The sequence below is a fragment of the Theobroma cacao genome, chromosome 1, assembly GCF_053813885.1.
Source record: "Theobroma cacao isolate CCN51 chromosome 1, ASM5381388v1, whole genome shotgun sequence".
Taxonomy (NCBI): domain Eukaryota; kingdom Viridiplantae; phylum Streptophyta; class Magnoliopsida; order Malvales; family Malvaceae; genus Theobroma; species Theobroma cacao.
This window is the reverse complement of record NC_142639.1, coordinates 13,090,039-13,231,339: the sequence shown is the minus strand read 5'-3', so window position 1 is coordinate 13,231,339 and position 141,301 is coordinate 13,090,039. Positions and strand designations below refer to the sequence as shown.

The 141,301-nt window shown below is 34.3% G+C and overlaps 15 protein-coding genes across 33 annotated transcripts; 11 read left to right on the top strand and 4 right to left on the bottom strand.

The window, feature by feature from the left end:
* Window positions 1-15,345: 15,345 nt before the first annotated feature.
* On the bottom strand, window positions 15,346-21,548 carry LOC18612449 (CCCH-type zinc fingerfamily protein with RNA-binding domain-containing protein). Its single transcript, XM_088808852.1, is given in 9 exon segments — window positions 15,346-15,867; window positions 16,199-16,244; window positions 16,247-16,315; window positions 16,453-16,626; window positions 16,748-16,824; window positions 18,490-18,669; window positions 18,791-18,958; window positions 19,048-20,009; window positions 21,209-21,548. Coding segments are annotated over 8 exon segments (1,728 nt in total). The 5' UTR covers window positions 19,995-20,009; window positions 21,209-21,548; the 3' UTR covers window positions 15,346-15,800.
* A 10,914-nt stretch (window positions 21,549-32,462) lies between these two features.
* Window positions 32,463-37,226, top strand: VPS11 (vacuolar protein sorting 11). Its single transcript, XM_088809759.1, has 6 exons — window positions 32,463-32,541; window positions 32,670-32,929; window positions 33,035-33,208; window positions 33,373-33,696; window positions 33,798-35,570; window positions 36,163-37,226. Exons 2-6 carry the CDS (start codon window positions 32,705-32,707, stop codon window positions 36,550-36,552), a joined length of 2,886 nt encoding a protein of 961 aa, XP_088665885.1. The 5' UTR covers window positions 32,463-32,541; window positions 32,670-32,704; the 3' UTR covers window positions 36,553-37,226.
* An 8,257-nt stretch (window positions 37,227-45,483) lies between these two features.
* Window positions 45,484-49,008, top strand: LOC18612446 (Sterile alpha motif (SAM) domain-containing protein). Its single transcript, XM_007049251.3, has 3 exons — window positions 45,484-46,014; window positions 47,919-48,111; window positions 48,689-49,008. Exons 1-3 carry the CDS (start codon window positions 45,961-45,963, stop codon window positions 48,817-48,819), a joined length of 378 nt encoding a protein of 125 aa, XP_007049313.1. The 5' UTR covers window positions 45,484-45,960; the 3' UTR covers window positions 48,820-49,008.
* Window positions 49,009-49,841: 833 nt separating this feature from the next.
* LOC18612445 (Nucleoporin, Nup133/Nup155-like protein) lies at window positions 49,842-58,733 on the top strand. Of its 2 annotated transcripts, none has more exons than XM_088808804.1 (8): window positions 49,842-50,205; window positions 51,287-51,411; window positions 51,506-53,347; window positions 53,928-54,649; window positions 54,732-54,884; window positions 55,484-55,820; window positions 56,329-56,396; window positions 56,469-56,673. In XM_088808804.1, the coding sequence occupies exons 1-8, from the start codon at window positions 50,009-50,011 to the stop codon at window positions 56,493-56,495; spliced, it is 3,471 nt and encodes a 1,156-aa protein (XP_088664930.1). In that variant the 5' UTR covers window positions 49,842-50,008; the 3' UTR covers window positions 56,496-56,673. The 2 variants fall into 2 exon arrangements, with proteins under 2 accessions (XP_088664930.1, XP_007049309.3); XM_007049247.3 differs by lacking the exon at window positions 56,469-56,673 and adding an exon at window positions 58,025-58,733 and having other exon boundaries at window positions 49,843-50,205.
* Window positions 58,734-62,979: 4,246 nt separating this feature from the next.
* LOC18612444 (chlorophyll a-b binding protein 151, chloroplastic) lies at window positions 62,980-64,524 on the top strand. Its single transcript, XM_007049246.3, has 2 exons — window positions 62,980-63,344; window positions 63,723-64,524. The coding sequence occupies exons 1-2, from the start codon at window positions 63,199-63,201 to the stop codon at window positions 64,372-64,374; spliced, it is 798 nt and encodes a 265-aa protein (XP_007049308.1). The 5' UTR covers window positions 62,980-63,198; the 3' UTR covers window positions 64,375-64,524.
* A 1,052-nt stretch (window positions 64,525-65,576) lies between these two features.
* LOC18612443 (pentatricopeptide repeat-containing protein At3g62890-like) lies at window positions 65,577-68,133 on the bottom strand. The gene is made up of 2 exons (XM_088804463.1): window positions 66,534-68,133; window positions 65,577-66,455 (listed from the first exon to the last, which is right to left on the bottom strand). Exons 1-2 carry the CDS (start codon window positions 67,696-67,698, stop codon window positions 65,650-65,652), a joined length of 1,971 nt encoding a protein of 656 aa, XP_088660589.1. The 5' UTR covers window positions 67,699-68,133; the 3' UTR covers window positions 65,577-65,649.
* Window positions 68,134-70,327: 2,194 nt separating this feature from the next.
* Window positions 70,328-76,956, top strand: LOC18612442 (uncharacterized). Of its 9 annotated transcripts, XM_088809045.1 has the most exons (7): window positions 70,907-71,001; window positions 71,291-73,483; window positions 73,652-73,740; window positions 74,311-74,487; window positions 75,282-75,356; window positions 76,257-76,369; window positions 76,454-76,956. In XM_088809045.1, exon 2 carries the CDS (start codon window positions 71,341-71,343, stop codon window positions 73,324-73,326), a length of 1,986 nt encoding a protein of 661 aa, XP_088665171.1. In that variant the 5' UTR covers window positions 70,907-71,001; window positions 71,291-71,340; the 3' UTR covers window positions 73,327-73,483; window positions 73,652-73,740; window positions 74,311-74,487; window positions 75,282-75,356; window positions 76,257-76,369; window positions 76,454-76,956. The 9 variants fall into 9 exon arrangements, with proteins under 9 accessions (XP_017969542.2, XP_017969541.2, XP_017969539.2 ...); XM_018114053.2 differs by having other exon boundaries at window positions 70,328-73,483; window positions 76,510-76,956; XM_018114052.2 differs by having other exon boundaries at window positions 70,328-73,483; window positions 76,447-76,956.
* An 835-nt stretch (window positions 76,957-77,791) lies between these two features.
* On the top strand, window positions 77,792-78,769 carry LOC148764544 (uncharacterized). Its single transcript, XM_088809049.1, has one exon. It carries the CDS (start codon window positions 78,122-78,124, stop codon window positions 78,497-78,499), a length of 378 nt encoding a protein of 125 aa, XP_088665175.1. The 5' UTR covers window positions 77,792-78,121; the 3' UTR covers window positions 78,500-78,769.
* A 2,330-nt stretch (window positions 78,770-81,099) lies between these two features.
* On the top strand, window positions 81,100-86,723 carry HSP89.1 (HEAT SHOCK PROTEIN 89.1). The gene is made up of 20 exons (XM_007049238.3): window positions 81,100-81,388; window positions 81,730-81,924; window positions 82,012-82,085; window positions 82,467-82,592; window positions 82,672-82,765; window positions 82,848-82,931; window positions 83,023-83,166; window positions 83,255-83,368; window positions 83,454-83,513; window positions 83,607-83,681; window positions 83,766-83,870; window positions 84,099-84,239; window positions 84,337-84,429; window positions 84,544-84,621; window positions 84,812-85,066; window positions 85,159-85,261; window positions 85,439-85,613; window positions 85,696-85,801; window positions 85,879-85,968; window positions 86,232-86,723. The coding sequence occupies exons 1-20, from the start codon at window positions 81,278-81,280 to the stop codon at window positions 86,397-86,399; spliced, it is 2,391 nt and encodes a 796-aa protein (XP_007049300.3). The 5' UTR covers window positions 81,100-81,277; the 3' UTR covers window positions 86,400-86,723.
* A 1,907-nt stretch (window positions 86,724-88,630) lies between these two features.
* Window positions 88,631-92,977, top strand: LOC18612438 (OBERON-like protein). Of its 3 annotated transcripts, none has more exons than XM_007049236.3 (3): window positions 88,631-88,790; window positions 89,583-90,745; window positions 92,082-92,977. In XM_007049236.3, the coding sequence occupies exons 2-3, from the start codon at window positions 89,608-89,610 to the stop codon at window positions 92,702-92,704; spliced, it is 1,761 nt and encodes a 586-aa protein (XP_007049298.3). In that variant the 5' UTR covers window positions 88,631-88,790; window positions 89,583-89,607; the 3' UTR covers window positions 92,705-92,977. The 3 variants fall into 3 exon arrangements, with proteins under 3 accessions (XP_007049298.3, XP_007049297.3, XP_017969320.2); XM_007049235.3 differs by having other exon boundaries at window positions 88,632-88,790; window positions 89,589-90,745; XM_018113831.2 differs by having other exon boundaries at window positions 88,649-88,790; window positions 89,570-90,745.
* A 10,808-nt stretch (window positions 92,978-103,785) lies between these two features.
* On the top strand, window positions 103,786-116,635 carry HK2 (histidine kinase 2). The gene is made up of 14 exons (XM_088802931.1): window positions 103,786-104,923; window positions 105,992-106,267; window positions 107,017-107,508; window positions 107,776-108,051; window positions 110,722-110,891; window positions 111,015-111,227; window positions 111,311-111,497; window positions 111,676-111,727; window positions 111,810-112,039; window positions 112,162-112,260; window positions 112,818-113,485; window positions 114,110-114,616; window positions 115,058-115,447; window positions 115,884-116,635. Exons 1-13 carry the CDS (start codon window positions 104,528-104,530, stop codon window positions 115,305-115,307), a joined length of 3,816 nt encoding a protein of 1,271 aa, XP_088659057.1. The 5' UTR covers window positions 103,786-104,527; the 3' UTR covers window positions 115,308-115,447; window positions 115,884-116,635.
* Window positions 116,636-116,763: 128 nt separating this feature from the next.
* Window positions 116,764-118,591, top strand: LOC18612436 (glucan endo-1,3-beta-glucosidase 4). The gene is made up of 3 exons (XM_007049231.3): window positions 116,764-117,394; window positions 117,686-117,937; window positions 118,339-118,591. The coding sequence occupies exons 1-3, from the start codon at window positions 117,328-117,330 to the stop codon at window positions 118,371-118,373; spliced, it is 354 nt and encodes a 117-aa protein (XP_007049293.1). The 5' UTR covers window positions 116,764-117,327; the 3' UTR covers window positions 118,374-118,591.
* Window positions 118,592-118,823: 232 nt separating this feature from the next.
* Window positions 118,824-121,631, bottom strand: LOC18612435 (uncharacterized). Of its 4 annotated transcripts, none has more exons than XM_088802932.1 (5): window positions 121,474-121,631; window positions 121,301-121,371; window positions 121,092-121,175; window positions 120,836-120,879; window positions 118,824-119,213 (listed from the first exon to the last, which is right to left on the bottom strand). In XM_088802932.1, the coding sequence occupies exons 1-5, from the start codon at window positions 121,574-121,576 to the stop codon at window positions 119,114-119,116; spliced, it is 402 nt and encodes a 133-aa protein (XP_088659058.1). In that variant the 5' UTR covers window positions 121,577-121,631; the 3' UTR covers window positions 118,824-119,113. The 4 variants fall into 4 exon arrangements, with proteins under 4 accessions (XP_088659058.1, XP_007049292.1, XP_088659059.1 ...); XM_007049230.3 differs by having other exon boundaries at window positions 121,092-121,172; XM_088802933.1 differs by lacking the exon at window positions 118,824-119,213 and adding an exon at window positions 120,471-120,587.
* An 11,860-nt stretch (window positions 121,632-133,491) lies between these two features.
* PAT1 (GRAS family transcription factor) lies at window positions 133,492-137,252 on the top strand. Of its 3 annotated transcripts, XM_007049224.3 has the most exons (3): window positions 133,499-133,624; window positions 134,516-134,577; window positions 135,077-137,252. In XM_007049224.3, exon 3 carries the CDS (start codon window positions 135,396-135,398, stop codon window positions 136,974-136,976), a length of 1,581 nt encoding a protein of 526 aa, XP_007049286.2. In that variant the 5' UTR covers window positions 133,499-133,624; window positions 134,516-134,577; window positions 135,077-135,395; the 3' UTR covers window positions 136,977-137,252. The 3 variants fall into 3 exon arrangements, with proteins under 3 accessions (XP_007049287.2, XP_007049286.2, XP_017982760.2); XM_007049225.3 differs by lacking the exon at window positions 134,516-134,577 and having other exon boundaries at window positions 133,492-133,624; XM_018127271.2 differs by lacking the exon at window positions 134,516-134,577 and having other exon boundaries at window positions 133,533-133,689.
* A 227-nt stretch (window positions 137,253-137,479) lies between these two features.
* ZAP1 (zinc-dependent activator protein-1) lies at window positions 137,480-140,627 on the bottom strand. 3 transcript variants are annotated; one of them, XM_007049221.3, is made up of 5 exons: window positions 140,427-140,627; window positions 139,060-139,721; window positions 138,805-138,973; window positions 138,579-138,737; window positions 137,480-138,291 (listed from the first exon to the last, which is right to left on the bottom strand). In XM_007049221.3, exons 2-5 carry the CDS (start codon window positions 139,634-139,636, stop codon window positions 137,685-137,687), a joined length of 1,512 nt encoding a protein of 503 aa, XP_007049283.3. In that variant the 5' UTR covers window positions 139,637-139,721; window positions 140,427-140,627; the 3' UTR covers window positions 137,480-137,684. The 3 variants fall into 3 exon arrangements, with proteins under 3 accessions (XP_007049283.3, XP_007049282.3, XP_007049284.3); XM_007049220.3 differs by having other exon boundaries at window positions 139,060-139,650; XM_007049222.3 differs by having other exon boundaries at window positions 139,060-139,636.
* Between the last annotated feature and the right edge of the window lie 674 nt (window positions 140,628-141,301).

Here is a 141,301-nt window from a genome sequence, read left to right as displayed (position 1 = left end):
TGCCGTTTTTCCCTCTTGAGGTTGTCATCTTTCCTTTTGTCATGGTATTAAAGCAGGTTTGTTACAGGTACAAAACGAATCAAAATCAATTCATAGGGCAATACCTTCTTGTCCTGCATCAATCCTTTTGTACTGTTTTCAATCCTTCGAATTAGTAAGTATACTAGCCTCTCTCTTTATCTTCATACAGTCTCCTTTGTTGCCATTTAAGAAATAGAAAAATGATTGAGTCAACTAAGTCTACAACTCAAAGAACCAATCAAACCACCACCACACCTGCCATGCAACTCTTAACAGCAAATGATCCCCAATCTCTATATGACCTTCATCATATTGACCATCCAAGTCCAGAGATAGTTAATCCTAAACTTACCACAAACAACTATGTGGCTTGGAGCCGTTCTTTTTTACTAGCTCTATCAATTAGAAACAAAACAGGGTTCATCACTAAAACCATCCCTAAAACCTCTATTATTAACCCACTTTATCTAGCTTGGAATAAATGTAATAACCCGATCGTTGCTTGGCTTTTAGACTCCATCTCACAACCAATAACATCTACTATTTTCTTCATGGATTCTGCCATTGAAATTTGGAACACCTAAAACAAAACTTTCCCCAACCAAATGACATAAGGGTTTGCAATCTACAATATAACCTTGGTAGTGTGACTCAAGGAACCAAGAATGTAGATGAGTACTTTTTAAAGTTGAAAGGCATTGAGAACAGTTAATAAGTTATAGGCCTCTGCCACACTGTCAGTATGATAAGTGTGACTCAAATTGCTTCAAGATTTACTCAAACCAATACCAAAAAGACTTAGTGTTTAAGTTCCTCAATAGCCTAAATGAGTCATTCTCTACCATCAGATCCTAAATCATTTTGATGGATCAAATACATGCATTGGATAAAGTTTATAGTATGGTTCTTAGGGAAAAAACTCAGAGGAGTTTATTTGCACAATTTTAACCTTTCATGGAATCTTCATTTGTGGTTGCTACACTCACTGTGGCAAGAAAAGTCATGTAAAAGAAAAATGCTCCAAACTTCTTGGTTTTCTAGAAGATTTTAAGTTTACTAAAGGAAAACCATATGCAAAGAAAAGATCAGTTATGGTGAACAATCCATCAGCATTAGTAAAGACATCAGCAGATGATGCTCAAACTAGTCATGTGGAAGAAATGGGAAACATCAACTCCAAGTCTCAAATATCTTTAATATAGAAACAAGTTAATAGTTTAACGGATCTCTTGAATGAAAATGGACTGATCAGCAATGATGGTAAGAATGTCCTAGCAAACACATAACTAGCCAATCTTTCACTTATAAATTCTGCCTTTATAGGTATAGTCTCTAACCAAGCTTGTTTCAACACACACAATAACTTACCCTCTGAATATAAACATGTTGATACTGCCATGATAGAACATGATTGCTAATTCAATTTTCATTATCTGTTAAGGTGACAGATGCTAATTGAACAAAGATCTTGGCCATCAAAAAAGCCCTTCAAATTGTGGCGGCATCTAGGTGGGGTAGTGTTGATTGTGTTATTGTGGAGAGTGACTTAGAGAATGAGGTGAAGTGGGTTAGGGAGTTATCAACAGTCCCTCGAAAATATAGAATTACCATGATGCATATGGAATTTTTCAAATCATAATTGAAGAATTAGAGATTTCTGAAAATTCCAAGATCCGTGAATAGGGTTGCTGATTCATTGGTTAAGGTAGGGGTCTATAAAGAGGATAAGTTCCTATGGGTTATTACTGAAGATGGTGAAGATGGCCCAATCCTTCTAGAAGTTTGTTAAGTATGATTTGTTTTTCCCTTTTCCTCTTTGGTTATGCTTGCCACTACTACTACACTACTCCTTGTGTGGTTTTTTGTAGACTGGTTGTTTTCTATGTTCTGGTTTTGATTCTCTGGTTTGATCTAGCTATGTGGATGACGTTTTGGTTTTTGTTGTGGGTTGGTCTGGCTTGTAGATATTATGTTGGATGAAGGGTCTTTATGTTTTTGTTTTCATTCCTTAAGCTAAGGTGTGATTTTTTATTGTCCAAGGGTTTTTTTCTTAAGTTTCATTTGAGTTTTTGTACCTCTGCACGGGGAAAGTGGAGGTCTTACTTACCTCTTGCTGGTTTGAGTGATGTAAATTTTTTTTTTTGGGTCTGAAAAGGTCTTGTATTACAGGTCTCTCTTTGTTTACCTTGCAGTTTTTTGGTGTTTCCAAAACCAAAATGATTTTTGCTTCTTCTCATGATATGTGAATGAAATTCCCAACTTTTCAAAAAAAAAATGATAGAACAAGGTCATTAGATCATGGACTCTAGGGCCACGGATCATATAGCTTATTCATTAGATAGTTTCACCTTAGCTAAACTTGTACAAATCGCTATGTCCAATTACTAAATGATAAAAGAGCTATGGTTTCTCACATTGGCTTAGTCAAAATAAATTCATCACTGACCCTACAAAATGTTCTTTATGTCCCAAACTTTAAATTCAGTCTTATGTCAATAAGACAACTTATACCAAGAAAAATTTTGATCTATTCACTAACTCATACTGCGTTGTTCAAGGCATTCTCACTTGGACAACGATTGAGGTTGCTAAGGCATCTTCAAGGTTATATATGATGCAAGAAAACCATGATGAACAAGACATTTCTAAGTTCTGTTTTGACAAAGTTGTAAAGTTTCCTTCAAAGTTTTCTGTCAATGCTTGTAATGTAGGATATAAAACCTTTGATCTTTGGCACTTTAGGCTAGGCCTTGAACCATTAGAGAGAATTAACGTAATTCATCAAAACTATCTAGTTGTTTCTAGCTCAAATGAATTAATTTGTGAAATTTGTCCTTTGGCAAAACACAAAAGGCTTTCTTTTCCTACTCATGTTCAAAGTACTACATTTCCATTTCAATTAATACATACTGACATTTAGGGACCCTATGAAACCCCAACATTGTCACAAGAAAGAAATTTCTTAACTATTGTAGATAACTATTCTTGATTTACTTGGATATTCTTTATGAAAAATAAATCAGAAGTTTCAAGCATCATTCCATTTTTTAAAGCTTATGTACAAAAACAATTTGAATTTTCAATAAAATGCATAAGATCATATAATGGAAATGAGTTTAGACTTTCTTTTTTTTTTACCAAAATGGGATCATTCATAAACTATCTTGTGTGGATAACCCCCAGCAGAATGGTGTGGTGGAAAGGAAACACCAACACATTCTAATGGTAACAAAAAACTTAATGCATCAATCAAATGTCCCACTTTATTTATGGGGAGATGCAGCACACACTGCTGTTAAAATTATCAATAAAGTCCCTACAAAAATACTGAATAATAAGTCACCATATGACCTGTTATTCAATAAACCACCAGTATATGATTACTTAAGAGTTTTTGGATGCCTATGTTTTGTATCAACCCTATCACAACATAAGAAAAAGTTAGATAAAAGAATAAGTAAGTGCATATTTTTAGGTTATCCAAATAATGTGAAAAGGTATAGGGTAAATGATCTATGTTCAAGAAAAGTCCTAGTATCCAGAGACATTTTTTCATGAACAAGTTTTCCCATTTTAGTTACCAGAAAACAATACATACTCTGATGCATTTCATCAAACACTTGATATACTTGATGCATATATTGATGATTTTGACTCTACACCCCTATATCACCCTTACCAAGACCACACACTTACTGATTCATACTCATATGAACCTCTTATGTCACTTGAAAATCCATCTACTTCCAGCTCAAGTCAATATCCCATAATTCACATTCACAAGACAATGTACTTACTACCACTGCTAGTGACAGCATAAATACAACTAGTTCACAAGATAAAAATATACCAACTAGAAGAAGCACAAAACAAAAACAATACCAAAGCAGCTCGATGCTTACCTTATCAACCTACCTTCTCATACCAATGCTGTCACTTCACATCCAATAACCAACCATTTATCTGTTAATTAACTTGCACTTGCACATAAAGCTTTCAATATAGCCTTATCACACATTAATGAACCAAGCTTTTACCATCAAGCTATAAAGCATTTGTGTTGGAGAAAAGCTATGAATCTTGAACTTTAGGCCTTGCAAGATACTGGTACATGGAGTGTAATGCCTCTGCCATCAAATTCACATACCATAGGATGTAAATGGATTTATAAAGTCAAATTAAAGGCAATTGGAGAAATTGAAAGGCACAAAGCCATGTTGGTTGCCAAGGGGTACAATCAAGTGGCAAGCTTTGACTACTAAGAAACTTTCAACCCAATAGCAAAGCAATCAACTGTTAGAGTCTTTTTTGCAGTAGCTGCAACAAATAATTGGCATTTGTCACAATTAGATGTCAACAATGCATTCCATAATGGAGACTTGGATGAAGAGGTCTATATGGATATACCACAGGATTATTCTATTAAGGGGGAATGTCCTACAGGGTCTAAACTAGTATATAGATTACATAAATCATTATATGGTTTAAAATAAGCATCCAAGAAATGGAATGCCAAGTTTACTGCCTCATTCATACAGTTTGGATTCAAACAAACAAGTGCAAATTACTCTTTGTTTACCATGAAGATCTCAAATGGAGATTTCATAGCCTTACTAGTATATGTAAATGACATTCTAATTGGCAGTACATATACTTGAGCAGTAACAAAGGTCAAAGAATTTTTAAATGCATAATTCAAGTTAAAAGACCTTGGAAAAGTTAGATAATTCCTAAGGCTTGAGATATTGAAAATACCAGAAAAAATCACCATTAGTAAAAGAAAATATACACTGGACTTAGTTGAAAAACATGGGATGTTAGAAGCTAAGCCAATAAGCACTCTAATTGACTACAATCAGAAGTTACAAAGGGCTCACGATGATGAAACATTGTCAAATCCAACCATTTACAGACAATTAATAAGTAAACTATTGTAATTCGCATTCAGCAGACCATATATTAGTTATGTTGTACAAGCTTTATCACAGCGTATGGATAAGCTTGGTGAACCACATTGACGTCGGGGTATTGTGAAGACACCAATCGTGATGAGGTTGAAAACCCCACTAAGGTGAAAAATAGCCAAAATCTCACTTTGATTGGCTAAGCCAAAGATACTAAAAACCTCTCACTCTTTTTAAAAAAGTCTAGAGAAATAAGCACTCCTGCTTAAGAAAATATTCTTTATTTATTCTCAACTTAAATGTCTCATAAATAAACCTAAGGGTCTTATTTATAGTATTATAGACCCACATCCTAATAAAACTCTACTTCATGTTGTCTAATACAACTAGAGTAGTTAACAAAATATTTAAATAAAATAGATATTCTATTCCTAAATGGAACATAACTAGCTTAAAGTCCTAATACAAGTAAATTAAATAAAAAGAAGAATTTTATTATACCTATAATTTCTAAATAATAATAATCTAACAATATACTCTTGTATCATTCTCTTTAGGTTGAGAAAATTTATCTTCAAGATCTATGTCTTTTTCATGTTCTTCATAATAAGGAAAGAGGTCAACTACATTGAAAGTTACATAAATTTCATAATCTCTAAGAAGTTCAACCTTGTAAGCATTCTCATTAATACATTCCAAGACTCGAAATGGTCCATTAGCTAAAGGAGATAATTTTGCACGAGACTTAGAAAAACGTTATTTCCTTAAATAATCCACACTAAGTCTTTTTTTTTTAAAACTAGCTAACTTTTTGTGCTTTTTGGCTTGCTTTTGGTATCTGTTAGTCTGACGAATAATCTTCTCTCAAACTTTTTTATGAAGCTTCTTGATTTTCTTAACACGTTCTTCAGCGTCAGTACTAAATTCATGAGTAGTTGGTAACGTATGAAGGTTCAAAGGGCTAAGAAGGCGTTTTCCATACACTACTTCAAATAGACATCTTCTAGTGGTTTAGCTCACAAAATTATTGTAAGAAAATTATGCTTGTGCTAACACAAGATCCCATTACCAAATATGTTTACCCACAAAGCTTCTCAATAAGTTTCCCAAACTTTTGTTGACCAATGTTGTTTGACCATCCTTGGATAAGGGTGAAGATACTTCATTCTTTTTAAAAACTAATAAGAGACATAAATTGTTTGACTCACAATAAGCTTTGTTTAGATCAGACAAAGTGATGAGTGTTTTATCTTCCTCTTATCTCTTTAAACGATCTTCTAGCTTTAAATGAGTCAACATAACTGTCACTCTATCCTTGATGAAGGAATAAGTATTTTTGTATTCATCATGGTGAGCTTGATGATCTTATTGCCATGGGCGTCCCAACAATAGGTGGCATGCGTCTATTGGGATAACGTCACACCAGACTTCATCTTGATTATTTTCAATAGAGAATTGAACACAACAACGCTTCGTTTCCTTTTCTCAGTCATTATAGCTTGTAAGGATGAAAATGTACTTCAGTTGAAAGTTTCAACTTTTCCACCATGTAGATGGCAACTACATTCTCACAGCTTCCATTATTAATAACGACATTGCAAACCTTTCTTTGGAATGCGCACCTTGTATAAAATATGTTGTGACAAAGCTAACTTTCATCTTCAATCATCATAGCAATGTTGAGATAACAACGAACGATAAAAGCTTCTCCATGGTCAACAGAAACTTCTTTTATCTCTTCCTTGTTGAATATTTCTAACTCATCATCTACTTCTTCCATGCTAGGTTCTTCTATAACTTCTTCTTCTACTAAAGAAATAATTCTTCAATTTAGACAATCAAAAGCAATATGCCCAAATCCTTCTTGTTGGCATTAGAAGCACGAATAAAAGTAGTTTTTTTTATCATTATTACTTACAATTTTGGAAAAGTTTACCTTTGGAGGCGCAATAGTTGCTAAACTTTGACTTTCATGGTTTGAGGTAGATTAGTTTTATCTAGAAGAACTCATTGAGCTTTTCTGTTATCGTTATTTCTCAACCTTTAATGCTAATTGGATGACATCATTTAAGTTCTAATATTGTTGTAGTTGGACAACATCTGTAATTTCAACATTGAGACCTCTAAGATAATGAGTTATAGTTTGTTCTTCAGGTTCATGGTCATCGCACTTCATGTGAAGTTGTTCGAACTCTATTGTATATTTTTCCACTGACATTGCTTTTTGCCTCGAGTTAAGAAATTTGATAAAAATTTCTTATCGATAATGCTCAAAAAGGAACTTACATTTGAGTTCTTGACGCATCTTATCCCATGTTCTGATCTTGTTACAACATTCTCTTTCTCGTTGTTTTTTGAGATTTTCTCACCAAATAGAGGCGTTCTTCAATTTAATTGCAACAAGCTTCACACGTTTTTCATCAAGAATATCCTTGAATTCAAAAACTATTTCTACTATGTAGAGCTAGTCAAGGAAGTCATCAGGGTGAAGTCTTCCTTCAAATTTAAGAATGTTAACTTTGATTCTCAAATCTCTGGTAGCAGCAATTTTCAAGTGACGAATTGGTACTTCTTCATCAAAAGACGAATTTTGATGAAAAAGGTTGGTATCATTCTTTTCATCACTAAAGTTGCTATTGTTGATTTGAGCATCACATTTTGCGAGTTACTTTTATAATTCTTGAATTTGATGGCGTAGTTCTACAATCTCAATCTCATGATTATCTCTTTGACGATTTTGGAGTCTTGACCACATTTTATTTTATGGTGATGACAATTTGGTGATGTAGAAAAAAAGATAATGATATAACTATAAAATAATAAAAGAAATAGAATTACTTGAACAAAGAGTGTCGAAACCTGACAGTGAACTTGAACTAGATAGCGAATAATGATTCTCCCGCTCTAATACCAAACTGATGTCGAAGCGTTATGAAGACATTTGGGCATTATGAAAGACACCAATTGTGGCGAGGTTGAAAACCCCACTAAGGTGAATCACCAATCTTAGCAAGGTTAAAAACCCCACTAAGGTGAAAAATAGCCAAAATCTCACTTTAGTTCGGTAGGCCAAAGATACTAAAAACCTCTCACTCTTCTTAAAAGAGTCTAGAGAAATAAGCACTCTTACTTGAGAAATATTCTTTATTTATTCTCAACTTGAATGTCTCATAACTAAGCCTAAGGGTCCTATTTATAGTATTATAGGCCCACATCTTAATAAATTCTGCTTCATGTTGTCTAATACAACTAGAGTAGTTAACAAAAGATTTAAATAAAATAGGTGTTCTATTCCTAAATAGAACATAACTAGCTTAAGTCATAATACAAGTAAATTAAATAAAAAGAATAATTTTATTATACCTATAAATCGTAAATAATAATAATCTAATAATATACTCCGGTCTCACACATCTTCTGGCAACTTACAAGGTATTGACATACCTTAAAAATGCATCTGGACAAGGAATTCTAAAGAAGTCAAATTCAACTCTTCAAATTTCAGCCTACTTAAATAGTGACTGGGTAGGGTGCCCTCATAACATAAAGTTAATTACTGGATACGGTATATTTTTGGAAAATTTTATTATTAGCTGGAAATCGAAGAAACAATCTGTTATGGCTAAAAGTTCAACTAAAACAGAATACCGTTTCATGGCTTCTACTTGTTGTGAATTGATTTGGCTAAAACATCTGCTAACTAATCTTTGAATAAGTCATCAGGAGCCCATAACATATATTCAAATAGTCAATCTGCCATTCACATCAACAAGAATCTAGTGTTCTATGAGAGAACCAAACATAAAGAAATGGACTTCCACTTCATCAGAGAAAAGGTTTTAAAAGGTACAGTTAAGCTTATCTATATATCAATAAACTTGCATATAGTAGATATCTTCACAAAGGCTCTGCAGCCTAAATAATTCCACAAGCTACTAGGCAAGATAAGTGTTCATAACATTCATGCCTCTTCTTAAGAGGGAGTGATAAATGAGATTGAAGAATAAGTCCAAATTGAATCAAATGTAGAAAATAAAAAGCCTAATAAAGAACAAAGGAAAAACAAATCAAGCTAAGGAAAAGTGGGCAACCAGAATAGGACAAAGGCAAAACGTAGAGTTTCAGACGGTGAGATGCTTGTCTTATACGCATCATTTTGGAAGCAATACAAGAAGGTCATGTAACCTTGATGATATGGCAACATTTCAAGCTAATATTTTTAAAAATTAGTTAGATTGTACAAATTAATAAAGTAGCTTTTTTATTGTTTAATCATTTTTGACTTATGTATATAAAACACTGTACAAATCATTCTTTTGATGAGAAAATATTCTAACATTGCTTAGGAATGTTTGTGCCGTTTTTCCCTCTTGAGGTTGTCATCTTCCCTTTTGTCATTCTCATAAATGATAATCTTGCAGATCCATTCACTAAGGCTTTGTCCTAGTAGAAGCATGACCGCCAAATGGAAAGGTCCGGTATTAGATACATAGGCAATTGGCATTAGTGCAAGTAGGGAAATCATAGTGTAGTGTATGTCTAGCAAGACAATTAATTTGTTGTACAGAGATACATTTTGTATTTTAAGAATTTACATTTAATAAAAGGAATTATTTATTTTCATAAGACTTGTATATAGTTAACTAAGTGAAATAAGGTCCATGGAATCAAATATGTTTTGCAAAAGGAATTAAAGAGTGTTATAATTATGAGATTTTTAATTCATGAAAGTTTAAATTCTTAAAAAGCTTTTATTAATTGTTTTATAAAGAATTGGTTTTTTAAAAAAATATATTTTATAAAGAATTGGATATTGATAAGATCGAGAGACTAATACAATGTTATGTTTCTTACTTACAAAGAGAGCAATTGATCTCAAAGATTGAAGTATGGGTCTACTTGAATTAACATGTGGTTGCTTATTACATGAATAAATTCACTAAACATGACCTACCATGAGAATTTCATTTCATATTATCACTTAATTGTCTATGGAATAAATTCTCATGGAACAATTATGTAAGTGATCCTTTGACTTGAAATCATCATATTGCCTTATATGTGAATGATTATACTTTGATATTATCTAAAGTGGTCCTAATCAAGAATGCTCATAAAGTAATGGACACTGGGTTTAATATGAAGTATATGAAGGCAAATAAATTGTCAATATAGGATTCATTACTCGAAAGTAATACTAAGGGGCATATCCCACTACTTCATGACATGTAGTAACTCAAAGGAATCCTTGGCCAAGGTAGAATGAGGATTAGGTAAAGAGTTTCTCGATATCAAGAAAGGGTTATTTACTAACTTCAAGAGATAATATGGCTAAGATAATATAGAGTAAATACTGAACCATACTCTATATCTTGTCAAAATATTGATTGATAAAGGAATATGAATTACACTACAAGACTATGCATTAAAAGGTTGAGTTAACGACTACAACTCTTCTTAACATTTAGGAAGTCATAATGTACTACTAAATGTCAATCTTGACTTATAAATATGAACTAATCAATTTAGAGTTGATGATGAATGTAAAAAAGTTTAATTAATCTAAACGTAATTTACCTTAGATTATAGTTTATAATTATTACCAATATGTTAAGAACCTAATGAATCACACATATTAAAGAATGTTAATTGAGAATGTAAAAGGGAGTTAATTAAGTTGGACTTAATTGAAACAAGTTAAGAGATTTTTTTTGTTAAGTAAAGAAGTTAAGAACTTCAAAGACTTAATTGAATGGTTCAAAGTAATTTAAAAGCAATTTTGTGAATTAGCATAAAAGTTGTGCAAATCCTACTAAGATTAGGATTAACATAATTTACCTATAAATATGAGACTTAAGTTACACTTGAATGACACTACAACTACTAAAAACATTCCACAAAGAACCAAAACCTTGGGAGATTGGGGCGGAGAAATTGGCAAGGAAGTGAAAGCCCTGTAAGTCAACTTCTTCACAAACTTTATGAGTTGACTTTGAGTTGACTTCTTCCAAGCTTGTGAGGTCGTCGATTAATCTTCATTGAGTGGTGACAATTGGTTTTCCTCTTCTTGAACAAGGTTTTGACAATAGTTGTCTCAAACCTTGAAGATTGACAAAGAAGGAAAAACCCTACAAGTCGACCTAACTTGGAGAACATAGGCCTTTGCTGCCTATTGAACCTTGTGAGCCTTTCCCCTAGCTAGCACTAGGCTCTTCAAGCCCCAATCTCCTTTGTAGTTATTTGCAATTGTGTTTGTGTGAATTCCCGTTAGAGGCTATACACTTAAAATAGCTTGTGGTTTGCTACAACCCAAGCTTGACGTAAAGGATTGATTGGCACTCAAAGACTTTGTAATTACGACTTTAAGGGCCTAAAGTATAATGATCTTACTCTTCTAGTTAGGGTTTATCTATATTAAATAACCAAAGCATGATTCTACCTAACTTGTGATTTGATTACAGGCCTTTTCACCAACAATTCCAACTAGGTGGAACTCCACATATCTCATGTTTCAAAGTACCCTTTACTTTCGTCTGGTTTTTTCTCACTCAGAAATTAGTGATTCAAACTATAAGCATTATCCAGCTAAAGATGAGTGGAAAAGAGTCGAGAAACGTGAAAAATTCGTGGTTGTTTTTTATAATATTACGTTTGTGTTCTCTGGAACAAAATACCCAACAAACAACTTATACTTCTTTTCAATATTCATGGTACATTTAACTTTTGAGGAGCACATGAGTGAGCCAAATGTGATATATTGGATCCTCGCCACAAGATTCAGTTTATGGATATGAATTACAAGAAGCTTATGGGTGTGATTTAAAAATGTTAGAGATAAAATATATTCTCGTCTGAATGAATATGTTGCCAAGACGTCTCCTACTCCATCCTGCTTTAGAGATACTTCTAATGAGCAAACTTCGGATAAAAATCATTCAGCATGGGGACAAGAGATGCCTAAAAGGTTAATCCTATATCTTGGAAGTCTTAATTTGTTATTCAATGTTAACATCATTTATGTTGTTTTCTAATAAAAAAATTCAATACGTTTTTTTCAATTTCTATTTTTTAAAATTATTTTAATATATTCTTAGTTAGGAGTTTGATACTAATGAAAGTATTGAGTTTGGGCTGCCACACAAAAATCTCAACTAAAATTGTATTGGGATGAACAACGGGTAAAAAGAAACGGATATTTTACAATTTGAAAGCCACTCATATCTTGAGCTTGCTCTTATGGATCAGATGTCTTGCACATTCCTGTATCCGAAGTGACATCTAAATCTGCTTTGAGTGTTGCCGGTGAAGTTCTTAGTCAATATCATAGCTCCCTAGCTCGAACCAAATATCATGGAGGGAATTGGTTGTTGTAAGGAGTGGAATTTGGGACAACTATCGAATTTGCGACAAGTCTTTCGCTTCGTGCTTGTGCTAGCTTTGAACATTGTAACTTCTTTTTGTCCTTAGTAAACTTTTTTTATTTTTTTCAGAAAAGCTATAGAATTTGTAGACACGGATTGAAACGAGATTACAAAGGTTATTATGAACTAGGATATTGGCTAGCAAGAAAGAAGTTATATTAGCTCAACGCTCTAACACTTTCCAAGTTGATTAATCATAAATAAGAGGTTAATTAGTAATGCCATAACTAGTTTTATTAAAATATTATTTCTATTTTATAAATAGGTTGAGACACAAAGAGCGATTAGTGGCAATGACAAAGGAGCTTTAAATCTTTGCTTCTGGGATTTCATTATGCTGATACTTTATTTGGATTTTATTATAATTCTCTTATATTAATGTTGATTCTGATTTTTATCAATTATTATGCTTATGTTGATGGACTTGTTTGGAGATTTCTAACATGCTTCATGGATATTATCATTTTGTTATAATTATTTTATGATTATAAGTTTTAAATTTTAATAATTATTATAAGATTTATTAACAAAAAAATATTTTAACCTAATAGGTTATTTTATTAAAAACAATTTTAAACAAGTTAATCTTGTTAGTCGTGTTTATGTAAATTATCAATTGTGTCATATCATATAAAATTTAATCCAACATATTTAATAAACTTGTTATTCTTGTCGTGTCATGTACGACATTTTTAATAATATATTTGTATACGTGTTTAGATTTTTAACATATTAACTAAACGTATCATATTCATGTTTACTCATATAATAATTAATGTTTATTTCACATGATACAATTAAGATATAGAAACACAAATTGTCAAATTTAAAACCAAATTAACTATGTAAAAGCTTATAGTAACTATTCATAATTGTAGTTTTGGCCGAGAAAAAAAAGGTAGTAGTAGCAATTAAATTGTTGTGCTTGAAAACCTTAAAGAGAATGTAGGAATGTCCTGCCCTTTATATCAAATCTGTTAAGAAAAGAAAAAAAAAATAGATGCAAGTAAAATACTACCGTATAACAACAAAATTACAAGTATTTGTTGACATGTTAATACATAACAAAAATACATATACATTAAGCAATTTATCTTACAGTTTCTATTTAAAACCTTGATCAATATTATTTTGTAGAGATCAAATCACTGTACAATTTTTTCACACTATTAGCATATTATGTTATTATATTCAATGATTTAAGTTTGAAGTTAAAAATATTTAGATAAGTAAAATTAAAAAATATATATTTATTAAAAAATGAAAAACTATTATTTAAAATAAAAAACAAAATGGAGGCTTTAAAACCATCAATCTTAAAGCTTTCTAATCTTTTACATGGTGAACTTTAAATTATCAAAAATAAAAGTTTAAAAGTTTAATTATCTTAATAAAGTTTGTGATAATATAGGGATAAAAAACCTATTAACTGTAAAAGTTTAACTTAAAAATCATCTATCATGAGTGTATCAAATTAAAAAGTTGTAATTGTTTTGATATGTTAGACACAATTCGTTTTTGCTAACATATTATCAATAGATGAGTGTCATAAAAATAATGAATGTGAAGAAAAATAAATTTAGGTTTAGCGGTTACCTAATTTATTAATAAAAAATTTCAAAATTTTTTAGCAATTCATATATATATATATATAATTTTCAAAATATTTGGGGGACTAATTTTCATAGGGATCCGCCATCGAGTAAGGTATAATTAAAGGTGTCCAATGGTTGGACTTGTCTATTTTAAAGTCAAGTCCGAGCTTGTCTTGATCCATCCATTTTACGTATTATTTTTATTATTTTAATATTATATATATATTAAAATTAAATAAAAATAAAAAAAAATTATTGATAATAAAATAATCTATTCACATTGAGCTCGAGACTAAAAATTTACATTCAAACTTAATCCAAACCTGAATAGATAACTTGATTTAATGTCAGGTAATTATGATTTTATATCTTTTCTTTTTTAAAGAAAAATAAAAACTTTCCAAATCACACATTTGTCACGTATTTGCAAGAATAATCGGAAGACGATAAAGAGGTTTGCAGAATGCAAGGTCAACATTTATTTTGTACAGGCAACAAAACTTTGCCATCCTTTTAGCAAAGTAAACCGAGAAATTGACTAGTTGTTTTGAAGGACAAATTCTACATGTGGTTTCAACTTCTTCAAATAACACTTTGTATTTTAATTTTTTTTCTCAATTATCATCATGTGCTTGAGTTCAATTCTCATAGAAAATTTGAGAGAGAGGAGAAATTGACCAGTTATGGGTCCTATGAAAGTGATAAAACATGTGAAAGGTAACATGAGTATAAATTTATGCAATGTCATAGAGTTAATGAAAATTTAAATAATAAAAATAAGGACAAGACTTGTACTCCTCTTTTCAAAATTAATGGGCAAAATAGTGAATTATAATAAAAACTTAAAAAGATAAGTGTAATTGACCCAATAAACAATTCTTCTTTCCAGAAGAAGAATGGAAATTTAAAGACAAAAACACAATCTCTGATTTTAAGTAGAGGGCAAATGGGAGCAAGGGGAGGGGTGTTCCATCATGAAAATGAAGGGTCATGGGGGCAGATGGGGTCCACAAATCTTGAATAAAATCAAAATCAGGTCCACTTACCTTATCTCATCCCCTCAAACCCACTTTCAGAACATGCAATTCTAACCTCACTTGCCATAAAGTCAATAGTCTGATTGGTTCCCCCCAGGATGAACTTGATTTCCATCTCATCAACAAAATTGACTCACATGAAAACGGCCTTCTCATTCAAGTGGCCAAACATTTTCAATCATCATTACCAACCTTTCGATTCCCTAATTTGAGGGGTTTTTCTTTTTTCTTTATACAAATAAGTAGTAGCACAGGGTGGAGCCCTATTCCCCCCCCAAAGTTTTTCTTTTTATCTTTCTAATACATTAAACATGACACCATTCAGATAATACACAGTGCAATTGTTATCAAAAACTAAGGGTGCATCTTTGTATAAATTAGATTTATTTATAATTTGTCACTCAGTGTAGCAGAGATTTCTACAACTTGTCTTTCTTGTCAACCCTGCATATGTTTCCTACTAACCTTCTTTTCTTCTTTCAACTAAGAGAAGAATATAATTACACTCCCTTCTAAACACCCAAAGCTCTCTGGCTGACTTTCTGTGATTACATTAATTAAGTTAAAAAAAAAAAACAAAAAACAAAGGGACTTTGAACCTGTTACATATTAGCTTTCTATACTCATTTTTCTTTGGAATCTTCTCCACTGAAGTAAAATGGAGACTTTCTAGTGTTTCTCTCCTTCAGTTGGTATGAACCATGCTGATGCTGTCGAACCGATGATGTTGAGGTGAAACTTTAACAAAAAAAAAAAAAAAAAAAAGAAATTGCTTTTGTTGAAATTCAGTCCTCTACCTCTACGATTCCTGTGTCTGAGTCTCTATATAACTGTTGAAATGCCACTCCCTATCGGAGATGCAGCAAAGGGGCTCTCTGGAACATGAGTCCTTGGCTGCTGCAAAGGGTACAAGAAAACCAAAATAAATCAACATTAATGACGCATTTAATGCAGTCATGAACAAAGTCTAGAGCTGCTAGACCCTTTTGAACGCGACAAACATGGCACAATACATAAATAGCAGTATTTTCTGCCCTTCAACAGCAACACAAAGCAAAGCACATGATGATCCATTAACTTCTCCCAAAAAAAAACCTGAAATATAACCTAAAAGGTCGCAAAGCTTTATCATGCTTCATTAATTTATTGATAGCAATTTATAATAATGACTGGAAAAGCAAAACTATCTACATGTGCTGCTTTTGAAAAGAAAATCATACCCATCCTGGTCACTATAATTGGTACTTATGTGACTGACTTTTTCCCACTGGCGGAACCAGTATTCAGAACATCCAACAAATAATTGTAACGCTCCGCAGAAGGGAAATCTACTTGCTCTGCACAGGGTACACCCATAATTGTCATAGTTAGAAAGAAGGGGTATAAGGAAACTGGAAGGAAGAATGAAAGAAATATACAAAGCTAAAATGAATAAACTGACAATTGGTTAATTCACTAAAAAAAATTACTATACCATCTGTGTGCTTCAGCTCATCCATTGAGTAGCCAAAATAGGAGTGATTAGTCAAATGTTGCTTGGGTGCCAATTGCAACTCAGAGAAACGCCTTTTCTCAAACTCCAGCACTTGCTCATTATCCTCTATGATCTGCTTCCTAAGTAATCTTGAATTGTCACAAACTCTTGGCACTATTAAAAGACAGTCAATTCAATGCAGCATCAGAAATAAGCAACCAAAACTGGAAATAACAGATAAAACAACCATCAAATTAAAAAAAAAATCTTTTAACAAATTAAACAAGATACTAACTTGATTGAAGCTCAGTATCTCCATCTATTAAATGTGGACTGTAATACATAGGCTGCTGTACTTTCTCAGTAAACTTCCTGCAAAAAGTAGGGATTGAAAATCTGTAGGCATCAATGTGGCTTTAAAAACTAAACACAGGAAACAGAAATTAGTGCAGCATAGCATGGTGAACTTAAGAAATAAAATTGTTGCATTATAAGGCAAAAATATCAATAAGATACTTATCCTATAAGATAATAGCATAGCAACAAATAACATAAAATTTATAACTCTAAAAACTTTCAACTCAGAAGCATTTTAAAAGAAGGCTTATCAGACATTAGATTCCATAAAGAGAAGAAATAAAGCAAACAATTTCGCCATACCAGTTTAGCTATGTAGAATACAAAACAAAACAAAAGTGCATGCTTTAGTGATTACAAAAGCCAGGTGGAAGAATAAAGTTAGTGTGAACCAAAGAACACAAACCAGATGGAAGCAGCCTATTAATGCTTTTGGCAATAAAATGATACAAGAGGTTCATTCTGCACTTATGAAAGAGAGTCAAAGTCAGATTCTTAGCACCGCAAAGCACTCCTGCTTTACCAAAACAAACTCCTCTGATTACTTTTGCCTTAAGTTCCAAGGTTTCAGTAATCTCTTTGATCTTGGCAAACATGATTGGTGCTGAATTTTGAAAACAACCGAGTCCTTATTCACATTCTGGCTGTGTATGATATAGATGTCGCAAGAAACAAAAAGGAAAAATATGTATAAATTCTAAAACAGTGATTAGCAAAATCAATTGGAATCCATACAATGTGAACAGAAGGCAATCACACCAGTTGCAGCACTCATCAGAAAAAAAAAAATGTTTTGGTTTGCATAAAAAAGATGGCAGCCAGGTCAAAAAGAACAGGAAGAGTCAAGCACACATTATAAGTCTGGACTTTGTGACAATTGCCAATTTTTAATTTGCACGCCAAGTTTTTAATTTAAATAAGATCCACCATAAACATATGTCCTTGCTAATTTGCACCCTCAACTAGCATATTTTACTGGGCCATCCCAATAATTGGCCAAATATGCAGATGCAGGATGCAAATGCTAGCAAAAGGTTAAAGTTTAGGGCAGACTTTCATCGAATTTGAAATTTCAAGTGCAGATTGACAATCAACTCATTGTGGCAGTGATGTATATTCACCCTGAATATGAAACATTATAAAGACAGATGAGGCTTGAGTACACCGCATCTTTAGTCAAATCTAATAACTAATGTCACTGACCCACCAAATGCTCTATGTCTAAAATCATCACATCCACAAAATTCTAGAACAGATGTTCCATTTGTTATTTTGGTGGACCCAAATCAAGAACAAGCATATTACGGGAAACTAGAATTCCTCACACCCACTACTTGGGAGAAAAGAGGGAGGGAAAAAAAGATAAGAAAGCATTTTTTTTTTTTTAAATTAAGTGAGAACTAGATTTTTAAGTAAAAAGGCAGTAGTTTTTTATCTTGAATACATGTGAGATGAGCCCCAATTTTAGCATGTAGGAAGGCAAATTACTACTACAACATTATTATATTATTATTATTTTATTATTTTTGTGGCTTTTAAATAAATTCAATAAATGAGTTGGAGTCACTTGACTCCTGATACCAACAATTTACATTACATGTTAGTATAGAAGTATAGATTAAACAAGATGAAGCACTAGACAAAATGACAATTTAACTGCAATGGAACTGGAAATTTTACCTGTCAACAACCCTCGATTTTTCCCTATAAGGTTTCACCAGAACACGTGCCCCACATACAAAATGAGGATTTCCTTTAGCCAAAATTTGCTTGACTGTCTCTGCATAAACAAAAGTGACAAACCCAAACATCCTCTTCTGTTGGCATGGAATCCTGACATCTTGAACAGGTCCGAATTTGCTACAAAATAATTTTTTGAAATATATATATATATATATGAAATTTAGAATGAAAATACCAAATCGAGAACAAGAACAACAAAATTGAGGAACTTGCAATTATCTCATCATGATTTCCTTACTTGAAGTAGTTGGAAACGTCTTCTTCCGTAAAGGTACTCTCAGCTGGAAAGGTAAGATATATCTGCCTAGAACCAGCGACTATTCCACCAGGATCACTCCTCTCACCAGCATACTCCAGGTACTTTGGAGCATCTTCAGCCAATATCACGGAGTGCTGCCCATGAGGCCTGTAAATGAAAATGACAGTTTAATACAGATTTTTTGTTAATTGTGTGAATGCAAGATCCAAAATAAACATAACATTCACATATCGCACCTGTCAATGAGTCGAATACTGTTCTTCAATCGAGCAAGAAGTTTTGTTAGACTATAACCAGCCTTACCGTGCCTTTGGCTCTCTGTAAGGTAACCCTCAGCCTGAAGTGTCCTCCCATACATCTCATAGTACAACATTGGCAAAGAGGCAATGGAGACAGGCAATCCTCTCCTCGCTTTTAGAAGCTCAGTGAGCTCCAATTCTAGCTTTTCAAGAGTCCCAGGAGATATTACATGATCATCATTGCCAACATCATTCGAATTCCGGCTGAAAAGCTGAGATAAGCTCTCTGGCATAGGATGGCCATGGAAATACCTACAATTGTTTCCATGCTTACAGAACCCCTTGTTGAAGTAATGGCAAATCTTAACAGGAAATTCAGGCAAGCTTGGAGACCTCCGGCTGGTTCTTACACCCAATGCAGGTTCTGAGTAATAGTAATTACTCAAAAACTCAGAACTAACAGAATTGGCAGATTCTAACTGATCTCCCATATTCAAGAAATGCATTTGGTTTTGGAGGCCATAATCTTCAGCAACAGCATCCGAGTACCCTGGTGGGACAAATTCCAAATTGTTGACATGTTGCTCAGCAGTCACTTGGGGATCCCAAAAAGGACTCGAAGCTCTTATAGTTGCAGGAGTTGAAACTGTGCATGATGAAGCAGGGGAATACGGTGTGAACTGCACAGGGAGATCAGTGACAGGGGATGGAATCACCTGGGAGGGTGAGATTGGCACAGAAACGGCTGATTTGTTTAAACTGAGTTCAGATTTAGCTTTGTTGATCAAAGAGAGGAGCAAAGTATCAGAGCAAAATGCCAAACGGATCATGTCCCGGTCCCCTTGGTCTTGTAAGAGAAAATAGCCAATAATTTTAGAGACGTTTTCAGGCTCTAGCTGTTGGATTCTATTGTACACAACTTTGGTCGATTCTGTAAAATCCATCTCAGCTTCTCAACCCTGCAACAGCAAGTAAATGCATGAATAAAGCATATACGGAACACAGTCAACACTTCAAAAATATACTTGTCACTAACACAGAGAGTCGGAGAGAGAGGTATAAAAGGACCTATGATGAAATAATTGCAAATCTAAGAAGGCTATTAGCCTGGAAAATGATAGCAATACATCTTATTCTAGGCAGGGAAAAGCCACCAACGTTATCTGTACGGAACTATCATTTCCCTTATCTTCCAGGACCATAAATAGCATTGACATTAATACTTGTAGATGACCACAAAGTTCAAACAATATGGCTAAGAAAGGGATCATCCACGTAAACACATACCAGAAAAGTAAAAGATGACAGCAAAATGAAAGCCTAATATAAGCTAGAGAAAAGCTGGAAATTTTGCCAGTTACAGAATAGCTAATTAGCTACATCAACCTCTGTATTTAGCATAAGAAGTGACATAAATTGACTCTGAGCCAACTATGCCTTAAACATTAACCATAAAACCAAAAGAAAAAATGTGTCTAATTTTCGTCTATAAAAATCAACCACAACATATTTGAAAGTTTCCATAATAGAAACAAAAAAAAATCAAAAATTAAACTTGGAAATAGTTCTAATGATTGGATTTGAAGAAAATATGAAACCTCAGAAAAAGAAAAGTACAAAGAGAAATAACCTTTCTATTTATCTTCTCCTTTTCCATTAAAAAGAAACTCATTTTACTCCTCGATGGAAACAAATGGCGAACAAAACATAACTACAAAATTCAGCAAATTGAACACTTTTGGTTATTAATTTACAAAGTTTTTCAAGCAAGACCATATTCAAAGTTCACAAGCATTAACCACTAAAAAGAAACAGGCCAAAAAAGTTGAGAGTTTCCGCTAGTTTTTCTCTGTAAACCTAACAATGAACCACTGACAATGTATTTAAGAGCACAGAAATGGACGTTAAACACAGTTGAAAGAGCAAAACATAAACCAGAACTTCATAAAAACTGAGTATCTAGTAATTCAAGAACACCAAAAGAAAAGAAGAAAGGAAGCCTATGCCACATTTCTTTGAAAACCCATGTCCAAAAACACAAACTTTACCAGAATTAACCATTACAGAGAAACCCAAAAGAAAAAGAATACATTCAGAAAAGCTGACTTTGAAAGCTTCTTTTTTTTTTTCCTTTGGAGCAAAGATCTAACATACCCACCAAATATAACAGGCTTCTGAAGATGAAGAAAACAGAAAATTATCAAACAAATTCTTCCAAGGCCTCAAATTCTTCCAAGGCCATATTATTTTCTCCCTCCCTCTCTCTTCTCCTCTTTCTCTCTCTTGCTTCCTCTGGAGTTTACTTTCTTTCTTTCTTTTTTGCTACTATAATTTTATCTTGTTTTTGATCTTCTATTATAATTGTTAATTCTCCCCTAGAAAAGACACCATTCTTAAAAAAATGCAAAATGACAGAAAGGATAGCCTTTAAAGGGCGCCTTGTCTTTGGTTCAAATCAACACACACTTAAATATATACTCATTTTCCCACATCTCTCCCCCCCTCTCTCTCTCAAAGAAAATCACATGTAAATAAAAATGGATGCATGTATACTATATACTATATACTTATACGAGTAGTAGCAAAGAGGAAGTACTTCTAATTGACTTTATTTTTTTTAATTATAAAAAATTCACTTCTTTTCTAATTGTTGTTGTTATTGTTGCTGTCGCTTTTATCTTTTTCCTTTTTTTCAGAAAAAAAAAAAGATTTTCAAATGTTTTCTTGTTGCCACATTTTTTTATTTATAAAACGAAATTTATTTTATTTGTATATTATAAAATTCCAGGTTGTACTTGTCGTTACAGAAAATTGCGGGAATTTTATTGAAAATGCTCCTGGATTTCCGAAACAGTTGTCTTCGAAATGACTTTATTACCCTCTACTATTTTCGGAAATGTCCATGCGGGTCTTCGTTTGATTATTTTATTTTGTTTTCGGACAAAAATAGTTAAAATCAACTTGTTCGGAAATACCTATGCGGCAAGTGGCCAGCTTTTAGTATAAAAACTCAATTCTGTTTTGTCTTTGTAGTGCTTAAGGAGAAAATGATAAGATGTGTTGCGTCACACAATATGAAGACTTCCATCCCACCGACGATCAATGATCTCCCTCCATAGCGTTCGGTGAATCAGATGAACGGCGGTGATTGCTGTTTTTAAAATTATCAGGGCAATGCATGTTTGCCACGTGTTAGATCCAGGGCAATGATTCAGTCCGTTTGCAGGTGCTGCACAAAATACGGATAATCACAGGGAACCACAACCCCCAAGATTAGGTGGGACCCCCATCATCCGATAGCTCATATCCTATCTGGCACGCGTGGGCCCCACTTTCTTCCCCAGTTCACTTCCCCTTGATTGGTGCTCCCAGCAACAATTTTTTTTATTTTTTTTGACTGAAAATAAAACGACAAAAGAATTTTGAATTTTATTTTAATTACGGCCATGCAAAATATAAGAAAGGCAAAGCAAAAAAAAAAAAAAACAGGGTGGGGATGGTCAAAGTGACAAACAGGAAAATCACAAGGGTAGTTACGGTAAAAAGGAAAACAGGAAGACGTGGTGACCGGTTCAACCGGCAGGAAAAGTGGGATTAGCCAGTTACCGTCAACCGCTGACGGAACGTTAACATAGATTTTGAAGAATCCAATCTGATTTTTGCGTTTGCAGATCGCTAGAAAAAATGCCGGGTCGTTAAGGCTCTCCGTTAGAACCGGGACTTTCCGTTAAACTTCCCGGTAATGTTTCCGCTTCTTTGAATTTAACCTTTTTTGGTACTGCTTTCAATCTTTGGCAAAAGTGCCAAATCAATCCCACCTTAGACACAATGGTAAGAGCAAATACTTTGTTTTTTCTCTTCCGCTTATGTAATAACTGCGTCATATCCTAATTTAATTTAATTTAATTTAATGATCACGTAATTAGTTTTCAAGAGAATAAATTAAATAGTTAAAACTTAAGACATCAACGTAAAGATTCAAACTCCAGGATATCGAGAACGATGAAAATGGAATTTATGAAATAACAATGACTTACCTTGCACTCCTTATATAGCTCAAACCCCGATAGATTTGTACATGTACAAATACACAAGTTTATTATTTACACTGTGAGAGGCGTTTAGAAACATCAAGTTCAAGGCACTTAATAAATTAAATATGTAACTGTTGTATTTGACATTTGATAGAGGTATTAGTAATACTTATACTCGGAGCAATACATTGAATGCCGTGAAGTAATTAATTAAATTATTTTTTAACATTTTTGTCTAACAATTAAGTCACCATACGAGTAATCATTTCTTTATCCTCTAAACTTTTTTATTTTAAAATTTTTTTTACAAGTAAGCCCTAGCATATGCAATTATAAAAAAAAAAAACTTTGAGTGATTATGAAAGTGCTTACAATTAATCACCAAATAAATTAGGTATATTATTTTTTAAAAAATTCAAATAAAATTTTATTCTTTTATTAAGTTTAATCAAATTTTTTATATTTTTATTTTAAATCAAACAAGTCATTATAATTAATTATCATTAATCAAAATATCACAAATCATCTTTATATCATACGACGTTAATATGACATGTTAACATATCATAATAGATGATACATGATGATATAACCATATGACATTTTTTACTTTTTATGTCAATATCACATCAATATAAGGTAAAAATAGAATGACAAGTAGCATTTTAACTAACGATAATTAATTAACCGTTAACTATCTCAAAATAAAAATATAAACTTAATAGAATGCAATAGAAAAATAAATATTTTATTTAAATTTTATTCATTAACTTTTTTACCCAATCTTCAAAGAACATAGTGGCTCCAACAGTCTATTAATGAATATTCTTTTGTAATTGTTGATGATTAGATGTGTATGAAATTATTAATTAAAGCAAAAGGCATAAGCCTCATTAATAGGGTTGGTTGACAAATCCGAGACTAAGGTTTCAATATTCCATCTTTAAAACGTTGCCTAATCAATCGGCTGCCTCAGTTCCATCACTTTCTTCTTAATCCCAATCTCTTGCTGTAATCACATAGACAAATTAAAATGATTACTTAACCAAGTTGATTAAGGGGCCCCCACGTTTTAAAGAGTAACTTTCTTTATGATATTATTATACTTATAACTTTAAGTTATAATAATAGAAAAAAAAATCAAATTTTAGTTTAATTGGATAAAGTCAATATGAAATTAACCAAACTCATATGTAAAGAAATCGAAAAGAAAAAGAAGTGCCCCTTCCTCTTTGTCCTGTCAATCTGGAGTTATAAAGTTAATGCCAGTAAAGTCTAAAGTGTGACTAAAGGCAAAGTGTTTATAAGATTGATATATGTTTAATCATGAATAAGGCTTGTCATGTGGACACCCTAGTCATTATCAGCCAACATAATATAATAGTATCAAATTAAAAAGGTGACGTCGCATGCCTTTTTCATTTAATTGAAGTGTTGAAAAAGGATTACTACATGGTTATAGTAATGACGGGGAACCTAACTAATTTTAGATTGGTTTTTTTTTATGATATTACAGTATATTTAGAAATTTCATTAATAATCACCATCATAAAAACATTCATTAAAAAGTTACAGCAAACTAGTGGATCCAATTTACTCATACTGTAATTGTAACTAAACTTGAGGCCTAAAAATTTCAAAACCTTAGTATCAAAAAACAAATTCAAAACCTTCTACCTGCCCTTGAAGTAAAATGTTATGGGTAGGGATAGACCTACATTGAGACAAGTGGTGTTAAATGACATCACTTATTCACTGAAATATCAAAAATTTTTACTTGTTATACTACTTATGTTAGAGTTTTACGTAATTAATTACGTTAATAAAACCATTAATTTTTTACAATTTTATAAGGAATATGGTCAAAGACTTAAACCAAAAGAAATTTATCAAGAAGTAATTTATATACTAATATTTTTTTTATACAAAAGAAAAATCTTAGTAAATAAACTTAAAATAACATCCTAAGTCATTGCACACCTAAGATGTTAGCTAACAATAGTAGAGAAATGTTTTTAGGAGGAGAATCATAAATATGTAGACTTAGACTAAAATCTTCATGGTAAGTGACCATTCAATAGGCACACTAATTGTTTTGGTTCTTTATTTTCTATAAAACCAGTAAAGGGTCTGTTTCTACTTGCACTTTCTTGTAACCCTTTGACCAACACACTTGTAATCCGTAATACATTGCCCATAGTTCCACTGTTAAAGAAACAGAGACACCTATTTTTTACACGAAACCTGTTAACCACACATCAGATGCATCTCGAATCAAGCCACCCCCTGCTGTTAATCCTGGTTGCCCTTTAGCACTACCATCTATATTCAACTTTACAAATAGTGCCACATGTTTTTCCCAGCTAACCATAACCTCCTGTTTAATTTTTTGTTGGTCCCGATGTAAAATGTCCCAAGCTTCTTTGGCTTTGGACCATATGATCTGCTTACCATTATATGGCCAGGTAAGCTTGTCATAAAAAATGGCTAAATTGCACCAAAACCAAAAACACCATAATGAGTGAGTGAGTCAATATAGACCCTCATGGAATATCATCAAATAACGTTAAGTTCTGCACATCGGTCAATATCCCATCTTGTAAACCCTGTTAAAAAAACTCACTATTTGCCAGCCTTGGATTAAAAGCTAACTACATATATTTAACTCTACTACAGTCACATAAAGCATGGACTCAATTCTCTTCATAGGACCCACAAAATGAGTAGACAGATGACATTAATAGTCCTCTATTTGTCAACCAAGAAGCAGTTGGTAATGACTCATGAAGTAATTTCCAAATAAATATTCTCACCTTATTTGGGGCATGTAGTTTCCAAACTTTATCCCAATGTATCATGAGAGAAAAACGATTTTCAAGTTGCATATCATAGGCGGATTTAACTGTGAACATACTTGAACTAGAATGTAGCTAGAAAAAATCATCTTCGTCCTCGCTTGATGGGTCAATCATCAATGCTGAGATCATAAAGCTTATGTTTTGAGGAAGAATTTGCATGATCAGTTCCATGTTCCATCTCCCATACTCATCACAGTAGCTCACCACCGGTAAATCGAATTCAACTGCTAATAGTTCTACACTTGTATGTTTAATTAATGGACCATAGGGAAGCTAAGTCTCTGTCCAAAATTTGGTGTCTTGTTCGTTACCTATTCTCCTCCCTAACCCGCTGAAAAGTATTAATTTGGCTTTTAAGATGCTTCTCCACACTTGGGAATCTGTAGACTTTGTTATTGCAGACATCAAGTTTTGATGCCTCAAATACTTTTGTTTTAAAACATCCACTCATAAACTGTTTTTGTTCCTCTATATTTGCCAACCTAACTTGGCTAAGAGAGCAAGATTAATTTTTCTTAAATCTTTAAGATGCAGACCTCATTCTTCTTTATTCTCGCAGAGTTGAGACTAGCTAAGGCTATGGATCTTCCTTGCACCACCAAAATGACCCCATATGAAATCTCTATTTAGTTTATCAATCTTCTTCAGCACATTCTCTGGCAATAAAATCGTTTGCATTAGGGAGTTAGGCATGGTACTAGTCATAGATCTAACAAAAAATACACGCCCTGCCATTGATAAATGCTTATTGCTCCAACATTCTAGCCTTCTTTTCACCTTTTTTATTAACTCAGAATAAAAGCTCTTGGTGATCCGACGGTGGTTCATGAGGACTCCTAAATACTACCCAAAATCTTTGGTCAAAGGAATACCAACTATTTGACTTAGAGCTTTAGCTTTTGTAATCGAGATATTGGAAGAGACTGGCATTTTTTATTTTGCTAAGCTTACTTTCTGTCCTGATGCCTTACAAAACTTATCGAGTATTTCCATGATGATCCTTACTTGAGTGGAAGAAGCTTCCCCAAATAACATTAAATTGTTTGCAAAACACATATGTGATAGGCTTGGCCCTCTTCTTGTTATCAATAGAGGCTTCCAACACCCTTTGTGCATTGCCTCATTTATGAGACGAGAGAGTTTCTCCAAACAAAGAACAAATAAATAGGGGGATAATGGATCACCTTGCCTAATTCCTCTTGTTGGTTGAAAAGAATCTGTCTGAGTGGAGTTCCAGATAGCAGAGAATGTTGGTGTGGTGACAATGGTCATGATTAGACTAACCTAAGAATGAGGTAGACCAATTTCATCAAAGACTTCTGGGATAAAATTCCATTTCAGTCTGTCCTAAGCCTTCTCAAAATCTATTTTTATAGCAATAACTCCTTCTTGCCTTTTCATTTGTCTCATGGTGTAAATTGCCTCTTGCACGACTATAATGTTGTCCGTTGTTTGTCTCCCCGAGAGGAAGCTACATTAAGTATTCCCCACCAAACCATCTAAAAATGGTCTAAGTCGAGCAATAAGCACTTTGCTAATAACTTTGAGAGGTATTGTACACAAACTTTTAGGTCTAAATTGGGTAATTTTTTTTAGTCCCTCTATTTTAGGGATAAGAGTTAAAAACGTGTGATTGATTTTACGAGGGATTTTGCATGTTGTATAGGCTTGTTGTACAAACTTGAATAAAGCAAGGCCAACACAATTCTAGTTTTTTTGAAAGAAAACCGTCGGGAAGCCATCATGCCCTGGGCTCTTATGTGGCTTCATGTCTAGCAAAGCTTGCCTAACCTTTTCCAAGATTATGGGGCTTCTTATTTCAATTTGAACATCATCATTCAATTTCCATTCAGTTTGAGTAGGGAAAGAATCTACCAACCCATCATCTGTATTGAGATTTTTATAGAAAGTTTGCTCAGCTGCTTCAAAGCATCAATTCAATGAGTAGTAGCCACGAGTTTTAATATTCATCCATGCATCTAATTTTCTTTCAATTTTTTTTATGTTTTACTTTCGTTTATATATTTCATTTTTGGCACAAGAAGGAGTATTACGTATCTCTTGTGTTCATCCATAATCTGATGAATTTACATTTGAAAATCTGGTAATATTGTATGCCTTGGTATTACTGATGGCATTAAAATGTATAATAATAAAAAATGATATAATTAAAAGAAAAAGAAAAAGAACCAATGATTTCTGTTAAGGACAAGAGATGATGTTTATAAATTTTGATACCTACCAACATATTGCAAGGTAAAACTTTTGAGAGAAAAAAAAAATCATGGGTACAGGAATTTCGTTGGTATTTATCAGTAAAATTTTATTGAAGGAATATTTTTTTTATTAGTAATAATTTATATTTTTATAATGTCTTCAAATAAAGTTTTTTATAAAAAAAATAATGTTAAAAATGAGGCTTGAAATTAAGCTGCCGCACATGCACTGATGGTTCATTCTCATCATCTCTTCCTTTGCCTAACAAATATGTGGTGCACAGCAGCTTGCAAATTAACCAGCAAAGCCTAAAGGCTAAAGGGCAACTATAGGGCAACGAGGAGGGGGGATGTATTTCTTTAATTTGTTGTTATCCTTAGACCGATCCTATTCATCACCCACCACCAACGAGAGCCGTTGATATGCCAACTTGCAATAATCAGCGATGATGCTGACATTTGATGGCTCATGGCTGGTGTTCGACATTTATTTAGTTAATTGATTTGATTAGAAAGTTAGGGTTCAGTCTCAGATACCTGCACGTGTTACTTCCCCAGAGACATGTAAGTGCATGAAAGAATGCCCAAAAAAGAAGTAAATTTATAAGGAGATAATAATAAGAGAAAATGGCAATTAAAATGGTCTATAATTCTCTTACCCTTCCTCAAATGCATGGAAACATAAATGTATTTTAGAAACAAATGTAATGATATAACAAGTTAATTATAAGGTAGGATATATAGTCCGTATAACATCTCTTTTAACTGTTACTTGTATTACAATAGCCAATAGTTTATGTATAAATTGACAATTTATATCCATTCGATTGATATTTTTATTATTTATTTATTATGTGTTTGTAAAAAACAAATAAAAGGTAAATAAAAAAAGTATAAACCATATAGAATTCTTATTTTTTATTTAATGTATAGAGTGTATGTAAATTTTATTTCCATAATGCTAAAAGATATTAGAATTGTAAAAATTCTTGTAAGAGGCAATTTATGCTATTACAATTTCTAATAAATCCAAAACTTGCCTCATTGTTGTTATCTTTTCTTAAAAGAGATAAAGTTTAAGCTTTGAATTTCTCTTGTACTTTCCTCATATATATATATATATATATATATAAAAAAAAGGGAAAAAAGTATTACTATAATTTTTTAAGTCGCAAATTTTGTTAATTTTTTTTATAATGGAATGATTGTTATAATATGATTTATGGAGGATTGTGTTGGCAATTAACTTGTTAAACTAATTAAGTTTGCCTGGCCCTTTTAATGGGAATAAGAATACCTCAGTTGTAGCAGAAAATGCAAACCAAAGAAGAAGACTGAGAAAGAATATGAAGAAGGAAAGAAAAAAAAATGATTAACTTATTATATATAATCCTTAATGAAGATTTAATTAGAGGATAAGAATACAAAAAAGCTTTATAATAAAGGTCAAAAAGAACAGATATAGCAGCTAAGAAACAGCTGCATGAAGGCAACATGTCATGTCTCTTTCAATCCTTATGGCCACATGTTGAGAAACTAAAGAACAAATCCCCTAGGCTCAAGGCACTCTCCCAGTCTCTCTCTCTCTCTCTCGCTGTCCAATTTGTGGCCTGCCTCGCACTCACATGAAAGATTCAACATCTAAAAAGTAGAGGTTTTGGGCAGTGAAGTTTCCCTAATTAGGACCCTCCCCCAGTGCAGATGATATGCTTTGGTTTTGTCGTACGATTCAAATCAGGACATGCAATTAAGCAATGGTGGACGTACCCAATTTTCATGCATTTAATTTTCAGCAAAACTGAATGCGGTGAATGAGGAGGAATCCATTTTGTAGTGTGCTTGCTGCCACAATCCAGCTTCTTTTTTGTCACCGTTGAAAGAAAACTTTAATGTTTACGTGTTTTCCTGGAAAATGTCATGACAACGTTGCTTTTCATACTAGGTTGATTTTGTATTTGTGGTTTTCATGTTAAGTTCGTAACCAACTCGTGAGATTTCAAAAATGTCTGGTACGGTTGATTAAGTATTTTAACTTTGCATGTTGGTAGAATATCTAAAATAATTTTTAAATTATTTAAAAAATTTAAATAGCTTTTTATTTTTTATTACATTCGATTTATTTATTACTCTTAATCAAAATGTCACTTACTATGTTATATCATATAATGTTGAGATGCCATAGTGGATGATTGCATGACATTTTGATTATATACTGATATGGTTATATGGTGCCGATAAGTCATAGTAGATGATAACATGACATAATTATATGATATTAATATAACATGTTGATATGTCATAATGAATAATGACATAACATGCTAATATGATATGATGACACAATCACATTTTCATTCTTCACGTCAACACCATGCATATAACATAAAAATTTACAAGTGATATTTTGACTAACGATTTAACTAATTGTAATTAGTCAATTATTAGTCATATAAGTCTATTTAACTCAAAATAAATGTATAAACCTTTAATTGAATACAATAAAAAAATAAAAACTTATTTACATTTTTTTAAATACTTAAAAAGTTTTTTAAATTATTATACTATTTTTTTTTACGAATGTAAGCAGCCATTAAATAAGAATTTGTACTTATAAAACGGACCAAAACATATATGCATGAGAAATTCAATAATTAAGGTTGAATATGATCCATGTTTTTTTATGGGATTTTGCAAATTTCCTTTGATAAAATTTATATTTATTTATTGGCTAGGTTTTCTCTAAGTACATTTCGAACATTTTTGAATTCTATGTATTGGAAACAAACCTAGTTCTTGTTCAGAATTTTTATATATATATATATTAATTAATTAATAGTTTATGAATTTGGATATCCTCTTGACGCATGAGGTTTGGAAAATATGTAATTTATGTTGAGATATATTCATGGTAATCAATGCTCGGCATTAGGCATAATTAGTTGTCTTGTCTACATGGATCTAATCCAATCCCTCAAAAGTTGAATATTGCCCAGGGTCGGAAGCCACTAATGTAACTTCCCTTACTTTGTCCAGCGATGATTGTGGTGTGGGGAAGACTGCACTATCCCTTCCCCAATTGGCCATTGCTGTTCTGCTGGAGAGAATGGCCATGGTTGTACCATCAATTATTTCTTTGATTCACTTCCTTGGAAGGTTGAGCAGACTTGGTGTAGACTTTAGAACATTATGGCAAAACGGCAATGCGAGCAGAGCAGTTAAGCTAAATCATTTCTGTGATTGGGAGCTCATCACTGTGCTGCTCTTTTTAATCTACACTTTCAAACTCTATTCCTTCCTTTATTATCTTTTGGTTCAAATCATGGTTTACTTATATCTTTTTTTTTTTTTATGTACAACATAACTCCTTTTACTTAGAGCCTGTTTGGCCATATTTTTTTTTAACTTAAAAATTAATATGAAATTTTTATAAAAAATAATTACTTTTAAAATTAAGCTAAAATTATTTAATAAATTTTTTTTTATAAGTTATAATTTTGGTTAAAATTATTGTAAAGGGTTTTTTTTTTAAAGATAATATTATAATTATTTTTAATTGATGAAGATATTTTTTAAATAAAAATAAAAATTCTCTTGCATTTTTAAAAAAAAATAAGAAAAAGCTCTTCACATGAACTTTTTTTGAAGCTTTTTTTTTCAAAATTTTATTCTTTAAAAAAAATTATTTTTTTTAAAAGCTTTTCAAAATTTATATTTGACTTGATTTTTACTTTTAAGAAGTAGATAAGTTGAAAAAAAATCAGACCAAACAAGCACTTAGAGCTAAAACAAGTATAAAATTATTTATTTATTTATTTAGATTCTCTTTTGCTGCTTGTTTTTTTACTTTTTGAGGAGTTGTTACAAAACAAAAACAAAGAAAATAAAAAGTTATATTAATTAAAATGAATTTATAAGTCGTTCAAATATATTATGTGGTTTTTTCATGTAAACAGGCTTTTTGATAAAAATTAAAAAAAAAAATCAGACGGGGATTAAAATATTTAGGGGCAAAAAATGGAGATTAAAAATAGTTAAAAAAACATGTTAAAACCTTTTCTGGATAGGTTTTTAGGCGGAATCTAGAAAACTCTGGATAATGAAGCCCTTCAAATTTCATCCAGATGATGGACTATTATGTTCTTAAAGCCCGAACAGCTTGATGGGTCCAATGATGGCCCAAATTAGAACCAAGGGAGTTCAAGGATTATTTAGGAAAAAACGAAACAAATGGAGCCCATGACTGGTCTTCTTGAAGACGTCGTCGTTTAAGATCTAAAGCAGGTTTTCTGCTGATTAGACAAATCGTTGTTTACCTCGTTCTCCTTCTAAGCTTCGGAAACAACCGTCCTGGCAATAGCAATAACCGATTTATCTTCCGAAAAGGTTAGAAACGAGTCCGCATTTGCCCTTCTTTTCCAACCAAAAAAACAAAACATTTAAGAGTGGAGAGCTTAATCATTAATTTTTTTTTGAAAAAAGAATAAGTTTTTGGCGTTTTAATTTTCGGACAGTGATCCGAAAGCCGATCCGTGATCGAGAAGGGAGAATGTACCAGTGGAGGAAGTTCGAGTTCTTCGAGGAAAAATTGGGAGGAGGGAAATGCAAAATCCCAGAGGAAATCGGTGGAAAAATTGAGTGTTGCTCCAGCGGCAGAGGGAAGCTGGTGATCGGCTGCGACGACGGCACTGTAAGCCTCCTGGACCGCGGCCTCAACCTCAATTTCGGCTTCCAAGCTCACTCTTCTTCCGTCCTCTTCCTCCAGCAGCTCAAGGTGCAAAAAAAAATGAAAGAAAAATTATTTTCTTCGCAATTCAACTTCATAGTATATTAACTTTAATTGATTGATTGATTTTTTCCCCATTTTTTGATAAATTAGCAACGAAATTTCTTGGTGAGTATTGGAGAAGATGAGCAAATATCACCGCAACAATCAGGGATGTGCCTGAAGGTATTTGATCTTGATAAAATGCAGCCAGAAGGATCGAGTACCACTAGTCCTGATTGTATTGGAATTTTGCGTATTTTCACCAATCAGTTTCCTCAAGCTAAGGTATTTTTCTTTTTTTTTTTTTTGGCTCTGTAGTAAATAGCAAAGAGTAGTGAAGGCTAAAAGCAATGACCAAACTGAACCTTAGCTAAATCAACTCGTGGAATACCTTAGACTAGAGTTTATATTATTTTTAAACTCTTAATGGGAGTCCGTGTGCTTTGCAGATCACATCATTTTTGGTCTTAGAGGAAGCTCCGCCGATATTACTTATAGCTATTGGGTTAGACAATGGTTGCATTTACTGCATCAAGGGAGATATTGCACGTGAAAGGATAACCCGTTTCAAGCTTCAGGTTGATAGTGTATCTGACAAAGGAAATTCACTGATTACAGGACTAGGTTTTAGATTGGATGGTCAAGCCCTTCTATTGTTTGCTGTAACTCCAAATTCAGTGAGCTTGTTCAGCATGCAGAACCAACCTCCTAGGCGGCAAATTTTAGATCAGATTGGATGCAATGTCAATAGTGTCACAATGAGTGACCGCTCGGTATGCATTTTTCATGCCCTATTTTTTTTTTTTATGGTGCCTTAATAACCATAATATGTTATCTTAGAAAAAGAAGTGTTTCCTTGTTGTTTTCTGATTAGGAGTTGATAATTGGTCGACCTGAGGCTGTGTATTTCTATGAAGTAGATGGACGCGGTCCGTGTTGGGCTTTTGAAGGAGAGAAGAAGTTTTTAGGGTGGTTTCGTGGATATTTATTATGTGTTATTGCAGATCAAAGAAATGGCAAGAATACTTTCAATGTTTATGACCTCAAGAACCGGTTAATAGCACACAGTCTAGTGGTTAAAGAAGTTTCTTACATGCTTTGTGAATGGGGTAATATAATACTTATAATGACTGACAAATCAGCTTTGTGTATCGGTGAGAAGGATATGGAAAGCAAGTTAGATATGCTCTTCAAGAAAAACCTTTACACTGTAGCTATCAACCTTGTTCAAACTCAGCAAGCTGATGCTACTGCAACTGCTGAAGTATTGAGGAAGTATGGCGATCATCTATATAGCAAACAAGACTATGATGAGGCTATGGCTCAGTACATCCTCACCATTGGTCACCTTGAACCTTCATATGTAATACAAAAATTTCTGGATGCACAAAGAATCTACAACCTTACAAATTACTTAGAAAATTTACATGAGAAGGGGCTTGCCTCTAAAGATCACACTACCCTTCTGTTAAACTGCTATACAAAATTGAAAGATGTCGAAAAGCTGAATGTGTTCATTAAGAGTGAGGATGGTGCTGGGGAACATAAATTCGATGTGGAGACTGCTATAAGGGTCTGCCGTGCAGCCAATTACCATGAACATGCCATGTATGTTGCAAAGAAGGCAGGGAGACATGAATGGTACTTAAAGATTTTGCTTGAAGACCTCGGCAGATATGATGAAGCATTGCAATATATTTCAAGCCTTGAACCAAGTCAAGCTGGGGTGACAGTCAAGGAATACGGGAAGATTCTCATCGAGCACAAACCAGGAGAGACAATTGATATACTCATGAGGCTTTGTACTGAGGATGTAGATTTGGCTAAAAGTGGAACCTCAAATGGTGCTTACTTATCTATGTTGCCATCTCCTGTTGATTTCCTCAACATTTTCATCCATCATCCACAATCTCTGATGGATTTCCTTGAAAAATATGCTGACAAGGTAAAAGATTCTCCTGCTCAAGTAGAGATTCACAACACACTCTTGGAGTTGTACCTGTCCATTGATTTGAACTTCCCTTCAATTTCCCAAGCTAACAATGGAATAGATTTTAATCTTAAAGCGAAACCAGCAGCCCCTGCAATGTCAAGGGCAGTGTATAATGGGAAGTTAACTGTAGATGGTAAGAATTCATATTTTGAAAAGGATACTCTGGAAAGACGTGAGAGAGGGCTACGCTTGCTTAAGAGTGCATGGCCATCTGACCTGGAACATCCACTTTATGATGTTGATCTCGCTATCATCTTATGTGAGATGAACGCATTTAAAGAAGGCTTATTGTATCTCTATGAGAAGATGAAGCTTTATAAGGAAGTGATTGCTTGTTACATGCAAGCTCATGATCACGAGGGATTGATTGCATGTTGCAAAAGGCTAGGGGATTCTGGTAAGGGAGGGGATCCCACTCTTTGGGCAGATCTTCTAAAGTATTTTGGGGAACTTGGGGAAGATTGCTCTAAAGAAGTGAAAGAAGTATTGACCTATATAGAAAGGGATGACATCTTGCCTCCCATTATCGTCCTTCAGACACTTTCAAGGAATCCATGCCTCACACTATCTGTTATTAAAGATTACATTGCTCGGAAACTTGAACAAGAATCAAAGCTGATTGAAGAGGACAGACGGGCTATAGAGAAGTATCAGGTTGGTGTACCAAGTTGCTTTCAATGATTTTTCATGTTACAAGGTTTATTACCTCTCTTTCAATCACCTACCTGCAGTGGAAGGTGGTTATTGATCCGTTAATAGTTTCAGGAATTATTTATCTAGAGAGTGTGGCCATTAAACATTCCATATCATACCACATTTAAAATATATATATATATATATTAAAGTATCATGAAGAGATTAAAACAATATTTTCTAAGCATGTGAGCGAAAAGAAGACAAATTAATTGTAATTTAAAACTGCAATGCTGCAATGGATAATCTTTGCTGCCCTTTGCATCATTCAGTTATTTAGTTTCTTTGGCGGAAATGATTCATATATATTAAACCAGTAAAGAATTCATATTTAGTGGCATACCATGCATTCTTCATTGTGAAGCCCATTAACTTACACAACATAAAATTTGTCCATTTCTTTCCAAAATGATTGAAGCCGTGAAGAAAGATGGATTTTTTTTTTTTAATGCTTTGAAATTTTCCATGATAATCATATCGCAAGTACAAGAACTATGTTCAATCACTGTTCTTTATTTTTCATTTTAATTCAAGGAGTCTCTGAATTGCACAGGAAGACACATTGACGATGAGAAAAGAAATTGAGGACCTTAGGACAAATGCCAGGATATTTCAGCTGAGCAAGTGCACTGCTTGCACTTTTACCCTTGACCTCCCAGCTGTCCACTTCATGTGTATGCACTCATTTCATCAACGTTGCCTTGGTGATAATGAAAAGGAATGCCCTGAGTGTGCTCCTGAGTACAGATCTGTAATGGAAATGAAGAGAAGCTTGGAACAGAATTCAAAAGATCAAGATCGATTCTTCCAACTAGTTAAGAGCTCGAAGGACGGGTTTTCTGTAATTGCTGAGTATTTTGGAAAGGGGGTCATTAGCAAAACTAGTAATGGTCCCACAGGAACTGTTAGATCTGGAAGCACTTATTCCAGCAGTGGCTTCTAAATTTTGTTGGTTGTTGTAATTTGTAAGTGTTTTTTCTTTGCATTTCTCTCCTCGTTCTTTGCATTTCTGGGTCAATGTTGTTTTGAATCACCGTGACTGGTGGTTAAATAGAGTGAGACGGGGATCACAGCTTTGTTGAGGCACCTGCCCTTGTATAATTTTGATGGACCAATAGTTCCTTTTCCCAATTGGATTAGCTGTTCAATGGTGAGACTTCCAAAGTTCCATGGTGAGTAAATTATCAGAAGGATACGACTTGTGTTATGTTTCAAAATGGAATACTCATCTGCTGTCTTCACTCAGAAGGCACAGCAACACAGCTATGAGGGTTCCACTATTCTGGCTCAACTGGTGAGTTATTGCAGCATTATTTCTTGTGTGATTTTTCTTACTCTGAGGTTGCAAGCCAGATGTTTTCCTTCTTCTCTGGCAAAGAAAGAAATCAACTCGTTCTAACAATTCAAAAGTGTATGCTGTGTACGATTATTCTGGGCACAGGCTAGATTTTAGGTGTGAAAAACTTGTGTTGCTTTGTAATTATCATCATAAAAGTTATAAGCTGTAACCTACCGGTATGATTTGATGCAGTCTAATTTTTGGTTATTGGGTTATTGTTACGCAAAGGAATGTAATGTATGTGAGTTTTTGAAATGGTATTGTAGTTAATTGGCTTTGATTTTTGTTTAATGCCCAAAACCAGTGGCAGTTGTTCTCCCTAATTCTGACCCTTGATGGGGCAATGATCTTGCCACTCGGTCTGGTGATGCTTAACTCAAGGATCCGACTGGGAATGGATTGTTAGGGGCAACCAACATATGGTGGAAATCAGGGTTTGTTGTTGTGTCTAGTTCCTATTGTTCAGATGCTACTGCGAGCTTTTGTCCTGGAAAAGCAGTTGCGTCGTCACCTTTGCAAAAATGTCTCTGCCAGCTAAGTTGTGGCCCATCAGCAAACTCATCAAACCTAATTTTGTCCGAGTGCTATCAACTTGTGCACATAAATCAAGCTTTGTTTGTCCTACCAAAATCTCTCAAGCTATGTTCATTTAAAAGGATCTAGCATGGGTTTTTTTTTTTTTTTTTTGAAAGGCATCTAGCATGGTTGTGCTGGATGAAGTATTGGCCATGATATTTGTGATGGGGACCTACAAAAGGATTCAAATCCAACTACCGATTTTTGTTTGCGTGCCATGCGTCCCCGTATATCTGGGAATCTAGTGTTGTGAAAGGAGTGTCCTGAAGCGCTTGTAAGATTGCTTTTCGTCTGCCATGGGCATTTGTTGGTTGGGAGTTTTAACATTTTCCTTGTTTAGCCATCTAACTTTGACGCCTGGAAACTGGTTTCTCAAATGCCAGTACAACTGCTGAACCATTCAGCACTGATTGACGGATTATGAACCCTATGTACAAACAAGTCAGCGGTTGCAATCATGGCGTTTTGATTGACCATGTGGTTTGTCCAAAGCATGATTTCTGTTTGTGCTGATCAATAATGAGGGAGTCATGCAACAATTGTCAATCACACTTACGTGGCTTCATTGCTTGTATCTGCACCAGCTCGGCATGTGCCTTTGGCATTCAAAACCTTAATTCTTATCCAGGGCAAATTGGGGAACATAGCTCAGCTTTTATCTAGGGACCATGGCCAACAAGTTGATGCCCGTACCTATCAGGCTATACAAACACTCCTCTCAATATGCTTATTTACGGTCCTAAGCCTTTTATTTTCATTTTGGACAAGGTGGGGAGAGCGAGTGAATGCGGGTTCAGCTTTTCTTTAAAAGCTTTTTATTACTAAATTGAGACTTTACCTAATTTAAAACGTCTCCATTTAAGTCATATCAAAGGCAAAGCAATTTGGTTTTCGCAAATATTGTAATTGTCATTTTCAGGCTTTTGTCTAAATATATTCCATACCATTTTAAAATAATTCATAATTTGTTCCCTTCCTAGGTAAAAATGATAACTTATGTAATTACGTTAAAAACCATGTCACGATTTGGACTTTAAAAAAATTATTTCATGTCAGATAATATAATTAAATAATCATGTCAAAAATTTTACTAATAATATGATATACAATTTTTTTATTGAATAATATACCCTCTACACACCATACGACGTATCACTAAGAAGTTAATTGATTAAAACATGATTTCTCTAGTAATTGAATATTAATAATTAAGTTTCAATAATCAAGAAGTGCTAAGTTATATGAATTAATTTATTAACATAATTAATAAGTTATATGTTAATCAAAGGCAATTACTACTTAAGAGTTTGCTTAATTAACCTATATTAGACATATTTCGATATAATAGTAAGACTGTCATATACTTAATATTTTTATGTCTTTATTCTCCAAATGTGATGCAAAGTCGATTTCATATTGTGTTTGGGCTCCTTTGATGAAGTTGGGTTCTAAAGATTGCGTTACGCAGCCTCTCACTAATCTATTTAATTCTCATATTAAATGGTTTTGACTCTTTTTTTAAAAGGAAAAATACAAATAAATAAATAGATGAAAGTGAGGCTCACCCAAATTAAGAAAAGAAAATGCGGGCGGTCAAAGTAGGATTATGGGCGAAGATGTGCTGGCTGTTCCCATTTCATCATAATCACTGCTGCGATGTGCTACCTTTTGTTATTCGACCGTAAAAAATAAATAATAACAATAATAATGTAATTAAATTTGATCTTAATATAATAATTTTTAAATATGATTTCAACTTGAATTTCAATTTTGTTATTGTAAAAAAAATACTTTTTTGCTCATTTTGTTTGTCAATCTTTTTTTAAAAATCTCAAAATTATAATTTCTTAAATATTTAATATTTTTTCCATAATTTTTTTACTTTTTAACATTAAAAATTATGAAAAATCAATTTATAAAAAATAATATTTTAATTTAAAATCAAAAATATTTTTCTTAAATTTTATGAAAATTAAATAGAAATAATAAATTTACGACAGAAAGAATAATAACAACAAAAATCCTTTTCATTAATTTAATATAAAAATTTAGAGACAAATTTGAGGTATTTTTGTCAACATGAAGAAAATTGAACCGATCCACCCACGCCTCTAATTCCAAGTCAGCAATCCTTAAAATGCGGTAGCCAAAGCCCAGAACATAACTGTACCCTAACTTCACCACATGCTACACGTGCACCTGAGCCATGGGCCTTCCCAGTCGCACATTACCGTGATTTTCATGACCTATTTTCGTTTTAACCTTGACCAACATCATCACTGTCAAAGTTGAGTAAAATTAAATCAGATTAATTATTAATCTAATTTGAGTAAAATGATTTACTCTAATTGATCTATTGAATCAATTAATTCAAAATATTTAATCTAATTGATTTTTTAGAAAGTTCTCAATTTTAAAATTTTTGAGTCAATTCATCCAAAAAACTAAACTAAACTAATTATATACATATAAAAAATATTTTGTATATATATATATATATATATATATTAAGAAGAATTGATAATAAACTTAATTAATAATATACTTAAAATATAATAATCTATTAATGTACGTATATAAATTAAATTATACTAATTTAATATTAATTATATATTTATTTATAAATTTGTATTAATATGAACTTACAAATTATATATTTTAAAAGATATAACTTATATCTTAACATTATAATATATGATAGTAAATATCGCACTTATTAATATGTTATAATTATTACACTTTAGTAATATTTCATAATACAAAATATTATGAATATATATAATTGTATAAATATATTATATATATACATATATTTAATTTGTACATGAGTATTACTACAACTTATAATAAATTTTATTTATATGATTACACTTAATAACTTTATTAGTTATCACCTTAGTTTTAATAACATATTATTTATAATTAGTTAATATTTATACAAACTTTAAAATAAAAATTATAACATATAAATTGTGTCATTAATTTCATATATAAATATATATATATAATAAAGTAATACATATAAATATATACTATATAAAATTAACATATTACTTATACTTATTATAAATAAGTAATTAATATTTTATAAAATAATTAATTTAGTTAATAATTAATAAAAAATATATTATAAATAAAGAATAAAATAATATTGGTTTGTTTATAATTTAGTAATATTAAGTATATTATATTATACATTAATGTTAACATATTATGAATATCTAAAGACATTATTATTAATAATTATTCATTATATAGTAAAGTTTAATATAAATATATTAAAGTTTATAATTATTTGTAATTATTAATTTATTAATAAAATATAAAATGTTTAAACTTTTGTTGTATAAGAACTCGAACTTATGTGTGGATGGAAAGTAAACCAAGCCTTTACTAAGTGTGAGTGAAGAAACAAATGTTTGTTTTTTTTTTATATTTAGATTTTTTGTATATTTTATAATTATTGATGAAATTTATAAGTTTTAATATTGTAATTTATAAAAAAAAAGTGATAAAATTTTGATCCATTAATCTAAAACCGAATCGACCGAATCAATTTTATATTTGATAGGTTTGGTCTTCCCTAATGTTTAGTGAGTTTTAGTTAATTTTCTAAAACTATTTAATCTATTTAATTTTTAGGTATGATGGACTTATCACATATCCCACATCAATAATAAATGGTGTGGGTTGCACGTTTTCACTCATGAGCAATGCGAATTACGAGGTATGTTATAATTAGATAAACTTAATTTACCATATGTTAGGTTCAAATAAATATGAGGGAGTAGTATTCCTAATTTGTTATTATTATTATTATTTAGATTTATATAAACCATTGCTATTACTCATTCTTTGCATGTTTGAAAATTCATAGCAAGTAATATCTTAAGTAGGGTTTATTCTCGATATTTCTTACAAATCTAGAGGTAAGGTGTTTCGCGCCCTCCTTATGTAATTTATTTTATTAATTAATTAAATTTTAATACGATAGCTACGCTTTGAAAAATTTTCAACATAAAAAACAAAAAAAAAATAAGGTGGATCCTGGCTATATAAACATTAGTCTTCCACCACTTATCAAATATATCTTTTGGGTTGAAAACGTGAACTCATGATTTATAAGCTTATTTAAGTTTGAAAAGTGGAGTCTTATGAGAGATACAAGGATCGAGGTAGATCTAGATTAGTATAAGAGTCTTTTTCCTCTGTGGGTAAAAAAGCCAATGTAACGACGGTGTTGCACAATTGAGTGGAGTAAAATGTTATAGATCTCACATCAATGAAAGATGAGTGAGCTTTGGATATAAAAATATGAGTCTTCCATTATTTATTAGATATGTTAATTAGTTTCGATCCATGGTAGGACCATATAAGTCAATCTACCTAGTTACTTACCCTAATCAGGGGCGAAGCTTCCTTATGTGATGGGAGGGCCATGGCCCCCCAAAACTTTTAAAATTTTTTCCATAACATATAAAAATTTTTAAATTTTTTATATATTCTATTACTACCTCCCTCAAAATAATGTTTTATTTAATAATTAATATAAATAAAAAATAATAAAATAATTTCACTTATCTTACTTAACTTTAAATTTTTTTAATTTATATTATTATTATTATTATTTATATTTATTTTTTATTTGTATTTTATTTGTTCATATGTTATAAGTTTCTATAAATATTCTTTCTCAAATTTCTACAAACCATTAACCATATTCTTTTTCTTTTTTTTTTTGTTATGTAATATGTGGTATCTACCTTCTACTTGCTATATTCTTCTTTTTTATATTACATAAATTTTATTTTCTATGATTTTAATATTTAAAAATTAATAAATTATTATATAATTCTCAAATATAAATTGTAATATTATATTGTTATTTAAAATTTTATCAACGTATCATTTTTTTATTAATCCTGATTATAAAAGAAAAAATTAACTTGAATATATTTTTTTTATATGCTTTATATTTTATATTTAGTTAAAATAAAATTTTCTTGAATATATAGTATTTAAATAATTCTGATTATATAAAAAAATTATTAATCTTATATATCATTTTTAACTATTTATATTTTACAAATTATAGTTTTATATTTAGTTTTATATTTCTATTGTCAATATTTTTATTATTAATTAAATTTAACATATTAAGATTTTAAAATTGTTAACTCTTATTTAATTGTATTTAACTTCTCCAATAAAATTTGACTAGCTCCACCCCTAACCCTAATCACCGTTAGATTTAAGTTTCAATGCATAATAAAACTATACAATCCAATTCATCAGTTTACTTACCCTAATCACCGCCATTTTTTATTAAGGAATGATGGGCCCCCCACCAGTTACATCATAATCATCTGCGGGTACATTGCACAATCTCGACAGGACTGGACCACGTGGGACTAAACTGAAAACTAGATACTTTGGAATAGACCGTGTCTTCGTTTTTAGCCTGTTACCTATTTTTCTGTTAAAATAGATAAATAGTTCTACGAAAAAACCAAATGGACAATTTTGCCCTTATCGCTTAAGAAAGACGGTATTACCCCAGTAGTTCCTAAATACTTTTTTAGTTTGATCTTTTCAACTTTGACTTTAATTATTTATAACATTTAATTAAATTAAATTTTAATAAATAAACATTTCGAACCTAATTTAGACAAAATTTTGGAAGAGTATTTTTTTAATAATTATTTACAAATAAAAAGTTGTCAAATTTTAAAAATTAATTAAAAAAATCAAATTTAAATACTAATTACGAGGCAAATAAAGTATTATAATTTATTAATAAAATATCAAAACGTAATTAGGTTATTTAGCTTTAGATAAAAGAAAGATATGTGTTAGACGTGGAATAAAAATCATTAAATAATTAACATCAATGGAAAAATTATTGATAAAATTTAAATTTAAAATTAAAATTTCTCTTATGGAGACAAAGAGTACCAATTGAACCAATCTTTTGTTGATATGTTTTCTCTTATTGTTTGATCACATTATGAGGTGTAGTAAGTAACTCAAGAAAAAGATTAATGATGAGATGGGCCATGTTGTCTTGATAAAGAATTAAGGCCCTTTATTTTCTATAGAATCTATTTGAGACATAGGCTAAAGTCACTAAACTGCTGCTTTTACTATTTGAAATGTGCAGTTTGCATAAGAGTACAACCACAATTTGTTATAATTATTGTAATTCTTTTATTAAAATATAAGGAAGTATACTTAATATTTTCATTCCACACCACACAAAATGTTCTATACGAGATAAGTAATTAACTTGATTTTATATTTTATGTACTAATCATGTATAGTTTTTATATAACGTCAAATCATCAAATCTTGACACTTTATTAATGAGATATTAAAAAAAAAAGTAGATAAAGCAAGTTTTAATATCAACTTTTTATTTATTTCAAAATAATACTTTATTAATGAGGTGTCAGGACTATAAATGCATCAAATATATTTCTAATGAACATTCCTTATAACGTAAATGATAAAATTATTTTGCAATATTTGGTAAGAAAAAAAGATAATATAATTTTAGTGTAACATTTTATTATGATCACAATATAGCTAATAAAAATAATCACATTACCAATTTAAATGAATGTTTACCTGTTTTGACAAGTGGATAAAAAAATTATTTTTATTTTTTTTTGCAAAGTGATTTTATTAGCACTAAGCCTCAATACACTTGCAACCGGGAATAATGGTATGGAAGGAAGTTAATGAGCAATATGGTACCGAAGAGCGATGATAAAACTTAAAACAGAGGTAAAACCCAAGAGTAACAACAACATTAAGAGAGAGAGAGAGAGAGTAGGTAGTCATGACCAACTATGATTTAGGGAGAAATAAATTACACAAATAAATAGATATTAAAGGGTTTAGGTAGAGAGAGAAATTCTAAGCTATGTTGGGGAAATTCCTCTCCAAATTAATGGAGATATGCATGATACATTCATGTATATTTATGTGTCAATAAAGAGACGTAACTAACATAATCAATTAAAACTTTGATAACTCACTATTATGTAGTCAAGGGGAGGCATTGTGATCGTGTAATTAATTGTTATGTTTGGCGTTATTACTCGAGTATAATGATAATATTGCTGTTAAAAATGATTGTGATGGTATGTATTAGAAAAAAAAATAATTTAAATAACTCATTTGGATTTAATTCGAATGATAAGAGTGTAATGAGATTTTAGTAAAAATTTTATGTTCTCAATTATACCAAATAAATCGGTACCAAATTTAATATCTCAAAAAAAAAAAAAAGTTGTAAGAGAAAAACTCCTTAACTAGTACATAGCTAATGAAGTTAAAAATTCATTCCTTATCATACAATTTGAGGTTAATCTAAAATTATTACCAAAAATCTTAGTGTTAATCTCATACTTCTATAGAGTAACGATTATATAATATATTTGGGTAAGAAGAAAGACAATTATAGAATCAAAATTTATAGAAGAAGATAATGCATTTATAAATTCCAAGCAATTTAGAGCTCATCCATATGTGTACGAACAGCAACTCTACTGCATTTGCTAGGACGTGGATAAAATAGAAAAATATAGAACAACAGTGGAACACGGTGATATATGATGAGGTTTTACTTCTAATTATATTCATTCTAATTTTTCACTTGCCCATTTAAAATCTTCCCTTCAAAATCTTATATATTCTCCTTTGCTCACGCATAACCTAGTACTACAAATTTTGGCAAATTCTGTTTATAAACAAAATCAAACACACAACACAAAATGAGAAAACAGAGCGCGTGGGGGGACCGAGACATAGATCGCGTGGGGAAAGGGAAATAAGGACGAGAACTAAAAAAAGCAACGAAACGATGACCCATCACTCCAAACTAAATCTTAAGCCAACAGTGCGAGTATGTTACATTAACTTCTTACTCGCTCTCTCCTATTTTTTCCTGTTTCTCTTTATTTTTACACCGTTCCTCTGTCTCTCTCTCTAAGATAATTTTCAATCTAAATTCTCAGAAATCTCAAATGTAGAAAAAAATCCAACCCTAAAATTCTTACTCTCTCTTTCTCACACGGTAGGCTTTTCCCTTTTTTTTTTTTTTTTCCCTCATTTCTCATCTCTTTCTCTCTCGCTCTGGTGTTTGCTTCCCGAGAAAAATAAAAATAAAATAAAATAAGAAAGAGAACAAGAAAAAAAAAACAAAGGAGAAGAAGGGTTGGGATCTCAACAACTGTCACTCTAACCTCAAAACCATTTTTTCTCTGGTTTTCCTTTTTCTTTTTTTCTTTTGCCGGGAATCAAAGGGATAGCTCTTTCTTGCCTTTTTTTTTTTTGGGTTTTAATTAGATTTTCGTTGTAAGCGGCGGTAAATTTTGATGGGAAGTTGGTGGTAAATATAATCGGTGAATTTTGGTTGAAATAATAGAGGAGATGAGCAAAGAAAACCCGCCTGAGCCACTCGATTTCTTCATATGGACTGTTGAGGTATTTCTTTTTTTCTTCGTCTTCTTCTTTTTTTGGGATCTTTACTCCTGTAAAGTTTAGATCTTGAGTTTTTCTTTGTGTGATATTTTAGTATTGCTACTTGAATGGGGAATTTTGCTAATCATATTATCATTTTCTCAGTTGGAAGTTTTGATGGTGACATTTCTTCACTTATTTTGATTAAATTATATAAAAAAAAGAGTCTGTAAGAGAAAAATGGGTATTTGCTGATTGTCAAAAATTTTAATTATTGTAATATTTTGATTTTTGGTTTTGATTATTGGAAACTGTTAAAGTGAATGGATTGATATCAATTAATCGTAAAGGCGATAAATTTTTATTGGTTGTTCCTCATGATCAAAATTAGGCCTTAGCTAAGGAAACTTGTTTTTCGGTTTCCTTGTTATCATTTTGGTAAATGAAAATTTAGTTCTCTATGGTCTTGGACCTTGTGGTTTCAATCTCTCTCTTTCTCTATCTCCTGGTATAGAATACTTGTATTTTAATGAACCAATTTTCTGTTGGCTCTGTTTTAGGTGATTTTGAGCCTGCCCTCTTGTTTATGAATGACCTGTTAGCATTTCATTAGAAAATGATTGTTCAATGTTGCTATTTTTACCCTCTTGGTGTTGGGATGGTTGGCATGATCTATTTAGTTGTGGGGTTAGAGGTGTTGATATTGTTTTGTGGTGATTCTTCTTTTTGTATACTGTATGCTTTTTGATTACCAGGGCCCTGTTTGTTAGGGCAGCGCAGTGCGGTGGGGGGTGCAGTGGTGAGGAGCCCCCACACACTGCCCTAACAAACGAGCCTAGATTGTGGTTTCAGATATGTATTGCAATTGGATCTTCTCTGCATTTCATTTTGTCTGTGTCAAAACTTGCATTTATAGTGATGAGCACCCTTATTGAAGGTTGTTGGCGAAGGTCACGGTGATGTTGTTTGAGTGGATAAATGAAATTTTCTTAGATGTGTGGCTGTCCAACCATAACAACTTAGTGGATAAGTGCTTCTATGGTCTTGGTACCTGCGATATTGTATATCAAATTTCTCCTTAACCCAATCTGTTGTGTTGACATTCTAATTAAAGATATTCTCACGCAAACTTGTTATATTCCCAATTGACAAGATTACCCCAATTTCATACAAGTTGTCAATTATTCAAGTCTAAAGGCTAAAGGAAAGTGAGAAAGAAAGAAAAAGGAAAATAATTTCCTGGGTGCAGATTTTGGAGTTAGCGTGGGAACTTGGTGTTACCTCTTTAGTGGTGAAGTCCCCATTGGAGGGAGACTTCTTTTCGGAGGATGACTGGAAAAATCAATAGGTCCATCAGTTGGGTATTCATTTTTGAAGACAGGTCTGTTTATGTTCAAGATATTAGACATTTATGACCTTTTTGGAATGCCATGTTTAATTTTTTGAAAGGTGCATTAGCTATGTATTTATATATCTTTATCCTGCATGGACGACATGTATTTTTGTATCTGCTTGTCAAATGATGAGGCATTCAACAACTGCATGTTTTTGGTGAACCAACGTAGCAACAATGCACATTGTTACATGCAACTTTGAAGGCTAGACATGGAGAAAATAATTAAGCACACGACCTTTCTTTTCATCATCATTACCTTTCGGATTATGGAAACTCATAGTGATACATCTGGTTAACCCCCAAAAGAAAAATGGAAAATTGAGTAACAAGGTAATTTTGCACAAATTGAGCCATTACTACTGAACAGTGCTGCAAAATGTGTTCATTTTATGATGTTATCTAAACCAACAGTTCCTTCTTGGTGAAGAATTTGTAACATGTTGTCATTTTAACCTTTAACATGAGTAGTTTTTGATATGGACGTTTGATTCAATGGCATGCTTTTGTGCTGTGGTCTTTTTTATCCTGGCAGGATGTTGGTATGTGGTTGGAAGAGATAAATCTAGGTAGCTACCGCCAGATTTTCAAAGAAAATGGTGTCAATGGGGAATACCTAGAAGGCATGTCCATGTTCACAACTGAACAAATTCTTCGGTTTATAAGGCGATGCCATATGAAGTGGGGAGACTTCATCACACTATGCAAGGAACTCAGACGAATTAAAGGTCTCTCTCTCTCGCTTGCTCTCTTTCCATGCAAAAAACTTTTGCCTCTCAATCATTGGAAGCTACTTCAATCTTAAAAATTGCTTGATTATTTGTCAGTGTTCTTATGATAAGAGACATATTTCTGTGAGTAGTATTTCTTCAGTTGCACTGGTTTTCAAAACATAGGAGCGTTTCTCTGCTGCATGCATTATTTGTCTAGCAACCAGGCATTGACTGATTTAGATTCGCTGGAACAAGACAGTATGCATCATTTACCTACGAAGCATGAACATTTTGCCCACTCTCATCAAACAACAACTTCTGACACCCAAGGGGGAGCAGTGCCTTTTGTGTATGAATTGCTAAAATAGGAATACTGGTTGGATTAAGATTTGTTGATGCCTGTTTACATGAGAGAGGCTGGCCACAGTATGCTGTAACTTTCAAATGGTTTAGTGATATTGGGATTGCTATTCAAGAAACAATTTGTTTTAGGGAGCTCTTCTCTGTTTGTTGTGTGCACAAACAAGAGGAACTTATTCTCACAAGTAGAAACGTTTCAAATTGATTGATATATTTAAAATGTATTCTTCAGTGGCTTGCCTAAAAGGAGAGCAAAAAGTTCGCAGGCCATGGTGGGCTCCTTCTTGCCTTTCAGTAGTCTTTGTCAAGGTGGCAAAGCGCAACAGACAGTCACGTGTTGTTTCGTTGAAGCTGGAACCATGATGCAAATTATGCTTTTATGTACGTATATGTAGTTTTTCTTGTTGTTTAGGGAGCAAAAAGTAGGGAAAAAGCTAAACGTTTTTTTTGTCTTAAATCTGTCAAGGAGTTGCTGATAGTTCTTCCTTCAAGAACTCTTTTACATATACAAGCCTTTTTAATATATTTGTCATCTGTTGATGTCATGCTGTATCATGTGTCTTATTACGTGAAGCAGAGTGCCATTTATATTGGTATCAAGGAAATGGTGATAGGTTGGTAGGTACCATAGTGAAGATATTCACTCTTGGACATTCACATTCCCTTGCAGAGATGCTACAGCGCTTGTGTTGTCTGAAAAAATTGAAGCTGCGACTGTGCAATTTGAAAAGCTTCTGAAATGTGAAACCCAAAATGCTGCATATTTCCCCGTTAATACAGGAAAATAATATCTTTATTTGTATGTTTAGAATCTATATATTAAGTTTTCATATCTGGAGAAGCATCTGCTGTTTTGAGTGCGACTAATCTTGGTTGGAAATCATTATTATCATTAATTAATATAATGGGAGCTTGTGACTCTAATGTGCCTGATATACTCATTGAAGGTAAGTCTTGCAAATTTCTCGTTTGTGTTTACGCCAACTTTATTTGCAAAGAAAAAACTTGTACAATGTTTTAGGGTTTGAACAAAGTGGTTAGGTGTTATTAAAAGAAAAGATGCCGATGCCTGTCTGGGTCAGGAACAAGAAATTGCTATTCCATAAATAATTAGACAAGAAATTTTATTTCGGGAAAAAAGAAACAACTCCAACCTATTTAATAATTCAGTTGGATTGCTACTTAGTTTAAGGTTCATAGTAAATGAGTTTCCTCAAAATTCGGTTTTAATTTAAAATAAAAATATAAATTTATGATTTTATTTACAAATCAATACAAAATTTAACCATCCAATCCAATGCAATCCAACCCAATCCAAATAATAATAATAATAAAAAAAAATTGGCAAGCAACTAAGGCAAGCGTTTTAAATCAAAGCCATGGACCCAACCGCATGGGATAGCCTCTGTCCTCTGATGACCGAAAAGCAATTCAAATTTCTTTTCTCCCACTTCCAACTCTCTGAAGCCTCACTCCATTTTTCTCAAAAAAGAAACAACCCTCGTAAACCCTAAAACCCCCCCATCAAAACAGTGGAAGAAAAAGAGAAAAAATGTTCTCACCAGGATTGAAGAGAAGCAAATTAAGCTCACGAAAGGAGAGAAATCTAGGCCAAAATCTAGCCACACCTGATTCTCCTGTTACTCCATATACTGTGAACCGTAAATCAGCGCACGAGACTTCGATTCCCGATCGCCCAAACACTGGCACTCCCGCTCCTTGGGCTCCTCGCTTGTCTGTTCTTGCTAGGTAGCATTCGCTGTTTCATTTTGAGCTTTCTGCTTGAGCTAGAATCTTATGATTTCTGAATGTTGGAATTTAATTTGAATTTTGGATCATAATCTTGTGCGTATTTCTTTGTATTTTCCTTTCAAAAAGGTTTCTTCTATGAGTTATATTCTGAAATTATGCTCCTTAAATTAAGCTGAAGAAATGTGGGATTGTGCAAGCAAGAATAGAACCTAATTAAACTGTAGAATTTTTTTTTCTAATAAAACTTGCTTTAGTTGAAGAATCTGAAGCTGGATATTTCAAGAAATGAAGGCTAGGATTAGTTTAACAGTTGAGGTTATTCCTTCTTGTGGATGATGTTTAACTGAATGTTGCATGACGTGCAAATTGCAGCAGTCATGCTTTGCAATCTTAAAAAGTTGAGTCTTCTGATCAATCGTCTTGCAATTGGCCTCACTCCTTTGTATTTTTCTGAAAACTTTTCAAGGAATTTACTTCTACGTCTCATCAAATAATGGTTCCAATTGCCTTTTATGTGTAGGTTACACATGCTTTAGTTGTGATGCAGGATGAGTTAGATCTCAACCTATACTATGATTTATGCCTTGATTTAGATCTGATTAGAGATTAATGTTGAAAATAATTAAAAAAGAATAGAGGAAATAAAATACATGGCTAGATGAGTAGGAGATTGGAAAGAAAGAATGCCTAACCTGTAAGGGTTCATTTAGAACCACATCCAAATTTAAAGAGAAAGAGTTGCAAACTCTAACCTGTCATTAAAACAAAGAAACATACTCCAGAATAAATATGAAAAACCTATGTATTTAGTATCAGTGCTTCATCTCCAAGTTACTAGGTAAAAACCCCAATGAACCTAAACAAAAGTTGCCAAAATACCTTACTTCCTAAAAATAGATAATTGCAAATCTAAAACAAGGGTAGAGCTCTATGCCTCATATTGCTCCTGCATCAAGTTGTTTGCATCTTAATGTTTTTATAGATCTCAAGAGTTATGAATTTAATTCCTTTCTGTGTCTGTCTGTGGTTTAAAGTCTTGGTTAGTAATATTTTTAATATTGTGTCCTATTGTATGCAGAATTCCACCAGCCAACAAGAATGAGAAGGGGGATGAATTAGATCCAATTAAGCCAGTGTTTGTTGGAGAGTTCCCACAAGTTGTTCATGATGAACAGACCAGTTTTCTGCGGAAGTGTCTTCCTGGTCAGTGCTGCTGGCTCCTATGATTAACTATTTCCAGATTCTATGTGATTCCTTTGAAAAGGCTAATTTGATGCTTCTGTCTAATATGTGCCAGCTGATGTTTGTATATCGGGTGGAATGGAAAAGGGAACATGCCTATCATGGATTATATGTGGGAACAAAATCTTTATCTGGAGTTATTTGTCATCTGCAGCTTCGAAGAAATGTATTACTCTTGAACTTCCTTCTGATGTTTTAGAGAATGCAGATGTTGGGAGAAATTCCTATCACTGTAATAATTGGTTGCTTACTGTTGTCAATTGGAATAGCACCTCGAAAGGAACAAACAAAGTTCCAAAGGATTGCTACTCTGCTGGCATTGTTTTGTGTAACCAAAAAACTCGAGCTGTTGTATACTGGTCTGACATCTTTGCTGATGTGGGAAATGCTCCTGTTACCAGTTTTGCATCTTCTGATGAATCATTGGTGACTTCTTCACCTATTGATGGCAACAACACCACAAGCAGGCAGCAGCAACGTAGTAGGCATGGAATGAGTTTTATTGGTTCAAGTTCTTTCAACTCTTTGATCGCTTCTGCAATTCCCGGTACCCAACATGTATGTGTTGCCCTTGCGTGTAGTTCCAGTGGTGAGCTTTGGCAATTTTACTGCAGCCCCAGTGGCATTCAATGTGATAAAGTATATCAAAACAAACAAAATTCCCAAGGCACTGGTATTGGTCAACTTGTAGGAAGCAAGGGATATCCAAGGTCAATGATATGGCGTCTTCGATACTTTTCTGTTTCAGACCACAACCGACAATTTCTCCTACTGACAGATCGTGAAATACAGTGTTTTAACATCAAACTCTGTCCTGATATAGAAGTATCAAAGCTTTGGTCACAGGAAATTGTTGGTAATGATGGTGATTTGGGTATTAAGAAGGATCTGGCTGGACAAAAACGAATCTGGCCTCTGGACCTGCAAGTGGATGATCCTGGTAAAGTGATTACTGTTCTTGTTGCCACCTTCTGCAAGGACCGGGTTAGCAGCTCAAGTTACACTCAATATTCTCTTTTGACCATGCAACATAAGTCTGGGGTAAGGGTAAGCATCTCCTCTGATGTACATGAAAGGGTTTTAGAGAAAAAAGCTCCAATCCAAGTAATAATCCCAAAAGCAAGGGTAGAAGACGAGGACTTCTTATTCTCCATGAGACTTCAAGTTGGCGGCAAGCCCTCAGGATCGACAATCATATTGTCTGGTGACGGAACAGCAACAGTCTCCCACTATTATAGAAATTCTACTCGGCTCTATCAATTTGACTTACCTTATGATGCTGGAAAAGTTCTAGATGCTTCGGTTCTTCCTTCTACTGATGATGGGGAAGATGGTGCATGGGTTGTGCTTACTGAGAAAGCAGGAATATGGGCAATACCAGAAAAGGCTGTTGTACTTGGTGGGGTTGAACCCCCTGAGCGAAGCTTGTCCCGCAAGGGGAGCTCAAATGAAGGATCTGCACAGGAAGAGAGAAGGAACCTTATGTTTGCTGGCAATGTTGCTCCTAGAAGGGCTAGTTCAGATGCATGGGATGCTGGTGATAGACAGCCACCTGTTATGACTGGGATTATACGCCGAACTGCCCAAGATGAAGAATCAGAAGCTTTACTAGGTCAATTTTTCCATGAGTTTTTGATATCTGGGAAGGTTGATGGATCACTAGAAAAGCTGAAGAATTCTGGGGCATTTGAAAGGGATGGAGAAACTAGTATCTTTGTACGTACAAGCAAATCAATTGTTGACACCTTAGCTAAACACTGGACAACTACAAGAGGTGCTGAAATTGTTTCTTTGGGTATTATATCTGCTCAACTCATGGATAAACAGCAGAAGCATCAAAAATTTCTTCAGTTTCTTGCTTTATCCAAGTGCCATGAGGAGTTATGTTCTGGACAGAGTATGATAGTCTTTTTTTTATTCTTCTTCTTTTTCCTTTTTTCTTTTTGAGTTTATTTGTGCACAACACTATGTAGTCTCCACCATGTTTCAGAGTACACTGCATATGAACTCTAAGTAGGAATCTACCTTTTGGTTGGTTTTGAACTGTTATTTAGCATATATGTTAATTTATGACCTTGTAGACTTAGCTGGGCGTTTCCTGGTTGCAATATATAAACAAGTTGCAGTGAAGTGAGCATGTGGAGGTGATATTTTTAATTTTGAGTGGCATTTTAGGTTCTTATCTTTTCCTGGTGGTCATATCTTGATAACTGAGTAGCATCTTAGATTCTTTCTTTGTGATGCAACAAAATACTGTTTTCATTGCCAGACTCTCTTAGACGTGAACCATGTGAATAGTTTTTTATTCTTGATGCTATATCTGGCCGCAATTTCTTCACCTTCCTTATCATTTAGTACAGGTCTGGGGGAATTTTGTCTCCCCAGTAGAGTGAAATAATTTATTTCAAGGCTGTCTTGCCTTATAATAAAAGAAACAAAAGGAGAGAAATCATCCCTAACTTATTGCTTTTTGGCAGGACATTCTTTGCAAATCATCTTAGAACATGGTGAAAAGCTCTCTGCAATTATTCAACTCAGGGAACTACAGAATGTGATTAGCCAAAATCGTTCAACTGGAGTTGGCTCCACACATTTAAGTTCTGAAACTCTAATTTCAGGTGCTCTTTGGGATCTTATTCAGTTAGTTGGGGAGAGGGCCCGGCGAAATACTGTCCTTCTGATGGACAGAGATAATGCTGAAGTATTCTATAGCAAGGTATCTGATTTTGATCAGGTGTTTTATTGCTTAGAAAGACATCTAGAATATATAATCAGCTTGGAGCAGCCAGTTGAAATTCAGATCCAAAGATCTTGTGAACTCTCAAATGCATGTGTTACCATATTTCGAGCGGCGATGGACTACAAAAATGAGTATCACCTATGGTATCCACCACCGGAGGGCTTAACACCTTGGTATTGTCAACTGGTGGTGCGTAATGGGCTGTGGAGCATTGCTTCTTTCATGCTTCAGCTGTTAAAGGAAACATCGGAACTTGATGTGTCAGCAAAATCAGAACTATATTCTCATCTAGAAGCACTAACTGAAGTTCTACTTGAGGTGTCCAGTGGTGCTATCACTGCTAAAATAGAGCGAGGAGAAGAACACAAAGGTCTTCTAAATGAGTACTGGAGTAGAAGGGATGCACTTCTTGATTCCCTTTATCAACAAGTTAAAGGTTTGGTAGAAGCTGGGAATCAGGTTAATCTTTTTCTACCCGGTATATCTTCTTTTATTCCTTGTTGTCCAATTGTGCACATCCTTGAATTGTTTATCCTTGCAGGACATAACTGAGAGCATAGAAGAGAACAATCAAGAAATCCTAAGAAAACTATCTTCAAGCTTGCTGTCAACATCAAAACAACATGAAGCCTACCAGACCATGTGGAACATATGTTGTGATCTCAATGATTCAGGATTGCTCAGAAATCTTATGGTATGTATATGGTTGTTTGCTTTGACACACTTTCTTGTTTCAGTTCATTGATTTTCTTGAACATGCGCCATCGCCCCTCTTAGGTATGCAATAGCATGTGCTGTCACTATTCATGCACAATTGGCAACTTTTGGACAAATCTCCCTACGTTTTCCTAAGCAGTGCTTGCTTCAAGTTGCCATAATATATGGAACAAACATGTTAACTGTAATCTTATTATTGTTTATTTTTGTAGGTTCAAGTGTTATTTTTAGTATTTTGGGAATTATTAGTGTATTTAGGTTGTAGATAGTATTTGGAATTTAGGTTAGGGTTTAGGATATGGCCTATAAGTATCTATTTTATTTCAATTTCTAGTAGCTTTTAGTCAATGAGTATCATGAAGTGAAAGTTGAGTTTTGAGTGCTGAGATTTCTCCCCTCTTTGGTTCTCTATGTTCCTTCCCCAATATACATGTTTTTTTTTTCAAAAATGTCCCTAAATTCCTCTTCTCCTTCCTCCTTTCCTGCCCGATTTCCCTCTATTCTCTGCTTTCTCCCTCTCTCCCCCTTGTTACCTCACTGCTTTTCTACAATAACTTTAGATTATCTGTTGTGCAGCATGAGAGCGTGGGACCTAGAGGTGGATTCAGTTACTTTGTGTTTAAGCAGCTTTATGAAAAGAAGCAATTTTCTAAGCTACTAAGGCTTGGGGAGGAATTCCAGGAAGATCTATCTAATTTCTTAAATCATCATCGGGATCTCCTATGGCTTCATGAAGTGTTTCTTCATCAGTTTTCAGCAGCTTCAGAAACTCTTCATATATTGGCTCTTTCTCAAGAAGAGGACTCTATTTCAACCACTGAAGATGAGACTGATGCTGACCATGCAAATCCTGTACCAACTTTGGCTGACAGAAGACGAATTTTGAACCTCTCCATGATAGCTGCCTTTGCAGGTATCTATTTTCTTAGCTGTCATTTATTTCTTGGTTGTGTTCTGGTTTGTATTTTCCATTGAATTCATTTTCTGTTTTATGGGAAAGTTTCATTCTTTTTGTCAATTGTCATAAAATGCTGATTTGGTAGAGGAGAAATCTTGAAAATTTTTTTGATCAAAATGGAAAAATAAGGAAAATGACATGGATGCATAGAGCTAGCGGGACTTTTCCAAAAGGTAATGCAGGGTGCTTATGGTTATAAATATATGAAAATGGTTAAATTTAGTTAATATAATCTGGATTATCAAGAGTGTTTACATTTGTTAAGGGTGTTTTTTGAAGGATTATGTGAATGCTATCGTTAATGGATAATGATTCTTTCTCTGTTTTTGCTTCTTTTATTATATTCCTTGTCCAATAGTCGAAAAACATATTTTAAAGCTCTAACTATTGTTAGGTTAGGCCCACAAAATTGCTCTTTGATTTCCCTTTGGTCCTTTCTGATTCTTTATCACCTAATGATCAGGTAAGGATCCTGACTCTCAGCCAAAAGTGAAACGAATAGAAGCTGATTTGAAGATTTTGAGATTGCAGGTTTGTTGGGTTCAAGGAGAATCTTTTTTCCCTGTGTTTGTCTTTTGTCCTTTCTGATGCATGCTTTATCAGGTCATGATCTCTAGTGATTCATATTAAATTGTGATACTTTCTGGACATGGGTGTAATCAAGCTGAGCTGAATCGAGATAATGGAAAGCTCAAGCTGGAGATTGAAACTTGATTAATAATTGTAAATATATAGATAAATATTAATAGTTTATACTGATGTATATATTACATTATTAAAAGAATTGGAAACTCAATTTGGCTCGCAAGCTGTTTGTGCTGACTATTAAATGTGTAAGCTCCCCCCTACACTTCTTGTGGTTTAAACTTTTTCCAAAGGGTTTATATTTGATGCCCTGTTGGTGTATAGTATCTATACACTATCTCTTAACCATAGATTGTCACCTAATAAAAGTGTAAAGGTAAAAGTTTAAAAGTTTCCAAAATAAATATTTTTAAATTATGAGTATTTATTTTTGATGGTTCTCAACTTTTAAATATATTTATTTACGAGGTGACAACAATTGATTCACTTATAGCATGTAGAATCTATATACTAGCAGTGCATCAAATATAAACCCTTTTCCAAATAGCATCCTGTGATTTTTTTTCTCAAGTAGCATCCTGTTGATAAGTTCTTATAAGGGTTACTTAGTAAAATTAGAAAAATGCCCATAAGTGTGAACAAAGAGGATAATTTTTGAATTGAGAGTATTTTGGTATTATTGTTGGGTGACTTTTATAGGGTAACCCCCAATGAGAATAGGACTAATCACAGGGTGTTATGTAATATAAGTTAAAACCACATGGGATGTAGGTGGAGCTATCCTATTAAAACTTGAATTTGGTTCTGAGCTACTTGAGCTTAAGCTCTGGCAGTTCTCAACAGTTGATGATTCAAGCTTGAGCTCAGGTATTCACTGAGCTGTGCTCAAGCGGCTGACTAGCCTAACCTATCGTCACCCTTACTTCTGAACATACAGTCCATGGGTGAAACATTTTCTAATTTTTAGGTATTTATAAATCGAAATTTCTTAAAAGTTTTTATAAGCTGTAGATGCTGCCATGTGCATCTCTTATTATCCATCATTGAACTATTTAAGCAAGCATGTTGGAAATTCCATCCTCTCTTGTTCAACGTAGTTCCCCTGTTTAATAGAACAACATATTCCATGTTTACTAAAATATCAGTTAGCCTAGTTCCGAAACAGTTTCTGATCTTAGGTTCTATTATATTTCTTCATTCCTATAATATTTTTTTGATGTTCTGCAAGTAATGGGGTATTATTCTAAGTAAAAGAATAATGGAATTCCATATGGCATCTAAAATATCTGATGAGAATTTCCATGATATTTGGCTCACTCTGAGCCCTTAATGTCATTTTTAGTCATGTGAGTGAATTATCCTACTTCTCATTGTTTCTGCATCTATTTCTTTCTTGATGAGAGATTCTGAAAATCTCAGAGAAGACTAGGAAAATGATTCAGATTCTATATTACAGATTGCTTTTTGAAATCTTTTAGGCATTCTATATCATGTTACGCAAGTGCTCCAAGTGCATTGGTACATGCAAATATATTAATCTGCTTTATTCTTTTTTTTTTTGTTGTCTTCTGCAGGAAGAAATTATGGAAGTTCTTCCTACTGATGACACGATGCAACATGTTGAAAAGCATCTCCTTCGTCCTGAGGAGCTTATTGAGCTGTGTCTGCAAAGTAGAAGTAGAGAGCTAGCTTTGCAGGTTTTTGATGTATTTGCATGGACTAGCTCATCGTTTCGCAAGAGCCATAGGAACCTTTTGGAAGAGTGCTGGAAGAATGCTGCTGATCAGGATCCTTGGAGCCAGCTCTATGAAGCGTCTGTAACCGAAGGGTGGAGCGACGAGGAAACCTTGCAACAGCTAAGTCAAACTATACTTTTCCAGGCTTCAAATAGGTGTTATGGTCCGAAAGCGGAAACCATTGAAGAGGGATTTGATGAAGTGCTGCCATTGAGACAAGAAAACTTAGAAGCAGCCAGTCTGAATGATAAGCGTTCATCTGTAGAAGCAATATTGATGCAACATAGGGATTTCCCGTATGCAGGCAAGCTAATGCTGACTGCTATCATGCTGGGTTGTGTACAGGATCATGCCAAAAAAGAAGAGGGTCTTTCCCCAGTGGTATGACACATGATTAGGCTAAGGACGAAAGAGAAATTAATTAATCATAATAATTTTCTTGAAATTCCAAAAAATTGGCTGTCACTTGATATGTGCATATTGCATTTCCTTTGACAAAATTCTCTTATGGGTTAAAACATGTTAGTAATTATCTCTCTTATTATAATCCGTTTATAATTTATTATATATATATATATATATAAGTATAAATGTCAAAAAATATTGATCGATGAAATGAACATTTTTATTTATTATATTTTAAAATTATGATTTTAAAAATTTTTATTATCATAAATATTAAATAATAAAATTTATTCAATTTATAAATAAGAATTTTAATTCCATTCAATAATTTTCAATTAGATACTATCTATGTTAACAAAGTTCTAATCTAATTTAATTATCTAATTAATCTATAATTCTACTCATTTTTAAAAGTTAGAATTCTAAGAGTTTTTAACTATTTCATGTTTTCACTATTATAAATAAATACTTCATTGGAAATTTTGAAATATTCTATCTATTAGTAATTTTGATATTAGTTTTCTTATCACGCAAATTCACTTTTTTTTTATAGCGATGATTGTTTTTCTTTCATCTTATTATCCAAGTGGATTGTTACTTTAAAATTTAAAATTATTATTCTGTTTTCTACAAATTTATAAATTTTTATTTAGCTAAAGATTCATCTATCTTGCTTAAAGTTTATAATTTAATATATTTAATAATTAATTTTGTTTTTTTGTTTTAAATATTTTGTAGAAAATGAAATTTGCAATTTTTAATATAATTTTTGATGTAATTTACAACACATGCGATACAATATCCAGTATTTATAAAAGTATGGCTGCTTGTACTTTTAATTGGTGAAAATGGATATTTTTATTCATTATATTTAAATTACTATTCTAGATAATTTTTATTAATTTTAAATATTAATAAGATTTATCCAAAGTATAAATAAGAATTCTAATTCCCTTGAATCACTTTTACTTGAAATAATTTTTTCTGATTATAAATATTAATAAGGTTTATAATTTTTGTTGATTATAAATATTAATAAGATTTATTTCATTTCCCTTAGTAGACGAAGACAATTTCTTTTCATTTTATTTTTAGGTGACGTTTAGTACTTTAGAATGCAATGTAATTACAGATAGGTGACGTTTGATACTTTACAATGCTATATGATTATAGGTAATATGATTGCAAGTAATGTGATTGTAAGAAAAATAACATTACAATATTTGGTATATAAGCAAAATAATGATTAAAATGCAGAGAAGATAACATTGCAGCTGTTTGGTTTACAATTACTTTGCCGGGAATGTAATGTTAATTTTTAGAATTACCTTTGTTTATTAAATGCAAGTTTAATATACTTGTATTTTTTATTGTTAATTTTTATCTAATATCATCTCTTAAATATATTTTTAATATCATATGTTTTATTTTCATTTCTTATTATAATTTAATATATATTTTATTTTTATTTCTTTAATATAATTTTTTATATTATATATTTTATTTTAATTTCTTTTACCTATATTATATAAATTTTAATTTCTTATATTTTATTTTATTTTAATTTTTAATTCTTATATTATATATTTTATTTTAATATTTTTTATTTTAATTATAACATTACAAAATGTTTTTAACAAAATAATAAAGTTAAAGGGTAAAAATATCTTTAATAATATTGTAGAGTGTAATGTAATGTGATTGCATTACAATCTTACATTACAGTAGTCTGTTACAAAATGAACATTATAATATAATTTAATTGGACACCTTACAGCGAATATGCTCCTATTTCCCTCATACCAAAGGCCACCTAATGATTTTCCTTCATTGTTTTGCTGAATTTGTATAGGTTGTACTTCATTTACAAGTATACCTCTGCTATGGTTTTTTTTTTTTTTTTTTTAAACTCTTGCAACTATGCTTAAAGCATTGGTGGAATGTAGAAGTGATCATTTCATTTTGGTGTATCCATGGTCAACAATATGTTTTACATTGTCTTTGTATTAATCACATGAAATAATGGATTTGATTTCATATTAGTAATTACAAGTTAGAGTTTAACTTTCCCAAGAACCCTTTGCTCTCCTTAATTAAAGTCTTGAATCATCGCATGATTATTTTTTTTAATCGATGAAAAGGGGATTCGAAACCCTACTCTTTAAAGGAGATATCGTGCTTCAACTAACTAGCCAAATATTTGAGTATTCCAAACTCTTTCATTGTCTTTAAGATAGTTCATCTAGGGGAACTCCAAACTCTTTCATTGTCTTTAAAAGAAGTGTATTGATAACAGATCCATCATTTACTAAGATTTGATTGATCTTCTATTCAGAAATATATCCCACAACAAAAAGAAATTGATAGTATAGGGTAAATCATAGTAAAAATCTTCAGCAGAGAAATTAATCTTTGAAGTGCAAAAATGATTAGAATTGAGCTCCACTTTGTCTTCATTCTCAACATTTTCATCACCTTGGTAACGAGGTGTGGGAACCAACCTTTCATTTTTGAGCTAAACTAGCATGAATTCATTTAAAGTGATTAGCAGTCTGGACTTGTGCATAATTGAACTTTCATGCCTTAATGGAATTGCTTTACATTGAGTTGCATCCTTCACCATTTTGGATCCTCTTCACACTTTCTTTGACTTAAGTCTCTTGACCTCTTCGATGGTAATTAGGATCCATTCTTTTTTGTCTTGACCTACAATTGTTTCGCAATAAGTATTGCTCCCATTTTCTTGAAGATCAATTGCTTCCCTTACATGGGGACCAAAGATGCAAATTTTTTGGTTATACTCGATACATTAGGTTGAGAACCATACTAGTTATGGATGCTAAGTTTGATTATGTAATTTCTTCCTCAAACTCAAATTGTCCATCATTTTAAAGCCTCCTGATTTTATCTTTCTAAGTGCAGCATTTTTCAACAAAGTAGCTAATCAAGCGATGGTACTCACAATACTTAGGATCATTCACTCAATCAGCTTCTTCAAGCCCCTTCATTTTTGACATCTAAATGAGCTTAGCCTTCAAGAGGTTTTTCGACATGTTTCTTGAGTCAGGAAGAGATACTGCTTTTTTCGTCATCTCTTCAAAGAGGTCTTATTTTTACATTTATCTTGAGAAGAAGTAGGCTTTACTTTTTGAAATTTCTTTAGCTTTGGGGACATCTTGAGAGGCTTGGTGTTCATAATACTGCTTACTTTCACTCTTATGAATAAATGTTTTTCCCCTTTTGCAAATGTCTTATTTCTTCTTGCCCTTATTTTGCTCTTGCACAAAAGCCCATTGATTTTTAACTGTTGACATGCTTGACTCCATGTAACGTACACAAGTAGCTAATTCTGTAAAGGTCTTAACCTTAATGCTTTGAAGAATGTAGCGTGAACCCCATTTCAACCTAGGGATGCACGTATCAAAAGCAGATGACTGGAACAATTACCCTGTGTAGTTGAGATTCAAATTTTTCTACATGTAGATGTAATTTCAATCATGCTAACCACACAACAAAAGTGATTAAGGAATTCATGCTCCCGTTGTTCCTAATTATCAATTGTCCCAAGCTCATAATGAATCTACTATTAAAGGCATTGCTTTAGTAGATGTGGTCATGCGCAACATTCAAACTTTCACTCAGCTTTGGCTTATTGTTAAATTTTGGCTTTGTTGGTTTCCCTTGTAACATCAATGTTTACAAATGAAACATCAATAACAGGAATTTAAATATGGTCAAAATATCCACCAAGACTCTGTACTTATACATTTTATTTAATTTAGTCTCTGCACTTAAAATCAAAGCAATTTAATTTCTTGATTTTGAGAATTACTTTAATTAAATCTTTTTCTCTAATGACATACTATTTTGCTGTTAAAAAGATGATGTCATTGCTGACATCAGCACTGATGTGATATATTTTAATGACGTGGTATGCCACGTGATACTAATATGATGATGTGACAATACCATGTAGCAATGCTGACGTGTCAATACCACGTGACAGATCAAAAGTCTGTTAAAAAAAATTTTTTTTACCGTGTCATAAGGATTAAATTGAATAAAAATATATACTATATAGATTAAATTGAATAAAATTAAAATATTAAAAGATTAAATAAAAAATATAAATCTTTAAGTATTTTTCGGGTAAATGAAAAATTATTTGATTAGTTTGCAAAGATTTTAACATTTCGTAGAGATTAGTATCTGGCGCGAGGATGGGGCTCTAAAGCAGAGCAAATAGCCCGGCCCAATTATGATATTTCAAAGCAGATGGATCAACAACATCCAGCGCAATACGATTTGGATAGTTGTGTGCATCTGTGGCTTTGGCTTTCTCATCACCACCTAAAACACCTCCAACAAGATCTGTCAAATCCCATGTGGCATTACCACAGCCTCTACCTCTCTGCAAAATATCAACATGCGAATCCACATCTCATGCAGCAACCAATAGGGTGCAGCTGACATATACATTTCCTGATCCACAACATCTTCTCTTTTCCGATATAAGCCCCTCCTCTCCTCCAAGCCCAAACAGACTGCACCATCCTTAAGCAAACAGAACCAAGTTAAGCTTAAAGCCTCAGCCCTCAGGCATCACCATGGCAACCTCCGCTATCCAACAATCAGCTTTCGCTGGCCAGACCGCTTTGAAGCAGTCCAATGAGCTCGTCCGCAAGGTCGGTGTCTTCGGTGGCGGTCGTGTTACCATGCGCAGAACTGTGAAAAGTGCTCCCGCCAGCATCTGGTAATTACATTTTTCTTGCTGCTTCCTAGTACTAGCTGGTAGTATCTTTTATGAACAATTTCCCGTCTAATTCAATATAGTTTATCCAAATCTTGTGAAACAATAATACTTTGAAAAAAAAAAAACAGTTTGTACGGGAGCAGAGCCTAGTCACAATCAGGCTCAAATTAAGCCAACTGAAATATATGTCAACTATTTGTTATAGTTCGAAGAGACAGACAAAGCCTAAGTTGAACATTAGGAGCATTTTTCGTTTTGTTGCGTGGAAATCTAACATCTAATGTCCAAAACGATTTTGTAGAGAAAAAACATGAGAGAGTGAACTATATTTCTGGTTTATGATCTGATTACTTGACCTATAATTTGACAAAAAAACAGGTATGGCCCTGACCGCCCAAAGTACTTGGGTCCATTCTCTGACCAAATCCCATCATACCTAACTGGAGAATTCCCTGGTGACTACGGGTGGGACACCGCTGGATTATCAGCTGACCCAGAGACATTTGCTAAGAACCGTGAGCTTGAGGTGATCCACTGCAGATGGGCTATGCTTGGTGCCCTTGGCTGCGTCTTCCCTGAAATTCTTTCAAGGAACGGTGTCAAGTTTGGAGAGGCAGTTTGGTTCAAGGCTGGATCTCAAATCTTCTCCGAGGGTGGCCTTGACTACCTTGGCAACCCAAACCTTATCCATGCTCAGAGCATTCTTGCAATCTGGGCTTGCCAAGTTGTGCTCATGGGATTTGTTGAAGGATACAGAGTCGGTGGTGGACCACTCGGTGAAGGACTTGACCCAATTTACCCAGGTGGTGCTTTTGACCCACTTGGATTGGCTGATGATCCTGATGCCTTCGCAGAGTTGAAGGTTAAGGAGATCAAGAATGGCCGCCTGGCAATGTTCTCCATGTTTGGATTCTTCGTCCAGGCTATTGTCACCGGAAAGGGTCCCATTGAGAACCTTTTCGACCACCTTGCTGATCCGGCGACCAACAATGCATGGGCTTATGCCACTAACTTTGTCCCCGGAAAATGAACAACTTAGATAGATCAATGGTATGTCTTTGAAAGCTGTAAAATTAATCACTACGTGGCATGTGTTGAATATCTCGAGTGCAGATGTAATTTAACTGCTTATCTTTGGGGCTATTGTATAATTAAAATTTCAGATCTTTTGTGCGTGAAATAGTATATCTTTGACTTTCTTAAGATCAAGCAACAAAACTTCACAGGTCTAAGCACTTAAGCATGGTTCTCTGCAGCACTTAATATAGACAACTCGTTTAAATGTTTGACTCAAATTTTAATCCAGAATCAGTTTGGATTCCCATAAAATTCTATTGGTCGAGAATTATTTGGCGCTTAATTTATTTATAATACGGTAAGAGTCCTTAATGGGTAGGAACTTTCAGTAATCAAATAACAGGACTGATCTATAAATATAGAGTAGGTCTTTTAACCTTTAGAATTATGAGAGAGAAAGATGTACTCTCTTTTTTGGGAAAGTTTCAGAGAGTTGTAATGTATGATAAAGAGTGATAAAAGTCACAAGTTGGAATCAGAGGCATGGCTAGAAATTAGCAAAACAAGATGCAACCATGAAGCACGAGTAGTGATCAAAGGTGATGGTCCGGGAGCTGTGTTGTTACAGATTGTGTTCATGAGATGGAAGACATGCAAGAGTAGTTTCATTACGACAAAAGTGTTAGTTGCATGTGAGATCATTCTTGACTGCTCTAGCGGTGCAATTTATTGAATTTCTGGATTTGAGTGAGAATTAGTGTTGTTGAAGATCTAAAGACAGTAGGGGCAGACCTTGGATTATAGAATAGAGAATTTTTTCTCACTGATATGGATACTTTTCTTGTGATATTATATTCTTACTCCACTCTGTCTAACATGTTCCAAAAATATGTTGAATGTAACATTGATTTGTTGAGGAAATCACACATGGCAAGGTGGTCGTGGCAAAAAAAGTGGCGGTTTCGTCTGTGGGAAATTGATAAAAGAAAAGAAAAGAAAAGAAAAGATGTTGATGATGCTAATTAATATGGTCTCTAGATGCAGAGCAAGTGAGTGGTAATTCTTGTTGATTGAAGTTCTTCTTTGAAGTCAACAAGGATGAAAGTTGACTCAATGCATTTCATGTGAATTGGGTGGAGTCAATGTCAAGATTGCCTAAGAAAAAGATCCTAGCCATTTCTATAAACCCTCAAAAGTGATGATGCGCACAATAACTGAAGACCTCAAAGTTATCATCCCATTCAGTCCTGGTGAAAAAATCATTAACGTAAGCCAGCAGCTGAGGCAATCACCAAAAATCTTTGCAAGAACACAATCCATTTTTGAAATGATGAAAGCGGCTATTATCTCTTACAATAATCTCGCGACTGTAGATTTTTGAGAGCAGTTTAGTTACAGAATGGCAATCATTACAAACACGAAGGTTCTTCATGATGCGAATGGGAGACCCAGCTTCAACATTGATGAGACCAAAGGCAATGGCCAACCTCTCGCTATGCTTTTCCAATTCAGCTTCCTTCTCTTCCTCCTCTTCACTGTACAACAACACTTGGCTTGTGTCAGGAACATGTCCCGCAAGTTTCAATTTCTCTGCCATCTCACTCAATTTGGAATAAAGTTCTTTTGTTTGGGGATGTGATTTATCTCCCACAACAAACTCATGAACCACACCTCTATGCTCTATTGAACTGCAGCCTGGGTCTTTTCTCAATCCCCTCTTTTTCATCATTTCTCTTACTTTAGAAACTTTGTCCGGCTCACCAGCTATAGCATACATATTAGAAAGAACAACATAACCCCCAATAGTCTCTGGAGCCAGTTCAATCAAATGATGAGCAGCATATTCACCTATCTTTGTGTTTCCATGGTTCCTGGCACCACTAAGCAACGTCATCCAAATTACTTTGTTTGCTCTCCTGGGCATCTCTTCAATGATATTTTTTGCTTCTTCAAGATCCCCAGCTCGACATAACATGTCCACCAAACAACCATAATGTTCTATAGTAGGTTTAATTCCATATTCATTTATCATTGTATTAAAATATCCACGACCATCATTGATCAACCCTGCATGACTACAAGCATTAAGCACACCTACAAAAGTTATAGCATTAGGCTTCACACCAATTCTGCACATTTCAAGAAAGAATTCTAGAGCATGTTCAGCCATACCATGAATACTCAAGCCTACAATTATAGCAGTCCAATGCCCCAACTTCTTGTTGGATATGGTCCGAAAAATTGTTAGAGCACTATCAATGCTCCCACACTTGGAATACATTTCGATTAACACTGTCCCAACAACCCCATCTAATTCAATTCCATTTTTAACAATGTAAGAATGCATCGATCTTCCCTTACCAAGACTAGCTAATCCAGAGACTGCAGAAATGACACTAACTAACGTTGCATGGCTAGGCCTAAATTCCTCCTTTAACATTCTCTTAAACATCTCCAAAGCTTCCACAAAGTGCAAATTCAATTCAAGCCCTCCTATAATTGAATTCCATGTGATCAAATTCCTTTTGGGCATTCGATTAAACAATTTACAAGCGGAATTAATATCTCCAGCTTTCATATACCCATTAATCATAGTATTCCACGAAACTAAATTCCTATTTGGCATTTTCTCGAATATCTCTCTAGCAGTCTCAACCTCCCCACATTTTGCCAACCCATCAATCAAAACCGTCCACGAAAAACAATCTCTCTCAGGCATTTCCTCAAACGCCTTCATCGCAACCTTAACTTCCCCACACCTCGCATACCCATCAAGCAAAGAATTCCATAAAACCAAATCTTTCTCACCCATCACATCAAACACTTTGTGAGCAGAAGCAATCTCGCCGCACTTTGAATACAAATTGACCAAGCTACCCTGCGTAAATTTATCTAATCCAAAGCCAAGCTTCAAGACCAACCCATGGATCTGTTTCCCTTCATTTACAGCATTTAACTTAGCACATCCCTTTATCACGCAAGGAAACGTGAACTCATCGGGCGGAAAATGATGAAGCAGTTGGGCAAACAAGAAGATGGCTTCATGAGATTGTTGGTTTTCGACGTAGCATTTGATGATGATGTTCCAAAGAATCAACGTGGGCAGCTGGATTTGGTCGAAGACGGAGCGAGCATAGCGGAGGTTGTTGATATCGGGGTCGGCATAGAGAGAAAGGAGGCGAGAAGAGATTGAAGGGTGAGAGAAAAGGCCGGTTTTGAGGGAAAACGCGTGGAGCTGTTGGGTTTCTGGGTGGGTTTTGGAGGATCGGAGAAGTGAAAAATGGAGGGCGTGAGGGAAGTGTTGGTGGAGAGTGTGGGAAGGTGTTAGCTGTTGCATTTTGGGTGATGAGAATTGGGAAGAAGGGTGTCAGAGGAATTTATTATTTATGGTAGGTGAAAATTTGGAGGGAATTTGAGTTACTGGGCTGGTCTGGTGGTTAAATCCAAAATTTTCAATTTATTTTTTTTATTTTGGAAGGCAACTTTGATTTCATAATAATAAATAAATTACAAAAACCTAACAGTTAGTTCCGGTACGAGAAGACAGTATAAGCCCCTGTCAAAATATAAACAGAAACTCGGCTTACATCAGCTGGTTGCTAGAGACCAAGAAGCTTTCCTACCCATATCTCAAGGCTAAGATCCTTGTACAGCATACAAGCCCAAAATAAAAATTCCCTCTAATCAATAAGAGTTTTCCAGTGAGTTGCAGATTTTCATTCAGCAGTGTGGACTCTTCATTCACAAGCCTGCCTGCACCTCCAAAACTCTTCACTCCCTCTGTGGCCAACACATCTGTTTCTTGGTTTCCGTCTCTAAGCACATGGATGAACAATATATATATATATATATATATGCATATATTAATATTTTTTTAAAAAATACGTATAATCTTTGTTCATTTATATATATTAATTCTAACCTATAAAGTCTTTTCCTAACAACCATAGTAGGATTTCGATGAAATTACATGCATTTTAAAAAGTATTTCGGATATTTTATTTGAAATGTAAGGTCAAAATCAACTCAAACTCTAGAAGATGAGCTCATATCTCTAGAAGGTTTTTTATTTTTTAAAAAAAAAAATTATTTTGGTTTTTCAAAAATGTTGGTTGATTTCCTGTCCTTTTCACTTATTGGTTTTGCTTTTGTAATCAAAACGACTTTGAAAGTTATACGCATACTGAGTTGGTGCACTCTCACAAACTTCTAGTTAAACTTTGAATAAGTTTCGGTTTTTGATATATTTTTTCAAAAGAATTATAAATCAACTTGTTCGTATATTATTTATAATTTCGATGACTACTTTCATATAATTATAAAATTGACAATGGAATAATATGTATGTTAAGCAAGCAACTAATCAAATAAATAAATTCCTCATTTTCTTCTTTATTGATGCTTATATTATTATATTTATAATGTGCATAGAAGGCATTAACATGAAAATTTTCAAGGTAATAAAGAATCTTCAAACATTTCAATTTTTATTATCTACCACAAAGAATAAAGAAAATTCAAAGGAAAAAAAATCTCGTGACCAAGCCTGGGTGAAGTAGTAATTTTTCATAAAGCACCATACGTCAAATTATTACAATTCAAACCTTAAATCATAAACTTTGTAACACTTACTATCTTAGGTTGTAATGATAACACAACACTCCCTTCACAATTAATTTCCTCAATCCCTTGCTCTTCACCTTTTTTGTTTCTCCACTCCTATTGTAAGTTCATACTTAGCATTAATTACTTCCGGGGACAACCTTACATGTAGTATAATCGTGTTACATGACACCATTTATTCACTCAAATATCCGAAATTTATACTTGTTACATGATCTTGTAATGAAGTTTCTTGTTTTATGCATCTTGTAACGAAGATTTTAAGAGTGATTGCTAGATGGTAATATAAATACTGATATTTGTCCATATTCATATTTCATAATTTATTTAATAGATACTGTTAAAATAACTGGACTCAATACATAATACAAATTTTTTAATTTTGATACAAATTAAAAAATTTCAAGACCTATTTGGGATTTATATAATATTTGACCTAATAGAGATTTGATCCTAAGCTTAGTGACCATTATAATGAAATTATTCTGCAAAGTTGATATGGATATGGAAATGGGCATGACAACCAACATGTCAACTTCAATTTCTATCTATATTTTCATCATTTGCATTTAGGGTGACTATATCATATATACTTAAAAGTGATTCTATTTAAAATGCCTAATGACTCGAGTGAGAGTTAAGTATAATTTAAATTTTACTTGGTTGATATTTTTATTATTTGTTTTTTAAATTTTATTCAAAAAATAAAAAATAATAAAAATATCGATCAAAAAAATTTATCTGTAATGATTATAAATAACATTGGAAATTTTATTGCTTATGAATAATATTTATCATAAAAAAAGATAAAAGAAAATATTAAATTTTTTTGTATAAAAAACTCCATTCCAATTTTGAGTTTTCTATTAATTAATTGAAAATGCCAAAAGGACCAAAAAGACTAAAATATCCTTAGCATCTCTAAAATTCCATTCAACTCCATCATAAAACCCTAAACCCATGATTTAATGCATTTACTTAAAATTACTTTTTTATTTTATCTAATTTTTTAGACATTTTAGCTCATTACAATGCTTTTTCGTAATGATATCAAACACTTAGAAATCTCAAATCACACTTTTTTTTAATCACATTGAATTTTGAAATGATCCCAACTCCATCCTGTCGTTTGATCCAAACGTTAGCGGAGGGAATTAATTTAAGAGGTAACAAGTCTCTGAACTTCTTGTTTTTGGAAGCTTGAACAACGTGTACGGTCTCAGCAGGGAAGGGAAAATGATTTATTTTTCCCCGGAAAAATCCATTTTCTCAATTATGGAAACAAAAAATAGGCTAATAAAAAAATTGGCGGTCTGTTCTGATTAACTGGGTTTTTTTAACGGTTGCGGTATTTCATTCTCCAACAAGCAGTGGCTCAAGCTTCGGTCGACCCCAGCGTTACAGGGTCCATGACGCTAGCTTGAACTCTTCGCTCTTCTGCTTTTGGGTATTATGGTCCTTGGCTGACCACGTTTCCTTACTCACCCAAGTCCAACCACACCCAGGTCTCTCTCATCTCCCAGATCCCACCCCCCCCCGACCAAAAACCCAGAAAAATCATTTTCCTTTCATCTCCGAAGTCTTCCTCAATGAACCCAAATCCCAATCCGCAATGTTAAATCCTCTCCTCAAAAACCCATCTCCCAAACTCTTTTCCCTCTCATTACTCCGCCACCATATCCTCGCCTTCAGCTCCCAACCAACCAACCAATCTTCATTAGTCTCCAAAATCTGCAATATATTATCCCATCGTCAATGGAAACAAAATTTAGAACTCCTTCACTTAACCTCCGACCTGAAACCCCACCACGTGTCCCAAATAATCACCACCCACAAAAACACTGACTCCGTTTTGGAATTCTTTTTCTGGGTCTCAAAGCGGCATTTTTACAAGCATGACATGGGTTGTTACGTTTTGATGTTGAATAGGCTCGCTAAAGATCGAAAGTTTCCTCCGGTGGATCATGTTAGGATTCTGATGATCAAGGCTTGTAGAAATGAGGAAGAAGTTAAAAGGGTAATTGAGTTTTTAAATGGGTTTAATCAGAATTCTGGTTTTGGCTTTACTCTATATAGTTTCAATACACTTTTGATTCAATGCGGAAAATTTGAGATGGTTAGTTTAGCTCAAGATGTTTATAGCCAAATGTTGAATACTGGGATTAAACCAAGTTTATTGACATGTAATACTATGATTAATATTTTTTGTAAGAAAGGGAAGGTTCATGAGGCTGAGTTGATTTTCAACAAGATTTTTCAATACAATATGTGCCCAGATACGTTTACTTATACGTCGTTGATTTTAGGGTATTGTAGGAATCAGAATTTGGATTTGGCTTTTGAGGTTTTCTATAAAATGGTGAAGGAGGGTTGTGATCCTAATTCGGTCACGTATTCAAATTTGATCAATGGGTTGTGCAATGTAGGTAGGGTAGATGAGGCACTTGGTATGTTCGAAGAGATGGTTGAGAAAGGGATTAAACCGACTGTTTATACTTATACTGTTCCGATTAGTTCATTATGTGAGTTTGGTCGTGTGGATGAGGCAATTGAAATTGTGGGTAGTATGAGGACGTGGGGGTGTTATCCTAATGTGCAGACGTATACCGCATTAATAAGTGGATTATTTCGGGTGCAGAAGCTTGAAATGGCAGTTGGATTCTACCACAAAATGGTAAAGAATGGTTTGGTTCCTAGCACGGTTACGTACAATGTACTAATAAATGAATTGTGTGCTGAAGGAAGATTTGCCATTGCTTTGGATATTTTTAATTGGATGCTGAGACACAGTACATTGCCGAATACCCAAACATACAATGAGATTATAAAAGCATTGTGCTTAATGGGTGACACTGAGAAGGCAATGGCTCTCTTCCACAAAATGCTCAGGATTGGTCCCTCTCCAACTTTGATAACCTATAACACACTTATTGGGGGATACCTTAGAAAAGGGAATCTAAACAATGCTATGAGATTGTTAGATATGATAAAGGAGACTGAACGTGGACCTGATGAGTGGACTTATTCTGAACTTATTTCAGGGTTTTGCAAGTGGGGACAGTTGGATTCAGCAGTCAGTCTTTTCTGTGAAATGATAGAACGTGGGCTAACTCCAAATCAGGTTAGTTACACTGCTATGATTGATGGTTACTGTAAGGAAGGGAAAATGGATGCTGCCGTGTCATTATTTGAGAGGATGGAGCAACATGGCTGCTGTCCTGAGATTGAAACTTATAATGCCATAATAAATGGTTTGTCTCAAAACAATCAGTTTTCTGAAGTGGAAAAATTAATCAGTAAGATGGTAGAGAAAGGATTGCGGCCTAATGTCATTACCTACACATGTATGATCGATGGGATTTGTAAAAATGGTGGGACTGATCTTGCATTTAGGGTTTTCCTGGAAATGAAAGAGAGAAATTGCTCACCAAATGTTTACACATATAGTTCACTTATTCATGGCCTATGTCAAGAGGGGAAGGCTAATCATGCAGAAAATTTACTTGATGAAATGATAGGCAAAGAATTGGCACCTGATGAGGTAACATTTACCTCACTCATTGATGGTTTTGTTATGCTTGGTAGGTTAGATCACGCATTCTTGCTTCTGCGTCGGATGCTTGATGCAGGTTGTAAACCTAATTACAGAACTTTCAGTGTGTTGTCGAAAGGGTTGCAAAAAGAATTCAAGTTGCTAACAGAAAAGGTTGTTTCTCAAAACAGAGTGGTGTGTGGTGGTAGAATTGATGACAGATTTGCAAATTTTGGGTTGATGCGTTACCTCCTATCTACATTGTCTGGCAATGGTTGTGAACCTAATGTTGATATATACAGTGCATTAGTCACTGGCTTGTGTAGGGAAGGCAGATATTATGAGGCAAGTCAGTTAGTGGCACATATGAAAGAGAAAGGTCTTTGTCCCAATAAAGACATCTTGTTCTCTCTAATATTTGCACAATGTAGGAACTTAGAAGTGGATCATGCTCTAGAAACTTTTAACCTCACATTGATTAAAGGTTGGGAGCCTCCTTTATCAAATTATAGAGAAGTCATTTGTGCCCTTTGCAAGGCGGGTCGAGTGAAAGAAGTTCAGAATTTGTTTGAGAGCTTGATTGAGAAACAATGGAGTTCTGATGAGATTGTTTGGACGGTGTTGATTGATGGTTTGCTGAAGGAAGGAGAATCAGATTTATGCATGAAGCTTCTTCATGTCATGGAATCTAGAAATTGTCCTCCTAATTTTCAGACATATGTAATTTTGGCCAGAGAATTCTCGAAATATGGATTGATAGAAGTAGATCAAATTGGTAACAAGTTGAGAATTGTGAGGAATACACAATGAGTTGAGCTTGCTTCTAAGAGCCGGAATGTAGCACCATCCCCAGCAAGACGGATAAATATATCTTTCAAATGGGCTTTGGTTATAAACAGATTGATTGCACACATGTAAATAAAATTTTGGGTTCTCATTACTTTGTAGCTCCATCATTTTGTAAATGGTAAGACAATAATGTTTATTTAGTTACCATTTGCTATTCTTTTTACTCTCTGTTGATCACCGTAATTTATTGGCATTGTTTATCGCCTTAATGCTTCATACTTCTCACTTCTTAAACTGTTTATTATCAGCTTAGAATCTGATGGCTATGTTTGTTCCAATTTACCAGAAACTGGATATTTTTTAAATTTGATATTTGGACCCCATGGCAAGATAGCAAGAAGATACTTGTGGGCTAGAAGAACTGATCATGCTCAGGTAAAACAATGAACAGTGTAGATTATAGGAACTTCTGATAAAAATAAATGGTCACATTTGGCTGAACTTTTTATAAAGATATCTTCATCTATATATATATTTCCTTTTTGTGTTATTTTTTTGTCTGTGGATCTGTATGCAAATTGCTGCTTCTAGTACTTGTTTTAATCGTTTGCATTAATTATTATTTGACTACTCTTAAACAATATTGAAGTTTGCTTAAGGTTACAGACAATTTTTTGAGTAGTTATGCCCTTTCAATCTTTTCTCTGTAGCTTGCTGACCTTCTTGAAACTTGTGACATGAAAACTTGGCTATTTACCTCATTTTGCACGTAGAAGTTTGTCTGTAGAAATGTTTGACACTGATAAGGCTATGAATTTGGTGCTTCATTCATCTATAATTTTAGCATAGCAAATCTACCTGTTTTGACCTTCACATCAATTATGAAAGTTCTAAATTAAATCACAAATTTTCCTCAGCATTATGTTGTTGTCTGACTCTAGGTTAGTGCTTTAATTTAGATTTAAGAGGCTTGTGACAACTTCTATTTTTCTGTTTCAAATACAGATGTCCCACGTATTTTGTCCTAATTATGGAGTTCAACAATTCTTGAAGGATATGAATTTCTGAGCTTTAAAGTAATCAAATTCTTGAACTGTTAGAAAAGTGCAGTTTATTGTACTGCTATCGCTAGTGGAGCAAAATGCTACTCATTACTGCCAGCATCTTGCTAAGCATCTGCTGGTATCATTCTGTAAACTCTCCCCCTTTATCACATCATGCTATCATCACTACTTCTAATCACCATTAGTACTCACCAAAACATGGTTGTCTTAACTGCTACCAATCTCATTGATGTCATTGACTCACCAGTATCATCTTTGCCCCTGCCACTAAGCCTACCAACAAGCTGTTACCATTATCACTCATTGTGCAACTTCCTGTTTCATTTTGTTGTCCCACCACATAGTCACCAGTGCAATTGTTTATGCTAATGCCCTTGTTCTGTTACTGCCATCCCACACATACCCTCACCGTTAATACTTTGCTGACACCAGCAAAACTACCATCAACATTCATCATTAACTCTATTAAGAAGCATAAGCATATCACAAACAATTATTTTGTTAAACACAGAATTTCATATTAGGAATTTTGTTTTGGGTGCAATCCTACCCCATGGCTCAAGCCAAGGATCTCTGCCTAACACCTCTCTCCTCCCAAACTTCCATCTCTCTCTCCTCCATCCAACCACCCATGCTTAGCTCAGGCGGTAAATCAAGGGATTTAAATGTTATTGTTTCCAATCCCACCATTTCCCAAACACCTTAATTTAAGTTAGGTATCATCTCCATGACATTTATAGCTTGAACATGGCTTCATCATTATGCCAAATATATGCTTAATACTGTCTGGTTGGTCCTTGTTTCACATGCTAAACAATTTGGCATTTGTATGCTAAACCATTTTTCTACTTCTTAATATTTGTAGGTTTATGGAGTAAGGGAGTGACAAATTTGGCTCAATATTTTTTGCAGGATTTCATTATGTGCTGAGTTGTTTGCAATGCTGTCTCCTACATATTCAATCAACCTTGATAACTGGTTATGAAGGTATCCTCTATATCAAGCCAATAATAAATCATCTTTATATTGTATTCCTTGTCAATCATCAATTGGGAAATTGATTAATTTTTTTCATCTGCTAACTACATAAAATTTTTATTGTATAGCTGTTTCTCTAATGCCAAGATTATAACTCTATTCATGATTTTGTGAATCTCCTACTAAGTTTCCTTTAATTTGATTTATCATTAGCAAAACCAGATTGGAGAAGCATCATTCAAATGGAAAAGAAAAGATTCCATAAAATGACGATTTCTTGTCAGCAAATTTGATTTCCATCCAAAAATTTGTGTGATCATATATTTTTTGACATCATATTTATTTCACATCACCATTGTTCCATGGAATATTTCTCCAGATGGTAAATGTGGAAAAATATGCACCCTCTCCAAAATAAAAGAGAAGAAAAAGGGAGGGGAATTGGGACTTGCACGATAACTATTTTGAATTCACTATATATGCGTCTTCTCTGAGTAGCCATGCACAACTAAGCTCTCAGCCAAAAGCTCAAACAGTGACTTCCCCTACCTAACCTGCATTTGTCATTTATTCTCTCATTCACTCTCTCTAATATAACCATTGCACTACTTTTTACATGGCTGGCCTGGCATGTTCTCTCTAAGTTCTTGAAGTCTCACCTCGCCCTCAGACCATGTCTGTCAATCCCTCCCTCTTTCTCTTCACTTTCGTTGGGCTCTATAACCTGCTTTTGATTGTGTGGCAATACCATAAGGATGTACCTCAAAGTGCCCTCATGAAAAAGCTTCCATGGGGATTGAGCATCAATCCTATCCCTTTTGGGAGAAACCATAAAGTAGTTAACAACAGATCAATATTATTAATATAGTGTTTCACTATGTTAGCAATCATCAATGCCATGTGCTACAGGTTAACATGTAGCCCATGTGTTGAGATGGCAACAAAGTTGGTCCTGATTGATGAACTTATGGATCACCTACCATGGATGGCATTGCCTGGTCAAGAGGCAAAACTTGAGAAAGGTCAGCTGTTTTAAGATGCATTTGAGATACTAATTCTTAGATAAAATAGCTTTGGCAGTATCTAATTAGCTTTGAAGTTAACAGATGGTTCCATCAAAACCAACCACATACTGAGTAATGATGGTAATTTGGATGGCCAGGGTCTGCAAGAGGTATGGATTGGGCAATTTGTTGATTGCGTTGGGGCTTGAATTTAAAATATCTTCCCACATCCCGCCCCACCATTACCACCTGAACTATATCCAGTCTATTTGCTATCAGATATAGCCCACAGCAAGTGCATGGCATACAAAGAGCTCATAATACTATGATTTTGTCTTTACCCTTTTGTTTTCAGTTGGGGCCTGGAGAAAGTGGTTCAACTAAATCTAATAATAGCAACATGTTCCATGATAAAAATGGAGATGCTAGGACAATATTTTATCTAGACTTTATATTGATTTTGATATTTCCTGGAGATGAAATTTATTGGTGCTATTGCCTTACACCTGGCAGTAGCAGGTTTATGATTGACATTATTTGCAGCATCAGAAAAGTAAGCATTCATGGCGACATTATAATAGATAAGTGGATTCATATTTATGGCATTTTGCTTTATGCATCTCTCACAATGGTTAAAAACTTGAATAGAATGACTCACAAGCATAGCAGTTGTTCATCTTTTCTGTACAAAGTGCAATCCGGAAGCACTTCATACTGGGGGACCCAGTATTTTTTCCCCATCCCTGATGATTGGGGTCGCATTCCCCCTCATCTCTCAATGGCAGCAAGTGGTGGCATCAGCCTTAGCTGTTTAGGGAGCAGAAAGAGCATTCCCACATACTTAAATACTCAGGAGTACGTCAGGCTCAACCTTTTAGTAAAGACTTTTTTGGATCTCCTTGTAGCATAGGAGTTAAACCAAACCCTTTGGAAGTGGGCATCCATCATCCATTTATGGAATTTTCAGATTCCGAAAGGTAGAATTAAAAGTATCAGTGTTGGACTGTGCAACAGTGTATTTTCTGTCTGTATCAATAAGTGTCACGGTTGGTCTAATTCAATTTATGTATTGCTGGGGCCTCTCTTCTTTGTTCACAGTTCAGCTTAGGATCATATAGGTACAGAAAGAAAGAAAGAAAGAAAGAGGTCATGCTGGTGGGTTTCCTTTCTCTTTCCTCCATAAGCATTTCGGGTGTCTGATCAGAAACATCAAACTCCGAAAATTATTCCTTCTGATTCTCTGTCTTTTTCCATACACCCAAGGCCAAAGCCTTAAAAATGATAATAATAATAATAAAAGTCTTCATTAGTGAGCCGAAAACAGATAAAAGAAATGATATGCATCCAAACGTGCCAGGGAACGCACCATCTTCTCCGAAGCCCATTTGGATTTTAAAGACAAGCTAACACTGCATCACCTAACCATTTATTCCCCACAAGGCTTCCTTCCAAATGCTACTCCCCAATTTCATTTGGACTCTCTCTCTTACACTTACCCTCCCTTAAAAAAGTCCTTTTGCCTACACATCCACCAACCCAGCCCTGTCTAGACTAGCCTCAATACCCTTCCTCTTGGATTTTGCTGCACAGCAGCCGATTCTCCTTTATATACATCACCCAAAATCATTTGGGATAGCTACAAAAAAGTATACATTAATGTTGAATAGGAAAAAACTATCTCCTATAAATACCTCCATTTGACCCTCGATGCACCAACCATTTTGACAAACACATCAAGCCATTCCCACAAAGCAGAAGGCTTTTCCCATAATGGGTAGGCAAGGTGGTGATCCTACCATGGTTAGTTCCTCAATTGCCCTTTTGCAAGAGAGGTTTAGACAGCTGCAGAAGGTTAGAGAAAAGAGAGAGGAGAAAGAGCTTCTGAAGCTATTCGCTGAATCCGAACGCCTCAGCCCTACCATGCGCTATGAACCTAACAGACTGTCCTTCCAACCTGAGGTGATTCTACCTTACAGGCAACCCCCTCAGGATTCACTCTCTCTTGGACTTAACCCGCAAAGCAGGCAAACCGATTTCAGAGCTATGGGAATCCCAGCATCACCAAGCTCATGGCCTAACAGTGCAGCAACTTCAAGCAGATCTAAAAATTTTGAGAATTCTGATGTTGATACTTCTCTTCATCTGTAGAGGAATCTTACTTCTTATGTCTTTCATAGTTCCTTGTTAACCTACTTCTCTTTCCTCCTTTTTTTGTGGTCTGTAAGAATGGAAGAGTAATATAACTATATATTTGCTGATAATATACATTGCCGGGTGCATCTTCAGATTGTTCATGCAATCAGAAAGACTGCATTCCGCTCTCTCTTAAGTCTTGTAACTTCTTTCATTTTTCCCTCGCATGTATTGATTCTGACTAAATCTCCTATTCCATAACTATATATGCCGACAAAATTGAGCCATCTTTTTCTTCCGTCATTCCTTGAACAATATCAACAGTTAACTGATGCTCAATCTAGGAGCAGCTAGCTGGAGTCAAAACTGCTACTTACCAGTTAATATGGAAGATCTCAATCCATAGCTTTGCGTAATAGGCTTATTCACTTTGTGGTGCTGTTTCAATGCAAAAACAACAGAGGAAGAGAAACTGAAGTACTGAAAGTGGATTGAAGGAACAGAAGTTGATAACACATACACTATAACTCAGCTTTCAATTACTATGTGTGTGTAAAAATGGAAGCTAAACTTTAATAGCAAAATCATCATTAGAAAGTAGGTAAACCACCTGATTGAGAGAGATGTGCAAAGATTTAGAGGCAGGAAGCATGATAAGAGCCAACTTCTTTTTTGGGTCGTTTGGTTAGAGGTCAATAAAGGGAGTTAGAGGGGGTGGAGGGATATTTTTCTTTTCATAGGAAGATGTTTGGTTGTACTATGATGTCGAGCTTGCTTGTCGTTTAGTGGTATTGTTAACTTGGTGGGCTAAGTTGGGTTTCACTTTAGAGTTGTATGTGTTTTTTGCTGCTTGTAAAGTTGCATGATGCGGTGGGTTCTGACTTTTAATCAGATGCCGGCGATCTCCTTTGTTGATTCTTTTCTTATTTTTCTTGTTCGACTGTTGTTCTACATTGGAACTTAATATGACTCTTGTATGCATACTTTTGTGGTATAAAAATAAAGTTGTTTTGTCGCTGAAACTTCCATGGAAGCATTGACCTTCCCCTCTCCTTTTGTATCTTTGCAAGTGTTTGTTTCTTCCAATTGATAATAAAGAGAAGAGACTCTGATTTTTGTTAGACGCCTAACTCTCTCAGCCACACATAGATTAGACATACACCAGCTCCTGCTCTGACCAATTACTATTCCTAGGTGTGAAATGAAATGTATGAAGAAAGTGATATTTCTGTTTCCTTTATTTCTTTCCCTCCCTGCCAATGATTCAGCCATCTCTTTGCTACAATTTTTGCAGCAGACACTTCCATAATGCTGGGTTCAAGGTAGAGATAACAGAACCTCGAGAATCAATTGTTGGGTGTTAACAAGGTTTTATGGATCCAAACCTCTGATATGACGACTAATAGAATTGGGCATGAGTTAGGTGCTTGATAGACCAATAAAATCAGTGATGCTTAACGTATTCATTCATGTTCCAACCACATGGACCAACTTGTTTGGATCTCTCCCAACTCAACAGGAAACATGGTGTCCAAATTTATCATTCAATCAAAAGGATAGATTTATATATATATATTTATGGCAACTGCTAAGACTTTGCCGTAAGCTAACAATAATGAGGGGTTGGAATTTTATTTTGGAAAGTTGATTGGAATATATATAATGCCAATCGAACCATGCTTCAAGTAGAGAGGGTATGTAGGAGAATTTTACCTAATAGTTTCTTTGGAGAGAATTAGTGGATCAATTTATTACTACTGGTTGTAGTTGAAATTAACAAGGTCAGAAAGATTAAGGTAGGAAGTAAGCCGTTGTCATATATATATATATATATGGTCTCTCGGTGATAAGAACCAGCAGAAAGAGATTGTATTGTATGTTGTCTCTCAAGATATAACAAGCTCAATCACCCATTGTTTTGTACCAATAGAGATTGAGGCACCAACTAAGTCGCTCTCTTGTCACCATGCATACGCGTCCTCTTGATGATATAACAACTGCTGCAAAGAGCACGCCATCTCCAACACCCACCCATTAACCTGCACAAGTTACAATTAAAAGCTCTACAAGGAATTGATAGGTTCAAAAAATCACTGCAAAATATAACCTTATAATCTTACCAGCTTTAATTATTTCTTAAAAGTATGAAAGCTTACCGAAGGTTTTATGTAATTATATAAGAATATGCACCACTTATTTCTTTTTTTTTTTCTTAATTTTTGATTCATTGAATCTTTGAAACCTCTTCAATATCTTTACTTAACAAAATAATTACTAAAATTAATTTATAATATAAAAAATAAGGCAATAAAATGCTACTTAATAGTTACATTAAAGACAAAAAAATAAAAAAAAAAGTAGTGAATTCTGTTTTTGTTGGGAAATATTGTGAATTCATTCTGAAGGCCGTGGCATGGTTTGCAGCCCACACCCTCTTGGGCCCTCTCCTGTATTCTCCCTAGCCTCATAAATGGACTTGGGCCACTCCATTATCTTGACAGAAAAATTATTAGGAAATAGATCTGATGACGTGGCATAACTAGAGCCGTACGATTTGTTACACAGCCTCCAGCCTACACCGCATGTACCAAATCCCCACCTTCACGTTTCTAGATGACGAAAATACGCAAAAAAAAATGCTTTTAAATTATCTCCAGAAGCTTCCCAAAACCCATCTCTCCCAGCGAAACCCTACTAAAACCCTCAACGTCTCCCCTTCTCCCACCCAACTCACTGAGTCAGCTGCCTCAACTCACCAGAACCTTGCTCGCTTGTTTTCTCTGACTCCGAATCATGCACCGCCTCTCCAGGCGCTCGGTCTCCGCCGCCCTCCGCGCCCCCGCCACTCATTACCGAAACGCTGCGGTGGCTCCAATCTCCTCCTCCACTCCCGTCCCTGATTCGGTACTCTTTGTCATTTTCTACAGTATTAAATCTTCATTTGGATAGGAAACAAGCTGTTCCTTTGATTGAAATGAATGAAATGCCTTTTTTTTAATGAAAAAAACATTTTCCGTTTCTTTTTGTTCTTTATTTTTGTGAGTGATGATTGATTGGAACTAACGGAAAAGTTCCATTTCCAATTTATATTCTTTTTTATTATCTACATTTTCTTTCTTGGTAACAATTAATGAAAAGGATTTCTGAAATTATGTCCATTTCTGTAATTTTTTGGATGGGTATTTCATTCTAATATGAACTACGTTTTATTATATTTTTTAAATGTTTTATTGGACTATGACCAGGCAGTGGGGAGTGATAACAACACCAGGTGGTACTCAGCAATAACTGGAGGGAAGTGTGACACGACCAGATACTCAAATCAACTGAACTTGAAAAGTGGTTTGTTTTTGGGCAGCCGATATGAGTCAACTGCAGCAGCATCTGATTCCGCAAATCAGCCTCCACCTCCAGCTGAGAAATATGAGTATCAAGCCGAGGTACGTTGTGTCAGGGACTTCTATAAATTCTTATTTAGAGTTTTGATGGGTTTTTAGTGATGCTACTGTTTTATACATGGCTGGCAGGTTAGTCGTCTCATGGATCTTATTGTCAACAGCTTGTACAGCAACAAGGAGGTGTTTCTTCGGGAGCTTATCAGGCATGTTCTGGGAAGTCATTTGTCCATCCTTGGATATATTAAATTACCATGGTTTTTATAGTAACAATCAGCAACTCAAACATATGACATATTTTGAGTAAGACCATGGAGGAACAAATTGACATTTGACTCTAAAGATTAGAATTAGATTAGTATTCTGTGTTATCTGTAGTAGATAGGCCAATTTGTGCATTTTTTTAGTCTTTTAACAATCTTTGCTTCCAATAACTCTTAGTTAATAAAGAGTTGTTTTTTCAATAATTGAACTTTAAGCTAAAAATCAAGGATCAGCTTTCTATAATTATGTGTCTGATTCTATCAAAATGATGCTTGATATCCTCAAATCTAATTCTTTTTTAAATTGTGAATTTGTTTACACAGCAATGCAAGCGATGCCTTAGACAAGCTACGGTATCTAAGTGTTACAGAGCCTCAGCTTTTAAAGGATGCTGTTGATCTTAACATCCGTATCCAAACAGACAAAGATAATGGGAGAATAACTATTATGTAAGTTTATGATCTTTAAGGAGCTTTGGTTGATGATTTGATTTTAGCAATGCTTGTAATACTACTTTGTTTTCTACAGTGACTCTGGCATTGGTATGACTCGACAAGAACTTGTAGATTGCCTGGGAACTATTGCACAGAGTGGAACTGCAAAGTTCTTAAAAGCCGTGAAGGTCTAATAAATAAGTTAACGTTTTATCTCCTGATTTTAGTTTTACTTGTTAATGGGCTTCAAGAAAATGTTTAATTTTGCAGGAAAGCAAGGATGCTGGTACCGATAACAATTTGATCGGTCAGTTTGGTGTTGGCTTTTATTCAGCATTTCTTGTTTCTGATAAGGTATATTGTTAACTTATTATACTTATCGTCTTAGATGTGAGTTCAGAAGTTCTCCTGTGCCAGTTGCTAATGTAGTTGATTGTATTTGTAGGTTGTTGTCTCAACAAAGAGTCCAAAATCTGATAAGCAATATGTTTGGGAAGGAGAGGCAAATGCTAGCTCTTATACTATTCGGGAGGAGACAGACCCAGGGAGTCTCATTCCTAGAGGAACACGTCTTACATTGTATCTTAAGGTCTCTTAAGTAACAAACAATAGTTTAGTATCTTTATCCCTTATAAATCTTGAACTTAGTTTGTTTCTTGTTCTATGTGTGCTTTCAGCGTGATGACAAAGGTTTTGCACATCCAGAACGGATTCAAAAGCTTGTGAAGAACTATTCACAGTTTGTTTCGTTCCCAATCTATACTTGGCAGGAGAAGGGAATCACTAAAGAGGTGCTGTCAATATTTGCATTTTTCTTGATGACGTCAATCAACTAGTCTTTGGGATAACTAATCTGTTATGTTTGGCTTTTCACAGGTTGAAGTTGATGAGGACCCAGTTGAAGCCAAAGAGGATGGTCAAGATGAAAATACTGAAGTGGTTACCTTGTTTTATTATACTTTTCTGTGACATCATCTATAGGCTGGTTTGTAACATGCATGTGATTGTTGTATAACTTTGATGTAACAGAAGAAGAAGAAAACTAAAAAAGTTGTTGAGAGGTTTTGGGATTGGGAGCTTGCAAATGAGACTCAACCAATTTGGGTAAGTTGTAGAATTGGTTAATTTATGTGTTTGCACCTATAAAATGTTTCATATATTTCATTATGGTTAAATTCATTTTTGCAGCTTCGCAACCCTAAGGAGGTGACAACGGAAGAATACAACGATTTCTACAAGAAAACTTTTAATGAATACTCAGATCCACTGGCATCATCACACTTCACGACTGAGGTAGTAACAGGGATTATCATTTAGTAGGAAGCTATTTGCATCAACTATGAAAACTTTCTGCAATAAATTTTGGATAGCAATTGTCTGGAGTCAAGAAATTTGACTACGGCTTTACTGTCCTTTGAAGATAATGTTGCTGAAAAGATGTGCAACTGTAATAGGGCACTTGCAGCACTCATCTAAAGCGTTTCTTATTTCACTTTGTAAGTTTAAACATTGCTTTTGCAGGGTGAGGTGGAGTTTCGTTCTGTACTTTACGTTCCAGCTGTTGCTCCGATGGGAAAGGATGACATAATCAATCCCAAGACAAAGAATATAAGACTCTATGTTAAGAGGGTCTTCATTTCAGATGATTTTGATGGAGAATTGGTAATCAAATGTCTTTCCTTGATATGCATGAGAGGAATGTACTTGGTTGAAATGAAATCTGACTTGCGTATGCTTTTTTGTGTTCTCTGTTCAATAGTTCCCTCGATATCTAAGCTTTGTGAAGGGTGTTGTAGACTCGAATGACCTTCCGCTCAATGTTTCCCGTGAAATTCTTCAAGAAAGTCGCATTGTATGTCTTGATAGTGCTTTCTTTTTCTTTTTTTCCAAAAGTCTTATTAGTTATTGAAAAAGAAACTTTTTTTGTCAAAATTCTTCTAACTATAACCTTTTGCTGTTCTTGAAGGTACGAATCATGAGGAAACGTTTGGTTCGAAAAGCTTTTGACATGATTCTGGGAATATCCATGAGTGAAAATAGAGGAGTATGCCTGATAAACCTTTCGTCTCTCTTCATCTCTGCATTGTTCTCCGATTTATCTCCTATGTGACTGAGACTTAAACCAAAGCATGGCTTATTGTGGAATTTAATTTTTCATTTTGTGAGCAACTATGAATCAAGCAGCGTCTTATGCCATTATGTTTTTGTGTGCTTAACATCTGCTTGCATTGTAGGATTATGAGACATTTTGGGAGAATTTTGGAAAACATTTGAAGTTGGGATGCATAGAAGATCGTGAAAATCACAAGCGTCTCGCACCATTGCTTAGGTTCTTCTCTTCCCAAAGTGAGGAGGAGATGATTAGCTTAGATGAGTATGTTGAGAACATGAAACCTGAGCAGAAGGATATTTATTATATTGCTGCTGACAGTGTGACTAGTGCTCGGAATGCACCTTTTCTGGAAAGACTTCTTGAGAAGGATCTTGAAGTATACCTCTTTCTTTAAAATAATCAAAATCTATATTGACTATTTTCTTGAGCTTCATTTTACATGAATATTTTTCGGTGCTATCTTCCTAGGTCCTCTATTTGGTTGATCCCATTGATGAGGTTGCCATTCAAAATCTTAAATCATACAAGGAGAAGAATTTTGTAGACATTAGCAAGGAAGACTTGGATTTAGGTTAGTGTGTGAATCTTCTTGATCTCATGAAGTTTGACATTTTATCATTGGGTGTTCACTAAAGCTTTCAATCATCCTTGTACCAGCTTACTCCTGTGAATGACTTGGCTGTTAGAACATTAATTCTCATAATAGTGGTTACATTTTCCCCATATGTTTGTGGTTTGATTTCTATAGGTGATAAGAATGAGGAAAAAGAGAAAGTGGTCAAAGAGGAATTTGGCCAAACTTGTGATTGGATTAAGAAACGGTTGGGTGAAAAAGTTGCCAGTGTTCAAATCTCAAACCGTCTGAGTTCATCACCCTGTGTTTTGGTATCTGGGAAGTTTGGTTGGTCTGCCAACATGGAAAGGTGAATATTCTCTTGTTTAAGTTGCTGTTGTGATTAAGAATTTTCTTTAGCATTAGTTAACACGGAACTGGTTCTTTTGTAGACTGATGAAGGCACAAACAGTTGGTGATACATCTACTTTGGAGTTCATGAAAGGGAGAAAGGTGTTTGAAATCAATCCAGAGCACCCAATTATTAGAGACTTGAATGTATGGTGACGGAACAATAAACTTAATCTTACCCCATGCATTATCTTTTTGATTTTAACTTCTTGCACCGTTTGCAGGCTGCATATAGGAGTAATCCAGATGATGAAGATGCCTTGAGAGCTATAGATCTTTTGCATGATGCAGCACTTGTTTCTAGTGGATATACGGTGAGTTTGGTCACATTTTCTATAGTTTTCTCTGAGTTGCATAGTATGTTGCACTAATTTAGAATATAGCTGTTTCTTTACATCATACAAATTTTATGATAGTTTATTCTATAGGCTGAAGACACCTTGCCTTAGAGCTTTGTAGATGTCAAAGATTTGAAAGTTTCAGTTATTGATTGTTGTAAACAATGTCAGTCGTCTTGTGAATGTGTTAATAGTCCTCAAATGTATTTTTTGCCTAACTTTGATATGTGATTATGCAGCCTGACAATCCAGCTCAACTTGGTGGTAAGATATATGAGATGATGGGAATGGCTCTTTCAGGCAAATGGTCAACACCTGAAGTCCAGCATTCAGGATTGCAACCTCCCCGCACAGAGACATTGGAAGCTGAGGTGGTCGAGCCTGTTCAAGCTGGTGGTCAGAAATGAAAAGTGCATGGTTTTGTTTTTCCTCGCTCCCTCTATATGCATATATCAATATATTCAGTAAAGTTTGCCAGGGCTTCGTTACTAAGTTATGGTGTAGTGCCTAAGGTTTTTTTTTTTTTTTTTTCTGTTGGCACAATCTGGTGCTAAGTTGAGCGAATACTTGGTTCATAAGTGCCATTGAGAGTTTGAGTAGATCTGACTTGGACGAAAATGTGAACCTTTATGCTCTCTGGCCCATTCTATAGCCGCTTAGCCTTAGGTTGCTGTTTCATGATTTATGCAAGAAAACTAAATGAGAAATAGATTAACTTGCATTCTTTCTTCTGTCTTTATAGTTTGCTTTTCTTTTTTTTTTTTTTTGCAAAAAAGGGGATATATGGCAGATCAAGCGGTCCGAGCCTAGTGATTGCTTTATCAAAGCAAATAATTCTTCTGACCAGTGAAGAAGCCCGGTTGCCTTGTAACCAAATGAAATCTAGAGTGCAAAAAAGGTGTGGTTTAGTTGAAGAATCTCAGCTGATCCGGAGTGTAACCCATTGGCTAAAATTGATATAACCCGTTTTCGAACTCCTCCACCAAGTCCACTTCAACCACGAGACTAGACTTCCGCTGGAAACACTAAACCTCCCCGGTATGCCTAGGACTTCTGTTCCAAAGGATTTGCCTGAGCTTGGCAGTACCTCCACCTGTAGAGCCGTTTCTTGTTTCAGGGATGTTAGAAATATCTAATTATGAGTTTGAAACAGGTGGAGCAGGCAGGGTATTACCCAATGGTGCGCCTGCATTCTTGTCAAGATTTCCAGAATCAATATGTAATTTTCATGTATTGCGCTTGGTCCAAATAGCCTAAACACCCCAGAGATATACTGAACATGCACTCACACTAAACTAAGTTTATTACTTCTTTCTTGCTTTCTTCCCTTTATCCATCAACTTACTAACTGTAAAATATTTTGCCTCCAATACCATTATTCGAAAATAGATTGGTCCCTCAGTAAGTCCAAGTGTTTATTGACCAACTGAATACATCATTTCTTATAAAATCTGTCAATTATTTTGACAAAATTCAAATGAATTTTTATTCACTTATTAAGTATTTATACTTTTCTCTTCCGGCTGTTAGCAGGAGGCTTTCTGATGTACTAGGCTTGTTGTCATCTGGACAACCTACTTGCCCACGGGTATTAATCACATAATCATTTATAGAGAAGCAAAGGAGGTCTGGCCGTGTGGATCGGGCATGCAACTTCGTCTCCACAACCCACGTTGATCACTTTAGGAATGACCCAAAACTGTTTACAAGTCAGCTCAGCCTGTTTTTGGAGGACTGCGTGCTTACTTGTTGTAAACATTCTTGATTAAGTACATTGAAGCACTGACCATATCCAAATTTCTTGTTGGTAGTCCCCAAAGGGAAAAACCCATAGTTATATACTCACAAAGCATGTAGTGAACAATAGTTCATGTTTTTTTTTTTTTAAATATTTATATTTTTATTTTGAGCTAAATAGGTCTTATAATTAATGGTTGATTAATAATTATTAAGTAAAACATTATTTATCATTTTATGTCATGTGGTGTTTATGTAACATGTTGATATTTTATAATTAATAATGATATGACATGTTTACATGACGTAATGACATAATTACGTAATATTTTTTATCTTTCACATCAATATCACGTGAGCATAAAATAACAAATGACGTTTGGATTAACGTCACGTTATCAACCGTTAGTTAAAAGAATTTATTTGATCCAAGATATAAGTGAAGAAGACTTGACTGAAAGCAATAAAAGAATAAAAATTTATTTAAATTTTTTTTTAATAATTTATAATTTTTTTTAAAGTAGAAAGAATTAGAGAACAATTAAACACATCATAGGGATAGTTTATCTACAATATAATATTTATTTGATTACAACTTCATGGTTCTGGTTCATACATCAATCAACTCTTAACTCGCACTACAATTTTATTAATTAACAACAATATTAATAAAAAAAATGTTGACGGATATATATAATTACTGCATTATTCTTGATGAGAAAATAAATACATTGAATAACAACTTAAGAAATGGTCATAGACATAATTACACAAGCTGTATCTCATTTGTTTTATTTTTATTTTCATGTTGACCCACTCAATTCATCTACTAAAAGAAATTTTATTTCATTATTAAAGTAGGCCCCCAAAACCTCTAAAAACTACATCTTTATCCCACGTCGGCATCACCGTTGCATATTCAGGAAACAAACGTGAGCCTTTGGATCAAAAAAGGCTATAAATCAAATGTCCCCATTTTCTTGAGCGACTCTCCGACTCGGGTCAATCTCTCCTTCTCCAGTCTCCGCCGATCGGACTCTACGACTCGATCCTCGTTAAAGGTATAACCTTTCCTTCAATTCTACTCTTTTAATTTTAGGGTTTTGTTTCATGATTTTAGTTTCATATGAGTTTCGAGTTTGTTTGATTGGTGAAATGCGCTGGTTTTTAGTTTTTGGTTTCTGGATTAGGTAAACATTTCCTAGTTGGTTGAATTTGGAATTGGGTTTTTTGCTAGGTTTTGACTTAGATTAGGGTTTTGACGCATCGATATCACATAGTTGACTGTACGGGATCAGAAGAACTTATGTTTGAAACGGATTAGTTTAGGATTTTTTTTGGGTTATTTTGTAAGATAGGTTTTTCTTTCCTTTTTTTTTTTCTTTTGAAAGGAACGAATTTGGGGTGGTTTTGAAAAGCCTTGAGTGTTTGGATGTTGGACATCAATTTTGAATTTTGGATTAAACTCTTTGGTCAATTTAGTTGGGGTCACGAAGTAGATATGAATAAAACCACAATTTTTTCTAAGTATTGAGGATAGAGAATTGGTTATCTGTAATGTGGACTGTTTTAAATGTAATTTTTAGTGCTGAAATATATGATCTTAGTTTTATATGGAACAATTATATTGGAATAGAATTACATGTTAATCAGGTCTTTATTTTAAATCAATCATGATTTTGTTTTTTATTATTTGCTTTTGCTTTTGCTTTAAAACAACTTTTGAAGAAGTAAAGAAGCATATAGCGAAAATCAAGCAGCAATCAATCGGGAGCCTTAGTAGAAAGACACTTAAATTTATATTATTATGATACTAAGTCGTGCTTAGATAATGACTCAGGAGTTGCTCTTAGTTACAGAGTAATCAAGATTTTATCTATGGGAACATCATCTGGTTCTAATATTAACCACCAGCATTCGTCGAAGATGTTGCCCCCACGTCAACAACCACGACCAGGGAGCTTACAAACTTCGTTGTCCTTAGTATCCTCAGATCCTCGCTTATCACCCGATGCCCAAGAACCCAGATCAAACTCAGATAACATTCATGAGTCTCCTACCGAGAGTGCCAGCTCACGAGAGACTTGGCCTACTGCTGATGCTGTCACAGCCAAGAAAATGGAAAATGGGAAAACTGAAAATGATTGCCCTGAGCAGTCTGTCATTCGCCGTGTTTCTAGTGCTGATAAGATAACACTTCGAGACATTGCAAGAGAAAGAGTTGATGTTATCTCTGAAAAGATGCATCACCTACCTGATGAGTTTCTAGATGAGCTAAAGAATCAACTCAGGGCTATCCTGGAGGGCAATGGTGGTTCACAAAACAGGGAGGAGTTTTTGATTTTGCAGAAGTTTGTTCAAAGTAGATCTGATTTAACAGCTAAGACATTGATTAGAGCACACCGGGCACAACTGGAAATCCTTGTTGCAATAAATATGGGAATTCAGGCATTCTTGCATCCAAACATCAGTTTGTCCCAAACTTCTCTCATTGAGGTTTTTGTGTACAAAAGATGCAGAAATATAGCATGCCAAAACCAGCTACCTGCAGATGACTGCACCTGTGAAATATGTGCCAATAGGAATGGATTTTGCAATCTTTGTATGTGTGTTATCTGCAACAAGTTCGATTTTGAAGTAAATACCTGCCGCTGGATTGGTTGTGATTTGTGTTCTCATTGGACTCATACTGATTGTGCTATTCGTGATGGGCAAATTTGTATGGGTCCTTCCGTTAAGAGTGGAGCAGGTCCTACTGAAATGCTTTTCCGGTGCCGAGCTTGTAATCGAACATCTGAGCTGTTAGGTTGGGTTAAAGATGTCTTCCAACATTGTGCTCCAGCCTGGGATAGGGAGGCTCTTATGAGAGAACTTGATTTTGTTAGTAGGATTTTTCACGGAAGCGATGACCCCAGAGGGAAGAAACTCTTTTGGAAGTGTGAGGATCTTATAGAAAAAATGAGGGGTGGACAAGCAGAGTCCGCAGCTTGCAGATTGATATTAATATTTTTCCAAGGTACAATGTCTACTAAGTTATTCAATTATCTTGCAAAATATTGTTTGAAACTTATTTGTTATTCGGTGAAAAATGTATGGGGAATGAAAAATACAACTCAGTCTTGCATGTACTTTTCTTCTATGTTCCATGGCATTTGATGAACATGAGAAGTAATTTCATACTGCATCTGAAAGGAGTAGGGAAGAACCAGTTAGTTGCCATAAAAATTATCATTTGTTCATCAACCTTTTGATGATCCTGCTTTCCCACAGTTGAGCATCTCATACATTATTCATGCCATCCGGCTTTGATTAAAACCCTAATTTGGACTGATGCCTTTTGTTTGGACTTTAAATTTTTTTGGACATGAAAATTATTTGAAATGGCTGAAATGCAAGTTGGTTTTATCATTTGAGTTACATGATAATCATGATAAATATTACTTATTTGGTGCATGTGATTTTTCTATTTTTAATACTGGCTTATCAGTTTTAAATTTTTTGGTCCATCACATATGCTATAGTCTAGCTGAAATTCTGTGTGCTTTTTTTGAGAAATTTGCACTTCTCATCATGATTCTGATAAACGCAAGCCTCTGCTCTGTTTTTGGTTGGGATCTCCTTTTAATTTCGTGATTGATGTAGGATAGCAAGGGAGGGTTGTATAAAAAGTTTTTATATTGTGAGCTAAATGTTGTGATTTTAGGACTTAGTTGGATTAGAAAAGATAATAGAGTTTGAGGGTTTCTGTAGGATGGAAAAGATTCAATCCTGACAGCTGCAAGCAAACAGAAAGGAAAAAAAACCTGCCCATTGCTCTGGTTGTGAACAGTCCCTGTCGACAGTAACTTGGGGTTGGGTTGAAATGTGATGTTTATTTTGTTGTGGGTTAGGTTGGACTATGTGGAAATCAGGTCGAGAGTTTCAGATAAACGATTTTAAAGTCTCAAAGGCTTCAGCACCTAGAATTAATTCATGCAATCATAAGGAGAGTATAATAGCACCTGAAATTCTCATAAATATTTTCTATGTTAATCAGGAGAAGTTGCTATTCCTGTACTAAAGCTTCTCCCACTAGTTGAAGGACTTGGACTCCACATCAGAAAGTCCAAAGAGCAAATTTCTGACAATTGTTAGACTTGGAATAAAAGAAGACTCAAAATCTGCAATTTTCAGTAAATCTAGAAATTAACAGGAGTCTTAAATCAGTATGATATTAAAGAAAGATCATAAGCTTCAGATATTCATGACATGTGATTCCGGCTTTGACTCTTTTTGTCTGAATCAAGAATGTCATGTTGCGTGAAAGTTATCTTTTCGTTTTCTTAAAGCTTTTTTTTTTTTTTTTGGTATAGAGCTTGATATGGATTCTCCAACAAGCTTGGAAAATGGTGAAGCTGGGCGGTTGATAGCACCACAAGAGGCATGCAATCGAATTGCAGATGTAGTGCAGGAGGCCATGAGGAAGATGGAAATGGTGGCTGATGAGAAGATGAGGATGTTCAAGAAAGCTCGCTTGTCTCTTGATGCTTGTGACCGTGAGCTTGAGGACAAGGCCAAGGAAGTAGCAGAACTGAAGCTGGAGAGACAAAAAAAGAAGCTGCAGATAGAAGAGCTGGAGAGAATCGTAAGGCTTAAACAGGCAGAGGCTGATATGTTCCAGCTTAAGGCCAACGAGGCGAAACGAGAGGCTGAGAGGCTTCAAAGAATTGCTCTTGCAAAGTCAGATAAATCAGAGGAAGAGTACGCTAGCTGTTACCTGAAACTTCGTTTGAGTGAGGCAGAAGCTGAGAAGCAGTATTTGTTTGAAAAGATAAAGCTGCAGGAGAGCTCACGTGCATCACAGAGCAGTAGTGGAGGTGATCCTTCACAGGTGTTGATGTATTCCAAAATCCATGATCTGCTCCACGGATACAATATACCCTCTAAGACAGAGTCCCAGCCAAATGAGCGCCACAGTTTTAGAACAAATCCCTAATGAATTCTGAATAGTATGTTATTCATTGAAGCAAGTTATGTGACTTACAAATGTGTTGCTTTGTTGGGAAACTAGAGTGTAAGATTTGCTATTTCATTTGATCTATGAACCTTCAATCAACGTCATTTAGTTTGTTATCCTATAAAAGTAATTACTAGTTGTAAAGTTGGCTTCTTTTTTGTTTTTTCCTTCTAGTTTTTGTAATATATCGGGGTGAGTATCATCCCGTCTTGTTCTTATGTATGAAATTACTCTTCTATGGCTTTATCTGCAGCGGTAATGCTCCAGCTTCGTGTATTTGCAAATCATGTTAAATGTGTTTTGACAGGAATTTTATTCTGTGACTAACTGCACCATGCAACACTTACATAACATTTCTCATGTCTTAATATTGTTCAGTAGAATATATTGGAGGGCTAGATATATGGCAGTTTCAACAATTCAAGAATGAATTTATTTTACCTAATGCATGCTGCTCTATTTATTTCTCTTCTTATTGAAATAGTTGTTTATACCTGGCTTTCCTGCATGATAATGACATTTCCATGAGCATTAATTTCTCGGCACTGTGCTTTTGGATTGGTTAAGTGCAGATATGGAGTTAATTTTGCCTTTGTCATTTGCTTTCAGAGAACTCCTGAGCTCTTGTGCAGGGAGATTGACGGGTAAGGTTCCTCAGAGAGAAACGACACAGCTTTGCTGGTTCCGTGACAGCTTATCAGAGATGTTAACATCAGTCTGGAGCAATGAGTCCTGCATTGGTTCATAATCGTGCCTGATCTTTCATGGTGGGTTATGCTCAGCCCTTGCCTGGGATGCTTGAAGTTGAAGGTACAATAGTATCGAAAAATGGAAGTCGTTAAAAATATAATCACTGTCGAAATTGGGTGACAGAAAATCAAATATCAGAAATGATCTCACAAAATGGCAACTCAAGGCAGTTCCTCGTCAATTAGCATCAGAAATTATATCTGCATTCTTTAACAAGTTGGGGATATCATTGCATTCGAGTATTTGGTTCATTGATTAGTATATGATCTTTACTTAAAAAATAGAATTCGAATCTTACTTCCTCAATTCAAAAAAAAAAAAGTTGGAATGTGATTCTGAAGGTCGAGGATAATAAATCTACAGTAAGACAGACCATCACCATACTGTGTGTGTCAACCATTGATACCTGCAGATCAGTTCGGTTGATTGATTTATGAGATTTGACAAATCCAACAAGTTGGACAAAGATAAACAGCCCCAGAGGCAGCCGGTGGGACTTTGGGATTGGAAGCAAGTTCTGTTGGGAGATGCTTTTTAAGATGCTAATTATTAATTCGAAATGCTTACTGCCTCGTAGCTAGGATACCAAGTCACGCGGTTTGGATTCTTAAAAAATTGAGATAGGGCACATGGAGCATGGCATATTTGCTGAACAAATTCATTTTCAAGGTTGGTGGGTGTGTACTTTGTGCATCACAAGCTCCCCTTGTCCTTTCTCCGACTCCCCTTTTGCTTTTATGTTTTGGATGAATTTCTTTCCAGCTATTTCTAGATTAGGACTGTGAATTTCTACCTTCTGCTGCTCCTCCCCAGTCGATTAGAGAAGCCCGGAAAGCGAATTGGCAAGATTTCATTCTGGTTTCGGAAGCCCAAAACTGTTAGTCTCTCGGTACAAGTAGCGTGAGCATGATTTATGGGCCATCAAGTTTTTCTGCTGAATCTGCAACCTTGGGCCTTTAGCAGTGGAGGGAGCTCCTACAACTTTTCAACCAAAATTATACATAATATCAAAACTAGCATCTTTCCTGTACTGTGTATTCATTTAGACGAGGTTAACAGAACTAATGGATCAAACCCCAGAAAACGAAAAAAAAACACACACAAAAATCAATTTGAAGCCATGCATGGAAGAATACACAAACTGCATGGCTGACCTTTTTGTGGCATGAGTAGCAGCCATGTGAAGGGTCAGAAATGGTTGAATGTTCATATCATGTGTCGTGTAACCCTTTAAACTGCCCTTTCACAGCTCTAAATAAAACCAAAAAAAAGGGCTGGGGACCCAATACTTGCAACTTCTTGGAGATTGACTTGGGACCATTTTTGGAGACTGCAGAGATTTGATAAGCTTTTTTCTAATATTCTTGTTCATGAGTTGATTACATCAAGTACCTGCAGTGAGACAAAATCCCTATACCTAACAAATCCAGCGTTCAAAGCTTCATTTTTGACCAGGGAAATAGTAATTGATAATATCATAAACATGTATACGTATGGACAAAGGCTGCAGATTATAATCTTCCTCCCTATTACACTAAAGATATCTTTAATGGCCACTTTCTACTAGGAATGACTTCACCCACACTTTCTACTAGCAATTATAATCTGGTTGGAGAGGTCTACAGAGTGTATTTAACGTAATTCCTGTCCTTAGTTGATATATAATTGTATACACAGTTTAGAAAATCAAAGGAGTATACGGGCTTGTACTAACCACATGAGGAAGGGCATCAATCAAAAATTGTCAACATCCCATCCCAAGGGGGAAAAATGGAGAGAAAAGATGGTTAGGTGATGAACAGCTTTTCCCCATGTTTGCACCTTTCTTGTCCCTTGCCTCTTTTGACTACATTGTCACCTTCTTCTTGGTGTCAACTAAGAGCTTGTTTCATCCATGTTCTTGATGTTTTCTGCTTTTATGCACTGCTGACATATATGTTAATTAAATAACAATAACCAAGGTCAAATTTAATATTCGTCTAATCTTTTAAGGTATTTCTTACTTGTAAGTAAGAAACTGTGCTCATTAATAGGACAAAAACCATTTGATTATCATAATCTCGAAGGACCAATTACCACCTTGTACATATATATATATATATATTGTATGTGTATTGGGTTTTCTTGTACGACAGGGCTTGCATTTCCTTTCGTACTGATCATGTCATTTTCGTTTTTATGTGTTGGGCTACGTGTCATTGTCGAATTCAAAGGCATTATATATTTAAGGTTAACTAACTCTTAAACCAAAAACATCAAGGCTTTTCCATTTATATATGTATATGTCTATGATTGATAAACTTACTGGGGAGGGAGGGCTAGCTAGCTACATCTTTGATTTGAAATATAACTAAACTTTACCCATCGTTCATCATCCCTAAACTTTAACCTTACACTTCGAAACATGCATATTTTTGTCTTCAAACTTTTAATTTGTATTAAAGAAATCTTTTCATTACTCTAACCATCAACAAATTGTTAATAATATACATTAGATTTTCTCATATAATCAAAATGTGGAATTATTTTTATTTATTTTTATCAAATTCAAGTTAAATTGATTTAGTCTGGATAATGAGATAACATTATAACGTATAATATGATTTAATAAAATGAATTAGGTTTCAATATTTTACATGGTTTTAATGGTGTAGGTCTGTGTAAAAAATCCTTAATCTTATGATGAGTAGCATTAGAGATTTAAGTTTCCTCTCTTGTCTAGGCCATAGTGTATAGAGAGTTTAGCAATTAATCTATTGATTATGTTATTTTTAATTACATCAAAATCACAGATCAAAAATCATAATAGCTTTTAGATATTCTAAATTTCTATATATTATATGATAGATTCTGAATAAGCCGCATAGAAAAAAGATAATAGCATCATGCAAAAGTAGATTAATAGTGAACAAACATTCAATATATTTTTTTTAGCAATCTCATGCCAAAAAGCACTTGTTTTTGGATGAAGACAACCTTAAAAAGACCTGAAGGAAAAGAAAAAGGAAGAGTTGATCCATGTGCCACAGAGACCAATTATATCCATAAAATTGTTTATTAGGTTGCCTGGGATGTTAGTCCAAGATTCGATTAGGCCATACCACCTTCATCAATCCATGCAAACTACATATAGATAATTAGCAGCTAATTAGTTGTCCTCTTTTTGCTTCACCACTTCAACATTTTGTTAATATCAAAGTCAAAAATGACAATCAAATCCAGAGACAACTGTTTGCACTCGAGTATTAGGTTCATTGGTTGGTACTTAATACCTTGTTTAAAGAGTAAGATTCGAATCTTTTTTTTCCAATCATATTAATTAAGTTACAAAATGAAAGATTAATAGATGATTGTTATTTCATCCTTATATCTTCTCCACTTTAATACTTGTTAAATTCGAGTTTAAAATCTTATGGTAAATTTTGTTTAATTCAAATCATATAATAACGTTGTTTTTATTGTATGCATGAGATTGAAATCGATATCCAAACCTACAAAGAAACAACAACCAAAGAATAAAATCCAAGAATGTTAGGTTTTAAGCTCTCAAAATCTCTCTTTTTTTTTTTTTTTTTATTTTGTTTGTTTAAGCATTCAAATTCCTTGTCCCTCCCCAGGAGAACTTGGAGAAAATTAAGATACCTATATACAGCTTGTAGATAATATGCTCTATGTTAAAGTGAGCCTCTCTCCCAAGTGCAATGGCTAGAAGATGTTGTCATTAGTTTATTCCTAAAGTTGATTCTGTTTTGTAATGATTCATGACTTCTCTCTTTTCCTATTTAATTTACATTTAGATAAAGGTAAAGCCTATCCAATTTAATTATATTATCATTGAAATGTAAATTGCGATTAATTTATATATAATATTAGGGGGCCTGAAAAGAATCTTCTCCCTTTCCCCCTCTCCCATATCTTCTCACATGGCACACAATAAGATCTCATGCAATATTTATGTTCAAAGCCCATTGTTCTAAATTAACATAATTGCAAATGATTCTTTGTTATGTCTTTCCAGCCTCATAACTCACATGGAAAAGTATCTAACTTTACAATATTTGTCAATGGATTTAATTAAAGAATATAAGATTGTAGGTAAACTAGTATATTAGTTTCAACTCATTGTACTCCTGAGTTTTTGAAAGATTGTTAGTAGCAATGGTGCAATGAATTTATTTATATTGGGAGGAGGGTCAAGTCAGTGCTATGAATAAAATGTATAAGTCTAATAACAAGTAAGAGAGCTAATGTTTCAAGGCTTAAATACTAATTAAAAAAAAACTTATGAAATCATATCAATTTACGCAATTGAATTCATATGTTTTCATTTCACTTAAGGAAATCTTTATCTTTTAGTATAGATTCAAAAAAGTTTCTATTCGTTTATTGAATCTATATAAACTCTTAATTTATAATAAAAAATTAACAATCATTAAACTCAATATTAATCGATATTTTATATTCACGTGACATATAATGTGATCACTTGATAATTGATGTGAATTTATTTTCTCTTTCCCCTTTAACAACCACCACATGATATATGACGAAATTTGATGATGTAATCACGTAATAGTTGAAGTGATTACATTATCAAGCCATATCATATGCTACATAAATAAAAACATATCTGTTGGTGTTAGGTCTGACCGTTGTTAATTTTTTTTACGAATTAAGGATTTAAGTGAATATAATAAAAGAATATAAATTTTTTTTATACAAATTAAAAGATAAAAAATTTCTGGATGTAATAAAAATATAGTAATACATTTATATAAACTAATATAGTTCAAGGGTGTTTTTTTTATTATTTAAGTGATCATATTTCAATGGCTATTATTCTTTTATTGAAAAGAAAGAGAGAGAGTTGAGTGATTATGTATGGTTAATTCAATTTATTCAAAAACAACTCTTAGAAATATACTCCTAATTTAGTCATTAATTAGAGGATTATATAACAGTATTTTCCTCCTTTTTCTTCTCTTCCTTTGCTAATGGAAAAGGTTTTTAATCTAAAAGCTCTTAAATTAGGGTCAATGTGTTGTTTCCAATAAATTTTACAGAGAAAAATGGTTTTCGCAAATTAGACATAAAAAGAATATATGAGCTCATGCGTATAGGTAAGGTTTCAAAATTTAAATAAAACTGTAAGATTAGTTTTTTTTTAATTAAAAGAAGGAGATTCAAACATTACTCTTTAAGTAGAAGATTATATATCAATCAATAAGTTAAATGTTAAAGTGCAACTATAAAATTAGTTTATTGATGAACATATTCCCTCTTGCATGTTGAATTAACAAACATGATACATCGAAAGAAGTCTCTCAATTTCACAATAATAATAATAATTCATGATTCTCTCAAAGATCTTATAAAAGAAACGCCATTGGTTTAACCATATAGAGCAGGACCCATGGCAAAGGTAATTAATTAGAATTAATTAAGAAAGTTTAAGGAAATATTAAACTTAAGATTTGAAATTCATTTTGAAAAATCTTTTATTGAAATCTTAAGATAAACAAGGCAAAAGGGGAAATTCACTTGAGGGGTAATCCCTTTTTAAATATAATTATTACATTTTACCACTTCCGCCCCTTTTTGGCAACCTAATGGAGCAGTTGGAAGATTCCTGCCTAAAAAAAGTTGAATGGGCTTCACTCGAACCGTTGGCATTGTTGCGGCCAATAGTGGACTCTCTGTAGATTAAAAAAGTTAATGCATGAACAGCAACTCCAATGATTTGAGAAGACAACCGATGAAGTCAAATGAAGCTCAAGACAGCCGTATGCCCAACAAAGTTCAAACATACTGGTAAAATTGCATACATGATTTCTGTCTTCCGATCCATGAAGAACTAAACAAGACGAAAGAGAGAAAGGGCAGCTAGACATTTCGATTAGTGGGTTTTAAGGACTCAATTGAACCGAGTTGAATTACACATTTTGGTGAAAGCTCGAGAGCTTTTTCTCAAGGAATGATCTCCAAGGACAAGAGGATGGACTTTAATTTTGGATAGGAACCAGGTTGTGGGAATCTTGGTGAATTGAATAACTTAGGCCACTTGGTTTAGGAAGGACAAGGTTTGTTGGTAGATGGTATAAAGTCAGGAGCAGTAAATTTTAACAACATGCTGGGGCATTTATTGTGTCAAAGATGATTGTTGGATTATCAATTATGAGAAGTGCCCTTTATATGTGTACAAAAACATGTCCTCTCCAATTAATGTGGAAAACGTTACAACCCTAAAAATTAAATTACATGCCCTTCCTACTCCCCCAATGGTTTTTAGACGGCAGCAGGTAGTGTTGGCCAACACCCAACAATTGGGTATCGTATATTTAGAGCTAATATTCGGCTCTTAACATATGTAGCTCTGCAATAAAACCTAACCCCTTTGCTCTCTAATAAGTGTTGACACCTAGTGATTGGGGTATTGACATTTGGCCAATTTAGATTGGTTCAATATGTTACTTTCACATACGGTTCTTTGTTTGTGTGCTTGGGATGAGGTTGGGGCTTATTTTGGGTTGTTGGCTGGGTGTTTCCACAGATGGAATATTTGGGTCATTGCATTTTTCTCTTAATTTATTCTATTTTGTTGGCCTTGATTTACAATTTTGATAATTTGAAACAATTTTAAGGACATATTCAGTTTTAATAATAATACACTTCAAAAATGTATTTATTCATATATAATCTCATCCTTCTGATTTGTCGCGTGCCTTGAGATGCAAATGCGTACATCAAAATTCAATAGATAAGGAAACTACTCATTTTAAAAAACAAAAAAATTGACTGCGAAGAATAAAGAGTAAACAAATATAAAGGCACAAAAGGATCGAGGAGGGCAAAATAGTACTTTCATAAAACCTAGGAAAACACTGTAACACATGTGTACAGTTTACTTCCAACTTTTGTCGCATAGCGCAATGGGGACTTTTCTCTGTCGGGTCCCCCCCTTCGTTGGCTTCCCGTACGAGTTATAACCGAAGCGAAGCTGTTTTTTTTCATGTGGGACCCTTTTTAATAATTGACGTGTCACTCTTACATGTATTCGCGCCTTTTTTTTTTACTAATTTCGTGCACATAATAATAATAATAATAATCGGGGTGAATGTTAAAAAAAAAGAAGGAACGTGATTTGTCAGATCGAGCTGTCATGGGGTCCACCTGCTACAGTCACGACTCCCGTAGATATCTCCCCGCCTTAATATTTTAATACATTTAAACAAACAAGAATAGAAAAAGGACGTTTGGTTTGCGCCGATTAGGAACCCTTTTGGCTCGGAGTTGTTGAAATGTAGTGTGCGGCGTAGAGACATGATATGAAATGAAAATTCATTCATGTTTTCTTTTTCTTTCGATTCTTAAATAATTTCTCTAATTAAATAGGTTGGGTGTTCTGTCTGTTCTTTAGATTTGCTTTTCATCCCTTGTTGGATCATAAAATTTGAGGAAATTTTAGTTAGACTTAAATAGATGAGTCAATAGGGTTGGGGGGGGGGGGGGGGGGGGGTTTATACTAGTTATGGATCTATTATGATATTGTTTTTTTGTTAGGGTAATATCATGATTACTTGAATTCCATACGAAATTATAAAAGTAATTTTGAGATCAGAATTTCAAACCTTTATTAGAAATGTTGTTGTTGTTATTATTATTATTATTATTTGGTAAAATCACTAAATCAGTGCCATTTTCACCTTTTTCTATAATTTGCGCTTTTATCTAAATCATATAGGGGAAGTATATTTAGTGTCATTGCCAGATTAAGTGAGGAAAGTGGATTACGAAGGAAGCCTTGCCTCAAGCATGTGTAAGAAGGCATAATTATGAAGAAGATGATAAAGATTTGAGAAGTAGCACAGTGAATGGGGTTTAGAGGAGAAATGATTGGCCAAGGTAAGTACTTGACCTCAAAAGAAAGCAAGAATAATAACTAAGTATATATATCTCTAAATTCCAGATCAAAGCCTCAAAATGCTTAGTGCTCCTTAATCATACCCATTCCATTTAACAGTTCCTTAACAACTTGAAGAAATCATGAGAGATAAGAGATAAGATAACTCCCTTCTAAAATTGATTAAAATTAAAATTATAAAAAAAATTCAAGACATGCTTTTTCTGAATCCCTCATAATTTTGCTTATGAAAAGTGAAAAATGGATAGGTTAAAATAATTAGCTTCAGCATTCATCAAAGAAAGGGAAAAAATAAAAAATAAAGAAATCTTCATTGGGGGAAGAATACACAAAGTGGTGGGTCAATGTCCAACTGGATTTTGCAATAATTGAACCTAAATGTTGTTGCTTAAGATGGCCCATGCAATGAGGCACTTGCTGCAAGTACTTTGGGGAGTTCCCAGTCGCTAGAAATTGAAGGGGAAAAGAAAAACAGAAAAGAAAAGAAAAGGGATTCGCTTTGCTAATTGCTACTACATCTCTATAGCCTTCAATGACATTATATCCTAGTGGCTTACAACATAGAGGCATGGCCCTATCTTTTCAGCCATTATTTTATTGTTGAGGAGATTCTTGACAAAACAATGTCATTCAGCCAGTTAACCCTTGAATTGGACGGTCAAGAAAAATTAGAGTCCCATGATTTTTGGGCAAAAAGACTGGCAACAACTAGACTTGTTCCCTTTCTTTCTTGTTGGGGATGGATTGAGTATTGCTAGCATTTCACCCCTGCTAGTTGTCACCCGCCCCATTCTCACATTAGACATGATAAAGGGGTTTTGGCATTCATTGATATAACCAAAATTTCTTTGTTTGCCACACAAAATGCCACATCAATGTCAACTTTTTCAGTATGTTATTTTACCAAACATTGGGAGAGATGTTAAATTTAGAATCTCTTTTGCTGCTCATACAATTTTTGTACTTTTCTTCCTCTCCCAACCAGTCATATCTTGTCTTAAACACACGTTACTGTTCTATTTAGTATTTTTTAAAAACATTATAAATCTTAATTACTAATTTTTTTAAAAAAAATACATCTCAACAGTTAAAATTCGAGATTTACTCGATTTAAAATTAATCCTAATTAGGAAAAAAAGGGGGGAACTTGATGGTCCACTAATGAATTGCTCAACGTGCATTCTTATTCATGAATTATTGAGAAAGGGTTTTGGTGATGGATCATAGTAGACAAAGGCATGATCATAACTTCAACCAATATGCTCTCAAGTTGAACGCCTACCAACTTCAAACCAGTTGCACCAATCAACCTTGTTTGAAGAAAAATGCACCAATGTTTTCACCAACTTTTAAAGAAAATGCAAGTCTACAAAAAGAAAAGCTAGTACATTTTTTTGACATTAATTGTTGGGGTAAAGCATAAGGAAGGCATGTGCCACATTTCCTAATGTGATTAAAAGCCATAAAGTATTTGGACTGACTTTAAATCCGAAGAATTAAACCCCATACATGAACTGCGTGAATCAGTTGAGCGAAGTCCAAAACTCAAAATGCATAAAATATCAGTGTAATAATGGTCAAACTAATCATAACATTGATATAAAATGATTATTTTAATCCTTGCTTTAGGGCATTGTCATTTTATAATTTTTTCTCTCTTATTTGTTTAATGCTGGTGGGTAAGGTATATAGCCGACAAACATCTTCCTTGATGCCCACATCATCAATAATATTCCCATAAAGAATGGTGCACACATTAAACCCCCTTCCCCCCCGTGCGCATGTTAGCACTAGCCGTAGCAACTGCCGATTTTTTCTCCCATTTTATTCCGCTCTTTTTTTTTTTCTCCTTGTTTTTATTTGTGGGCACGGAATAGATGCTGCCATCATTAGCAGAAGTTTTGATCACAATTTATGTGCAAAAAGATAATAATAGAAAGTATAAATAAAGTGTAAAAATTTTCAAAACTGGAGTCTGAAGTCTGAAGTGGAAGAGTGGAAGGCTAGGGGTATCTGGCGTGGCTTCTATGGGGGGATGTGAAATACCAAATTTAGCCTTCCACAGTGTCTGACTCTGACTCTCGCTTCGATACTGTGTCTGAATCCGTATTCCTGAGCTGCACAACAGCAGAGAAAACAAATACCCTTCCCCCCCATCTTTAAACGCTGAATGGTGCAGTCTCTTTCAACTCACAAAAAAGCAAAAGACACCCTCAGAAATTAAAATAAAAAAAAAAAGTCCCCCAAAAAAACAAAAATGAAAGTGGTGAAAAAGTTTAAGACTTTGATGTGATATTAAGTAATAAATTAATGAAAAAACAAATAAATGGGAGAGGAGAATACTTTTTTTTTTTTTTGTTGTTGTTGTTGGAAGGGTGGTTTCTGATGTAGGAGTTTGTTTGCTTTTGGGGCCTAAAACCTTCCCCACTAGATGATGAGATAATCATGTACCCCCAAGAACCTCATTTTCAAATGCTGGACACCAAACTGAGTATAGAGAGAAAGCTGGGGCCAGTGGGAGTGTTAAAAGGGAAAAAGAAGAAGTTACCCACCTCTTTTTTATCCAAAGTTTGATGATTGATTCCAGTTGGGTTATCTTAGAAACCAACTGGGTTAAAGTCCAAAATTTTGGTTTCAAGATGAGATTTTTTATAAAAAAGTTACAATCTTGATATCTTCTTTTGGTCTTACAGATTTTGAGGCAAGGTTGAGAGAGCTAGGCATAGAAAAAAGCCAAATTTTTTACTTACTTCATTTAATGATTCCCTTACAGGTTGCCGAAAAAAACACTGGGTTGGGTTCAGATTGTTTGTTTTGGCATGATTGCTAATCCTTTTTGGTGTTGTTTCAAAAGAAAGGCTTGGTTTTTGATGGGTGAAAGAAAAAAAAACCTCCTCATATTTGAACTATAAAGTGGATGGTAAAGAGAGAAGGCAAAGAGGTTTGGAGTTTGGACCACTTTGCTTTCTTGGTATGGTGCTAATTGGAGCTTGTTTTTGTTGAGAAATGAGCTCAGTTTTCTGCTGAGTTTGTGTACTTGGTTAGGTGAAGAATTTTCTTGGTTTCATTTTGGCAAATTTGAATCTGCTATGGAATTTTGATCTTGGGGTCACCTTAGAGGTTCTATTTTCATGAGTTGTTCTTCTGGAACTGGGAATTTTGTGAAGCTCTCAAGGCTCCTTGGGGAAATACGTAAGTGTGCTTTGGTCAAGATGTCTATGAACGGCAAGCTTTCTGGTTCTAATTGTAGATTATCAGCAAATTTCAGGCTGAAGAAGGCAAAAGAGACTATGCATGGGCCCAATTCTTTCAGGAAATGGAAGAGAAACCTTCTCTTTCTCTGGCTTTTAGGCTTTGTTTCGACAGGAATTATTTGGTTTTTCTTGAGTTTCAATAGTGTAGCTTCGGAGAGGAATGAGAAAAGTCCTGATTCTTGTGAGGAGAAGGCAAGAATCTTGCTCCAACATTTCAATGTTAGCAAGAACCAGTTTCATGCTCTAGCTTCTTTCTTCTACGAATCAGATCAGGTAATTTTGTATCTTTGATAGCTTTAGACTTTCCCTGTTTTTGGTTTAATTTGTTTGGTTTTTAGTTTGAAATTAGTGTATACTGACAAAAACTTTTTTTTTAAGAAGGTTCTTGTTTGGGTTTATAAAGGCTGAATTCGGCAAATATAATAGGATAAGACAAATGTGGCTTTGTTCTATCGGGTTTTTCCTTTGTCGACGATGGTAATTGGTTTTTCTTAGTTTTAATTGTAGTTGTGCTGGAAAGCATTGAAACCATGAATCTGAAAATGGGATTATGATATGGTAACCTATTTTCTTATCCTGTTATCCTGGCCTCGTATAGTTGAATAAATGATTCCCAAAAACGAGTACAATCTTCCTAAAATTTAAATATGTAGAGTGGTTTAAACTCATGCATTACTCCTCATTTTCATTCAAGCCTGATGGGTGAGATCCCTTTGAATTGTTCACTTTCTCTGCTACGATGTTATTCTTCAAAAAGAATTCTTTTATAAAGGAAATGTTTTCTAAGTCTCTTTCCTTTTTTCCTTCAGAATTACATAATCTGAATGTTTTGATAGAGTGGAATTGTATGAACCTGTCCTATTATGAAATAATGGAAGCAAGCACTGGAGAAAGCATACTTTAGATCTTTTCTTGCTAGGAAATGCTTTATGATTTATAACTTGATAAATTACAGATTCCTTATTCTCTGACATCATAGAGAACTTTGAACAGTATATAAACCTATGTAAGTGGTTGAGATCAGGAGTGTCTGAAGTTTCTTTTGTGAAAAGGTAAGTGAGTCTGCATAAAGATAGTTGTATCCTGCCATTTATAGCCAAAGGAAGGTTTTCATGTTATGTATATTAAATTTTATAGAAAGGTTATGAACTTATGATGCTTTAGTTCCCACATGAATTGAGTTTTTGACTCTATCTTCCCCTTTTCAAATGATGACACACGGTTTTGTTTGTTGCGGAGTTGAACACCGTCTTTCTCACTACAAATGTTGTTGCAAAGATGAATGTCTTAGATGTTCTACATGTAATGTCTTTCATTATCTCATTAGTCTGCTTATTACAGATAAAATTCCTCGAATGTACCAGAGATTCAGGACCTAAAAAGCCATCAAGTGATGGTATTGCCTGTGCTCTTAAGGTACTGTGTTCAGAGCACCAAGACCTCAAAAAGCAGCAGATGTGGGTTGTAAGAAATACAGAACTTAAGGATCAATGCCCAGTCCAAGTTGAGAATATTCCCAGCGAGCATGACTTGTCATTGCTGGAGCACGATACCTTATCATTTATCTCACAAATTGCAGTTTCATTAGTATCATGGGAGCATCACAGTGGTGGAAAGGTAGCGGCCAGATTTTTTAAAACATCTGCAGTAAATATTCAACCTTTTAAATTCAAAAGCAAAATTAATGCTAAAATAATTCTTCTATCTGATGGGAAAAATTTTGTAACTTATTTCCCTTCCCCCTGGAGCGAAAAGAAAAAAAGAAAAGAGAAAAAAGAAAAAGAATGGACCATACGTGGCTATTAAATAAATGGTATGAAAAAATGAGTTGTTTAGACTTGTGGAGCTGTTTTTGGCTGCACAAAATTTCTGAAAAGAAGCTGATGTATTTATGCTGATTTAGTTAGGTTTATATGTGCTCCTAAAACTATTATGTGTAGAGTGAAGCAACATAAAATGTTAAAGACAATTCCATTACTAAGGGAATGCAATGAATTTTTACAATCCTTGGTTGCTGAATCCTGATTATCTTTATGAGTGATATAATGAAATTTGTTGTATGAGTTGTGAACTTAACTGTCAGGACCATACATATCATACAGTCAAGCATATGCATGTGAATTGAACATGAAGTAAAATGGCATTTATCCAAAAGAAAAACAAAAGGATGGAAAATGCCTATTTTTTGCCCCTCCAAACTCTTTTCGTTAATCAATAATGCCTGGGTCGTCTATGTATAGATAAACATACTGAAATTGCTTGTTGAAAGTGCTAAATAATTGGGATTATGCCAAATCCAGATATCCATGAATCCATGAATAACGCTATTAAATTTACTTTTTTTTGGTTGGTTTGTCATTAAGCAGAACATCTCACAAAGAAGTGCACTAGGAGTCGAATCAAAAGACAATTGTGAGAACTTGTCATTTTGTATGGTGAAAGGATGTTGGTTGCTTCTTGTTGGAGTGATACTGAGCTGGAAGATTCCTGGAGTTCGTTTGAAGCTCTGGAGGAACAGAAAGAATGAGCCAGCTCTGCTGCAGCCTGTGGCTCAGCAACTACCGCTGCTGCTGCAACAGAAGCAGCAGCAAACCCAGAGCCCTCCTAAAGGTGCAGGGAAGTGGAGAAAGAAACTCTTAATAACATTTGTATTTGTGGGGATCTTTACATCCTTCTGGTTATTTTGGCATTTAAACCAAAAGATCATTTTAAGGAGAGAAGAGACACTTGCCAACATGTGTGATGAAAGAGCACGGATGTTGCAGGATCAGTTCAATGTTAGCATGAATCATGTTCATGCGTTGGCTATTCTCGTATCCACTTTTCACCATGGGAAGCATCCATCTGCTATTGATCAGGTCATATTCTATATGCTTGGACCTTAATATCAAATGCTTTTCTAATTTAATTCATATAAATAAGACCATGCTAATGGATGATGGCAAGTCTCCATTATACTGTATATCTTACATCACTTTGCTTCGATTAACTGATTGACATGGTAATCAACCACTATGGAACTATAATTATTGGCTTGAATTGTATATGAAAGTCAGTGGCTTACCAAGTAGACAAATCTAGTTCTACTTGTATGTTGACTTGAACTACTAATTTAAAATCTGCAGAAAACATTTGGTGAATATACTGAAAGAACAGCTTTTGAGAGGCCACTTACTAGTGGTGTCGCTTATGCACTGAAAGTTCTTCACTCAGAGAGGGAGCAGTTTGAGAAGCAGCATGGATGGACAATAAAGAAAATGGAAACTGAGGACCAGACTTTGGTCCAAGATTGCCTGACAGAAAATTTGGATCCTGCACCCATTAAAGATGAATATGCACCAGTAATATTTTCACAAGAAACTGTGTCTCATATTGTTTCTATTGACATGATGTCTGGAAAGGTATGTTTTGTTTACCTTAGGCTGCAATCTCTATCTAATTTCCTTTTATAAACAACCTCTGCACTTCCAAACAACAAAATAAAGAAAGGGTCAAATTCTTCCTTTTATCTTTTTTACTGTTTTTATTTGAAATTCTGACACATTATTAAGGGTGCATTTGTCATTACTTCTTATTAATACTTACTTTCGAGTAAAACTATCTTACTCTCAATTAGAGCTATCTATGTTTGTGTGGGGCACGTGTGCTGGCATTAAGTGTGTGTGAGCATGCATTTGTGCTGATGCGTGCACACAGACACAGACACACATCCATTTCCCATTCTTAGAACTGCCCTCTTACATTATCTGGCTGACTTTGAATTTTGTCTATTGGATATAACCTAGTTTCTTTTGAAGCTCATAATGGAGATCAAGCTATATGATTGCAAGCGTGCATTAAATTTTGTGATTAATCAAATTATATGTTGTACTCCTACAAAATCTGTTATAAAAAGCTTCATGGATTCGCAATTACACTACTTGATAGTGATGCTGCTGGAATATTGTTTTATACAGCTGGTATGTGTGTGCCATGTGCTTTATTTAAAATTTTGACAGGAAAGTTAGGCACCTTTTAACTAGATATCAGTTTTAAATTTTGTGCGAAGGTGAGGAGAATCATAGGGAAGCATTAGTGCTGTACCAACCCAAAATGGACAAGAAAGAATGAAGTCCTTTAGCCTTTGAGACACCTTTGAGTTTGGAATTTTAGAAAAAAATCAGTTGAACCATGAGAAGGACAAATTCGAGAAATCAACTCGTAGTGAAGGTCATTGTGGTCAATAAATTTGCCAAATATGATCCTAAGCGTTGCACTTGGAATCAATTAAGTGTAAGTATTGCTTGGACTATTGGGTCTGCCTGGGACTGAAAGGCCCAAAGACAATGATAATACACAAGATAGACAATGATCGTCTGTGTGAGCTTATCAATGTGGCTTTCATGGTGAACCATGTTGTCATTGTCTTCTTGGTTGTCAGTGCATTCTTCCACTTTCAATTTCTCTCAACATTGATTGACCACAACTTTCACATGATCTTGGGGGCTTCAGAATGACATAGGGCTAGTACATGGAGCTATTCCTAGATGTGATGTGGATGATGTAGGAGGTTTAGAGCAAATGAACTATAGTCATGTTTTGTAAATGATGTTAGAAGTAACTAAAATCTGAGGTTTGAAATTACGGGTTGAGATCTGGTTGTATTCTTCGTTTTGGACCATAATCAAGGGGTGTGAAATAATAACTATTAACTATTAGCCTCACTAGGTCATTCTAGGAATATCCGAAGTAGAAGGAAGTGTTACGCATGATAAGCTTTAAAGAAACAAAATACTTCCTGAATTGTGATAATACTTAAGCTGTAAAGACTGCAAATATAAAAAGCTTATGCAGTTTCTCCATTGTTGTTATCCTAATAACAATTAATTCTTGACCTTTGAAGCTAAAACATCTGGAGCAAAACAATATAAACTGGGAAAAGAAAAGATAAAAGACCTTAAATCTTCTAGAAAGAGTCAAAAACAAAAAAAACTGTTAATTAGCTTGCAACATAAAATTTAGAAGAAAGAAAAAAGGGATTCTGTGGGCATCTCTGCTATGCTGTGAATGATTCCTGCTAGGTGGTATGAAAGTACTTGGTACAGCAAGGGAGAAGAAAGCGAGTAGGGAGAGGAAGAAGATATGAAAGAGGGAGAAAAGGGAGAACGAAAGGAACTAGAGAGAGGAAAGACGAGGATTTAATTATCCCAAATTCAAAGTGTGACTGAATGAAAATAGAAAGTATTGATAGTTAGAACCCTTGTAACTCAAGTTCTTAACAAGTAGGAAATTTCAAGAATAACCCTTCCTATAAGTAAAGCTTAATAACCTAATGGAGGTGTTGCAAATTATCCCATTTCAGGAGGAAGAAACAAGTTCATCATCCAGCATTTCTGCAATCCCTTAAATTCCTGCAGAAAAACTATGAAACAGAGCAGGAGGCTTTAAAGTACCTTGGTTCATATCCTCCCCATTGAAAGCAGTACTAACATTTAAAGAGTAGGCAATCGGGTAAATTTGCTATAATTTCAAGTTTTTTGAATGATGAAAATGGTTCAATGGTTGTGGCATGCAATTTCTTGAAGCTATCCAGTAAACATTCAGGATGGGTTCATACTGTGACAATATTACTAAAACTAAATTTCTCAGCCATGCAATGCACAGTAGCAACAATTCTGTGATCCGCATTATCCATAACAACGTTTTGTTCAATCTCAACGCAAAAACATGAACGTAATAGGCAAAGGGATCGACAAGCTTGGAAACACAAGTATTAGGAGGGAGGACGAAATTGATAGGGGTATGGTGTTTATAATCATAGTACTCAATTCAATTTTTCTCAGAGACCAAATATAAGATTTAATAATCAACAAATCCCTTTTGTCCTGTTAAAATTGTAGGCCTACTATTTTAGTTGGTTCCCACTAGTAGGAATACATGCTCACTTGCCTAGTTGTAATGTTGAATACCATTTGCTGAAGGTTTTTACACATAAAAGAACACTCCTTAGAAGTGTGTCTACTTCTTCATTCTCTCTCTTCTTCATTTAGCCAATAATGCTAAGGTAATTTGCTCTTTCTACTGTTATACAGGAAGACCGTGAGAACATCCTGCGGGCAAGGGCAACTGGAAAGGGAGTATTGACATCTCCTTTTAAGCTGTTAAAATCCAATCACCTTGGTGTTGTTCTCACATTTGCTGTTTATAACAAGGATTTGCCTCCAAGTGCTACACCAAGGCAACGAACTGAAGCTACTGTGGGGTAATTGTCCCTTCAATTATCTTGATTTTCTATACAATAATTTTGGAGAAGTATTTTTATTGTTGTGAAGTAGCTTATTTTTATTTTTTAAGAAAATTTTTCAATGATGAATCTCGATTACAGGTACCTGGGTGCGTCTTATGATGTCCCCTCTCTGGTGGAGAAGCTTCTGCACCAACTTGCCAGCAAGCAAACCATTGTTGTCAATGTTTACGACACAACCAATGCATCTGCTGCCATCAGCATGTACGGTACTGATGTAACTGATACTGGCCTACTGCATGTCAGTAGCCTTGATTTTGGAGATCCATTAAGGAAGCATGAGATGCACTGCAGGTTAGTTTTCCCAAAAATTAAAAAGAAAATATTGGCAAAAAGGTGTAGGATGGTATATTTTCTCAAGTGTTTTTCTCTTGTAGGTTCAAGCAAAAACCCCCGTTACCTTGGACAGCAATTAATGCATCAGTAGGAGTCCTAGTTATTACTTTGCTTGTCGGTCATATCTTCCATGCTGCTATATGTCGAATTGCAAAAGTAGAGAATGACTACCGTGAGATGATGGAGCTCAAAGCTCGTGCTGAAGCTGCAGATGTGGCCAAATCTCAGGTGCATTTGCTACCACTAGCTAACAAGTTTCCCTCCTTTCTAGAAATTTGGCTTAATTGTATGAAAATTTTTTTCTCTAGTGATTTTCCATTTTGCATGTAAAAGTTTCTCCTAGAAAAATGGCTATAAAGGAGTAATTCTGCAGTGTTTTCTAACTTAACGGTTTTCCCTTTTGTAGTTTCTAGCAACTGTTTCCCATGAGATCAGGACTCCGATGAATGGTGTTTTAGGTGATTAGAAAGCCTTTCATTTGTATAAATATAATTCTCTATTCCAGCAAAACTAACATAATACTTATGTTTCTTTTCATAGGTATGCTGAAAATGCTGATGGATACAGAGCTTGATGCGATCCAAAGGGACTATGCTGAGACTGCTCATGCTAGTGGGAAAGATCTTATCTCACTGATAAATGAGGTCCTTGATCAGGCTAAGATAGAATCAGGCAGGCTTGAGCTTGAGGATGTGCCCTTTGATCTACGCACTCTTCTTGATAACGTCCTCTCACTTTCCTCAGACAAATCTAATTATAAAGGGATTGAGGTAAAATCAAGATATTCCTCTACTATATATATTTTAAAATTCATCTGATTTCTCTTTGTCTTTCTGCTTTTCTTGATTTCCTTGCATAATCTTGTTTGTTTGTGTTCTTTGAACATGAGAAGTTGGCAGTTTATGTATCCGATCGGGTTCCTGAAGTTGTTGTTGGTGATCCCGGGCGGTTTCGGCAAATAATTACAAATCTTGTTGGAAATTCAATTAAGGTTGGTTATGTTTGAATTTCCCTGTTTTCTCCCTTTCAATTTCATCATATAATTAAAACTTCAATTGCCACAAGACTAGGAAAATAATAAGTACTTGAACTGGATGCATTTTTCTTGCGGATAATTGAGGGAGGCTATCACCTCATCTTTTTTGTCAGGTTCTCAATCCTATTAAGTTCAGTTTGGCTCTGACCCTGTTTTGATGACTTAATTAGTTGATAGCGGTAGAGGTGGACTTTCCCAGGACAACACATGCCTTAAAGTAGAATATTCTTTGCAAATGAGAGAAGAACACAATTTTGATTGTTAATATTTACCGCTTAAAATAATTTTAAAAATGAATGCAGCTATATGGTAACTTAATGTAGCCAAGGTTTTCAACTCATGAATGCACGGAATTCACCATTCCATGGTTCTCTCATGTTTAACTTGCACTAGAAATCCAGGAAATCAGATGAATATTTAGGTTCATCTGTTATTCCCAGTTTCAGATCTTTGTAATTGTATGGTGAGTTGCTTGAGTGTGTTCCCTAATTTATTGCTCCTTAAAATTGCAGTTCACGCAGGATAAGGGACATATTTTTGTCTCAGTGCATCTGGTAGATGAAGTGAAGGGTGCATTTGATGTGGGAGACAAGGTGCTGCAACAAGGCTTGAACTTAGTTCAAGACATGTCAAGCAAAACATATAATACGTTAAGTGGGTTTCCAGTGGTGGACAGGTGGAGAAGCTGGGAGAACTTTACAATACTAAATGGCAAAGACTCAATGGAGGATCCTGAAAAGATTAAATTACTAGTAACAGTTGAGGACACAGGTGTGGGAATTCGTTTAGATGCACAGGATCGAATTTTCACTCCTTTTGTGCAAGCTGACAGTTCCACTTCACGACATTATGGTGGGACTGGAATAGGATTGAGCATCAGCAAACGTCTTGTACAACTCATGCATGGGGAGATCGGGTTTGTGAGTGAAACTGGCACTGGCAGTACTTTCTCATTCACTGCAGCTTTTGGAAAAGGTGAAGCGAGTTCTCTGGATTCAAAGTGGAAGCAATATGATCCAGTGATTTCGGAGTTCCAAGGTTTGGGAGCACTGATTATTGATAATAGAAGCATCCGAGCTGAGGTTACAAGATACCATCTTCGGAGATTGGGAATATCTGTGGATATAACTTCCAGTATGGAGTTAGCGTACACCTATCTGTCAAGCACTTGTGGCACAAGGTAGATAGAATAGTTATGGTGGTACTTAGAAGATTGAAGGCTTTTGATATTCTACACGAACATATTTCCATATTAGAAAGCTCTTATTTGAATAGTTTACAATATTAATCACTACACAAAGGACCTTAGGGAAAGATAGATCAATATTGCAATATTTTGCTCTAACTAACATGCATCACGGTAAACACTCTAGGTATTGTTCTGAATCTGAACAGCTGATATAAACTAGAAAACCAACATGTGCACTTTAATTAGCTGTGTGGAGTTTTTGAGGGCTTTTAATGAAGCAGTTTCTGAGAGTTACCTGTTCATATAAAGATAATCTAATACACACGTGCACACACTATACTTTAATATATACTTTACGCTGCAGTTTTTGAGAGTTACCTTTAATGCAACAGTTTTTGGGGTAATGTATGCGTGTGTGTGTGTGTGTGTGTGTGTTATATCCTTTTTCACCTGCTTCAATATTTATAAGTATAATATTGACAATAATAAGCTTGCTGACTTATCAAAAACAAGAATTTGAAGACACTTAGTTTAGATATTTGAATTAAAGGTTAATGTCACACCATTAAATTTTTCTTGGTTTCGCTGATGCATTTTCCTTTGTTTCTTCTGCAGTGCATTTGCACATTTGGCCATGATTCTTATTGACAAAGATGTTTGGAATCAGGAAACAGTTCTTCAGTTACGATCTTTGCTCAAAGATCATAGGCAAAATGACAGAGTAGATGTTTCGACAAACCTTCCAAAAATTTTTCTCTTGGCTACCTCCATGAGCCCGATTGAGCGCTCCAAGCTTAAGACTGCTGCTTTTGTAGATAATGTGCTGATGAAGCCACTTCGGTTGAGTGTCTTGATTGCCTGTTTCCAAGAAGCCCTTGGAAATGGTAGAAAGGAGCAAGTACATAGAGAGAGAATGTCTACGCTTGGGAGCTTACTACGAGAAAAGCGGATTTTAGTGGTTGATGACAATAAGGTTAACAGAAGAGTGGCAGAAGGTGCTTTAAAGAAATATGGAGCAATTGTTTCCTGTGTGGAAAGAGGCCAGGATGCACTGCACAAGCTTAAGCCACCCCATAATTTTGATGCTTGCTTCATGGATCTCCAGATGCCAGAAATGGATGGGTAATCAATCTAACTGCCTTTAACTTTACTCTGCCAAGTTTTATGCTTGCTTCATATCAGCATACACTTGAAACTATGCCAAAAGAGGCCTTAATGTCAAGCAACAGTGGTTATGATGCATTTACTAAGTGCATGCATTATATGAGGCAATATAATTATTAACTTTCTCCAAAACCAGTTATGTGGGTTTTGTTATGATGGGGTAAAACAAGCTGATTTGTTTGATAGATTCTTAGTCCAATAAGGTATTTGGTGAACTGTAATTTATTTTTGTTGTAACTTGTTACCTGTGGGTGCATCTCCGAGATATGTTCTAAATGGGAAGAGATCTCATATGCCATGAATGCTCTTAACTACTGATAATATGTTATGACCAGTTTCCTGTTCAGTTTTTCTTCAATTAGAGTACTTAACAATCCTAACACTCGAAATATTATGCAGGTTTGAAGCTACTAGGCAAATCCGCTGCGTGGAGAGTGAGGTCAATGAAAAAATTGTTTCTGGAGAAGCATCCATTGAGATGTACGGAAATGTGCATCAATGGCACATTCCAATTTTAGCAATGACAGCTGATGTCATCCAAACTACAAATGAAGAGTGCATGAAATGTGGGATGGATGGCTATGTGTCAAAGCCTTTTGAGGAAGAGCAACTTTATTCAGCTGTTGCAAGTTTTTTTGAGTCTGGTTGATAGAGTGGGAGGTGGTTGAACTTTCTTTGTCCAGGTTGACCCCTTTGTCATTTGGTTCTCTGACAAGTCACAAGCCATAACTGCCACGAGGCTGCACTTGACCTATGTCTTGCCCCATACCAGTGGTCGTCTAAAATATGGTAATTTTCAGCATCACTCTTATCTTTCTGTTCTAAATTGAATGTGTAGTAACCTAATATTTCATGTGTGCTTCTTGTATATTGCTTCACTCCTGTACTTCGACAAGGCTTCCTCTCCTTTTTCAATTTTCTCCACAATCGTTTTATATTGTGTTCTTTTAGCTCCAGGAAACATGCTTTCTTTTGTGCTCTAGTTTTCCTTTTTTTTTGGTTCAATATTACTTCAAAAATCTCCTTTCAAAGTACTCATTTTAGCAAACCTATTTCATATCTTTAATCTATAAACTGCAACTTCTATGTTTCTTGTTGTGGGTTTTCATTTTTTTGTTCTTTTTCTCTCTTGAAGGTGATAAAAACTTGCTTCTTCATGTACATATCACGTACGAAATCATGAATTCAGAATATTTGATTATGTTGGTGTGGGTTTTATCTTCAGGAATGCTGAGCTTGCATCCATGGTTTTGCTTTCAAGTGTGTTGAATACCAGGGAAGAGTAATCAAATTCTTCTGACCCCTCGGTAGTCATCCACTTGGCTTAATATATGATCACTTGCCAAGGACAAGGAAAAAAGTGGTGGCGTTTCCTGTACATACCGACCAATTTTTATTTAATTGTAATTAAGTGGCCTCCATTCTTTTTTCGCCCCCATATTTTATATGTTGTAAGCCAAACAATAAAATTTTATGTAGAGTTTCCACGTTTCAAGCTCTTGTAAAATGAGTGATTAAATTTAATCCGTCCTGTCAGCTTTTTGTGTTGGACAATCTGCACAAGGTACATGGATCAAGGTATGAAGTATTCATACTGTTCGACTCATATATGTGCGTTTTGAGATGTTAGTATGTTACCCTTTTACATTCAAATGGACTTAAAAGGGCGATATGACAAATAATGTTGCTGGTTGGAACTTGGAAATTCAGTGAAGCTTGAGCAAGTAGCAAACTCCCTCATCAGAGAAATTAAAGCTGGCAACGCATATGGGTATCTTTGCTGAAAGATTGTGTTCCTCGAGTCTTGAGTGCTTTGGTTGTTTGCTATGAAGAGGTCCCCTTGTTGTAACCATGACTTTCCATTGTCCATTAGTATTCTTTTCCTTTTCTTGGTACAATCAGTGTAAACTAGTTGTAGCATGTAATTTTGCGGTGGTTGTAAGTAATCAATTGCTTGATTTGATTAGAGTTGGTAAACTTGTTCTCTCCTTTTTATCTTATGATGTTGCCCAGCACTTGTGGATATGGTTATGAACTGGTCACATGAAAGCCTTCTCAGCCATCACAGTGTGCTTAGTTGTGGACGGTCAAATTGGAGATTCTGCATCCATGATGTCAAAATCTAAGCTTGTTGCTCGAAGTGCCCTTCTTGTTCCTCAAAGATCATTCATTTGCTCTTTTATTTACTTATTTATTTTTCATCTTTTGCATACTAGGAACACTGCTTCCAATATTTAGTATTTGAGCAGTTTCTGAGTTGAAGATTGCTTGAAACATCCCATCCTTTCTCTGAGGTCGAATTTCTAAAAGGTTCACCATAACATGGCAGGCAGTGACCAGGTGCTAGCTGCTGAAAAGAACCCCACAGTAAAAATTGAATGCCTTCGGTACACATCCACACTGAGCTTTGCTTTTGTTACAGGGAATACCTTTATGTCTAGTTTGTCATAAAGTTAGAAGAAGAGCCAACATGAAGCCCATACGTGAGTTCACATGGCTCCTACTACGTCATTTTGCAAAGGGACAAACCTAAAAGACCACAACATTCTTAGTATGTTTCTGCCTTTCACACTATATAAGGGATATTGGCTGCTTGCGGTCATGAGATTTCTCAGTGGATAGATCATTTTCCCAGTATCCAGATTGAGTACCACTCCCTCCCAGAAAAAATGTCACTCTTGTTGATAAGGATAACGCTTCTTCTGCTGTTGCTGTCAATGATTCCTCAAAAATCAGGCATGATTTTTTCTAACTTAGAATCTAAAGTTCTGTTTTTCAACCTCCAAATGAACAAACTGTCATGTTTGTTCTGCTCTAATCTTCTATGCCACATATACATCTCCTGTTTAATCCTAGCATGAAAAAACCAGGGTACATTTTCAAACATACAGAGTCACATATTTAAGTAGTTATTCCTAGTTCAGAAAACTCCTAAGCCAGAAATGTTATCTGATGCATTGAGACAAGATAAAGCAATCTTGTATGCTGTATTTTCTAAAATGCTGTTTCCTGTTCTTGTTATGCCAGTAGGGGAGTTTGAGCAATGGTGCATAGCTGATGAACAGACTCCAGATGATGAGTTGCAGGCAGCCCTGGATTGGGCTTGCGGGAAAGGTGGTGCAGATTGCAGTAAGATTCAGGTGAACCAGCCTTGTTATTTTCCTAACACTATGAGAAACCACGCTTCCTACGCATTCAACGATTACTTCCAAAAGTTCAAGCACAAAGGCGGATCTTGCTACTTCAAAGGAGCTGCCATGATTACAGAACTAGATCCCAGTAAGCATTAAACAAAGATACTCCTTTCAATTACTATATCGCATGAAAACTTCTGCAATATATAGTTAAAAAATCATCGTATTGATTAAACATATAGAAAATGAGCAACTCCCACGTGCCTGGAAAGTGCAAGTCATGTGAGATTGCTGTTGGTTTACTCGTTTAGAGAACATTACGGAGCAACTTGCATCTCAACGATACTAAAGCAATGGATTAGCTGACGCAAAAGGCGAAAAGAAGATAAAGGCATAAGGGCAAAAGTGAATAACAGCTCACTACTTAACTCCTTTTGTCTATAATCAAACTTCTTCTTTATGCTTTAATGACTAATTTTCCTTACTGATTTTTTCAGCTTCTTTTTCCCCTTGGTAATAACGTTTCTTCCATGTATTTACCTGCAGGTTATAATTCTTGTCAATATGAGTTCATTCCCTGATCCAGAGGCAAATCAATTCATGTCATAAAATCAGATGTCGATCCCTTCCTCGGTCGAGTTTGTTCCTCGTTCTACTTCTACCTCTGCATTCATGCGTTGAGATTTACCATTTCTTGTCTACAAGCCGAAGGCTTTCAATACTGTGGTAGAAATTGTTTTCAGCCATTGTGATTGATTTTGTGATAATTGAAAACTATTGACTATCTTGCAGACTGGTTCCCCATTTTTCCTCTTTCAATTTGCTGGATTAATGTTTTTTTTTTTTTATTTCAAGAAAAACAAAAGTTACTCATTTGCTGGGGGTCCAACTGCAACAGAAAATGCATAATTTCTTATACTTCAACAACCAAATTTTGTCCTATGATCATAAATTAACAATTAAAAGCATGTTTATACCATATAGACTGAGGATGATCATGCCGGAAAACAGCAAATTCTACACATGCCACAAAAACAAAACGCACAAGGCAATGTTGATAATTACTTTTTTTTAATTCCCTTCCAAAAGGAGTGAGAATTATGTAACAGTATAGTTCTTAGATCCATCCACAGGGCATCTGATGAGACAATAACAAGCAAGTGCCTATACAGAGGTTATATTATAAACAAATGGCAAGACAAAAGGACAAGTAGTATCGAAAGGTATTACCAAGCTACTGTTCAATCCCAAAGCATATATGCCTCAAGTTGGGAACTTCTTGATGCGACAGCATAAGTCTTTTTTAAGATCATTCCAATCCTCAGAATAATAAACTCGCCCAACCTGCAACAAAAGCAAAGCCGCCCAATGGAGCTAGGGCAGAATAGTTTCTATCTTCGAGATACGCTGCAGTGTAACACCTACGCAGTCCATAACAACTTAATTACATTTTCACCATAGTTAAATACAAATTCTGCACCTGAATGAATTCAAGGGTGGTATAAACACATTTGAAAGATGGTTTCATTGAAAAGCACAGAATGGAGAAACAGTTTTTAAATGACACTCAGAAAGTGCAAATGCAACATTATCCAAAATTATGCACTTGAAATGAGAAGGATCAGAAGATATTAAATAACATTCAATTCCAACATCTTTATTTACATTATAGTATCAAGGTCCAGCCTATTCCCAAAACAGGGATTTTTCTTTTTCCATGCAAAAAGTCTTCAAAGTAGTTATCATGTAAATGGGTCCTAGTTGCTTTGAATGATATTTTGCGTGCGAGAAGAAAACCCCTTTGTGGAAATAAGCTCATTCTAGTATCAAATAAATTTACCCAACATTCCAAATACAGTTTGGATGGGGAAAAAAATAGCACTAGAAATTAGGAGGAATGCCGGTGTCAAGTTCAGTACTTTCCTTCTATAGGTATTTGAGTCACACAACCAAGCATGATAGAACTGTAACCCGTCACTGGAACAATCTTACAGGGGAGATGCAACTTGGACAGAAGACAAAATATAAGCGTGTGCAACTGATTACTTTTATTCATACTGATGCATAATACCTGTTTGCCAAGTAACTGTTCAAAGTTTCTATTTGTATATCAAATCACTAGGGCTTTAATTAGTTAAACAAAAGATACAGAGAACTCGTGCAATTGAATGAGTGGTGTTATAATCTATAAATATCATTAACAGGATGCTATGCCTATTCAATGCATTACTAATGGATGACATCCCCAGAACCATGAACAATTTCATGTTACAGCATAAACACATCCTGACACTTCAAGGAATCTGACATTCAGCAACAAAAATTTTTAAATAATGCTGTAAGGGTGCTGCAAATGATTGTGATGCAAAATTTATTTGCAGCAAATTTATACATTCTTCTTGCGAAATACAGTTCACAATAACTTATTGCAGCATCAGACCTTTTATAGTGCCAAAAAAGTCTCTCTCTTTTTTTGGCAACAAGATATAAATTGCTGCAAATAGTTATGACGCAAAAGGTATTTGCAACAAATTGTGCACTCTTTTGCTGCAAAATGTATTTTGCAACAGCCTAGCACAAGTCTTTTTATGCTAACAAAGTTCAAATTTGCAAAACTATAAAAGATGCTATAAAAGCATTTGTTGCGAAACGCTGACTTCCTACTAGTTTCTCCTCAATTTTATAATGAGCACCTCCATCGTTTATTACTTTATCATCACTTGTCAGAGTATGAAACATAAACTCCAGTCCATTCAAAACCATCACTAACTTCTGTATGGCAAGCAAGATTGAAACTGTGAAAAGAAAAGAAAATATAAGCAGCTCTCCCGCCTATATAAAAGCATTACTTTTTAAGAGAAGGGTGAGATTAGAGTCCTAAGTGTTAAGGCAAAAGTCCAAAAATAACCCAACATATGTAATCTTCACAAACATAAATGGAATTCAAGTAACTTCAAATTCACCAAATGTTTTGTTTTCAAATGAAGCATTTATCAAATGAAAACTACAAATTCAATAAATACCAAAGAGAAGGGCAACTTACGATCCAGAGAAAGCAAGAATGCCAGCAGTCAGAAGGCCTCCAAACTGAAACATAACATACAAGAGCTCTTAAACCAATGCTAACTCAACTTGGAGCAATAAAATTCAGGGCATTATTTGATTAGTCTCTCATAACTAGAACAATAAACAACCACTCAATAAACAATAAATTAGTTTTCAACAATGCTAACCGAACAATGCAAGGAAAACCAATGGGAAAATAAATAAATAAATAAATAGGCAAAAAGGGGACTAACAATATGGGGGCGTTTGGTAACAGGGGCAGCAAGAAGAGCAGCTGTGTGAACCAAGTGGTAAAGAGATGCAGTTTGCCATACCTGCTTTTATTATTCAATTATTTTGCACCAAAAAATAAGAAAAAAACCAAAAAAAAAAATTAAGCAACAAAAAGATTAAAACGTGAAAATTTTGAGTGAAAAAATGGAATGGGTATTCCAAAACTGACCTCTTTGAAAATGGGGTTTTCAGGTTTGAACATATGGAACCCATATGTGCCCAATCCAAGAGCTGCTATCCCTGGTTTTTTTTTTTTTTAAAAAAAAAGAAGAAAAACACATAAATAAATATAGAACATTATAAAAAGAAAGGATCGAAAAAATTAGAGAAAGAAGTTGAAACCAGAAACAGCAGCAATTTTGTGCCAGTGATGAAGATCCATTTCAGGAATTTTCATACACTCTCTTGAGTCTCTTCTTTCTTCAATTTTGACTTCTGGTAGCATGATGACGATCCGTGCTGCAGCAAGCAAACTTCTTATTCTCAAAGACGGAGGTAAACGACGCCGTTAGTTACGGCTGAAACGCATACGTTTATATGGTTTTCCGCTTTTTGCCCGCCATTTTGGTTTTCTTCTTTCTTAACATTAATTAAACTTTTAATTAATTGGATCAAAATTTGAAACAAATACATTAATATATTAATTACACGTGTTAGACAAGACAAGGTTTATATGATTTATTAAATAAATCAAATTTAAAATTTTATAGGACATGATTATGACATGATAAATTCATTTAAACATAATTAATTTATTTAAATGATATCATAAATCATAAACCATTAAAATAAATCATATTATATGAATTGATACGATAAAAGATAAATTAAAAGTGTCATACGTGACTTAAATGAGTTTAATCAGTTTAAAATAAAAAACTATCGTATCTTATTTGTATTGATATTTTAAATTTAAACATATTTTAACTTTATATCGTGCTTGTATCGTGTTAATCAATAATGTCAAAAAATTATCAAAGTACCTAAATGGAATTTCATATAGCTGCCACCCTTAATTCCTTGTTTCACATTAGTGCTCTTCAAGGATCAAGATTAAACCACACCATTTTGTATCATGTAAATCGACTCTAGCAACTGAATCTTCATTCTTGTTTCTTTACTCTTGTAGAAAAAATCAAAGATCTAAGTAAAAAAACTAAATTGCTTGATAGTTAATTCGTTTGATTACTTGATGAAAATAAAAAATTACATAAGGGCTATTTATAATAGTCAATTAGACCTAAACCTATTTGGTGTGCAAATAAAATAAAAAACAAATAAGGAAGTATTTTAATCATAAATTTCTTTATAGTATGAGTAAATTAAAAGGAAAATAGATAAATATTACATAAGAAAATATTATCTCCTTGACTTGAAGATACTCGTACATTTCGTAACAATTTCCCTCAAATTGGTGTGGGTGACGAGTTTGAACTCCATCAAGCTTACCATCAATATTATGGGTATTCTCGCCTTGTGCCTTCCTCAAGTTGGTGGAGAATGAACCCCATTTTTGTAGTTGGCTTGTTTAGACTGCCTAGCTTACTTGGATTGGTCTGAACTCTTGAGCTGTGACATTCTCTCTCACTCAATCCAACAATGCCTTCATTATTGAGAGATGTACTGTTATGGCACGGTCGTCCTCTCACACATCTTTACCTCAAATGATCTTGTTTTGTGCACTTGTGCAACACTAGGCTTCCTATGTGCGACTGCTCATTGGGTCGTTTTACATGCTAGTTGCCACTTTCTTTGCTTGTATCCTCCCTGTCCATTATAATGGCTACGAGCTTTTTATGCATCAGGTGCGGCTCCTTGTACAAGAAACATTTGAGAGGTTTCATTTCCTTGTCCTTCCACTTGGTGATTGCATATAATGACATGGCGATTTTTCGTTAACCTCTTCCTTTTCTGGATCTCTTTCTTTTAGTTTCGGTAATCTTCTATCCATAAATATCGGCTTGTGTTTCGATCTTAAAGCATTAACAATAGCTTTTTTCTGTGTTGAATAGTTGGGTCCCTTTGGTGCATGGGATATCAACAAATCACTTATGGCACGTTTGGTATGAGGAATAACTATGTTATTCCCCCTTTATTCCCAGCCAATTCCTAAACCCTTGTTTGGTTTTAAAAGTTGTATAAGGAATAGAAATTCCTTAAGAATCAGTATTCTTTAAAATGGGGGAGAAGTTTGCTTTAAGTATTCTCGACTCTCCCCCTGGTTTTATCTATTCCGTGAATCATGGAATAGCTTTAAAATGTTTAATGACTAAAATACTTTTATTAAATTTACAAAATTACAACTTGGTCCATATAAAACAATTTTTTCTTCTCATTTTCTCTTTTTCTTTCTCTCTCTTCTCATGTTCTTTCCTTTTTTATTCTTTCTCTAAGTGGCACTCAACATCGGAGATGATGTTGGTGGCGGCGGCGACGGTGGGGATAGCGGAGGAGACGACGATTTCATGTTCGAATATGGTCAGACAAGATTCAAACGGGGATCCAACTAGATCTGGCACTCAACGGCCAGATCTGGCCGCGGGAAGCACCGGATCTGGTGCTTCCTGACCAGATCCCACGGTTGGATTTAACATTCCATGGCCAGATCCAACCATGGGGAAATGCTAATCTGGCTCCGTAGTGGCCAGATCTGGCACTCAACGGCCATATTTGGCCGCGGGAAGCATCGGATCTGGTGCTTCCCGACCAGATCCCACAGTTGGATTTAGCACTCCACGGCCAGATCCAACCGTGGGGAAGCGTCGATTTGACGTCGTAGTGGCCAGATCCGGCCACATGGTGCACCAGATCGGTGTTTTATTACACTGGTCGCCTTTCCGGCAACCAGCCTATGAAGAAGAAAAAAAAAGAAAAAAATAAAATAAAAAAGAAAAAATTATTTGTAAAATTTAAAATATTAATATTTTATATATAATTTAAACATTATTAATATTAATATGATTAAAATATTAAAATATTAATATTTTAGGGTATTAATGTTTTATTTATTAAATTTTTAATGAGTGTAAATAAAAAATAAAAAAATTTAATATTTTAATCATAATAATATTAAATTATAAATAAAATATTATTAATTAAAATATTAATAATTAAATTATACTAAAATATTGATATTTAAATTATAAATTATTAATATTTTAATTAATTATAAATTATTAATATTTAAAAATAAAATAAAAATAAATAATTATATATATAATAAAAGGTATTTTTATCTTTTTATTTTTTATTTTTTTTATTTCAAAATTATTGTTACCAACCAAATATTGTAATAAGTCATAATAATTATTCATACTCTATTCCATTCATCATATCAAACTACGTAATACTTATTCTATTCTATTCTCACTTCATTCTATTATCACGTAATAACTATTTTATTTTATTCTTATTTATTCCGCGAACCAAACGTGCCATTAGTTTATCAGAATTACTTAAATGATAATAAAGTGGTTGTTTTTTTTTTTGGTTAATGGGAAAATCTACTTAATGAAGAAACATTACAAAAGTCTAGGCCATCCAGCCTCAAGGCACAATTTATTAGCTAACAATAGTGAGACTAGGAGTCTCAAATATATGAAGACCCAATGAAAAATTATTGTGGTTGGTAGCCATCCAGTCTGTACAGCTATTAGCTTCACGGAGTACGTGAGTGAGTGAGCAAAACCAATCTCGTTGAAGAAGCTCCTGTATTGACTCCATTGTTCATAGTTTTGATAGAAAATTTTACTTCGGTTTCTATTGATTCTTGTGCCATAGAAAAAAAAAATTTCACAAGAGAGAACAATTATATTTTAATACCATATAAAAAATACTAAGGATCTAAGCAAATAACTATTTGTAATAGCCAACTAAACTTAAAACTACTTGGTGAGTAAATAAAATAAATAACAAATAAAAAAATATTTTAATTCTATTTTTTTTAAAAGTATTAATAAAATAAAAAAAATAAATACATAAAAAAATATTCTATTCTTGATTTGAATATACCTACATATCTCGTAAGAACCCCTCCTTCGTCTACATTGCTCTCACAATTTTTATGTCCTCATTTTGCTTCTCATCAATTAACAATTCAGGATTCTTCCCATGTTCAAGTGTGAACAGTATGAATGCATGGGTTGGTGCCATTTATGTTATTTTATGTTTTAAACTAGTAGTTTTGTGTATTGGTCTAAGATTGTAGCAGCAAAAGGGTAGGGTTTTTTTAGTTTTATTTTTTTTCATTATTATTTAATAAAATATTCATTGTCATTATTCTTGGAAAAGAGAAGATTATAATTTTTTAATCAATGTATTGCGTTAGTTTGGGCAAGGTTTAAGGCCTGAACCAGGCCGGGCTTGATTCATGGATAGATAGATCTAATTAACATTGGTGTCCGTCTAAGCCTAGCATAGCTAAAAGCCTAAAACAAAGCAACCACCGCACGGCGACCCATGAACTCGCATTGTTTTATCAATTATTGCCACAATATTATGATCTAGCATCCAAATTGAATATATCTTTGAGTGATGCAAATTTCCATAGAAGATATATATATATATATATATATTTCATGCTTTTATGATTCTAGGTTTATTACAAAAAATTAGCACAATAAATGCAAAATCGACATGGATATGTAAAGGTAAACAAATTAGTCAATTTAATTGATACAAATTAAAACTTCAATGATTAAAATAGAAATCTTAAATAAATTTAAAAACCATAAGGTGAAATTTTACCTTACATGCTTTCTCTTTTGGCTTTTTTTTTTTTCTAAATAATATCTTTTTCTTTTATCCTATGATATCTTATACAGCTCGCATGTGAATTAATTTGTTTATGAATGCTTCTGTTCAATTAGTTTTAAGATGGGCACTCATCATAATTGGTAAGTGAATGATATCAAGTTAACTTGTATTATCAAAAGATGGGCATCCATAATTGATATTTTTGTTTTGCAAAAAGGGCAACAAGTCTTATTATGACTCAGAAATAAAAGTCTTCATTCAAAGTCTCCACTCCCTGGCTTGTTGAGTCGATCTCAAGGATGGTAATTTGTTTGCGGTCTTGTTGAAGGTCCATTGAGTGTTTTGGAGGTTTAGCAAGCAATTGACAAAGATTTATGGTTTAAGTATCTAGGAGTTATTTATTTATTTATGGATGTGTTAATTACAATTAGTCATAGCTGATGGAATATCATGTCTTGCGGAATTTATCTTTCCTCTTAATCTTTGTCGTGAAAAAGTCTTGGTCAATATTTGATCTCTAGTCTATTATTGAACTATATTGATGTAAAATTCTTCTTCAAACATTGATAAATTTAAGTGGAACTATGTATGGAGACTTGAAAATTAGAAAATTAGAGACTTGAAATATGGGAAATGTGTTTGCCTTAGTAAGTCAACTATCAAAGGCACAGATCTTTGATAGTAACATAATCGGACACTTTAAAATGGGTAGTTGGGAATGCTAACAACAGCTTGAATTGTTGCTATGAAAAAGGAGTACTTTTGCACCTTTGCTCATGTGTTGTTGTGATGATTTTGTTTTATATTTTGACATAATGTTTTAAAAAAGTTCTTAAAATAAGTTATTATTTTTTTGCAATGTTCAATTAATTTTTTATATTTTTTTATTTTGAGTGAAATAAGTGTTTATAATTAACTAATAATTAATTATAATTAATCAAAATATCATTAGTTATTTTTATGTCACGTGATATTTACGTGATATCAATTTAAAGAGTGAAAATATCATGTAGTCATATCATCATATTACATCACAATTCATTATAATATGTTAATATATCATATTAATATCACGTAACATAAAATAATACATGACATTTGGATCAGGATAATTGATCAATTGTTAGTCATAAAAGTCTGTTTAATTTAAAATAAATTATAAAGATTTAATTAAATATAATAAAAAAATAAAAATTTATTTAAAAATTTTTAAATAGTTCATGATTTTTTTTTTCTCTTTGTTTAAGTATTATACCTTATATTTTCTAACGATCTGACACTAAGCATTCCCATTAAACTTGTAACAGTAATCTTCAAACAATTTCATATTGAGTTTCCTAGAAGATTGATTATCTAGAATTAATTAAATCCCCAAATATTTTTCACATATCTCAATAGTTGAACTTGAGAATAGGATCCAATATTTGACTTTATAACCTGGTAAGTAAATATCTCATTCCTTAAGTTAAGTTTACTTAAGATAACTTTTTTGTACGGTTGATAAGATTAGTTATTTTCGCTTATAACCGAATGAAAAGAAGCATAGTACACAACCACTTTAATTACATACATTTTACTACTACCTTACACGCGCGGTAAATTAATGAAACAAAAGGCTGAAAATTCAAAGGCATGGAGTTCCAAGGACAGACACCAAAGTAATAGGAAGGACCCACGTGAGACCCAAAATGGGGTTGGTGGACTCATTCGGAGGTGGCATTAGGGCAAACCTTTAGTCATCTTGGGAAGGCGAAGACAAAACATGCAGATGCAGAAAGTTGGAGGAGGCCATCCCTTCTATAAAAAGCTTAAGCATGGTCGGCAAATGACAGGGTAGTAGTAGGCAAACAAAGTCAAGTTTCATCATGCCTCTTGGTTTGTCGTCTATTTGCTTCATGGAACTTTGTATACTTGGAAAAAGCAAAACCCCCTGAGACATCAGCCTTAGTCTTATTGGCAGCTGCCATGCGTGGAATTTGCATATTGGAATCATTCATTTCTGGGGTTCTGGATTTAGGACTTTAGGGAACACTTGACCCTTGCTTTCTTCATTTAATTTTCCTTTTTTCTCATCTCTTTTATTATTTTATTATTATGTTGGCGTGCAAATGGGACCAGCGCTAACTAGATTTTGTGATTTGATTTTTGAGATCTCGATCGGAATTGAATTTTGAAATTAAAGAAATTACATTTTATTTCGTTATTTTAAATTCTTATATACACAAAGAAAACATCAAATGGAGCATTTCTTTTTTCATATTTATTTCGAATTTTTGGCTAATTAGTCAACTCACTGTTGGAAATATGCTCTTGTCCCCAAAATCTTTTGACCGCATGCACATATTTTGGATTTTGTAGGTATCCCATACATATAAAGATTATGTTTTCGGCTGCATTTATAATCTACAGACAAAGGCCGGGACTTATTGGTTCATTCATGACTTCCATTATCAAGTTGGATTGTTACTAGTAATATAGTATTGGAGTTACTTTGACCAAGTGATTTAGGCTTGTTATTAAATTTCCGATTTCAATGTATGTAATTGGGACTAACTTCAAGCTTCAAAAGTATAATGATTTGCTTTTTGTTACATTTAGGTTTAGTGGATTTATGCATGAGAAGTGTGTTGGGTATATATTAAATCCTTTTATTTAATCTGTTAACTTTTGAATTGAATTCAACTTTCATACTTCCTCTAGGACATTCAATACGGATATCTACTTTATCACTTAAGGATAAAGCAATAACATAGCCACATTTTATTATTCAGTTTTTTTTATGGGCACATCTTACCTATAAAAAGAAGAAATTAACTTGAAACCCCACTCTCTGTTCAATAATAAAAAAAAAACAAAAATTTATTAGCTTATTTCTATTTATATCTCCAAGGGTAGTATTATCCAAGAAAGGATATGGTCTCCATCGAAATTATAAAACTATATTATTGATTGATGACAAACATTTCTATTTTCGAATGACAAGTTTTTTGTAAGTATGCAAGGTTTCCCCGTCTTGCTTCTAACCCTCCATCCTAAGCTATCCTTCTTTAGCTTAAACTTTCCCTATTTCATTATTTTAAATTTGTTCAATGTAAGGTTGTAATTAATTCCAATTATTACATTAACCCATGCAACTAACAAAGAAAAAAAAATAAAATGTAATGATGGTGATTTAGCTTAGATATGCACATCATTCATGTTGGCTAAGCTTGATCTATCTAATAATCTCATGCTAAGACTCATAGTATCCTCCAAACAATGAATCAAATCATGAATATATATAAGGATTTTGGGGGTCACTTTAACTTATTCTTAAAGGCACATTAACTTGAAGCTCTCTCCAATGTATGAGATCACAGATGACAAGAACAAAATTCCAAAATGGAATCGAGAAAGGGGGATAGAGATAAGAGGGTGTGGGGTCATTAGGGACACTAATTTAACTTTGGAGAGGGGGGACAAGGAAGAAACAAGATTCCCTTTTTCCTAATCCTTTTTGCACATTTTGATTCCAGAAGGACCAAATTAACCATGTTTTTTTACTTTGGAATCACTTGGGTTATTACATCAATGTTGGATTATCTTATTCCCAAAGGAAGGAGGAAATATCGTCTGCTTCACCAAGACCTGGTTATACTTAATTTAATCTTTTGGATTTTGGAAGTTACCAAATTAACCCTTTCTTACTTCCAGTGCATATAATGTTTGTAGAATTTAAGAACATGGGATAACTCTTTGTAACCCACTTAAAAATGTAACATATGTGATATTAAATAGTGCATTGAAGAAACTTACCATAATAATATGAAAATAAGATAGAATGGTAAAGATTGTAATGGGTTAAAAACATTTTAAGTCTATTAAATTAGAGATTAGAGATTAGTAAATACATTAGTACAACTTGTTTAATTGTGTGAGTGTTTATTATTATTATTATTATTAATTTAAAAATGGTTAAAGGGCAATTTGCAAAATTAGTGGGAGACATGGAGGAGATGCGATGGAGTTTGGAGCATGTTGGCTGAATTGGAAGGCACTACTTCCCACGTCATGTATGCGCGCCTGATGTTTGCCTACCATCCCCCTCAGCCCGTGTGGGGTCCTTTCCTTTTTCCAGTAAATTACAACGCTGCTCGTTAAACTTAATACTTAATTCCCACTTTACTCATCAAATTACAAATTGGTATCACTCAAAATAACTTAAACCGTGAAATGATTTCAGATATTGGTGCCTCTGCTCTGCACTGCACTGCAGCAGTTGACACCTTAAGCATTTGGCATTTCCTTTTGCTACATTATCCAAAACCCAATAACAAGAAGATGCAGAGAAGGGAACCTGACACTTTGAGAGGATTGGTTTGAATGATCTGAAAAAGTAAGAAGAAAGAAACAGAGAGGCAAGGAAAGGAAATATGAAAGTGGGTCGCAATTCCACCCACAAGTTCTTGCAAAATATAAATCAACCAAAAAAATTTAATAATATACGTGACAAAATCAATTTGAATTCAAAAACCCACTCGGAATTTAAATTTATCAAAAAAATAAAAAATAAAAATCCAAATGGAAATACAAAATGATCCGATATGGAAAATCATATGAAAATGATTATATCTTATTAAAATGAACATGGAACGTGAAAGGATCCGATCCGTTTACCAGATGCAGCAAATGGTATCAAATCCCAAATCCTAGCGAAGATTGAAATCAACGTATATAAGTTGAATAGTCTGTTTCCCCCATCTGAGTCATATGATTGAATACCAAGTGGTCAAAACGGTTGAACTGTCGGGGGGTTTTACAGCCACGACCCAAAACGTTGTAAAGACCAAAGAATGTAGTCGTCCGTTTTTATTTCCCCCCTCCCCTCCCCTCCCCTCCCCCTTCCCCTTGTCTACAACCAAATTTCAATGAAGAAAGAATAGGGTCACAAGTTGTCCCACCCTAGCCTAGCTTTTCTGGTTTTGGTTTCTCAAAGGGGGGAAGTAACTGTAGTTAGAAGCTCTATATTCAAAGTCACTCCTCGCCCCCTTAGCTTTATGTGAGGAGGGAGAAGCAAAAGCAGAATTTCTAGTATCCCACTACTGAGACTTGTTTTCTGGCTTTTGTCTAACATTATCCAACATCTCGTACATGTGACTTTGTTTTTCCATGGATATACAAAAAAACCTTTTGAGAAATCAATCAACACTTAACTTAGTTGCTACAATTCAAATCACAGACTTCACGTGGGCTACACTTCTAACTGAAACGGAAATTTAAATAATACACTAACCATAGAATTTATGTATCCAATCTTAGATTTATTTTGAAGTGACATGTTCATTTTCAATATCAATAAGTCTAAAATGAATTATGATCGAATTCTAAAAAGGTAGAACTAATTTATCCAAAAGCTTTATGTACTATTACAGCAGTCAATAGTTGAGTAAGTTGTTGTCGATTTTGCACACGTAAGTATATGTATAGAATAAGTAATATAAACAGTAAGTCCAAAATCATATTCTATAGAAATTTGTTTCTAAATCTTTACTAAGTATTAAAATTATAACAAGCTCATCTTATTAAAGTAACTAATTTTTTTTAAAAAAATTAATTAAAACTAAATTAAAGTAAATACAAAATTAATTAACAGGACTTAAAATTTACTTGAGAAAAAGTAATAGACTAAAACCTAAGATTATGAGTTCATTCAACGCTTCATCCGATGCCAGCTTTTTTTATTATTTACATTTATAGGTAGCTTTACTAATCTAAAATCCAAAACTATGTATAAGTCTCCGTCGAAATGCTGCACAAAAACCTAACTCTATTGACTCATTATATGTCTATAAAAATCAATTAAATAAGGTTCATTAAGTTAGTGTTCTAATTTGTCTATGTATGACAATTGACGTATGTCTACCCGAATCGCAAATAAAATCACCTAAATGACGTAAACATACATTATTCAAATTTTAGTCCTATCTAAAATCTCTTTATCTAATCTCAATTAGATGTACAAATTAGTTAATTATTGATCAAGCAATTAAAATCATTAAAAACATATTTGAATAAGCAAAACTAGACCCATTTATAGTAAATAAAAGATAAACAAATATTCAAATTACATGTCAAAATCTACCACAATCTTAGAAAAATAGTTTAGCTCGTAATATCTACTAAAACTTCATCCAAAGAAAATTAGCCAGTAATTCAAGTCAAGAAAATAAGAAAAAAAACAAAAGTAGAAAGAGAATTAATAATTGAAGCTTTGTAATCTTGTTTTTTCCTCAAATTTTCTTACTTTCTTGTTTTGTTTTTGACTTTCTATTTTTTAGAGAAATTGCGTGTTGCCTCTTTCTAGAAACTTTTGGAAAAAGTACCAAGACCCTATATTCCAAAATCTCGTGAGATGCTTGTTTTGAAAAATTTCTTCTATGCCGCGACTCTAATCAAAGGTTTTGTCTTGACTTTGCTCTCTTAATGTAGTACTTTTATTTTGACAAGGATTTCGATCACCTTCCAATCAAAACTAGGTGAAGTGGTAAATATCAAAATTGTAGCTTTGCCTCTTAGTTTTCGAATAGTTTAAGAATCATATCATTTAGACTTACATAGCGAGAGTTATACTCGAACAGTTAAAACATGTGAAGACAAAGCATAAGTCCATTATGCAGTTTTTTTCACCAATTGAAGTTATTTTCGATCCTATTCCTACACAAATATAAAAATAAACATAAACAACATAAAACTAATATTATTAACTTAAAATAAACATTTAAACATAAATTAAATTAAACTAATAAATAACAAAAAACACCAATCATAAATCAAATCTAACTTAACTTAGTTAGATATCTAATCTCCTATTAAATATGCATATTTGATGCACACATCATTAGTAAATCTCATATTCAAATCATATAAATCTTTATTTTCAACTCATATCTAATTATTCTTCTACTTTATGATTTTTCATTAAATAATTTATTTGATTGGAAATATTTCTAAATTTTATTTTCATGTATGTTTTTATATAAAAATAATATACAAATTTGACTTGATGTTATGCATCATGAATGAAATTAATGTAATGCCAGCTTATTAATTACTCCATATAACTCACATCAAGTTGATACCAATGAGATACTGATTCAAAATTTGAAGCTGTACTAGTAGTTAACTATACGAAGGAAAATGATAATTTAATCATAATTATAGGCCACATTAGCCTTTAAATCAAGTAATTAAGGGCAATTAAAAGCAGTACCAACACCTCCGTTAAGGAAGCAAACTCTCTTCTCCAAGACTCCTACCATTTAAAAATCAACTCAACCACCTTATCCTTATATAATTGGCATGCCCTAAAAAAAAAATTATAAATATTGGTTGAGAAAACAAAATAAATATATTTATTATTTAGCAATTTACAGATTTAGGATGCAATTGACCACATGTGCATTTAACAAGGCTATTTTTGTCATTTCAAAAGTCCAATAATAGTATAAGTAACTTGCAAGACAACTCAGAATATATTTTTCTTTATTTTGATGGTAATCCTGTAGTTTTGGCACAATCAATGGGCTTTTAATAATTGATCAGTTTTATTATAACGCACATGTGGCTCTTCAGAAAAGAATTAAAGCACTTTGCTATCTTATTTCTTACCTTCTCTCTCTCTCTCTCTCTCTGTCTCCAAACTCAAAGCTGTGTTTTTCTGAAGTGATATTTACCATAGCTGAGGATTCCCTAGAATAAGGTGGGTACGTTAAACCCGTTGATTTGACGGTGGAAGTGAATTTATTCTCTCAAATTGAATTTAAGGTTTGTTTGTCTTGTTGCTTTTTTTTTTTTTTTGAGGGGGTTCTTTGAATTCTGGTCTTTTATTGGTTCATTTTTTCTTTTGGTGAGTAAAGTTGCTGTTGGTTTCTTTATTGGGGGAAAGGTGAGTATTATGGTGAGTGGATTGAGTTTAATGAAAATGGGTCGGTGATGGATCACCTAAAAGTAAGATGGTTTTCAAGTATTTCCAGTTTTGCTTGGAGTTCTGGTTGTTTTTACTCTAAGATTCTACTCTTTGTGATGTTGAATGTTTTGGTCTTTTCTTTTTCTTTTTGCCCTTGAAATGGCTCTCATTGGGAGTCTCGGTGCCAATTTCCCATGTTTGTGGTTGACGCTTTCTTTTTTAAAGAAGGAATTGATTGCTTACTGGGCTGTTAACACTTGTTAGAAGTCTTGTTGGCAATGACAGAATTAAAGAAAGAAAAATAAAGTTAATATTTTTATGTAGAAGTAAGCGATTTTGTCACTGTTTTAAGGTTTTAGTTTAGTTAAAAACTAGTCTTTAAGTTCTAAAGTTCAAGCTCCTCCTCCTCTGCAAGAACAGGATGCCTAATGTGTAATGATCTGCTGCAGAAATTTGTTTTATTTGGTTGTGAAATGTCAAACTCAGTCGTTAGAGTTAGCCTATGAGAGAGAATGCCTATTTATAAGTTGAAGTTCTGATTGGAATAAAACTCGATCATTGGTAGACTGGGATTTAAGTTTTAGCTTTCATGGTTGATATATATATATATTTTTATTTATTTATTTCTAGATGCTTTTTTAAATAGCTAATAATATACTTATTTTGTCCCCTTCTGTGTCAAAGATGTGTTTTGTAGGAAGGTCCTCCATGCACCAACTTATAAAAGAATGTAGCAGCGAGAGTAGGTCAGGTTATTCAACTTTGTTATGCATCCTTCTTGTTAAAGGTCTAGGAGCCTATTGTTGAAGTGGTATTAAGTGATGATATTGCATCTTTCATTTTTATCAATCTCATCATGAGGAAATGTTTCTTCGTTTCTTGATATAGGTTTTAAGATGTCAGTTGCATAGCAAATCTATGGGGGGGAAAAAGGAGATAATTTATGGATCACTTCTCATTCTCTGCTTTAAATTTCCAGGGAGAGGGAAAGGAACAAAAGATTTTTATTTGTTAAATAAAACATCCAGATTGTGATTCTTTTTATTTTGTTGTCTGTATAAACTGATGCATTCTCTAAATTTATGAATCTCAGTGTTTCCTTCCCTACTGAGCAAACAATATATTTTGATGTTAAACAAAATGTTTGCTTTGCTTTCCCTTAAATTGACTGTCAATACTATTGTGGTTGGAGTGATGTACCTGGACTATCTGTTGTATCCTTGATGCTGCCATTAAATCTTGCAGATAGAGAGACAGAGATGGGAACAATCTGGATACTCAGGGGCAAAGGATCATGGTGATGTTGATTTCTCTCTGATATGTTTGTATGCAACATTTAGCCTATCAAAGAGAGTCCAAGGCTTCTTAAGTTTCTGCAATTAGAACCAGGATACACCAATAAAATGCTAAATTCTGACTGTTAGAACTTTCATGTCAGTTTCAAAACAATATTCTTGCCAGGCTTGAATCCTTTGATTTCCTAAGCCCTCTACAAAGGGACAGAGAAACTGTTGAAGTAAATTATCCATCAGTGCAAGCATCCCAGCAATACAGAAGTGCAGTTATGGCCAGCAGATTGTACCATCAAGTAAAGCAGGAAGTTGAGCCCTACTGCTTGCCTCAATTCCCAACTATTGATCGCACTCTCTGCTATAGTGACAGCAGCCAAGGATCCCACTTCTCTGTTAAAAATTCCAGTGAACTTTATTGCACTTTGGAGTCATCTTCTGCAAATGGAAGTTATACTGTCTACAACTCTTCATCAACTGTCAGTTTCTCACCCAATGGAAGCCCAATGTCACAGCAAGAATCTCAGTCATATCCATCTGACCTGCATCACTCTCCTGACAATACCTATGGGTCTCCTATTAGTGGTTCCTGCATAACTGATGATGTAAGTGATTTGAGGCATAAGCTGAGAGAGCTGGAAACTGTGATGTTGGGGCCTGATTCTGATATTATTGACAGCACAACGTCACCAGATATGGGCAGCTGGAATCTTGTAATGGATGCAATCTCCAGAGGGGACTTGAAACAGGTCCTTGTCTCCTGTGCAAAAGCAGTATCAGATAATGACCTGATGATGTCACAGTGGTTAATGGATGAATTACGTCGGATGGTGTCAGTTTCTGGGGAGCCCATCCAGAGGTTGGGAGCATACATGTTGGAAGGGCTTGTGGCACGACTTGCCTCCTCAGGGAGCTCAATCTACAAAGCTTTGAGATGCAAAGAACCGGCAAGTGCTGATCTATTATCTTACATGCACATTCTTTATGAGGTTTGTCCCTACTTCAAGTTTGGTTACATGTCTGCAAACGGAGCCATTGCAGAAGCCATGAAGGATGAAGATAGAGTTCATATTATTGATTTCCAAATAGGTCAGGGGAGTCAGTGGATCACTCTCATTCAAGCATTTGCAGCTAGGCCTGGCGGGCCACCCCACATCTGCATAACAGGTATCGATGATTCCACATCAGCTTATGCCCGTGGAGGAGGCCTAAACATTGTGGGAAAGCGGCTGTCTAAGCTTGCGGAACATTTTAAAGTGCCATTTGAGTTCCATGCTGCTGCCATGTCTGGTTGTGAGGTTCAGCAGGAACATCTTCGAGTTCGACCTGGAGAGGCTCTAGCAGTAAATTTTGCTTTCATGCTTCACCACATGCCTGATGAAAGTGTCAGCACTGAGAATCATCGTGACCGACTGTTGAGGCTGGTTAAGAGCCTGTCTCCAAAGGTTGTAACCCTTGTTGAGCAGGAATCTAACACGAATACAGCTCCATTCTTCCCAAGGTTCCTTGAGACATTGAACTATTACACAGCCATGTTCGAATCAATTGACGTGACTCTCCCACGGGACCGTAAAGAGAGGATCAATGTTGAGCAGCACTGCCTGGCAAGGGATGTTGTTAACATCATAGCTTGTGAGGGGCCTGAGAGAGTGGAACGACATGAGCTCATGGGAAAGTGGAGGTCAAGGTTCAGAATGGCAGGGTTCTGTCCTTATCCTTTAAGTTCCTTGGTTAATGCCACCATAAAAACACTGCTTGAGAACTACTGTGATAAATATAGACTTGAAGAGAGAGATGGGGCTTTATTTCTTGGTTGGATGAATAGGGATTTGGTTGCTTCTTGTGCATGGAAGTGATACACATATTTTTTGTTCTCTTCAATACTGTACTCACACATGGGAATGAGGGGACTCGAACTTAGACCCTCCTAGTTAACCTGTTCTTCTACCATTGATCAAGGCCTCTGGCATGCATGGAATTGAAAATTAGTGTTCTTTTAGGGGCCTGGGCACTGAGCTTTGGTAGAAAGTCTTTAGTTGTCTTTTTCTCTTAGCTGCCAAGAGCCAATTAGAGGGGTTTCTATAACTGTGTACTTGTTATGAATCAAAAGCTAGCCAGCTTCTTTGCGGTCATCCTGTTTCACTGTTGTATTCATTATGCGGGCAGGAAGAGAGGACGTATTACTGGTAGATTGAAGGCGTTGATATGCAATTTCTTGTTCTGAATGAGTGCCATGTTTCACGGAGATAGATGATTTGGCCATTTCCAAGTAAAACATTCTTCGTCGTACGAAGTAGGATGGCCGTAAACCAACCGATAAGAGGGTAAAAAGTAACTACCAGAATGCTCTCGGTAAAGATTAGCAGGGACGCCTATTTTATATCAGATCTTACCGTAAGATAAAATACTAGTACTACATGTTTAATCTCGCATTATTTAACCGGTTGAAATAATTTCACATTGGGGTGGTTTGCCCAATATTGATACACCCAACCAACAGCACCCGAGCAGATCCATTTCAATACAGTGCCATTTAGGACCATAACTAAACCATCAGCCCCAGTTCAGCTTTGGACAGGTTCTGCACTAGGCATTCGTTGCTCATCAAAATTACACTCAGGATGTGGAGTGATATGGACCATCTTATCAATGCAAACAGTATCATTTTCTGATTTAGTTTCTAATTTGTTACTCAGTTGCTCCTTCGCTGTATTCTGAGAAATCGATTTACTATGAACAATCATATCATTGCCATCGCCCTTACTTCCTTTACTGGGTTGCAACTTCCCACTCCGTTGCTCATTTGACCCACTTTCAGGACCTGATATGGGTGCTTCGACCACATCAACACAAACAGCACCACTTGCTTCTGACTTAGTTGTAGACTCACCATTCAATTGCTCACTTGATTTATTCTCGAGTCCAGAACTAGAATGAACAACCATATCGACACAGGCAGTCTCACTTTCTTCTACCTTGGTGCCATATTCGTCATTATGAGCTGCCGAATGAACATTTACTCCAGTTGTATTGTGAGTAACAGTCCTAGTTGGAGGAATATCATGGTCATGTCGTCCCTCATAAGTAGTTATAACCAACTTTACATCGTGAGAATCCCTCTCTACATGTTTCTTAACTGGGCATCCAGGATTTGAGCACCTATAGTAACTCCTACATCACATGTGAGCTGAGAGTCAACTTAAATCCAAAAGCTGCAGGTATCTATATACGTGTAAAGAAAGGAGGAAAACTTTCTAAGGTTGAAAACCATCAAGTAATATGCATCAACTGATATCTCGGCAAGAGAAATAAGGACGCATCTCCTCTTATAATGAGGAGACGTCTAAAGTTGGTGTAACAGTGTAATCATCTCCATAACCAATGAATGAAGATAAAATGTAAATTAGACAAATTTAAGGATTCGAAATGTGCATGAACAAATAAAACTTGATACATACCTGGGATTAGGATTGCCTTTAACTAATTTCTGCCCATATTTGCGCCAGCGGTACCCATCATTTACAATGTCAACCTCACTCAGAGTCTTAACAACCATCCGTGATTCAGTGGTTTGCTTCTCCACCGGAGATGCATCAGCATTGCTATTTTCTTTCTTCCTGTCCAGTTGATGACTGTTACATAAAGGTTAAGAGGAATAAACACACCAGAAATAAACTAAGGTACCTCCGTTTTGAGATCACATGATCATCATCACTATCAGCAACATTTTGTATCCTGATTGATTTTGAAGGAGCACCTTTCACATTTTCACTGGCAGCAATAGCTAAAGGCCGAAAATCATCTTGTGGCTCAATTTGGCAAGGTGTTTGGCTACGTGCATCCGATGACTTGTCTTCAAATATGAAGTCAGGTAATAAATCAGGCAATTTATACTTAATTAGTTTAGACTAGTTGCAAATGCTTAATATGCTTTCTTACCTTTGACAACAGTTGGAGAAGCATTATAAGGTTTTTCTTCAACAACAGAGACAACAACGCCAACAGCTACTGGAAGGTTCAGTGGCTTTGGATGATCATGCTGACCAAAATAAACAGTGTCCACCATTTTCCCATCATGTGAACGTTCCAATTGCTTTTTCACAAGGCAGTTTGGATGTGTACATTTGTAATAACTTCGAACAAATTCATTTCCTTTAACAAGTTTTTGACCATATTTACGCCAGTTATACCCATCCTCTGATGCTTTCTCACGTACTATAGGAGTGCTCCCTTCTGTACCAGGCAATGGAGAGGGAGTCATATCTGGAGTAACCGAAGTTTTGTTGGATATCATACAGGAAACATTTCCTCCTTCCTCTGATTTTGAAGTCTGGACCATAGAATCAGGAAGTGGAGCTTTCTCTGATTTAATTGAGGGAGTTTCTCCTCCTTGATTGGATTGTGGTAAATGAACTTTACTATCAGAGATTTGTTGCAATGCATGATTTCCAGCATCTGGGCTTTGTAATTTATCTGTACCAACTTCATCTGTTATACACTCCCCCGAAGAAACCATCTGAAGTAAAAAACCTGTTTTCAGTTATCGGTATTTCAGCAAAACCAAGTTACCATTAAAATTAGCCCATGTTGCTTGCCCAAACCTGAAAAGGCATTTGAAAAAAATGCCTTATATAGACTAAAACAATAAATCAATAATATGTACATGATTAAATGGCAATTAGAAAATTCCAAAAAGAACCAGCTGAAGTAGATCAGCCAGCTACACATGTTGGCTGTTGGTATTGAATTGCCCAGAAATTTGAGAATAATCATATCTTATTGCACCAGGTCATGTCTAGCTTGTTTGATTATAAGTTTCAGAATTAACTACTAAAACCTTCCCCGCAAAATTATGCAATTCAAAAGCACTCTCTCTCTTTTTTTTTTTTATGCTTATGTTGAGCATGATGGAAATGCTTCCAAAACGCCAAGCAAACAAATCCTAATTCAACTATGAACACAACGATGAAATTTATGAGGTTAATTTAATATAAGAATTAAGAGAATTTGTAAAGTTCGTTTATTTCTTTAAACTGAAACTAACACAAGACAACTATCAAATCACCTAGAACATCTCTCACTTTTAAACAATGAAATTTATAATATTTCAATTATGAGAAATTCAAAGGCCATGGTTTTCCAAACTCGATAGCTCTTTTTCTTCGAATTTCTCAGCAACCAAACAGAGTACAAATACATAAAGAGCCATAATTTCTAGAAATACGTCGGAAAACGGTAAATTCAATTCAATTCACTCCAGAAATAAAAAATGAAGCAGCTAAATACAGTGAAAAAGACAGAGTTACCTATGCAAGTGTCGAAGGGACCATCAAGAAACCCTAACCGTAGATCACGTGGAACGCACGTGAGTTTGCGAGTCGATCGGAGCCGTAGATCACGCCGGTTATCGTAATTGCAGCCAGGAAGCCGAGGTCGGTTAGCTAAAGGGTGGTAGTGGAGTGGGGAAATAGCGTTTCAGGTTGTTAATGTCTAATCCGAAAAAAAAAAAAGAGTCGGGAAAGGAAGAGGACAGCTATGGGAAAATACTTGAGTACGGTCAGTAGCACTGGAGTATCTGTGTTTCTTTTGTCTTGAGGCGCTGTTATTGGTTGCTTCTCGGATATTCTTTCTTTATTTTGACTTCTTGAGGGGGCCTTTTTTAGGTTATAAAACCCAATTACCCACTAAAAATTAAAAAAAAAAAGGTGGTTTCCGTCAATTGTCGAATAAAAAGGTGTCCTACGACTCGTCCTGTACAAGGCCGGGAACTCTTTAAATTAGATTTTATAATTTTAAACACAGCAAGATATTATAATATAAAAAGATATAAAATTAAATAGATTTAAATTTAATTTTATCATATTTTGTGTTTTAATTGTATCAACACGATTAAAACATAAAAATTTAATCGTGTTAGATATGAGTAACATATTTAATTAATTGTTACGAAAATTTATCCGTGTTAGATATAAGTAATATATTTAATTACTCGTGTTAACTGTATTTAATCGTGTATACATGACACGCTCATCAACCTGTTAAAATTAATAGTCAAATATTATTTTAACTTTATTTAAATAATTTTAAATAATTATTTTAAATAATTTTTTGAATTTCATAAAGATGATAATGTAATAACGTCCAAACCCTAATTTTTTTCGTTTGCTTTCTTTTCATTTGG

Excerpts from the sequence above, each read along its gene's own strand:
- LOC18612438 (XM_007049236.3), top strand. The coding sequence starts at position 89,608 with ATGGGAACATCATCTGGTTCTAATATTAACCACCAGCATTCGTCGAAG. Across the intron at positions 90,746-92,081 it reads GATATTAATATTTTTCCAAG|AGCTTGATATGGATTCTCCA; the intron begins GTACAATGTCTA and ends TTTTTGGTATAG.
- PAT1 (XM_007049225.3), top strand. The coding sequence starts at position 135,396 with ATGGCCAGCAGATTGTACCATCAAGTAAAGCAGGAAGTTGAGCCCTAC.
- LOC18612442 (XM_007049244.3), top strand. The coding sequence starts at position 70,597 with ATGTTAAATCCTCTCCTCAAAAACCCATCTCCCAAACTCTTTTCCCTC.
- HSP89.1 (XM_007049238.3), top strand. The coding sequence starts at position 81,278 with ATGCACCGCCTCTCCAGGCGCTCGGTCTCCGCCGCCCTCCGCGCCCCC. Across the intron at positions 85,067-85,158 it reads TTCTTGAGAAGGATCTTGAA|GTCCTCTATTTGGTTGATCC; the intron begins GTATACCTCTTT and ends CTATCTTCCTAG. Across the intron at positions 85,614-85,695 it reads TGGTCTGCCAACATGGAAAG|ACTGATGAAGGCACAAACAG; the intron begins GTGAATATTCTC and ends GTTCTTTTGTAG.
- LOC18612435 (XM_088802932.1), bottom strand. The coding sequence starts at position 121,576 with ATGCTACCAGAAGTCAAAATTGAAGAAAGAAGAGACTCAAGAGAGTGT. Across the intron at positions 121,372-121,473 it reads CAAAATTGCTGCTGTTTCTG|GGATAGCAGCTCTTGGATTG; the intron begins GTTTCAACTTCT and ends AAAAAAAACCAG. Across the intron at positions 120,880-121,091 it reads TTACCAAACGCCCCCATATT|TTTGGAGGCCTTCTGACTGC; the intron begins GTTAGTCCCCTT and ends GTTATGTTTCAG.
- VPS11 (XM_088809759.1), top strand. The coding sequence starts at position 32,705 with ATGTACCAGTGGAGGAAGTTCGAGTTCTTCGAGGAAAAATTGGGAGGA. Across the intron at positions 32,930-33,034 it reads TCTTCCTCCAGCAGCTCAAG|CAACGAAATTTCTTGGTGAG; the intron begins GTGCAAAAAAAA and ends TTGATAAATTAG. Across the intron at positions 33,697-33,797 it reads TCACAATGAGTGACCGCTCG|GAGTTGATAATTGGTCGACC; the intron begins GTATGCATTTTT and ends TTTTCTGATTAG.
- LOC18612436 (XM_007049231.3), top strand. The coding sequence starts at position 117,328 with ATGTCACTCTTGTTGATAAGGATAACGCTTCTTCTGCTGTTGCTGTCA. Across the intron at positions 117,395-117,685 it reads AATGATTCCTCAAAAATCAG|TAGGGGAGTTTGAGCAATGG; the intron begins GCATGATTTTTT and ends TTGTTATGCCAG. Across the intron at positions 117,938-118,338 it reads GATTACAGAACTAGATCCCA|GTTATAATTCTTGTCAATAT; the intron begins GTAAGCATTAAA and ends ATTTACCTGCAG.
- ZAP1 (XM_007049221.3), bottom strand. The coding sequence starts at position 139,636 with ATGGTTTCTTCGGGGGAGTGTATAACAGATGAAGTTGGTACAGATAAA. Across the intron at positions 138,974-139,059 it reads TTCTCCAACTGTTGTCAAAG|ACAAGTCATCGGATGCACGT; the intron begins GTAAGAAAGCAT and ends TCATATTTGAAG. Across the intron at positions 138,738-138,804 it reads CATGTGATCTCAAAACGGAG|GAAGAAAGAAAATAGCAATG; the intron begins GTACCTTAGTTT and ends TCAACTGGACAG.
- LOC18612445 (XM_007049247.3), top strand. The coding sequence starts at position 50,009 with ATGTTCTCACCAGGATTGAAGAGAAGCAAATTAAGCTCACGAAAGGAG. Across the intron at positions 50,206-51,286 it reads CGCTTGTCTGTTCTTGCTAG|AATTCCACCAGCCAACAAGA; the intron begins GTAGCATTCGCT and ends TATTGTATGCAG. Across the intron at positions 56,397-58,024 it reads TGAAGATTTTGAGATTGCAG|GAAGAAATTATGGAAGTTCT; the intron begins GTTTGTTGGGTT and ends TGTCTTCTGCAG.
- HK2 (XM_088802931.1), top strand. The coding sequence starts at position 104,528 with ATGAGTTGTTCTTCTGGAACTGGGAATTTTGTGAAGCTCTCAAGGCTC. Across the intron at positions 104,924-105,991 it reads TCTTCTACGAATCAGATCAG|ATAAAATTCCTCGAATGTAC; the intron begins GTAATTTTGTAT and ends TGCTTATTACAG. Across the intron at positions 110,892-111,014 it reads CGAACTGAAGCTACTGTGGG|GTACCTGGGTGCGTCTTATG; the intron begins GTAATTGTCCCT and ends TCTCGATTACAG.
- LOC148764544 (XM_088809049.1), top strand. The coding sequence starts at position 78,122 with ATGGGTAGGCAAGGTGGTGATCCTACCATGGTTAGTTCCTCAATTGCC.
- LOC18612446 (XM_007049251.3), top strand. The coding sequence starts at position 45,961 with ATGAGCAAAGAAAACCCGCCTGAGCCACTCGATTTCTTCATATGGACT. Across the intron at positions 46,015-47,918 it reads TCTTCATATGGACTGTTGAG|GATGTTGGTATGTGGTTGGA; the intron begins GTATTTCTTTTT and ends TTATCCTGGCAG. Across the intron at positions 48,112-48,688 it reads GGAACTCAGACGAATTAAAG|TGGCTTGCCTAAAAGGAGAG; the intron begins GTCTCTCTCTCT and ends TGTATTCTTCAG.
- LOC18612444 (XM_007049246.3), top strand. The coding sequence starts at position 63,199 with ATGGCAACCTCCGCTATCCAACAATCAGCTTTCGCTGGCCAGACCGCT. Across the intron at positions 63,345-63,722 it reads AGTGCTCCCGCCAGCATCTG|GTATGGCCCTGACCGCCCAA; the intron begins GTAATTACATTT and ends ACAAAAAAACAG.
- LOC18612443 (XM_088804463.1), bottom strand. The coding sequence starts at position 67,698 with ATGCAACAGCTAACACCTTCCCACACTCTCCACCAACACTTCCCTCAC. Across the intron at positions 66,456-66,533 it reads TGTAGGCTTGAGTATTCATG|GTGTGCTTAATGCTTGTAGT; the intron begins GTATGGCTGAAC and ends TAACTTTTGTAG.